At 31.4% G+C, this 141,234-nt stretch overlaps 18 protein-coding genes and 1 long non-coding RNA gene across 31 annotated transcripts; 9 read left to right on the forward strand and 10 right to left on the reverse strand.

Moving 5' to 3' along the window:
- Positions 1 to 9,512: 9,512 nt before the first annotated feature.
- Positions 9,513 to 12,350, forward strand: LOC123217971 (aquaporin NIP6-1-like). Its single transcript, XM_044639085.1, has 5 exons — positions 9,513 to 10,043; positions 10,230 to 10,454; positions 10,545 to 10,745; positions 11,341 to 11,402; positions 11,910 to 12,350. Exons 1-5 carry the CDS (start codon positions 9,801 to 9,803, stop codon positions 12,112 to 12,114), a joined length of 936 nt encoding a protein of 311 aa, XP_044495020.1. The 5' UTR covers positions 9,513 to 9,800; the 3' UTR covers positions 12,115 to 12,350.
- A 32-nt stretch (positions 12,351 to 12,382) lies between these two features.
- LOC123217972 (60S ribosomal protein L7-1-like) lies at positions 12,383 to 15,034 on the reverse strand. The gene is made up of 5 exons (XM_044639086.1): positions 14,673 to 15,034; positions 14,185 to 14,282; positions 13,961 to 14,098; positions 12,905 to 13,007; positions 12,383 to 12,768 (listed from the first exon to the last, which is right to left on the reverse strand). Exons 1-5 carry the CDS (start codon positions 14,865 to 14,867, stop codon positions 12,553 to 12,555), a joined length of 750 nt encoding a protein of 249 aa, XP_044495021.1. The 5' UTR covers positions 14,868 to 15,034; the 3' UTR covers positions 12,383 to 12,552.
- A 1,052-nt stretch (positions 15,035 to 16,086) lies between these two features.
- Positions 16,087 to 26,198, forward strand: LOC123218028 (Golgi SNAP receptor complex member 1-1-like). 5 transcript variants are annotated; one of them, XM_044639198.1, is made up of 7 exons: positions 16,087 to 16,324; positions 17,996 to 18,055; positions 18,920 to 19,148; positions 23,300 to 23,484; positions 25,025 to 25,138; positions 25,560 to 25,631; positions 25,974 to 26,198. In XM_044639198.1, exons 3-7 carry the CDS (start codon positions 18,953 to 18,955, stop codon positions 26,082 to 26,084), a joined length of 678 nt encoding a protein of 225 aa, XP_044495133.1. In that variant the 5' UTR covers positions 16,087 to 16,324; positions 17,996 to 18,055; positions 18,920 to 18,952; the 3' UTR covers positions 26,085 to 26,198. The 5 variants fall into 5 exon arrangements, with proteins under 5 accessions (XP_044495133.1, XP_044495129.1, XP_044495131.1 ...); XM_044639194.1 differs by lacking the exon at positions 17,996 to 18,055 and having other exon boundaries at positions 16,089 to 16,324; XM_044639196.1 differs by lacking the exon at positions 17,996 to 18,055 and having other exon boundaries at positions 16,089 to 16,324; positions 23,312 to 23,484.
- Positions 26,199 to 37,390: 11,192 nt separating this feature from the next.
- LOC123218511 (zinc finger protein 1-like) lies at positions 37,391 to 38,501 on the forward strand. The gene has a single exon (XM_044639981.1). The coding sequence runs from the start codon at positions 37,513 to 37,515 to the stop codon at positions 38,323 to 38,325; it is 813 nt and encodes a 270-aa protein (XP_044495916.1). The 5' UTR covers positions 37,391 to 37,512; the 3' UTR covers positions 38,326 to 38,501.
- A 4,463-nt stretch (positions 38,502 to 42,964) lies between these two features.
- Positions 42,965 to 46,394, reverse strand: LOC123219400 (uncharacterized protein At2g39795, mitochondrial-like). The gene is made up of 3 exons (XM_044641345.1): positions 46,115 to 46,394; positions 43,595 to 43,917; positions 42,965 to 43,237 (listed from the first exon to the last, which is right to left on the reverse strand). Exons 1-3 carry the CDS (start codon positions 46,328 to 46,330, stop codon positions 43,078 to 43,080), a joined length of 699 nt encoding a protein of 232 aa, XP_044497280.1. The 5' UTR covers positions 46,331 to 46,394; the 3' UTR covers positions 42,965 to 43,077.
- A 1,239-nt stretch (positions 46,395 to 47,633) lies between these two features.
- On the reverse strand, positions 47,634 to 49,664 carry LOC123219437 (protein MNN4-like). Its single transcript, XM_044641413.1, has 4 exons — positions 49,374 to 49,664; positions 48,558 to 48,607; positions 48,423 to 48,475; positions 47,634 to 48,293 (listed from the first exon to the last, which is right to left on the reverse strand). The coding sequence occupies exons 1-4, from the start codon at positions 49,586 to 49,588 to the stop codon at positions 47,949 to 47,951; spliced, it is 663 nt and encodes a 220-aa protein (XP_044497348.1). The 5' UTR covers positions 49,589 to 49,664; the 3' UTR covers positions 47,634 to 47,948.
- A 5,465-nt stretch (positions 49,665 to 55,129) lies between these two features.
- Positions 55,130 to 56,950, forward strand: LOC123218579 (deSI-like protein At4g17486). The gene is made up of 3 exons (XM_044640071.1): positions 55,130 to 55,640; positions 55,981 to 56,268; positions 56,488 to 56,950. Exons 1-3 carry the CDS (start codon positions 55,508 to 55,510, stop codon positions 56,739 to 56,741), a joined length of 675 nt encoding a protein of 224 aa, XP_044496006.1. The 5' UTR covers positions 55,130 to 55,507; the 3' UTR covers positions 56,742 to 56,950.
- Positions 56,951 to 57,740: 790 nt separating this feature from the next.
- LOC123217914 (DCN1-like protein 4) lies at positions 57,741 to 66,007 on the reverse strand. 6 transcript variants are annotated; one of them, XR_006502584.1, is made up of 11 exons: positions 65,860 to 66,007; positions 65,679 to 65,748; positions 64,593 to 64,677; positions 62,318 to 62,392; positions 62,192 to 62,228; positions 60,985 to 61,068; positions 60,798 to 60,858; positions 60,591 to 60,697; positions 59,970 to 60,035; positions 58,385 to 58,494; positions 57,741 to 58,274 (listed from the first exon to the last, which is right to left on the reverse strand). XR_006502584.1 is itself a non-coding variant. In XM_044638992.1 (10 exons), exons 2-10 carry the CDS (start codon positions 65,746 to 65,748, stop codon positions 59,166 to 59,168), a joined length of 681 nt encoding a protein of 226 aa, XP_044494927.1. In that variant the 5' UTR covers positions 65,860 to 66,007; the 3' UTR covers positions 58,907 to 59,165. The 6 variants fall into 6 exon arrangements, 4 of the variants coding, with proteins under 4 accessions (XP_044494927.1, XP_044494926.1, XP_044494925.1 ...); XR_006502585.1 differs by having other exon boundaries at positions 58,385 to 58,502; XM_044638992.1 differs by lacking the exons at positions 57,741 to 58,274; positions 58,385 to 58,494 and adding an exon at positions 58,907 to 59,261.
- Positions 66,008 to 67,110: 1,103 nt separating this feature from the next.
- LOC123219061 (nuclear pore complex protein NUP96) lies at positions 67,111 to 74,179 on the reverse strand. Its single transcript, XM_044640777.1, is given in 7 exon segments — positions 67,111 to 67,463; positions 68,519 to 68,616; positions 69,283 to 69,431; positions 70,173 to 70,296; positions 70,555 to 71,114; positions 71,117 to 73,153; positions 73,721 to 74,179. Coding segments are annotated over 7 exon segments (3,195 nt in total). The 5' UTR covers positions 73,752 to 74,179; the 3' UTR covers positions 67,111 to 67,267.
- Positions 74,180 to 76,438: 2,259 nt separating this feature from the next.
- On the forward strand, positions 76,439 to 83,087 carry LOC123218210 (protein RAE1-like). The gene is made up of 11 exons (XM_044639502.1): positions 76,439 to 76,722; positions 77,682 to 77,768; positions 77,862 to 77,939; positions 78,039 to 78,232; positions 78,953 to 79,094; positions 79,971 to 80,051; positions 80,305 to 80,433; positions 81,312 to 81,389; positions 81,537 to 81,608; positions 82,539 to 82,619; positions 82,709 to 83,087. Exons 1-11 carry the CDS (start codon positions 76,663 to 76,665, stop codon positions 82,757 to 82,759), a joined length of 1,053 nt encoding a protein of 350 aa, XP_044495437.1. The 5' UTR covers positions 76,439 to 76,662; the 3' UTR covers positions 82,760 to 83,087.
- Positions 83,088 to 87,667: 4,580 nt separating this feature from the next.
- On the forward strand, positions 87,668 to 88,615 carry LOC123218443 (ethylene-responsive transcription factor ERF003-like). The gene is made up of 2 exons (XM_044639903.1): positions 87,668 to 87,849; positions 88,047 to 88,615. Exons 1-2 carry the CDS (start codon positions 87,767 to 87,769, stop codon positions 88,477 to 88,479), a joined length of 516 nt encoding a protein of 171 aa, XP_044495838.1. The 5' UTR covers positions 87,668 to 87,766; the 3' UTR covers positions 88,480 to 88,615.
- A 2,882-nt stretch (positions 88,616 to 91,497) lies between these two features.
- LOC123218476 (ATPase 9, plasma membrane-type) lies at positions 91,498 to 95,968 on the forward strand. Its single transcript, XM_044639940.1, has 15 exons — positions 91,498 to 91,594; positions 91,736 to 91,855; positions 91,976 to 92,074; positions 92,166 to 92,303; positions 92,399 to 92,713; positions 92,813 to 93,139; positions 93,236 to 93,355; positions 93,455 to 93,577; positions 93,663 to 93,767; positions 93,867 to 94,176; positions 94,259 to 94,773; positions 94,852 to 95,025; positions 95,106 to 95,288; positions 95,377 to 95,540; positions 95,617 to 95,968. Exons 1-15 carry the CDS (start codon positions 91,541 to 91,543, stop codon positions 95,711 to 95,713), a joined length of 2,844 nt encoding a protein of 947 aa, XP_044495875.1. The 5' UTR covers positions 91,498 to 91,540; the 3' UTR covers positions 95,714 to 95,968.
- Positions 93,322 to 93,931, reverse strand: LOC123218477. The gene is made up of 2 exons (XR_006502702.1): positions 93,842 to 93,931; positions 93,322 to 93,646 (listed from the first exon to the last, which is right to left on the reverse strand). It is a non-coding gene; the product is annotated as an uncharacterized LOC123218477 (long non-coding RNA).
- A 552-nt stretch (positions 95,969 to 96,520) lies between the features above and the next one.
- On the reverse strand, positions 96,521 to 101,053 carry LOC123217868 (ribonuclease 3-like protein 1). Of its 3 annotated transcripts, none has more exons than XM_044638944.1 (4): positions 100,901 to 101,053; positions 100,565 to 100,817; positions 97,458 to 97,572; positions 96,521 to 97,260 (listed from the first exon to the last, which is right to left on the reverse strand). In XM_044638944.1, the coding sequence occupies exons 1-4, from the start codon at positions 100,991 to 100,993 to the stop codon at positions 97,104 to 97,106; spliced, it is 618 nt and encodes a 205-aa protein (XP_044494879.1). In that variant the 5' UTR covers positions 100,994 to 101,053; the 3' UTR covers positions 96,521 to 97,103. The 3 variants fall into 3 exon arrangements, with proteins under 3 accessions (XP_044494879.1, XP_044494878.1, XP_044494880.1); XM_044638943.1 differs by having other exon boundaries at positions 96,521 to 97,351; XM_044638945.1 differs by having other exon boundaries at positions 96,521 to 97,380.
- Positions 101,054 to 105,023: 3,970 nt separating this feature from the next.
- LOC123218934 lies at positions 105,024 to 105,635 on the reverse strand. Its single transcript, XM_044640587.1, has one exon. The coding sequence runs from the start codon at positions 105,633 to 105,635 to the stop codon at positions 105,024 to 105,026; it is 612 nt and encodes a 203-aa protein (XP_044496522.1).
- Positions 105,636 to 108,978: 3,343 nt separating this feature from the next.
- On the reverse strand, positions 108,979 to 112,771 carry LOC123218320 (probable receptor-like protein kinase At1g80640). The gene is made up of 10 exons (XM_044639712.1): positions 112,393 to 112,771; positions 111,519 to 111,689; positions 111,146 to 111,396; positions 110,907 to 111,039; positions 110,745 to 110,808; positions 110,558 to 110,654; positions 110,366 to 110,465; positions 109,767 to 109,885; positions 109,604 to 109,693; positions 108,979 to 109,512 (listed from the first exon to the last, which is right to left on the reverse strand). Exons 1-10 carry the CDS (start codon positions 112,568 to 112,570, stop codon positions 109,387 to 109,389), a joined length of 1,329 nt encoding a protein of 442 aa, XP_044495647.1. The 5' UTR covers positions 112,571 to 112,771; the 3' UTR covers positions 108,979 to 109,386.
- A 4,445-nt stretch (positions 112,772 to 117,216) lies between these two features.
- On the forward strand, positions 117,217 to 119,304 carry LOC123218146 (F-box/LRR-repeat protein 4). Its single transcript, XM_044639392.1, has one exon. It carries the CDS (start codon positions 117,265 to 117,267, stop codon positions 119,089 to 119,091), a length of 1,827 nt encoding a protein of 608 aa, XP_044495327.1. The 5' UTR covers positions 117,217 to 117,264; the 3' UTR covers positions 119,092 to 119,304.
- A 5,362-nt stretch (positions 119,305 to 124,666) lies between these two features.
- LOC123218014 lies at positions 124,667 to 128,741 on the forward strand. The gene is made up of 5 exons (XM_044639164.1): positions 124,667 to 125,104; positions 126,726 to 126,776; positions 126,952 to 127,014; positions 127,117 to 127,185; positions 128,038 to 128,741. The coding sequence occupies exons 1-5, from the start codon at positions 124,799 to 124,801 to the stop codon at positions 128,302 to 128,304; spliced, it is 756 nt and encodes a 251-aa protein (XP_044495099.1). The 5' UTR covers positions 124,667 to 124,798; the 3' UTR covers positions 128,305 to 128,741.
- Positions 128,742 to 131,040: 2,299 nt separating this feature from the next.
- LOC123218206 (disease resistance protein RUN1-like) lies at positions 131,041 to 135,837 on the reverse strand. 2 transcript variants are annotated; one of them, XM_044639492.1, is made up of 5 exons: positions 135,238 to 135,837; positions 133,587 to 134,676; positions 133,207 to 133,482; positions 132,092 to 133,111; positions 131,041 to 132,022 (listed from the first exon to the last, which is right to left on the reverse strand). In XM_044639492.1, the coding sequence occupies exons 1-5, from the start codon at positions 135,744 to 135,746 to the stop codon at positions 131,330 to 131,332; spliced, it is 3,588 nt and encodes a 1,195-aa protein (XP_044495427.1). In that variant the 5' UTR covers positions 135,747 to 135,837; the 3' UTR covers positions 131,041 to 131,329. The 2 variants fall into 2 exon arrangements, with proteins under 2 accessions (XP_044495427.1, XP_044495428.1); XM_044639493.1 differs by having other exon boundaries at positions 131,773 to 131,955.
- Between the last annotated feature and the right edge of the window lie 5,397 nt (positions 135,838 to 141,234).

The following is a 141,234-nucleotide window of genomic DNA, read 5'->3' on the forward strand; positions in this document are numbered from 1 at the left end:
CTGCGGCATCGTCTGCATCTTCATGCTATCGCCTGCATTTTGCCTCTCAAGTCTTCAATTCCCATATCCAGTTTCTGTTTTTGATGCAACCGTTTTTCTAACTGCAGTATCTTGTGCTAGGCCTCTTCTTTCTCCCTCAAAAAAAAAAAAAAAAAAAAAAAAACTCATAAAAGGTTCATTTATAAAACAACAGAAATAGTAGAATACAAAAAAGTTTGACAAAAAGATCTTTAATGCCACTAACTTCTCAAAATCAAATATTAAGTATAATATTTTTGAACTATATATTAAGACAAAACACCATTGGGCCATTAAATCATCATTAGAGGCCTACATAGAGAGGCAGGAGCAAACTTTCAACAAAAACATGTGTAGCTTGTCTTCTCCTCAAAACATCCTGCTCAAAGACATGGCCTTCTCATGGTACTCTTATTCCGGTTCATTTAGATTTTCGTTTGTCCTACCAATGTTTCCAGTCTGGCCTGCAAGAAAATATGGGCAGTCAATGTATACCAAGTACACCTCTATTTGATGAACAATATAGGCAGGCATGACCTACCCTAAAAGCGTGATCACATTTATTAGATATTTCATGTTTACTGAATAGAAAATCAGTGAAGTAAACAAAAACATTTTTCATTAATTAATAACCAATTTCAATTTAAAAATTGTAAAGTGGAATTCAAAAATCTAATTGGAAACACTAAATTTTCTACCCATAAAAAATTTATTATTTTCCAATCAAATTCATAATTTCAAGTCCCACATGACACCCTAGTCTATTGAAAAATATGTTTTCATAAAATAATAACCAATTTTAAGTTCAAAAGATGAGACTTTCATAACCCAAATTTAAAAATCTAAACAGAAATGTACAAACTCACCACATACGATAAAACAAAAGATTATTATAAACAATTCTTATATAATATATATATATATTTTTTTTAAATTTCAACATTTTAAAATTATGAATCTGATCAATTTTGCTGATTGATAATTGTCAAGGCGCAGGGAATGAATATGTTTTATAGTGAAATTATAAGTATAAACAAATTTTATAAATTTATTTGTATAAACTGATATAATATTTTATGATTATGTGACATCAGATGTTACCATATTAAATTATATGGATGAGTTTGTATAATTTATTTGTACATATAATATGACTTACTTATAAACACTAAAGATTGGTAATATGTCCTAATGTGTAAGTAATAATAACTCTACAAAATTTATTTTTATTAGAAGGCAGCAACTTTATAAAGGGCATGTACTAGGCATAGTGATTGTTTGTGGGATCATATTGCAATTAAAAGAATGGAGAATGGAGAAGCCGCAGAGCACAAGCAATGGGTTTTCATTTCTCCTCATGATTGAAAATTGGCATCATTTTTTTCAGTGGGGCTAAAATTATTCAAAATAAGTCAACTTGTGTTTTTGGCCAATTTGTGCTAGGCCGAAAGACTTATTTTCACCCAAGGTTCGGTTCATTATTGAATTCCCACTCATTAAATTTTAAAAATCCAAACATCTAAAAATCAATTATTAAAGTTAATAAAATACGTTAGTATTAAAAGTATAATTATTATTTAACCAGTAAAATTAAAAAAAAAAAAATTTATCTCATTCTCCTAATTTTAAAAACTCATAATTTCTCTCTAACTTAAGTTTTAAAAAATTATATTTTTCCTCTTAAGGTTTATTTTTCTTTTTTACATTTTCTAACCACTAGAATTCAAATGATAGGCCTCTTTCCTTAGCCCAGTCTCTCTTCATCCTGGTGTTCTTTCTCATTGATCGACTACATCTTTCGTCTCCATGAATCGATTGCATCTTTGTCATGCATTTCCGCGAAGAAGAAGAGTCTGGTTTGGCATGAACCGAAGATCAAACAATTCGTGGAGACAAGCCAACAAAGATGCATGATGACAAAATTGCATGAAGATGTTGATTTGTGAGATGAAAATTCAGCCAGTTCGATGAAGATGCAATTGATTTGTGGAGACAAGAGATACAACGAGTTAGAAAGAGATAGAGTGTTGGGAGGGAGAGAGATTGAGCTGAAGAAGGTGGTTCGTTGACTGGATTCTGGTGACCGAAAAATATAAGAAAGAAAAATAAATTCTAAAATAAAAAATATAATTTTTTAAGACTTAGATCGGGAGAAATTATGAGTTTTTAAAATTATGGTGAGAAAATGAGATAGTATTTTATTTTTTTATTTTATTAATTAAATAATAATTATACTATTAAATTTAACAAATTTTATTAATTTAAATAACTAATAAGTAAATATTTAAATTTTCAAACGCCTGATTGACGGGAATAAGCCTTTTGGTCTTTGTGCTATTATCAGAATTTTGACAAGCCACAAAGTGCTTGTGGGAGGCAAATGTAACTTCAAACGTGTCCTTGTGCTAGCTGGCCGTTATGATTTTAATTAAAATTTCGTCCTTTCCTTTTTCTTCTTAAGGTAATTTTTTCTTACCTTTTAATTAATAAATTGTGGCCAAAATTTTGTTATCTTTTGCTCTTGTCTCCTTAAATTTTATAAAATAAATAAATATACTAATATTTTCTTATTAATTTATATATACAAATTAATATGTATAGCTGTGATTAGATGATTAAATAATTTATTTATTTTTTAATTCAAAATTTTTTAATAGATAATTATTCAATTTTATATCACGCCAATAGTTTTTATTTGGTGGAATTGCTGACCATGATTATTATTATGGAGATGAGTCAATGATAAAGGTAAATTATGGTCTTGTTATTAATCAAATTATTCATTATTTTAATTAACAAAAAAATTTATTCATTATTTATTTTTTATTTTTTCTTTCTCATAAAATATGTGATAAATACTTGTATAAGTTTTTTGTTTTGATTCTTACAAAACAAAAAATTTCAAAGGCCCATCTGAAATTTTTTATTGTCTGCAATTTTTCGTTTATTATGTGTTTTTAGACAAATATGTCAAATAATGATTTATTTTTAATTTTTTAATTATTTTCAATATTTAAAAAATACACAAAATTCATAAAAAAGTACATCTTATTTTTCCTTTAAATTCGTTTTATTTATTAATTAACTCTTTTTGCCATCACAAGAGACTATTACACTTGATATTATTTTTATTTTTTTTTATAATGAAAAAATCTTATTTGAGTTGGATTATTTATTTAAAACTGAATTAATCATCGAACAGATAAAATCTTAGGTTTAAAATTTTTGAATATCATTATAAGAGATTTGAACTTTTTTATATTTGAAGTATTTGTTCATTATTATTCAAACTATTAGAAGCTTCATTGTATGCGGAAACGATGAAACAAAGAAGATGAAAGTTCTTGCCAAGCAACCCTAAATTCATTTTAAAAAAGAAAAAAGACAAGCCAAGTGAATCAACAATCACGTTCACGGTTCACATGTATGAAAAGGAATTTAATTGTGACCCTTCATAATTTATAGCCTTTTTCCTCTCATGTTCTGATTGTTCTCCCCTATAGTTTGATGGATTCAACCATATATTATAATCTTTGTCACACCCACCATTATTCTCGATTGATTTGATCAGTGGTATTAAGCAAAAGATAATCCTTATGCCTGGCAACTTATAGATCCATACTATACTATCACTTTTATTAATCACCAATCTCTTCAGAAAATTTATTCTGTGCTCGAGAGCTAGCCTTAACGTATGCATTGCCTTTCACTACTTTATGACAAGACTCGTAGAAGAATTTACACCACTAGCTATTATTTTCACTTAACATAGTCTTTCTAATAGTTAGAGTGACCAAATTTTTTTTGTTTATCAAATAGTTTGAATGATAAATAATAGAAAATTCTTATACAAAAATAACACTTCTCATAACTTCAGTGAAACTTCGAGAAAGGCTAGAAGCAAAGGTATGGAATGTAATTATAATTTACCACCCTTTTTTTTATTTTTGATAAGAAAAGAAAGATTGCAACGATTCATTTTGAGTGCTTTAAGTGACTTAACAATTATAATCCTCTGGCACAATATGACAGAGACTTTACAACCATAAGAATAGGAAGGACATTAATTATTCATATATTGTCAAAACATCTAAAAAAAAAAAAAAAGAACAATTTAGAGTTAAAACAAACCTTAATGCAAATATATTTGAATTAAAATTAATAAAATTGATAGAATATTAAAATTTATAAGTAAAAATTCTGAGTTTAAACTTCTATTGTATTTGTAAAACCCTAAAAAAGTTTATAAAAAAAAAAAACAATTTAGAGTGGAGGTTTTACTACCAGCTATTGAAATATTTCTTGCGGAATAGTAAAAAGATAAAACAAAATGTACTAAGTGACAAATCTTAGAGCTGATGAAAAGGAAATTAATGGGTCCATCAAATAATAAATCCTCTATATGCAAGTCTCTCGATGAAAGCTTCTTAGTTCTGAAGCAATGGTGGAGCATATATATATATATAGATATGTAAAAAATTAAGTTGGGGTAGGGGAAGGCAGAACCAGTGCTTTCTCCCTTGTGTGTGTGGATGGAGATTCATCTCCATGAATAAATTGAAATGGATGATGATTCCGAAATGACATTAGATCTGATTTTCTTATCATACCAGCGAGCCTGTCTATTCCCTTAACATGAGTGATGGCTGCAATGTTGAGTTTATTCAATAGAATTTATAGCAATAACCCATCATTTATCCCGCAAAAGTTATACCAACTTTTTTTCAAAAGAGAGATTTAGATCATACAAATGTAAAAGTTTAAATTTCAACATCGATATTTTAAGAAAGATTTAAAATGTAAAAGTAAAAGTTTAAATTCTACCAATAACATTTTAAAAGAGATTTAGAATATAAGAATAAAAATTTAAATCTCATCAACAATATTTCAAAAAAGATTTAGAATATAAAAGTAAGAGTTTAAATCCCACCAATAAAATTTCAAGATTAAACTCTTAACTAATCCGATATAGTGATTATGAGGTTTACTACTGAATCTAAAGTTTCACTTGTTTAAACTGGTTGGTTCAATATGTAATAACTATAAAATTAGTTACTAAATTTAAAATTTTATTTATTTGATATAATACATTCATTTTCAAAGTAACGGTTGAACTCAAATCAGGCCCCACTAATCACGTTGTGGTTCGGCCGATGTATGCTGAGTATTTTTTTTTTTTTATTGACTTGTAGTTTTCCCTCATGGAATTTCTCTTATTCTTGGTAGAGTCTTCTCATCCAATGATTAATCTTCATCTAACCTAGACAAATTAACAAAACAGTCATATATATATTTTTGTCAATCAATGATTAATCTACATATATTTGCACGATTTTCATGCATTCAAGTGGGTGAGGCTTCACGCCTCAGTTTTTTTGAATCATTAGTCATTAAAAATACCATATAAACTAAACTGCGAAAAAACATGGATTTGACAAAGTATGAACTATTTTTAATGAGTAATCCTTTATATATATATATATATATATATATATATATATATATATATATATATATATATAAAATTTATATATACAAATAATATATCATTACGTGATTGAGTTTTCTTATTACTCATAAATGGCTTTAAACTCTAAGCATGAAGTGTGATGAAGGTGACCAAGTAATCCAAGCAGAATCACACCCCGAAACACCCAGTGAAAGACAACATGATGAACAATGAGAATTTAGGGTGACCAAGTGATCCAAGCAGAATCGCACACCGGAACACTCAGTGAAAGACAACATGATGAACAATGAGAATTTAGGGTTTGAGTTGCCCCACCACTTTGTTTCTTCTTCATAGCGCCATCAGTAATTGGATACTCATACAGATTCATTGTGTCTCTTCTGAAGTCTTTCACAATTCCATCATGAAGAATTATCAGTTGTATGTAAGGTGATTAAGGTCTTCTTATTTGTTTTTAAAATTTTTCTTTAGATGAAATAAAAGATTTGTAATTGTTTATGTAAAGCATACTGTAGTACTATTATCTATGTAGACCAAAAAAAAAAAAAAAGTTAAAGACTTATTCCCACCTAAGGTTTAGTGTATTCTCAAACTCTTATCTGTGAAATTTTAAAAACTCAAATATCTATCTATAAATTGTTAAAGTTAACAAAATATATTAGTTTTAGAGATAAAATCGTCATTTAATCAATACTACTAAAAAAATTAAACTCCTTCCCCCCCCCCCTGACCTTGAAGTTTTGTGTATTCACAAACTCTCACCTATAAAATTTTAAAAAATTAAATATCTATTTATAAATTATTAAAATTAAGAAAATATGTTTATTTTCGGGTAAAATCATCCCTAGAGTTAAAAAAATACAAAAAATCATTCTAACCAGATCACAGTAAAAGAAGATGAAGAAAGCAATGCATCTTGGCAACTGAAAAAGTATTATTCCCACTCAAGATTTGTTGAAAACCCAAACTCTGAGCCTTTGAGCATCTATGACAAAGACGTCGTCTTCGTATGATATTGTCTTAGAGAGAGATATTTTATTGGGAGGGTGATCCTCGGTGGTAGAGAGAGAGAGATGATGTCAGATTCCGCCACTAGAGAAATTTGGTTGAAAATAAAACCTTAGAAGAGAAATATAACTTTTCAAAATTCAGTCATAGGAAAAATTATTAATTTTCTAAATCAAAGAAGGAAATAATAAAAAAATTTATTTTTTTAATAAATTATAGTTAAATCAAAATTTTATCTCTAAAATTAACTAAATCTATTAATTTTAACAACCCATGAATGAGAGTTTGATTTTTTCATACTTAACGGATACTAATTTTATTTTTTAACAAACCTTGGGTGGGAAAAAGTCTTCTGGCCATACTTTACAAGAAGAACTATTTTAACACGAAACTAATACTATTTAGTTATAAAATAAACCCATATGCATCCACTTTATGTACATAAGTAAATATATATTTGATGTATATTATCAAATGATTGAATAATTTTGAATTAACGATAAAATAATCTTTAATCTCATGATAATATATATAAATATATATTTATTTATATATTTAAAATACGTACAGATAATATTACTCTTAGTTATAATCCTTCAATTTAGGCTTAATTGAAATATATTAATAACTATTTTGTAATAATATCTATAAAAATAAATAAATAAAAATTTTACTTTTGAATATTTTAATTTTTTTTCCATATTGGTTGGTCACCATTTCGTTGAACCATAGCTTTTGAAGGGTCTGGAATCTTGAGTAAAAAAAAAACTACAGAATATTAATTAATTTGATAATGGAACAACTAATTAAGAATCAATCGACAACTAAGCATAAATCGAACAAAATTTTATGGGTGATTTTGTTAATAAAAGTGCGTAATTTAATTGATCATAATCAAAGATTCTCTGATCCACATCTTGACTCTTGTATGTTTTGAACAATATTTTAATGTGATATTATGAAATTAATCATCCTGTCCTATCATACATGTATTAATCAAGGGTTATAAGGGTGCCACACATAACTGACTAAGCTTAGTTTCTTTAAATCACCATCGCTCATTAATTTAAAAAAAAAAAAATTAAGAAGAAAAAGAAAAGAGAAGGGGATTGATCTCCACCTACCCCTGATTAAAAAAATAATTATAATTATAATGTAGATATTAAAAATAATATATATAGGCTCCCTAGCAAAACTGAGTGTGTTTATATATATATATATATATATATATATATATATATATATATATATATATATATATATATATATATATATATATATTTATTTATTTATTTACAAATATTAATAGATTATCAAAAAGTTTTTGCATTAATAAACAAATATATCTTTAAGCACTTCTGAAGCCAATTTTTCTTTATTCAATTCTTTGGTGCAAAGTAGGTTGGACTCGAATTGAGCTACTTGTCAGATTTTTTAATTAAAAATTTTGATATAAAACAACGTCGTTTTAACCAATATATATTAAAATGATGTCATTTTAATAACGAAAAACGAGTTAGACCGAATTCAAATTGAGTTTGAGTTTGACTTTCACAAGTTTGACGAGTTTGAGCTCAACTATATATGATTCGAGCCAAACAGCCCTAGTGCAAAGGAAGCTACGGTGGAAATTAAAAAAAAAGAAGCCTTTTGGAGCAAATATTTCTTTGCTGAAGTATAATATTTCTTTTATTTGATCACCTAAGTAGCAATTATTAATTACTCTATTAATGGATATTTGTCTACCTTATGGCAATAAATTTAAATAAAGTAATGTCTTGTTTATATATTTTTGAACATATAATTAAATATGTAAACATTTTTCTTAGCTAGAGTAGGTTTTACTTTAATAGGAAAAAGTTTTTATTTTTAATTGAACTAAAATAACACGTCATCTATATTATTATTATTAGTAGTAGTAGTAGTTAATTGTACGTGTAATTGTCTTGTTAATATGGGTTCTGTTTTAAAACTTTCTTATGAACAACATTTTTTAAATGTGTCGAGGATCAGCACAGACACAAATATGTGTGCGCTGATTTCTATTGAGAACTGCAAATTAAATTAAGCAGCAGAAATCAATTTTCCAGCAAAATGAAACTACACATTCAAGGAAAATTTCCATTTCCATATTTAAAGGCAAAAATAGGGGCCTTTGACCTTTGTCACAGGATGAATTTTCTTGACCTGTCTATATAGTATTCTCGATGTACTGTTTTGAGGATCAACCTTGTAAGTGTCTACATTTTGACTTAAAATCATTAATTTCTCTTGTCTTAGACTTATGAGGAAAGTGACTCTAACTCTCAATCAGTTTATATAGGATTTACGTAATCTCCTCTTCAATATGCTATCACAGCAATATTATGCATGCTTCATAACTAGAGCATCCCCAACTACAAATATTGCATCTACGAACCTAATAATCACACACACTTACTTTTAAACGTCCCACCATTCAAAGCCCTGTGATGGCTCCCAACCTGCGCCCATGGTACCTTCTCTTTCTCTCAATCACAAACCCATTTACACACATTTTTAAGCCTTCCAGTTAATATTCAATAGGATGATATGTTATCCGGTGTCAAATTCGTCGTCTATAATGAATATAAAAGTTACCCAATTCCTGGATTTTATGTAAAAATATCGTAGGGAGATGGGAGCCATAACCGATTTGATATTTACTAATACAAGGATATTGTAATAAGCAACATTAGTAACATTCATGATTATAATTAGTACTTTCCTTCAATCCTTTCTGGTTTTTTATCAGTAATAAAATGAGAATCTTGATCCAGATACAAAATAGAGCACATTAATTTTTCTGAATAAAATTATGTGTAAACTTATCTTTACAAAAGGATAAGATAGCCGTTCTTTCGACTGAACATGCACATGCACGGAGTGGGTAGCTTCTATCTTCACCAATAATGGAGGGAAAACAGGCAATGAAATGTGTGGATAAAACAAAACTGAGCAGAGGCAGAGACAAAGGCAGATGGATCATTTTTCATGTTTCATTTAACTAAAATGTTTCATTACATTTACAAGTTCTCAAATAAAACAAGTCTGAGTCTTCTGCAATGCCCCATCTACACCCTCCACTTCTAAGTTTCAACCACTAACTTACTTCTTCCTTGGGATTCTCCCTAAGTCAACTACTTTTTTTGCTCCTACTATAAATAACAAACACAGATCTCACACTTCTCTTCCAACGTACAGTCAAAGGCAGTGCCAAAACATCATTATAATTAAATATCTCCTTAATTCTCTCCTTCTTTGTCTCTTCTATTTTTGTGCAATAATGGAGAAAGAGGATGTTGCATCAATTTCTTCAGCACCAGCCACACCAGGCACTCCTGGTGCTCCTCTGTTTGGTGGGTTCGAAGGAGAGAGAGATGGCTTTGGAAATGGAAGAAGATCATTTCTCACAAGTCCATGCAGGTGCTTCGGTGTTGAAGAATGGGCCATGGAAGAAGGGAGACTCCCTCCTGTCTCTTGCTCAATCTCATTCCTTGTTCCCCCTCCTGTCTCTCTTGCAAGAAAGGTGGTGTAATATATAGAGTAATACTATACATATCCATTACACAAATTGATATATATTGATTGAATATTATTTTTTATTAATTTAAAATCACTTATATGATAAATATAGTTTTATTGTAATATATAATGTCTAAGGATTCTCAAGTGAGAAGTCTTTTAGCTTAATATTTTGGTGTATTGATTTCAGGTAGGGGCTGAATTCATTGGCACATTTATACTCATGTTTGCGGGGACAGCCACAGCCATTGTGAACCAAAAAACAAAAGGGGTGGAAACCCTACTCGGCTGCGCCAGCTCCACCGGTCTCGCTGTCATGGTCATCATATTGTCCATCGGCCACATTTCCGGAGCCCATCTCAACCCCGGTGTCACCATCGCCTTTGCTGCCTTAAAGCATTTCCCATGGAAAAACGTAAACACATATATAAACTACAATTCTTCACCTTTCATTTCTAATTGTTGAAGACTTAAATTCGATTTCATTTATGGTCAATGTTTGCAGGTTCCAGTATATATAGGAGCACAAGTAGCGGCATCATTATGCTCATCATTTGCACTGAAAGGGATATTTCATCCGTTCATGGGAGGGGGAGTGACAGTGCCTGCAGAAGGATTCGCATATGGGAAAGCTTTTGCTTTGGAGTTTATTATCGGATTCAATCTTATGTTTGTCGTCACCGCCGTGGCAACCGACACTCGGGCTGTAAGTGCATGCTTGCCGTTCAATCAATTATTATTTGAGTCTCCCTTTTCTCTTTCTTTGATCGCTCCCGAACTAGACGGCCCTCCCGTGGATTATGCAAGCAAGAGACACGAGTCTCTCTATTTCTTTTATTTTAGAAAAAATAACATTGTCCCTCCCCAAGTGTGGCAACTAAAGGTGCAAAGTTTATACGCCAAACATCGGGCCGGAAAATGTAATTTACTGCACATGCAACTTAAGAGGCAAAATTCAAGAAAAGAAAGTTGGCGTCCGGGCAAGTTTCCACCCAGTGGTATTCATTAAATGCCACTGACAATAATTTACCTGACGCACACTTGTCCGCATCCCTCCAAAACCAATTAAAATGACCCCACAGCATCCAGACAGTTTCAACTTTTAGTGATACCTCACCAAACTTTCAAAACCACCTTTCTTACCCTCCTCTGACCCTCCATTTAATCGAGCTTGAGAGCTGAACTGTAACTAATTAAATCTCTTATAATTTAGTTGTCAATTACCATGTTGAGGAAATGATTTTGATGAAATTAAGACTAATTAATGTGAAGATGTCTCTGCAACTGTGATGTTTACGCAGGTGGGGGAGCTTGCAGGAATAGCTGTGGGAGCTACTGTGGCTCTTAACATTCTCATAGCCGGGTATTGCATTTCACACTTTCATTTTATGAGACCTTTTTCATATTTTATCAAATAACTTTTAATTTATTTTCTGTAGACAGTAGTTTATCAAGACCTTTTCAAATTATGATAAACGTTTTTTAAATTTATTTTACAGTTTTTAATTAAAGTATTTAGTAAATGTTCTGTGAAAAGCGATTTTTAAGTCAAAAAGGCTTCTGAAATCACTATTGACTAAAAAGACTTCGTTCAGGACCATTCTACAATTCTGCAGTCTAGATCCGGTGAATGAGAATGGTGAAAGCTGTACCACCAAGACCATGCGCATAAATTTTTGAGATTATAAACTGACTCACAGACACATATCATAATGTGATTTAATGAATTTTAATTAAAAAATAAAATAATATTTAATCATATAATAACAAATTATTTACATATTTTATATATTCAAAAATTTATATGCAAAATATTATTCAAACTATTACTATGATCAGTTGAAAATTATTTTCTTGTGTTACCTTGCAGACCTTCTACTGGTGGTTCAATGAATCCAGTGAGAACTTTGGGTCCGGCTGTTGCGGCAAACAATTATAAGGCCATATGGGTGTATCTAACGGCTCCAATCCTAGGAGCACTATGTGGCGCGGGATGCTATACTGCAGTCAAACTACCAGACACAGAAGGTGAAAGTCATGAAAGGCCTACTTCAGCAGCAAGCTTCAGAAGGTGACAAGATGGAAACAACTGCTCTATATCAGTGGTACATACAAAGACAGAGAAAGAATAAGAAACGAATAAGTTTGATGGTTGTATCAAATAAATGTATGATAGTCAGGCTAGAGACTTTGGGAATGGGTGAAGTATTGAGTTTGTAATATATGTGTAAAGGATTGAGATGTAATCTCCTATGTCAAATTTCCTCCAAAATCCTATAAATCTTGATCTCATATTGACAATGACAACAAAGCTAAAGGCAATCATAGGCATAAGGTGGTAACTGACATGAATGGTTTCTGATATTACTATTACTCGCAAGCAAAATTAAATTGGAAAAATAGCTTCAAAATTTGGAATACAGGACATTGCAGGTCATTTGAGGTATAACTGTTAGACATTTTCGTCATTATATCATTGATTTCATCCTCAGAGTGTCCATGTATTCTTGATACTAATTCATTTTACTGATTAAATCATTGATTTGATCCTCACGGTTTCCAGACTCTCCGCCATCCTTGAATCTTTGTTTCTTCCCCAGCAGTCCTCCTTCTGGTTTGCTAAGTAGAAAAGGCCCCAAAAATTTGATCACCTCCTTAAAATGTGGACCAACATTGGCAATCTCATGAATTAAATCTTCAATGCAAATCATGCCATATTTCCCCAATGTCTGCCAAATTTTAACAATGCAATAAGACACTAAATAATTACAGAAGTCTAGGAAAAAATAAGTAGAGAGAGTCATGCAAAGATTAATATATGGGTAGGAATACAAAGGAAATGAACATTTGAGCAAAATACATTACCTGTTCAATAATGTTATTATCCGTCAGAGGAATTCTTTGTTTCTCTATCTTCGCATATCCCTTCTTGTAAATTAACTCCTTCACATTTGTCAGATTAGGGTATCTACAAGTACAAATATTAAGGGAAAAATATCATCAATACAATATTGACAACATTATAGCTAGGGCTGGACTCGAACTAAGCTCCATTCGAGCTCGAGCTCAACTCAAACGTGCCCGAAACAAGTCAGCCCTATACGAGCTCGGTCAAGTTCGAGCTCAAGCTACTCGCCAAATTTTCCAATTAAAAATTTTGATACAAAACGATGTTGTTTTGACCTATATATATTAAAACAACGTCGTTTTAATAACGAAAAACAAGCCGAGTTCGAGCTTGGCTTTCACCAGCTCGAGCTCAAACTCAAGCTCAGCTATATGTAAACCGAGGCTAGGCTCGAATCCAACCCTAATTATAGCAATTAAAAAATTTAGAAAAGCACAAGTTAATTGACATTCTTAAGAGACAATGGAAATGCAAGGTAATACAAAGTGGTTATTGGGTGGTAAAAGTGAGCCCAAGGAGGTTATAGCCGCTTAATGCTGAGTGAAATACCCAAGAAAAACCAACAATATACCATCTACATTGACTTAAACCTATGTGTAATTGACACCTAAGGGCTTATTATTACTCCACAGATATGCAAGTTTTTTAAAAATTATTTGCATTGGGAAATTTAAGATGATAAACTTAAAAAATGATTTCCTGTATAAGCAGTTTGATTGAAGGAACGAAAGCTATTGATCCATCAACACCAGCAGTACTCCCACATCAAGTACAAAAACCAAGAAGCTTAAATTAATTATATTGGTAGAACTTGATCATAGTTGTATCCTTCAACAGAGAGTGCTCTTCTTGTTACCTAATTAAGGGTAATAGAAAATAAGATAAAAGAGTTATGCAGTTTCATTATCACACAGTTTCGTGGGCTGCAGCATGTGTTCGTTGTTTGCTCCTCACACTGAACATCCATAAGATCATATCACAAAATAATGGAAAGTGATGTTTGCTTGTCTTACCCATAAGTGACGTATGGCTCCACCTTTTGCAGCTGTTGTAATATGCCTTCACTAGACATGGCAAAGACACCACTGAAGATTTTTGTCAATCTTAGTTTGTACAGGATCTTCCTAGTTTTTGGGTGCATGTCATTTTGCCTGAATATAATGATATTGAGATATCAGAACCCTAACAATACAAAGCATATATAATTTCAGGTAAATCACAATAGAATGCAACCTACCCTTGTATGCGTATGATAAAAAGCAACTTAGATTTTGGCTTCACAAGAGCTGATTTGGCCCCTTTTCCCCTCTGTTTCATTCTGATAAGGTCCAGTTCCTATGCAGATACATAAGTTAATAATTGTTAATATCAGACCATAGTTACACTAATCATTTTACTGCATACAAAAATGGGCAAACACAAAAAGTTATGCAAGACAAATAAAACAATAGCAGTTTATTTGAGACTATCATAGTTCTTCAATCCTGGCAAAAAATTATGGAAATCTCACAAATTAAAAAAATAATTACAAAAGACTAGAGCTACTATGAGAACACTTTCCGAAAGGCAACGTGCTTTGTCCATTATTTTCTCTCACACAAGCAACACATTCACCATATTATCAATTTAAACACTATGCCAACTCAAGTGAAAAAAATTTACGCTGAAAACACCAGATATTCAATAAAAAAGCCTTAAAAATAAAACAGAATGTTAGAAGGTTACCTGCGCTCTAAACTGTTTGATAAATTCCTCAGGTCTTTTAATATCCTCAACCTTCTTTTTCTTATTGTTATTCTGTCCATATTTTCCCAACTCTAGCTGAGCTTTTCTCGTGAGCGCCAAAGATTCAGTACTTTTCCTTTTCTTCAACACAGTCTCTGATATATATGCTAACGGCTTTGCCTCCCTTTCTGCCATCTCTATTTCTACCAGAGGCGCGTACAAATCAGTGGCCGGCGACACGGTGCGGAGTTGGAGATGTGTTTGAAGGAACTCAAAGCGCTTGAATTAGGGTTCTGTCTTGAGGCTTAGATTATCGGCGGGGCTTATGTTGGGCCCAAAATCGATAATTGAAAAAAGAAACCTCCGTCTGTCTACTTAACAGTTAACGTTGTCTACGCATATTGCCTTATGGTTGATTTTTTTTTAATAGGTTTAAAGTTTAGGGTTTAAAGAGATATTATAGTAAAAAGGTAAACTGAATTTGATTTACGGGTAGATCTAACAATCAGGCTATTGAGTTAAGCCTCACTATTCAAGCTTTGAGCAAACAATTTTAAGCCAAAGATATTATAATCATACCCTACGAATACATGAAATGATTCAGTAACCCCGACCTATAATCATTAAACAAACAAACAAACAACAAAACCAATCTCTTAATCAATCTTGATTAAGCTCAAAATTTCTCGCCTAATCAAACTTTAGGTGTAAATAATCTTTATTCAATCCAAGCTAAAAATATCTATTAAACAAAATATTTGTTTAAATTAATCTATAATGAATAAGATCCCACTCAAAAAATTTTCTTCAAGCCAAACAATTAGCCTTCGGGTTTGCCCAATTCAAACAACCTATTTATAAGGTTAATTATATATTACAATACAATTAATCTATCTTTAAATGAGTTATTTTATAATAGGGTATTTTTGTCAAGATAAATAAAAGCGTTTTACAATTAAACATATTTTGAGGGGGTTATAAGAAAGTGACCAACTATTCAAGGTTATTAGTCTTGATGTGCTTCCACTGGTAGATGACCTTCCGCGGATTAGCGAATACCTATGACGTGTTTTAGTCTGGGACATGACCGCGGAGTCATCGAGTAAGTAAGACGATCAACCGTAGGTACAACGACGTGGTGTAATTGCATGCAAAGAAACAAAAGAACATCCTTATGATTTTATAGGTAGTGTAGTTAGCTTTTCAGGTATAAATCCCTCAACAATATTATGGGCATTTAACTAACTTCATCCTTTTTTTTTTTATTTAACTAATGCATTGAATTTTTTATTTTATAAATTTAAATTTATGAGATTCAAACTAAAATAATATATTATTATTTATATATAAAATTATAATTATAACATTCTTAAAAAAACGATAAGGTATTTTAGAAAAGATAAATACAACTTGTTAAGATCAGTAAGGTAATAACAGAGGATTGGATGTCAGCAGGCAGTCTGTCTCCCTCTCCAAACAACCCCTTAAGCAAAGCCTTTAGTCATCCTGTTTCTCCTGTTTAAACAAACAAAATCATATAAATATATAATATATATTTTTCAAATATGCGAAGAGGAGTTTGAATTTTTGAGAGATCGAATTGCTGTTCAACTATGGAAGTACCTAGCTCATGGGACGCGTTACGCAAACAGGTTCAGTTTCTCTCTCTTTTTTTTTTTTTAATCTATAATTTCAGATTTCATGCTGAGTTCTACTTGGTTGCGAAGGATTTAGGATTGATTGTGGATTTGTTTAAGATATGAGGCTTAAAGTCGAGAATTGCGATTAATGTAAGATGAATATTGTCGGATTGAATCTTCAGTTGATGGATTTGATTGCATTTGATGTTAAATAATTTGACTCGATTAATCAGTGTTATATTTTGGTACTGATTGAATCCAGCTTTTAAGTTTTCTAGAAGGTGTGTGTGATTTAGGAATTGTGAATGAGAATTATGTGGATCTGATGTTATTTGTGAGAATGTTTGGATTGATTCTGTGGGCATTCAGAATTCAATTGAATTGACCTCGAATTATGCATAATTATGGAGGTTGCTTACCCTCAAGCTCTGTTTGACTCTGAGTGTGAAGAGTACTAAGGACAGGAAGGAAAATAAAATGATTGTTACCTTGTCAAATTTTCATTTTCCCGTTGTCTATTATTAGATCCTAACAGATGTGTAAAGTCAGAAGTTTGTTTCTTGTGCAGTGATATTAATACTTCTGCCTCATAGATTTGCACATGTGATTTTTTGACAAATGTTTGACTTAGGAATTCTTGTGGCTATAGTTTGATCAGTTCTTTTTTTTGGTTTAATAATCAGATTGTTCTTGTATATTAATTTACCATTGTATATCAAGAAAGGAGTGCCCTCTTTCCCAGTCATGAAGAATCATACTAAGTTGCTGATATAAGTTGGATTTTTTGGATAGCAAGTAAATTGAAATGTTTAACTGTCTTCTGTGGTGGTTTATGATTTACTCAGTTGCAGTCAGCTTCTTGTTCAGCAGGAAGTCTCCTAAAAAATTCACTTGTCAATGTTGCACTGTGGTTGATGAAAGATGGTTGGATCCTTGTTCTGTTACCAAGGTCTTTAAGTTGTTCTCCTGTGGTGCTTTGCAAGAAAATGGAATGACGACAGTTTTACTTTTTCCTCATTTAGGGGATAGTACAAGTACAATGAATGGAGTACATGATCAAAGTTCTCTTCAGCACATTACACACCAAGAAGGAGGCAGACTCTCCATAATCCTTTCTTGGGATCACTTTACATTTGAAGTGGATGTGAGAGAAGTTGGACATGACATTAACGGATTAAAAATTTCTCTAGTCCCCATTAATTGTGAATACTGAATTTGGTTTCCCCAGATAAGTTGATGAACAGTTTGAAATTTAATACCTTACCCACTGGTAAAAGTAATGAGGACCAATCTCCTAGAGAAGGATCATGCTTATTTGTTCGTTTTGCTTAGAGTTATACTATTTGTTACAATCAAAGCTTTGTCTGATGATTAAGTATTAGTGAGTTATTGCATTTGCAAACAATTGGAATTAGAGCCAAATATTGGATTTTATTAGATTAATTATAATCAATGGAGCAAATTATGAACTATGTATTAGTTTACTCTCTTGGATAGTCATAAAATGACCAAACATAGGTTAATTGGCTCCTTTGAGTAGGGGAAAAGCTATTGATGTATATGTGATTAATTGTTAACTTGGTATTCAAACTCTAATTTTGGAGTTGATAATGAGCAGGTCAAAAACATTAGTAGGTTGTTTCATTGAACTCACATCAATGAAAGTATTTTTTGATCTCTTAGGTGGCAAGCTTAATTCTTTTTGAGGCATCAGCCCAACGTGAAGAATCAAAATGATGTTAAGTTAAGTAGCTGCCACATCATTCTAAAACTTCCATAACTTGATTTAGAGAGCAGTTCTTGAATGGTTGTTGATGGAATATAAATGTTTAAGCTATAATTTTATCCTCTTTTTGGTTCAGTTGCATTTGAAGACACCCTTGCATGTGGATCATTCTTCAAGAACTTCATTTTGGAGTCTGTTGATGATGATTTCTTTGAGATGTATTCATCCCTACTTTGGTTGCCGACTTGTCGTAGTTATTGGAATTTGAATTCTTTGCTTGTGAGATGGCATGGATAATATTATGAAGTTGAAAACCAAAATGAAAAATAGGGTTTTGATAACCTTTATTGATTGTTTGATTTCAGTGGCTGTGACCTTTAGTTGCCGAATATAATAAGTGTGATTTTAATTAGTTTTGGGCTTATTGGTTGTCTATAGTTTCTTATGAATAAATAAAAGAGGTGCATTGGTTATCTTATTCTGGTGGTCATAACCTTAAAGAATATCAAACATGAGTGAGATCTTTGCTAAAATTTTGAGGCAACAACCTCTGAAATCTTGGTAAGGGTCTTGTTAAAATTTCTTTTGAGAAGTTATTCTCCTAATTGTTTTGGATAAGTGATACTTGTTTATCTTTGGGGATGCAACCATAAAAATCTTACAGAGCAGGTATATTATTAGAACTTTGCATATTTCTTGTGAAAACTGTTGTCTTTAAACCTGTTTGGCTGCTCTTGTCCCCGTCCTTTTGATTTTGATTTGTTTGAACAGTTCTTTCTATTCTCCCTTTAATTTTTTGTATTCAAAATTGTAATTTTTGTCAAAAGTAATCTCATTATCATTTTATTTTATGCAAATGATTGATTTGTCTATAATTGCAGGCAAGAAAACTGGAAGCGCAATTGGATGAGCAGATGAATTCTTACCGAAAGTTTGTTTCCACTAAGGTTTCTACTAAAGTAGACTCAGCTGGAAATGATCTTGAATCTGGGATAGATAGACTACTAAAACAACTACAACAAGTCAATATTCAAATGCAAGATTGGGTTTCATCTGGAGGATCTGAAATGGTTTCTTACACCTTGACTCGTCATCAAGAAATTCTCCAAGGTATCACTCAGGTATAGCTGAACTTGAATGTTACTCTGTTTATTTTTTTTTTAATTGTTGTGCAGTTGCTATTGAGCTTTTGTAAAAAATGCTACCAAAACTTTTTTAGTTTCTTGAGTCTGATGTATGTCTTAAGTGCTCTCTAAGCTTTAAAATATGTTCTTTGCTCCTTTTCTATACGTAAAACTACATGTAAGACCATTTTTGGGTTTGGTGGCGTAATAGGAAGAAATGTAACTACCATGTTTTCCCTTTAAAAATAACTTTCTTCACTTCATTATTATTCTCTACATAAGGATTAGTGACATGCTTTTTAGGGTTTTGTGGTATAAGAAAAAGACCTGTAACTGCTGATCTTTTCCCTTAATATATGGCTCTCTTGACTCTTAAAGTGATTATACTTGATATTGAACACGATTAATAACAAATGAAAATAGGTTTAATTTTTCCTATAGTTTGAACGGTGGATAACTAATTTCTTATTATTGGATGTGGGATTTAGCCATACTATGTTGTCAACACTTAATGCTTTTTTGAAAGATGATGACATTGTATTAGGAATCCCAGTGATTTCCAATTCACAGCCAATGTAATTAAAGTGAATGACAATGATTGTGAAAAACGGTTGAAATTTGTATTGCTTGTAGACTAAATTTGTTACAAACACAATTTACAAAACAATGATGACAAAAATCACTCCAACTTCGGCTATTTGACAGGCCGAAAATCTCTGTAATTGTTTAGCTTTCATGAGGCTGTTAGGAACCCAGCAAGGTTTCAATTCACAACTCAAATAACTTTGTAAATAACCAGAAAAAAGAAGTATATTGCAATATTGATTGCTTGTATTTATAAGCAAAATGATTATCACTCCCTCACTTGAAAGCAAAACCAAAACACTTTAAGTATTGGCAATTCGAGAGGTCAAATCTCTCCCAAAAATTCCTAGCATTTAAGAGGCTAGGCGTTCTCCTTCTTAGCCGAAGCTATGCACTATTTTGCTGGAAAATCTCTCTGCCTTCTTTCCCATTTTCTTCTCTTTTTATACTAAATTCCTCCCTAACCATGATTCTCTATTGTCTTGTGTCCATACTTTTCACAGTGGTCCCCATTTGTATCTTGCTGTAGTTACACTTTTATATTGCTGCGCCACTTGTCTGTGTCATCATAATAATCCTAACAATACCCCACCCAATGAGAACTATCTTGTCCTCAAGGTGGAAGTGAGGATACTGCGCCTTCATTGCATCGAAACTCTTTACATTAAACTGAAAAAAAAAATTGGATCTTCAAGAACTACATTGATGTAAACATATTATGCCAAAATTGAATTCCATGAAGATGAATTTGGGCCCAACATATTTGATAAAATCCTAATAGCTTCTCCTATTACACCAAATTGAGCGATGCCTCCTTGCAAAACCCTCAATTGGTCGTAAGCGATTAATGCTACAACGAACAAGTACACATTGGTATAAATTTGAGCATCCACATCAGAAATGAATCCAACTTTTTTAACGTGACAATGAAGTCGTTGGCAATAAGAATAGAAACCCAAGTGAATTTAGTTTGATCTATAAAGTGAAATATTGGTGCAACGAGCAATATTAAAGGATGCATTGTGGATGTTGGAAAGGAAACGAAAAATAATGATGTGGTTGTGTGAGGAAAGGAGGGGCTGAGAAACAGGGTTAAGGTGGAGAAGTGGAGGAAAGGTGTCTTGGGTCAGGTAATGGTGGTGATAGTTGATTGTAGTAGAGGAACGGGTTTTAAGAGTGGTGTTGGCAAAATGGTAGGACTTGTCTAGTGCTTTAGTGTTATAGAAGGAATAAAGGAAATTTCGGTGACTAGATCGAACTAATTTTCTACCAAAAAATGTCAACTCTTCTTTTTACAACACCATCGGTAAGTTAGTCTTCACCAAATGCTCCTGTAATTTATTTGCAAAAGGAAGACTCAATTTTTGTGTAACCTAGGAAGTTTCTTAAAAAATTTCTCTTCAAATTTTGTTTATATCTCTTTTTTCATTTCCCATGCTTCCTCTTCTTGATTTTAATTTTATCAATTCCAAATTTGTCCCAGAAAAGTGATCTGATACTAATTGTTAAGAACCCAACAAGGTTCCAATTTACAACTCAAATAACTTTCCAAATAACTAGAAAAAAAAAAAAAAATTACAATGTTGATTGATTGATTCTATTTACAAGCAAAACAATTTTCACTCTCTCACTTGAAAGCAAAACCAAAACACTTCAAGTATCGGCAATTTGAGAGGCCGAATCTCGAAAATTCCTAGCGTTTGAAAGGCTAGGTGTTCTCTTTCTCGGCTAGAGCTGCCCATTATTTTGCTGAAAAATCTTTCTGCCTTAAAATCTCTCTTCCTTCTTTCTCGTTTTCTTCTTTTTTTTATACTAAATTCCTCCCTAACTAACCATGATTTTCCATTGTCATGTGTTCATTCTTTTCATAGTGGTCTCCATTTGTATCTTGTTGTAGTTACACTTTTATATTGTTGTGCCATTATGCTATTGTGTTGTGCCATCATAATAATCCTAATAAAGGCTAAACACTCTCCTTTAATCAATTGAAGCTTCCAGAATACTTAATATCAATAATCTCCCTTTGCTTGTATAACCTCTTTCAAACCAGTTACAAAAGACCTCATTAAAATCTAATCGAATAAATCTATTAATGGTGTCGACAAGAGTAAAAATCAGCAATGATAATCTATGGTTGTGTCTCATTGTCAGAGTGACAACAACTCCTCATGGGGTGTGTTGTCTTGCGACGGTCGGAAACTTTGTAACAATCCAACCTTTAGATCTTCTCAAGTGTCGAATGATTGAGTTTCATCCTAACGGATTGTCCCCAATAAAAGTCGACAACTCCAATCGTTGATGATATGCATCTTGCCTGCCAATGCTTAGATTTTCACAGATCATCGTTTCCCATCCCTTGGCGCCTTCTCTGGCTATAGTCTCTCCATACCTTATTTGTTCGTTTCGTTTTGTTGGTAAGGGTGGTGTCAGCTATTTCACGATGTCTATTGTGCCGTTAATAGGGTTGCTCTATTGGTGCTTCTCCTTGATCATCACTAAATAACTCTTTATTCATTGTCATTTCCCTCAACTTCTTGAGATAATCTTTTACTATCTTGACATTTCCTTCGAAATTCTTCATTCTTAAGTTCATATTTTCCAGTTTCTCGTCTATTTCATCCAACCTATTCTTCACCAACTCCAGATCTTTCTTCATCCCCTCTACTCTAATCTTTATTCTCGTCATGCTTTGATATTGATTCTATTAGGAATCTCAGTAATTTCCAATCTACAACCATGTAACTAAAGTGAATTGTGAAAAATAGTTGAAATTTGTATTGCTTGTGGATTGAATTTGTGATAAACACAATTTATAAAACAATGATAATAAAAATCACTCAAAGTCCACCTATTTGAGAGGTCCTAAATCTCTTCTCAGAATTGTTTGGCTTTCGAGAGGCTAAACACTCCCTTAATCAGCTGAAGCTTCCCAAAAAACTTGATATCAATAATCTCCCTCTTCTTCCCGTCCAATTCCTCCATTTTATCTCTTCTTTTCTTCTCCTTGGCTATAGCTACATGGGCGTAAAGTTGTCCTCTTTCTTTTTGTGCCAGCAACTCCATTGCTTTTATGCACCTAATAATTTTTTATCCCCCACTGTAACAGATAGTGGTCCTGACACACTGCATTTTGAGATTTTCTGGAATCACTCATTATATTTCTTACCTTATCTCTTTCTCCTGTCATTCACATTTGTTTTCTAGAATTTCATTACATCAATGTATCTTGTGGTTTAGTAACAAAACAATCTGTTCATCACTATTCACTAAGTGGCTCTCCAGGTTTGTTGTTGTCATAATAATTTTATTTATGCCCCTCTCATTCTTAAAGACGAGTTCAAATCTCTGAGTCTTGAAATGTGGAATATTGATGAAAAATACACCTATGAGGTTTATTGTAAGCTTGTCATTTGTCAGTGGAGTGTTAAGAATTTTGGATAGGTGAAGCCAGCATGTGTGAACACTATAGTTTTTGGTTGTTTGGTTTGTCAATTTCGATTTTGTTTGTTATAAACCATTAGATCGCATTAATGGGCACCGACTTCTTGTTAGACATGATTGAAGTGCAGGAATTTTATCGTCTTCGCTCCAGCCTTAAAGCTAAGCAAGAACATGCATCACTCCTTGAGGATTTTAGGGAGTTTGATCGGAGTAGATTAGATTTGGAAGAAGGTGTTGGTTCTATGGAACAAGCTCTCCTTAAAGAGCATAGATCCATTAGCCGAAGTGCAGGGCAGGTATGTACACAGATAATCCATCCTTTTTTGTTGGGTAAATTAAATGCCAATATATTTTTTTTCTCCTTCAAAGGATAAGATGTTTTAGATTGCCAGGACTTTGAAAACTTAATGATGATAATCTTTTAGTTTGTCCATAAAGAATGAGGAACTAAAGAATAAATGTATCATAAAATCTTTTTTGTTTATCTGTTTCCTTTTTCTTAGCACCCAAAATTCTGCAATCCACCCTGCAACTTTAGTGGCAAGAAAATTTCTGGGATATGAATATCCATCATAAGTAGGTGGCCACAAGGGGATTTGTACCACAAAGCACAACCCTTTGGGTTATCTATCTTTCTGTTTCTGGTTACTATATGTGGACAGAGGTTGTCGTAAGCTATATTATGTTTCAAGTCCAGCTGTCTTGATTAATATGCTGGTGCCTCGATCAGTTGTTACAGAATCTGTAAATGGCCATAAGGTGGATTTGAAAAATCTACATCCAAGTCTGATTACTGTATTTCTTTGCTGTTTGCTAAATAAATTATGTACATTTCTTTTTTTAATATTTATTATCCATGGAATCATAATCAGCTTAAAGAAAGGTAGCTGCCAATCTGGAAATGCGGTATATTGTGTGGAAATTTAATATATGATGATGGTTGTTAGTGGGAGTTTTTCTTGTGGTTGGAAAAAAATTTTAATTTTTAATATTTAGTATGCTTTTCTTTTTAAAACATGACGTGTGTAATGGTTGTTAGTGGGTTTGGTGGGCTGTGGACCATAGAATTTTTTTTCATGGGTTGTGATAGTAGCATCTTTTACTGATAATTTGTAGAATTAATTACCATTGTTATATCTTTTCCATTCAAGAAGGAAAAATGTCGTAGGTGTTAAGGTTTTGAAGTAGATTTTTTATCCTTGGCTTCAAATTTCAAAGAGAACTTGAAGCAGATTCATGCAAACATGTTTATAAATTTCATGTCGTCATGTTGGTTGATCTCTAAGCCAATACACCCAAGCACATGATCAGGATATAAAAATAATAAGAATAGAAACAATTATGTGAATTTGTTTGTTTATGCATTAAGATGAAGAGTTGTAGAATCTCCATAGAGGACCATAGAATTTTTTTTCATGGGTTGTAACAGTAGCATCTTTTACTGATAACTTGTAGAATTAATTACCATTGTTATATCTTTTCCATTCAAAAAGGAAAAATGTCGGAGGTGTTAAGGTTTTGAAGTAGACTATCCTTGGCTTCAAATTTCAAAGAGAACTTGAAGCAGCTTCATGCAAACATGTTTTTAAATTTCATGTCGTCATGTTGGTTGATCTCTAAGCCAATATGCCCAAGCACATGATCAAGATATAAAAATAATAAGAATAGAAACAATTATTTGAATTTGTTTGTTTATGCATTAAGATGAACAGTTGTAGAATCTCCATAGAGGAACATTATTTGGAATATAATTAAAAGAAAGGTACAAAATGTGAACTGATATTTATTTCAATTATAGTTTTCATTAAAGTTGCCTTTCATATTCTGATGATGCAGATGGATTCTGTAATTTCTCAAGCTCAAACAACTCTTGGTGCCCTGGTCCTTCAACGTTCAACTTTTGGGGGCATCAACTCAAAGCTCAGCAATGTTAGAAGCCACCTTCCCTCGGTATGAACCTCTGTTAATGTAGTTATCCATGCTTAAATATATATTTCAAATAGTAATTTATTATATTTCAGAGCTTGTTTAGCATATCCAAGAAATAGAATTCAGATCTTATTGCTTCCCATGGCCTGAGGACTCTTAAAAGAGAGTTTGATATGCTTGAGAAAAGGATTGGTCACTGAGAAATAGAATCTGTTGTAACTAACTTTTTTAAAAAGGCATTGTAGGATGCTGAAAGGAATTGTGAATGGTTCAGTGAATTAAGTTGACATCATTTAGGTGAGACAAAAGATAATGGACCGATTGTATATTTATGACACGAAGCTTCTCTTAGTGTAGAAATTTGTTTGTGATATTTGGTGATGATATCAAACTGTTTGTAGCCCTGTAGTGATCAATGAACTTTTTTGACAAAACATTGCAGGTAAATAACATTCTGTCAGCAATAAAGAGAAAAAAGTCAATGGATACCATCATTCTTTCCCTTGTTGCATCGGTATGCACATTTCTGATTTTTATCTATTGGTTGACCAAGTGAGGATGCGATTATACCTCATCTAGATGCTTTATAATAGTGGGTTAACAGAGGCTGCTTTTCTTTTGTCATATTATTGTGAAATTGTTTCTGGCTGGTATTCTATTGTGCTTTTGTCATCTCTGTTAGTGTGAAGCTCAGAACATCAGAAGGTATAGACAGACATCATATGGTACATGAAAAGGCTCGATCTAAGACACAAATATTATTTCTTTGTAGCTCCCGGAAAATAGAAATTAGCTAAATTAATATACTTTAATATTTGTGCACAATGAAATATGATAATATCTAATACAATGTTAGATCCATGTTTCTGGGGAAATAAGTTGCAAGGATGAGCAAATCTATGTAAAAGATGCAAAGAGATTGGAAGGATTAAAAAGGTGGGGGTCTTTTTCAACTCATGCCGAGTGAGAACAATTCCAAGTAATGTCTAATGGTAAAGTTTTGTTTATCTTGAATGATTTTGTAATGTTGGAAAAAAGCGAGTCATCAGAGCAATGATCAAAATTATTTTGTTTCTTCTTCGTAGTGGTTTGCCTACCCCAGCCCATTTTTTATGATAATGTTTTGTTTCGGGTTTGGGACACTCTCCTATACAAAGTTTGGAGAACTTTCATATTCAGTTGTCAATGGAGCCACTCGCTCCTCCTTAAAATTGGGTCGTCTTAAATCTCAAATATTCTTGCTTATAATTAATGCTATTCCATTTTTATGTTGAAGGTCGTAAACTATTTTTGAAAATTTTAAGTGATTACACAAATGGGTATTCATTTTAAGTACATAAATAAATATATATTTAATATATATCATTATAAATGATTTTGAAATAAAAATAAAGTAATATTTAATCATGTAATTATATATATATATATATATATATATATATATATATATATATATATATATATATATATATATATATACAAGTGTGCTATAAATAAGTATACATAGTATTATTTAAAGTATTTAGGAACTTTATTATTAATACCCATTTATTCTAAGGCAATTGAATTGCAATTACATTTATAGAAAATTACTTAAAGTTACTATTTTTACTTTCAAAAATTAAGCCAAGTAAAAGAGTTATAGAGTGATACAATTTGCAAACTTAGATGATAAAAAAAAGCGAAGTTAAAGTTTAACTAAAAAACTTTATTATTAATTTTAATGTATGATGGATACATGACTACACAATTTACTTTACGTTATATTCATGAATTTAATCGAGAAAATCTCCTTCGATATTTGAAGACGTGATATCATTTGCATAACTATGATTACCTGAATGAAATTCAAACCTAAAGTCCTCCAATATAAAATATTTGATGATGCACAATCTTACAGCATGCAACTGACAAAATTTGCTGGGCCAAAAAAATTTGCTGCCAATGCGATGGCTCTACGGCACAATTTAGAGAAAGATGTCAAATAAGTTTGTTATATATATCTATTTTAAATATATAAATAAATTATATATATTTATTTTAAATATTATATATATTATTATATTATTAAATATTTATTTATTATTAATTTAAAAATATTTAATTATATAAAAATATATATTTATTTATATATTAAAAATAAATACATATAATTTTATTATATATATAATCAATAATATCTTTTGAACTTTTAAATGTGAGACAGTGATGGCAAAGTCAGTGACTTGCTCTTCAAACTACTTCCAAACAGTAATATATATATATATATATATATATATATATATATATATAAAGAAAGAAAGTGAGACAGGGAGATCTATGAAAGAGATTTTGGGTCCAATTTGATTTGACAAAGCAGGCCAAATAGCCAACAGAGGAGGTATCATATTGGCTTTTTTCTCAGCAATGGACAAACCAGATAATTTCAAAAGCATGCACACAATATCATAATCAATGTCATATATGACTGATCTTCATTAATCTGTGAGAAATTTTATATGCGCCGATGAAATAATTCACAAAAGTTTTCAAAGCTTCTAGGAAGGACATCACTATGGAGGCATTTAAGCCCTCTCCACATCAACTTCTTCATCTACTTGTCGGCCACTTGTCGCCTTCACCCTCTTCATGGCTGCAAAAGGACAACCCCCTTCTCCTATTTGCATGTGGGTAGCTTTGTTTTTGTCTGGTTATCATATTTGTTAGGATAAAGCTGGACTATCTGTATCACGTCATTGAAATATCTTTTCTACTTAAAATTAATGTATATTTATACAGTAAGATTTTGATGTCAGTTACGTGTAAGACTTTCTCTAGTGTCGCAATGGAAGATAGATTTATAGTTGATTAGATTTCTTTTTCTTTTTCTTCCAAAGAGTGGATATGTACAAGATTGATACATAGGTCATTGCAATGGAGAAACAGTTTGTGGGCTTAAAACTGGACAATAATTTAGTGAGGGTGGCACTTTGTTCGGTTGGAGAGAAGTTAAAAGAGAAAACGATATCTCCTTCAACACTACAGAAAAGAAAGTGGGTTCATGTAGATGCTCTTTCTATTTTATTGTTGAGTAGATTTCATTTTATTTTGGATATTTATTGAAGATTGTGCATTTTAAGTCTAAAGTGCTCCCTCTTTATCCTTTTTTGATCCCACCTAAGTCTAGTCAATTCTTTTACGATTTAAGTTAATCATACTAAATAAGTAAAATTTTAAATTTAATGATCAATTTTACAATCATTATATCAAGTATGTTAAAAATTTAATTATAAAATATCATCAAAAGACACTTGAACCTATCTATGTTATCAACTTGGTCATTTTTTTCCCTCTTTCATTTATGTTATCAGTTAGGTCTAGTAATTTAGGTGAGAGTTTTATTGACATTTCTTTTTACTTTAATGGCAATTTACTTTAATTATATAGCAAGCAACTACAAGAAAATGAGATCAGACAATTGAGAATTCACAACCCAATGTTAGTTATTAGTAAAATAGTGGATCTTCCCATGCAATGGTAAAAGTTGAAGATAGATATATTTATTGTGTATGTAGAAAGAAATCGCAAAAAGGGTTTGTTTTTTAAAATAATAGAAAAAAATAAAGTATTCTGAAATAAAAAAGAATAAAATTATACATACAAATAAATTATATAAAATTATTTGTATAAACTGAAATGACGGTATATGATTAGGTAATATGATTATTTATTTTTTCTCTCACTTTAAAATCACTCAATCATATATTACCACATCAGGTTGTATGAATAAATTTGTATAATTTGTCTCTACATATAGTATTACTCAATAAGGAAATATCATTTTCAACTATTAAAATAAATCAATAAAACTATGTATACAAACAATGATATATCACTATATGATTAGGTGTTATTTTATCTTTAATTTTTTACTATCCAATTAAATGATGACACATAATTGTTTATATATAAAATTGTGTACAAAAATTGTACAGACAGCAAAAGTTGTCCAAAAATGGATTCAAAAAGAGACAAACAACAAACATGGATACAAAAGGAGACAAATAACAAAAGGGTAGAGCTTAATTTCAGATTTCTAATGGCTCTGAGGTGTTTTTTTGCATTTGGGATATAAAGATGAAAGTAACATCTCGAGAATATGTATTTTCCTACTTTTAAAATCAACCACACGAGTAAAACGACCTTTGTTGCATCATGTTTATCCAGAAACCCAGATGAACTTCAACAGTAAATCAATGGCAAACAGTAAAATTATTATTCCTTTTTTACTTGTTTGTGACTTTGGATGTGATTCATCAATCATCTTCACTGTGCATTTATTCTTAAATGGAGACACGCACGTTGATAATAATTTATTTATGTTCCTCCCTCCCACAGCCTCCATTATTCTCTTCTGGTTTTGGTCACTGTTGCAAGCAATAATCTAGTTCATGCATGTGTTATGTTTATAATGCTCTCACAACCCCACCACCATTAATACTTCATCTCTTATTATCTGAAAACCTCGGACATCATAAAGTGTTGAGCTGCACGCTTGCCTCTTTGAATGTCATCAAAATATCTATTAATCTCTCACTTAATTGCACCCTGATTTTTTAATTAATTGACTACTGATTTGAAGATTTAATTATGAGGTTTCAACTTGCAGTTTTCTTATATTATGTTCCTACCGACACAATAACTATAAACCCTAGAAAATCATAATATGGGAATCTTGAAATATTTTATCTTTTATGATAGCCATGCTTGTAATTTAAGGTTATCCTCATCATTAATTAACTAATAATCCATAAAGAAATATGCATGTAATAATTATAAAAGAAAAGATATTTTTTCCAGCACTGATCTCAAGATTAGAGTTCATTATATCCAGAGATCTCTTAGTTTGAATAATAAAATTAGAAATTAACCCTTTTTAGGGTTTTATAGATTGTAATCAGAATTAATTTACAAAGAAAAATAATGTTACATATTAATTAACTAATAATCCATTAAAAAAATAGACATGTGGTAAATTTATAAAAAAAGATATTGATCTCAAAATTAGTGTTTATTATATCTACACATCTCTTAATTTGAATAAAATAATATTATATATATACATTTTTATATATAATTTAAATATATAAATAATATATTATTATATTATTAAATATTACTTTTTATTTAAAATTATCTAATTATAAAATAATATATTATTTATATATTTAAATTATATATAAAAAATATACCTTCATCATTTAAGTAATAATTAATAAATTAACCCTTTTTTAATTAATAAAATATTTATATTTGATTATACGGCAAGACAAATCCCAGATGCAAATCTAATTATAATCCCGAGAATCTGACATTTTGTTTTGTCTTCATATTCATCTTTTATTTACGTAAATAGTACTAGTTTTGTTTTGTTCCTTTTATTTCAATCTCTTCTGATTAAGACAATTACTTTAATTAATTAGTTAATCACTCAACAAATAATATATATATATGTATATATATATTCCATTAATTATTTTTAAATGAAATCTTACGTCTACCACAGTGAATTTAAATGTCGTACATCTCAGGGAACAATTAAATTAATTAAGATATCAAAATTATGTGGGGTGATCTTCTAAAATTCGAAACTTGTATTTAATTTAAGAAATTAAAATAAAACTTATACCAATTCAAAAAATCGACTCATAGATTTTCTTATTAGTTGCGTATAATACTAAGATTATTATAATGATATAAAAAAAGGGTCCATTATTAATAAAAGTATTTTAATTTATAGAATCTTATCATTTTCTTTATGTTTTTATACTTATACATTATTTTTTTTAATTTTTAACCTAATAATTAGATTTTTATCTCACATCACCATATCTTTAGATACAATTATTGGAGACAAATGACCTTATAATATAAAATTAATCAATTTTTTGTCCCGAGTGCCATAAGATATCAATCCTTCTTTAAAATTAACTGATGTTTTTATATCTTCGAAGGTGCATATCCGACATCGATTGCCCTTCAAATTAAGGTGACATTCTTCTGTCATCACCAATTTAATTTTACTAATTTTTAAAAATATTTTTAATTAAAAAATTTAATTTTAAAATATCATTAAAAGGAATTTTAACCCTTAATTCATTGCCGACACCTTTTGCTTGTTCCTTTTTTTTTTTTTTTTCCTGTTAACATTGGAAAATAAAGTAGAAGGTGATGGAGAAATAATAAAAATAGTAAAGATAGTTCTCCCATGTCCATCAATTGTCAATGAATTATTTCTCAAGGAAATGTCAAATATAAAAAAGTGGGCTAAGTCCTATTCAAACTATCATTTCTGCTAGGATTATGCATGATTAATTCTAGACTCTAAGTCTAACTGATTCTTATAGGCTTACAAAGATGTGATAGCTGCATTGCATAGATTAATTTTCATTGGCCTTTGTTTCTCTCTTTCTCAATGGAGCCTCACCTAACATATTCAATGATAATTATTCTACTATATGTCACCTAAATCAACTGTTTTTCATTTTATGTTTTCACTGTTTGCCCTAGAAAGAATTCTAGCCAGGGGGCATGTTTTACGAATGATAAATGATTGACACCTGTCAATGGGATCCTAAGTTAATAGAACTCTATCATACATAAAATTTCATTGAGAAAAAAAAAAAAAACAACTTCTCTTATATAGCCATCTTCTACAGTTTAAATTTCCAAAATATTAAGATTTAACCATAAAATAGCCATTAAAGGGTAGTTTGGCTGGTGAAGTTATAAAACCTCTCAAAGAATCTTAAAAGAATTTGAGATCGAAATTTACTGTGAGACTAATCACTAAACTTAGAATTTACTTTTTCGATATAATTAATCGGTTTTAAAATAATAGACCAACTTAGATGGGGTTCTTCATTATAAAAAAAAAGAAAAATCATAAAATAACATAGTTTAACATTATTTTACTTGATAACAAAAATACCCAAATAGTTTAGTACAATCTAGTATAATCTAACATGCTTTAATTAGATTGTTAAATTATATTGTTACATGTTTCATTAAAAATATAATTGGTAAGACTTGGATTTTACAGTTAGATTTGTTCTACAAATAAAATCTTGAAAAAAGATTATTGACTTAAAAGAAATTTTCCAAAATAAATATGATCAATAATTTATGTCAGGAAAGGGCAATAGTATAAGAGAAAATTGCTCAAGTTGTGTTATGAAAGTGAAAAATGACCAATAATTTGCTTTTGACATATGCATCAAGGGTTTAATTAAAATTGAAGACAAATGAATAAATATATTAAAAAAAAAACAACTAATCAATAAAGTGAAGTGTGATTCAAATAATTTTGGGTACTTTATAGCTTATAAAATTAGTAAATTAAATTCTCTAAGGTTATGATGTCAAAATCAACCAACTCTTCATTCTTTCTTATTATATTCATAGAAAAGAGCTAGCGTTTCATGGACGACTACCCCAAAGTGGCCAAATTTTCAGGTTCACATCAGAAAACTAATTAGGGTTTGGTGTTATGCAAAAATAAAGACGCTTTATATTGACATTGGGAACTTTCTCTATACTTTTTAAAAGAGAATTATAATTATTTTGGTTAATTAATCTTAATTAATATGTTTGCGCATGTATTGTTTTCTTAATAAGCATACTCAAGTTAAAGCAATTGATCAATTCATAAATCAATTAAGGGTTTTCATCATTTTGGCTAAATAAAATAATTATAGAATTAACATTAATCATCAATATATTATGTATTTTCTCAAAGTAAAATAATATTGAAGGGATCCTAGGTATGCTACTTTAACAGACTATTCATCTTAGTAATTATCATTTATTTTTTTTGCATTGATAATTTGGTAATATTATTAAATAGGTGGACTCACTAAGCATTAATTATAAACATTATTTTTTATTGAGATGTACACTTAGCCAGTGATTGATTATAGACATATAAACATATAACTTGGTAGTGTAATATTATACGTATCTATTTTAAATATATAAATAAGTATATATTTATATATATTATTATATAATTGAATATTATTTTATATTTAATTTAAAATTATCTAATTATATAATAATATATATCAAATATATATTTATTTATGTATTTAAAATAAATATGTATAATTTTATTAAATTTGATTATGTAATATGTTAAAACAACTGACCCCACTACTAAATAATATCAACCTTTGATGCTCCTTCAGTCCTACATTATTTCTCCAATCTCCATGATAGCCCATGTTCTTAGATGATTGAGCATAGTTTCTCGAGATCTACATTTGTAAAGTACAAGCATCATAAGAAAATTTTATTTGTCCCTCTCTACTTCACAAAGCTTATTTCTCCGGGGATATAAAATCTTGAGAAAAATCTTGAATGTATACAATCATCTATAATCTATGTATTTTAAGTATATGTCGTAATGTTTTTGTACTTGAGCTTTTTTGAGTCGATGGACATTTGAGTTTATAGTTCATTTCCGAATTCTCTCAACTCTGGAAACTTTGTCAGCAATCAATGCAGCGCCTAACACAGATTCATTGATGTAATGCGTATTTCTACAAGTAAATTACATATATAATCAAATTATATAAATTTATTTATAAAATCTAATGTGGTATCATTTGATTAAATGATTTTAAAATAAAAAAATAAGTAAATAATTATATCATTTAATCACAAATTGTTACTTCAATTTGTATAAATAAAGTAAGAATTGATTATACATATAATTTTATTCTTTTGCCCCGACATAGATGTAGTGGCGTTTGAAACTTGGATCAACTTATTTCCCACAGAACGGTCCCAGCATGTAACAGCATAAAAACCCTAACTGTATATATCTCACTTTTTATATACTCCGGTAAAATACTAGGAGAATTTGAAACCGGGAGTCAGCATAAATCTGATTTGCTTTAAGCAGGATAAGGATATAAAGGGCATTTTTATGAAGATACTGCAAATCCTCCCTGTGAGTTTAAGCCTTAAATAAATCACATCCATTGTAGATCGATAAATAATTCTTTAACTCAAAAAAGCATATTATATTTTAAGCCAAAAGACTTATTCCCACTAAAGGTTATTCTTTTCTCAAGTTTTTATCATTTATCTTTCAAAAACTCATATACCCATTCATAAGCGGTTAAAATTAATTAAATCTATTAGTTTTAAAATTTTATATCATTTCCTCCCTTAAATTTTAAAAACTAACAATTTTCATTCATGTCAAGTTTTAAAAAGTAGTATTCCCTCCCTAGAGTTTCCATTTTTTTAGAGACATTTTTTTTTTGCGACAGCGATCTTCAAGTGATGTATCTTCCTTTTTGACACTATCGACAAAGAATCTTCCCGATGTCGTTGATAAAGAAATTGTCAGAGAACGAAGATGGTTCATCTTCATCTCTAGATAATGACAAGGTCTTCGTTCTCTGATGATTTCTTCATCGACAGCGTTAGGAAGACTCTTCGTCGATAGCGTTAGAAGGAGAGACAATCCGAAAAGGAAGATATATCACCTAAAGATCACCTAAGAAGTCAACCATCGCCGAAAAAAGCCTCTAAAAAAATGAAAACCCTATGGGAAAAATTTTGCTTTTTCAAACTTAGTCTGAGAAAAAATTATTAATTTTTAGGATTTATAGGAGAAATGAAATAAATTTTTATTTTATTTTTAATATTACTAGTTAAATAATAATTTTATTCTCAAAACTAACGGACAGATAGATATATGAGTTTTGGGATGATAAAGGGTAGAAACTTGGGCAAAGAGTTAACTTTGGGTGGGAAGAAGTTCTTTGGCCTATATTTTATTGGATAATATTATTTCTGAATAAATATAAAAATGTTAGAGGTAGCTTTAAATATTAATATAATTGAAAGGAAGTTTAACAGGATGGATCAATCAATTAGAACAAGTAATATAAAGAGACAAGAATAGGAAGACAAAAGAAAATTGAAAAAACTTCAATGGGACATATGCAAGAAAAAGAGGTACACATTGTTCCCTCATAAGTTTCAATCAAAATATTTTTTTCCTAACATATTTTAAAATGATATTGTATGCAGTACGATTGAAACATTAGGGTTGTACAACTGTAAATTTGTTTTCACATCTTATATAGTTTGTTGGCTTTATTTTTTTTATAATTTATTTTTTAGACTATTTAATTAGCTACTTTCATTGTAATATATTGTTGTATTTCATTATAAATATCAATGTGATTTTTTCCCATACTAATATGAATTTTCCTGCAAGCAAAATCTTGTATAGTATCTGAGTTAGATTGAATTTTTTTTTTGGTTCTCTTTTTTGTTTTTTTAAGTCATTTTATTTCTTACTCTCTTTACACCATGTCCACAAAAGAACCTGTAATTGAAATTTCTTCAACTTCTGTTCCTCTAACGTCATCAAATCTCTCATGAAACCGTTCTTCATTCTTTGGTTTTAACGTAAAATTTATGTTGAAGAAACTTTGACCTATACCAATTATCTTGTCCTTGGTCATGCGGATGACACTTCTCTTTGTCCACAAAATACCTTAACAAATGACAATGGAGAATATGTTTCTAATCTTTCGTACTTCTTATGGATCAAAATTGATAACCTTGTTATTTCATAAATCCAAGGTATTCTTTCAACTGAAATTTTGCGACATTTTCTTAAACCATATCAAACAATGACAATCAAAGAAGCTTGGCTAGAACAAAAGGGGTCATCAACACAATAAAGGATCATTCTTGGTAATTGTAAAGTGGTTGGGGTGATTATACGGTTGTCAACAAATTATTAAACATTTTAATGTGACACTCCCAAAAAAAATCTCATATTAGAAAAGTATAGGAAATATGTTGGATATATATGTGTATCTCATATTGTTTGAGGATATTAAGAGAATATTAATTAAACAGCATATAAACTATTAAGTTATCAACATACGCTTTGAGTTACAAAACTCAAAAACAAAATAATAATGAATTATATATCAAAAATGGACAGTATCCTAATAATAGGTTGAACTATTTGGATCGAGATGTTCCAAATGGTTATTAGAGTAACTTCACATGTCCCTTTGAGAAATGGTCAAGAAAACCTCAATAAGGACACTGACATTTTTAGACAAATTTTATACTAGTAAAACACAATCTCTTAGTAATGTTAAGAGAAAATTGGTTAAATAGTATGCGAACTCTTAAACTATCAAGACGTGTTTTAGGTGGTAAAGCCCAAATATAATGCATATCTTGTTAGCTTTGTCCTTTTAAAATTTGTGAGTTTTACAACACTCACAAGAATGATCTTTTGCTTTTGCAACTAAAAAGCAAGTTTTACAATACTCTCAAGAATGATATTTCCATTAATGCATACCTTAAAAAATTGAAAACTATTTTAATTTTATTGGGCATACCGATCAATAAAGTCGATCATGTCTTTTAGGCTATTGAAAATTTACCTCTAGAAAACAATAGTGTTGTCGTTGATATTAATGCCCAAAATCTTTTAAAATCTTTTGTTGATGTCTGTACTTAATTACACCCTAATGAGATTTGTCGTAAACAAAATCGTCATTTACCTATAGACACTTCTAGTACACTTATTGTTAATCAACATTTGACACAAAATAAATAATGAAATTCACACCTAAAAATTTTTCTAAAGCACGTCCATCCTTTCCTTTTGATAAGATCGGTCATGGATGTCGACATTATCATTAACAAAATTTCAATAATCATAATTTCCAATCTGGTCAAGGATCTCATACTAGTCATGACTTTCATTTTGAGCGTAGTTTCTCTTCTTCTTATAACTCATTAATACCAGATGAATTAGGTCTTAAACCAAACTTTTTAACAAATTTTTCTCCCTCGTTCTAACTTGTACAACATCAAAATTGTTATGAAAATTTGCTTATACAATTGTAAATCATATATATATATATATATATATATATATATATATATATATATATATATATAGATATATATTCATTGTAATCTACTATTGTCTTACATTATAAATATCAGTATGATTTATTCCCACACTAAGGTAGGTTTTCAGCCAAGCTTAATCTTATAAAAACTTAGTAATCGGTCGTAACAATGTATTTATATGGCATGATTTCAATACATTACGATATAAATCGAATCTTAAAACTTTACATCATTTATTTCTGGGAATAGAAACATTTGGTTTAGTAAGTCTTACTATATAAAGACCTAGTAACTGTAACACAGTAGTATAAAATTCCATAGATTGAGCACATGGCATTTATTACCATATCACTGACATTTCACCTCTCTTTCTTTTATATTCTCACACTTGATCCCACAAAAACGAGAAGTTTTCTCCTTCCAATTCCATAATCTTCATTATCATTATGGATCAACCTCTAAAATTAGACCCAACTCTCTCTCAATCTTCCTCAACCATCATCTCAGTAGACAATAATCCAAAGCAACAACAAGAAAATCCTCAAGAAGATCATATTTTGTTGGATCTGAGCCTTGCAAACAAGAATTCCGATGAAGGGTCCAATCCAGAGCTCAACCTCATCGATTGTTTTAAGTCTAGTAATTCATCATCTCAAGATTCATTAGACGAAAATACTGCTACAACTACAACTACTACTCTTCAAGGTAATAATAATGAAACCGAGCCTCGAGTTTTTTCATGCAACTATTGTCAAAGAAAATTCTATAGCTCACAGGCGCTCGGTGGCCACCAGAATGCCCATAAACGAGAGCGAACTCTCGCGAAAAGAGGCCAAAGATCGATCAGCAGTTCAGCTTCTTTCTCTTTTCCTCAGTCTAGTTCTCAACTAAACAGATACCCCAGTATGGCGTCTCTTCCTTTGCATGGTTCTTTCAACCGATCACTTGGAATTCAGGTTCACTCCATGATTCACAAGCCATCTTTTGTGTCTTCTCCGATCGCTTCTTCGAACGTTTACAGCCAAAATAGGTGGCCTAGGCAAGCCGCGATTGAGCAGCAGCCAGCAATTGGGAGGCTTAATTCACAAGAGAATAATTTCCAAGTGGGCGGATCATCTTCTAGTAATGTAGCTGCAAGATTTGAAGGTGTTAAAAAATTTTCTGAAGGAAATATTGGAGGAATTTGGTGGGATTTTGTTTGCCCTTTTAAGACAAAAAAAGATGAATTGCAAAAACTGGACTTGTCCCTCAAGCTCTGAGAAGGTTTTTTTTTTTTCCATTATTTCTTTTGTTATTTTCTTTATTTTTCAGTGTAGATGGATAATTTTTTTTTTTGTGGGTTTTTTAGTTGAGCCTTTTGTAAATGCTTTCTGGCAATAGAAGATTAATTTTGAGAGGTTTTCTTAATAAAATTCTTAAGTTGGAATGGCTTGAATTCTGTATAAGTTTGGTGTTGATCAAGTTTGAATGCTTATCATTCTTTTACTAACTTCAGCATATTCTTAGGCCAAAAGTAAATGTTATAGCAGTAAAAGATGCCTCTCTTTCCTCATTTTGTTGGCAATTTCCCATTACTTTTAGGCTTTTCAAGATTGGTTTCACACTTCAAACCAATAAAATAAAGTTAGGCAAATTTGCATCTATCTTCAATTGATGCTATACACTCATCATATTGCAATTCAAATTTCAATACATAAATAAGGAAATGGGAGATGAAGAACTGAAACAGTTTGAAGCTTTGTATTAATGGTTGATGAATTGATATTAATTTGCATGCTTAATTGTTTAGAGATGGTCCACAAGCAGAAATTTGACTGTTTGTGGCTGTCAATACATAGTGTTATGTACTTAAACATTACAAGGTCCACTTACTGTATATGAAATCAGATGGTTGTGATTGTCTCCATGACACCCACTTGCAGTTGAATAAATTGACCAGCTCTATTGAATTTGATGGTTCTTGTCCCGAGCAGTAGCTTGAGTGACAAAGGGAATGAGTTATATTATGTGAATATAATTTTTTACACATAATTTAAATAAACAAATTATATATCATTATATGATTGAGTATTATTTTATTTTTAATTCAAAATCATTTAATCACATAATAATACATTATTTATATATAAATTATATATATACACATAATTTTATTAAAATAGAATTATAATTCTAAGTATGAAAATAATGATTCAAATTCTCTCCAACGATATTTCCAGATTAAATACTTACTTGTTGTAGTATTCATAGGTTAGTTACTCAAGATAGGTGCAAATTTTTATTAGGATAGATATAAATTTTTTAACTTTTTATTAAGTAATACTATTAAAAAAGAATTAATGCATTGACCCATAAGATTTAATTACATAATACAAATATTTATCAGATTTAAAAAAAAAAACATAAATCTCTCAACAAAAATGTTTTTTTTTTTAAACATTTCAATAACCTAGAAGGGACAAAAGAAACATCTCCTTTCTTTAATAATCTCTAATTTCTAGTAATCCTCTTAGTAAAATTTAAAACTAGAAGAAATTGTGACCATCAATCAAAGAAAAATGAAACAATAAAATCTTGTTAAGATTTTCAGGAAATTTCTTGTATTTTCTATGTAGATAAATAATCAATAAACTGAAATCAAAAGAGGATTTAAAAAATAATAAATGATAGAAGGTGGTGGGGGGGCATGAAAGAAAGAGGTAGGTGTGGCTTGGTGATGCTAAAGTAAGGAAGACAGATAAATTAAATTAAAGACTAAATGGGTCTTTTTGCTATGCTATCAACATCATTATATTTTTGTGATTATAATAAGAAGAGTAAATCTTGATTTCTCACCTAAGAGATCCCCTTGATTGGGTCCAAATCAAACTGATGTAATACAAATCACATTGTATTAATAAAATACAAACTTGATTTTCCTAGAATCAAGATGTTAAAAGTAACAGAAATCTTGCAATTATGACACTTACTTATCATTCAAATCTCACATTAACATGAGATGAGATGAGATGTGATCGGGGCATGAGGGTGGGGCTACAAAGGTTGAATTTAGAAGAACAATTCATCTGGGCTTCTGCCACGTGTCAAGATTAAGTTGGGTTGTCAATTTTCTTAGTGTTGGACTGGCTTTATCCTTGAAGAATTAATGGGAATAAACAATTGGGAAAACATTTGATTTTGCCACTGGGTTAAGAAACACTTGAAAAGCAATAGGTGGAAAACGATAAAGGAGACATGTGGAGCTATCATTTTGCTCAGTTTAGGTGGAATTTTAAGCCCAAAAACTGGCCTTCTCCTTCAAGTTCTTATCATAATTAAACAAGGGTTTGCTTGTGTCATCTTTTAATTATTAATTAAGATTTTAAATCTACTAATACCTCTTCAAAGAGACGTATACAAATACATTTTCAATCAATCATATTCTTTATATTAGTGTTTGCTTGTGTCATCTTTTAATTATTAATTAAGATTTATGCACATTTTAAATATATTAATAAATATATTCTCATATATATTATTACGTAATTGAATATTATTTTCTATACACATTTATATATTTAAAATAAATTTGTATAATTTTATTGATTTCTTATATGAGCAATATTATATGTTTCTATTTTGAAAATATAAATTGATATATATTTATATAAATTATTATCTGATTAAATGTTATTCTATCAATAATTTAAATCATATCATTACATAATAATATATATAAATATACACTTATTTATATATTTAAAATAATGTAGATAATTTATTTTTCTTATATCTATCACTGACTCATGTGAAAACATATGTGTACATGCATCCCATCTCTCTCATTTTAAAGAGGCCAATAAGACTTCACTAATCTCAGAGAATACCTCCAAATGCTGATTTAAATTAATATTAGGGAGGTGTCTCATCAGTGTTGATCAAGAGCCGGTTTCATGAAAGCAAAGACAAATCATGCCGCCTACTTCACACGTCTGCGTTTACACTGACATTGCGTTTAATATTTGTCTAGATTCTACACTTTAACTACAAGGATAGGCTCCGGAGTTTAATAAACACGACAGGACGAACGATTTTTTCATGCACATCAAGACAAATGAAGGAATTCAAGAGTCTTTAGGCCAAAAAAAATTATTTTAGAGTCAGTGATTATTGATCCAAAGTTTAGAAAACACTTTTTCACCCGTTGGTTACATCTAAAGTTTATTGTTATTTAATATTTTTTATTTAATAAAGTTGGTTTGTGTCTTTAAATTATATTTGTTTCATATTAGTTTAAGTATTTGGTTTAAAGTCTTATAACTCTAATTTAAATCGTGTTTGATTGATATTAAAATCTCTTAATTCTAATTTGATTTAAACTATGTTTGAGTATACAACCTAAAATTATGTAAATTATATAACAAGACGTGTCATATCAAAACATAATCTAATTAAAGTTTAGATTTAGAGATTCATTCGTATCATATTTGCCAATTCTTTGATACACCCACACTAGCAACCAGACATGTTGGATAAATCTCATTGTCTTCAATTTTGTGATTCATTTCACACCACCACACAAAAAAAAAATAAAAGGAAACAATATTTTCCCTTTCCTTTTCTTATTCATTCGTTCATTATTTTCTACTCTCTGAATGTTTTAATGTCTCAAAATTTCCCTAAATTACCATCCAATCTTTGACCTCCTGTTTAATGATTTCATTTTTCTTCTTAGATTATAGCTTCAGTTCTTGCATTCATCAAAATGCAAGTTTGAGTAAGGGTAAACAAAATTCCTGAACTAGAATCGGACCTGTTGAGTAACGAATTTCGATTTGGTGTAGGAATCGAAACTAACTTACCTTGGGTAGGTTCCAACTCCAATTTTATGGAAACCGCAGATTCTAATTCCAGTTGCAACTCCAAATCCTTAGGAACCAGAACCAAAGGAAGGATCTCAAATGAATGTCCAATCTTTTAGCTTGTGTTATGGAATGTATCCAATTTCTCTTGCAGCGCAACTTAAGAACTTTTAAATGGTTTACTCGTCTTCAAAGTCGTGGAAATGGCAGCCTTTTTTCACTAATTACAGAAAACTACAGCCCTTGACATCACCAGCACAACATTTAAGAAATTAGGTGGATGCTTATATGAAGTTCAAAGTATAAAAAGTTTATCAGAAAATGTAAACTAATGTGTACACATAAACAATCTTTTTAAATTTCTAGATTATGAAGCTGGATTGGAATCAATTCCTTCTCTCTAAGACCAACTAAATTTACACTAGAACCTGATGAATGAGAGTGACTTTAAATTCTATGTTTGTGCAGACCAGGCCAACGTTTTATTTTCTTCATCAACAGTTTAATTTCTGTTGAGGTGGATGAATGAATAAATGAGGTTTCCGTGGCCATTACGGAAAGCAAGAAAGAACTGAATCCATAAAAAATACAATACAAATTAAATTGTCAGTTCTAGATAAGAACCGGACCCTATTCAAAATTGAGATGATCAGTTCCAAATAACAATCACCTATAAGAGAGTTTGGTTTCGGTTCCTATTTTCAGAAATCAACTGGTTTCAATTCCGATTCTAGTTCCCTATTTTTAAATAAGATACCCAGAACCACTTACCCTAAGTTTGAAAGCCCTCAATTTTGCTATGAGGATAAGCACTGATGTATTCTTATGAACAAGTTCTTGGGAAGTAAATTCTATTCACAAGTTTAATTACACATTCTATGAAAAATCCTTATATTTGTGGTTTTTTCAACTTTTTTATTTTGTTGAAATATTTAAAATTAAAAAATAGTATTTGATTAGATTGGTCTAGCATAGTAAACGGATTTTAATTGATATCTACTTTTTTTTGGGTATCTTTTGGTAATAGTAATGCTATATTAAGTTATTAACTGATGAGTTTTGAAGCTCCACAAGCTCTCAGGAGACAATGTATTCTAAATCTTCAATAATACCAATGCAAATTTTGATCAAATCACCAAAAATATCAGACTGAGTACTGCAGAAATATATCTACTTCTCAATGTATGATTTGACAGTTTGCATCCATCTAATGAACTCAGATTTCTCCTTATTTCTCATGTATTCATGCAAGAAAATAGCCAGTTGTTCATCTATACCTCTTTCCTCCAAGAATTCATTGAGAGAGTTTTGCAGCTCATCATCCAATTCCCTGTTGACAGCAATACAGAAATCAATAACATTGTTAAAAAAAAAATTACACGTAAGATGCAACTTATAAAAACAGAGAAAACTGATAAAAGGGGATTTTGGAGTTCTCATGGTATTGTTTGGGTTCCTTTTAACTATGCCTAATCAAAAGAGATAGTTAGCACAGGTGATGAACACTACTGATTTGTTTTCAGATAATGTGCAATCACAAATGACTTAAGTCATTCTAAATGATTCATTCAAGTGTATTACTAAGTCTGTCAGTCTTCCAAAATTCAAAGTTTATATCCTTTCTCTCTCTCTAATTTCTTGGTAGCTAAAAAGTATATGCAAAGAAAATAAATATAGATGATCATACTTGAATCCAGGAGCAGCATAAGGCCGACCAGACGTCTTGTTCTTCTCTCGAACAAACAGCTTTGTAATCTCTATGGTATCTGGCCAAGCAGAGCACATTATTTCCAACACCTCACCATCACCCTTGGAGATATTGACAATCAGGGTAACATGAAGCTGAACTTCTTCGCCTGCTACAACACCACCTTTTGAAACAGGAATGGATCCGTCAAACATGGTGACCTCAAGTTTAATATCTTCTTTCTCCCCAAATTTTCTTTTCAACCTTATCCACTGCTCTCCAGATAGCTCATCAACAGTGAATGAATTAAATTTGGTGATAGGCTGCAATTTAATCCAGGTTAAAATCCACAATTGTATCCTGGAAATAATAAAAAAGAAATAGATTCTGTCTGGACAGAAAATTTTGCTAAGGGGGAACCTTATTATCAACTCAGTCATTAAGATATATCAAAGTATTCATATTATGTGTTGCATCTAGCAAAATAAGCTTCTATTAGTGAAGCCATAGAGTTGCCTTTAGCCAAATGTCGGTAACAGCCTAAACTTCCGTGCAAAATACCCATTAACATAATGGGAAAAACAGAGCTTCATTCAGTTTTAAGGTAAGCCAAGGGATACAAAACTAACACAGGATCTAAAGTCTTATGATTTAGGATGTTAATTGTGAGTGGTTGAACTCGCTTGTGCCAAGCCAATATAGCTGACAAGTATCTTTTTCCAATTTCCTTAAAGCCAAAAGCAATAGCACCTCTCCCCATGTTAGATTCAAGGGCCTATAAAACTAGTTTCATTTCTTTTTTCCTTTTTTTTTTTCATTTATGTCAACATATATTCTTTCCTAATATAATTGAGAGAGGCACATTGTCCCTTATACATCATTTTGATTAATAAATAACCTAACCATTAGTAGATTTGCCTCTAGCAAGAAAAAAAGTCATGGATTTTAAGGACCTAAGAGATGAAAAAACAACTAAAGAACATAACATATTTATGCTTGGGGTGGAAAATGAATCAGTCAGAACTATCATTAAAATGAACTGGTCTTATAATCTTGTAACCAGGGAAAAGCAAAATCTAGCATGGGAAGGGATGATTTTTACCTACCCAAAAAAAAAATCTAGCATGGGAAGGGATGGTGATGGGGCAACTAGAATTGGCTCTTTAATGCTTAAATTAGCAATACATACTGAGGAGTGCAAAGGTCGGTCGAATTTGCACTCTTTTCCTCAGTAACTTTTTCCTTTGCAATAGGTAAAATGTCTTTCGCTTATTTCAAAGCATACACCTCATCAATTTTTTATTCATGTATTTCCATTATGCCATCCTAAAAGAAGTTATAACTTATCATTCAATTTACATTATATGCCCTTGCTATTCAAGATTTTTCTATACTTTGTTAAAGTTATTCCCAAACAAATTCAATACACTTTCTAATTGGTTAGAAATCTACTAAACCAATTTTTAATACTAAATCATTTATTTATTACACTTTCTAAAAGAATCGATCCAGGTAACTTCTAGCCAATTACAAAGTATATTTAATTTGCTTGGGAATAGCTCCAACAAAGAATTGAGAGATTTGGGAAAGTAATAGAATAAGGTGTGAATTTTATTATATTTACGGCTTTGGTTAAAATGGCATAATGTAAATAACTAAATTAAAAAAATGATTACATGCATGCTTTGAAATAAGCAAAAGACAATCCATCTATTGCAAGGGAAAAAAGTGACTAAGGAAGAGCGTGCAAATTCAACTAACGTAGCACTCCCACTTAATGGACTTGTTTAAGCAAAGTTTCAACATGTAAAGTGGGTTTAACGTCCAATATGTTCTTGGCTTCATGGTCCCTTCAGGATATTAAAGCATTGCCTTTGAAATGGTTGAATATTTTTAGGGCCATGACCACTGTCAAAGTCATGGGCGAGTCCATGAAATTGGAGGGTTTAATGCTGCGTCAAATGACGTTTATGGTCCTAACTTGCTTAAACAAAAACCTATTTTACACTCTGAAATTTCACTTAAACGAGTCACTTATCTGCATATCATTGACTTAAACACCGGAAAGGTCACACCTTATACACCACCAAGGCCATTTCTAACGCTACATTGTGTGCTTCCGTGGTTACTGATTACAGGGCTAGCTCCCTTTAATGAGAACTATGAACTAAGTCAACTTTCCCTCAAACACATTTCTTCTTCTTTTTTATCAATTGGAAACTAAATTTGCTAAAAAAAAAAATAATCAGTAATTTTTATATATTCGGGTTCTTATAACGTCAGCCAAAACATAGACCATTTCAGACAAATTAATCATCAGCATTCATGTTCAGTCAACCAAAAGCTCTTGTTTCAGTCCCATAATTAAAAAAAAGTTTCATTTTCTGGGCTACACAAACACTTGGACAAAATCTCAGAAAATATAAAAAATAAAAGAAAAATCTCTTCTGCAGATATTTGTTTTCTTTTTACGTAGACCAACCTCACAAAACCAATAAAAAAACATACAAAGCAACATACCTGTTTAGGAGGGCAGTGTTCAAGTTCGTATTGAATCTCGTTAAGGAGAAGTCTCAGAACGTTGCCTTCAAAGGCAGATTTGCGCATTTCTGATACGTAATTTCTTCTTGTGGTTTGAGAGATTGGGTTTAAGTCCGATGTAAAGAGAGCTCTGTTTTGTTTTGAAGTGATAAACAAAACGCAGGTTCTCTTCAGAGATTTCATCAGGCACCCCATTTTGTTTCTCAAGAATTTGGAGATTGTAAGTGGGTTTAGGGGTTTAGGGGTTATGTGCTAACTGCAGGGTTTCCTTTGGTCAAGAAAGAGTAAATTACTTATTCCCACCCAAGGTTCAGTCAAAAAACACTTTTCTACTCTCAAATGGCATGAATAATATTTTTCACCCAAAATCAAACCCTTTTTTTAGAAAAAACTTAGGGTACGTCTGGTTAAGGGATTTTAAGATTACCTTGGTAATCTATCTTTTATTTTTTTATTTGGTTTGTCAGTAATAAAATATTACAGTAATCTTTTATTATCAATGCTGACGTGACAAGTAATATAGGTGGTAATCAAATTACCACTTTCACCTTAGGTATTTAAAGATTACTGGAGTAATCTTGAGTTTATTATAATTATATTATTATTTATTAATTTTTTGAGATAAAAATAAATTTATTTTTAATTAATATGACAAATAATATAAAAAATATTTAAAAATAATCATATTCAAGAACATTTAAGTAAAATAATTTACTAGTAATCTTTTATTACCTTTAACCAAACACAATAATTATTTATATCTATCAAATTTTATCAAATATAGTAATCGTTTATACCTAGTAATCTTCTAAGTAATCTATCTTTAATGTAATCTTTCTATTTTAATAATCAAACATTACCCAAACCAAACGCCCCCTTACTATATAAAGGCTAAACAATAATTTTATCATCATTAATTTAAAAAATAAAAAAACAATCATTTTCAAATCAATCCAAACATTTTAAACATAACAATTTAATCCTTAAAAAAATTTTAAAACTCATAAATCAATTCTTAAGATTTTTCTAAACACTAAAGTATTTTAAAACTATTAAATGACCCTAATAATTGTAATGACTTTTATATTGACAATTTGTTATATTTTTTTAATTGTTTAAGAATATAATATCATTTTTTAAATTATTAGGACAAACTAATATTTAAAAATTATAAAAGGCCCCAAAATTTTTTTAATTTCTAATAATCTCCTAAAATTTTTAAAACAGTCCAAATGTTTTCAAAAATTATGTTTATATCCTCATATATAATTATATGACAAAGACATACATCCTAACAAAATATAATGGGAAATTAACTGAATCCCTGCTAATCTCACAATCTCAATTCTCTATTATTTGTCACATTAATGATAGAAGGGTGAAGGAAGAAGATTCAAGGATAGCTTAACACAAAAAAATTCAAGATAGTTGGAATCATATTGTTTAAGCAATGTATAAAATCAAACTGTGCTTCCAAATTATTGATTGTGATCAAAACTGAAAAAAAAAAAATCTCTTCAATCATAATACGATTTACAAGGAGAAAAAGAAACAACAGTGATTAGCAAAAACCATTGATGCATAAACACATGTATCTACAGATAATATAAATTGTCAATTAAATCACCTATTTGGGTTGCTCATACTAGCTCAAAAATGCCACGCACATAATGGCTAGTTATTTCTTGTTGATCGTGAAGCCTTAATGATTATAAGCTATATTTCAAGAACACAGGGCTTTTCTTATCTCTTAGAATCTTCAGAAAGCCCTCCATTTTTGGTCTTGCTCATCTGATCCTGATAGGGAGCATCATTAGTGGGGTGTCGATTCACCAGGTTTCTGTTTACCCAGGTGGTCTTTTTCCACTGGTTTGTTTGATTCTGGTCTGGTTTGTTGGTCACCTAGTTCGCTCTTTGTGTGCTGTTCCTTCTCAGCACCATCTTTCAGGTCTTTTGAAATGCTATCACTTGACTGTTTCTTTGATTCAACCACAATTTCTTTTACAGCCTCCTCTAGTTTACCTAGTCTTCTTTTCACTTCCAATAGCTCTGGATTTGATTTTGCTTTTTCTTCAGCCTCCTTTAATTCCAACTCCTTTGCTTTCTCTTCTTCCTCTCGCTTCTTCTTTTCCTCTTGTTCTTTTTTCTGCTCCAGTTCCTACGGTGATTTTTGACAATATAAAACGAAATCATCAAGCAGAAAGTGCAAAGAATAGAATATAAATCAACACTCAGAGAATTATTTAAATAAAGAAGTACAAATATCACATGAGAAACGTTGTCTTACTGCTTCCATCCTTCTCATTTCATAGCGAGCATATTGAGCCACCAGATATACAGCTGTCAGAGGGAAAACACCACCTTAGATAGCAAACCAAACCAAGAAAGATTCTAAGTACGAAATACTAGTAAATAAAGATACCCAATGAAGGCATGCAGGCAAAGAAGAGTTGTACCAGATGGAAATCAATCCTGACACAATATAAGGCATGTAAGCATAAATTTTAACTGAAACAACACACATTCAAGTAGATACGATCATCATGTCAACAATGAACATATACCTAGAGATATATTTCAAACATGTTCATTGATTACTGATCACTATATAAATAGAACAACGAGTAACATTTCAACTTTTGTGCCGAACACATCTGACCTATATATGTTTGCAACAAGAAGATCCCACATAGAAAAAACGCAAAGCAGGTCCAAATTTCCTAGTTCAACTTCAATCTGCTGAAACCAATCCCTTAATCCAATTCTCAATTCTAGAAGACTAATGTTATTCATCCGAGCGGTATCCTAAATATATATGTGGCTCACCTAACATTATCGTATAAATAAGGAATTAATGTGACAATTGTTATATAACGATGCATACAATGATACATAACTATACAGTTTGCATACTACTTAGGGTGTGTAAAGTACCCACATCAAAGACACTATTTTTACAACAAAAGAAACTTTGCCAAATTTTTGTTGATTAGATACATATTAAACAACAAAACACATCAACAAAAGCATGTGTGATTGTTGAATCAGCAAGTAAAGATCAAAACAGAAGGGCTGCAGTATATCAACATGTCAAAAATTACATAGAACAACATGTTCGACAAAATGCCCAGCAGAAACCAGCCAAGAATCAGCACAATATTAGGAGATTAAAAGTAACTAAACAAATGAAAACCCAACAAAAGCATCAAAAGAATAAGTATAAAACCGCATCAAATACCCGAATTTCCTTTTCTTGGGAGGTTCAGTGAAAAGCATTTTAGCGGCAGTCATGAAATCTAGATTCTCAAGTTGTTTGTAGGCGTCCTGGTAACGGCTTAAATTTGATTCAATCTTTTCAGCATTGTTATGCTTTGTGGTGTCGCTGCAAAAGGGTTTGGTCTGTGTGAGCCTGAATCGGATTCGGACCCAGCGAGTGGCTCTGGCGCGAAACATGGTTTTTCAATTTTGGCTCCACCTCTTTGATTCACGTGATGTTTGTAAATGGAGAAAATACTGAGATTTGCACAAGTGCCCTTCAAATTATATAGGGTGGTTGAAAAATAACTATTACTTTGAGGGGTTTTCAATAATTCATCTCTTACCATTAGACACGTCAATTGAGTCAGATCGAATGGAGGCCCGGCCCGAAACACGAAAAAAAGCTCGGACATGACAAAACCCGGTCTGATACTGTAGAGTGTCAGGTTGGGCCCATGAGCCTATTTGGTCGAGCCTTGGGTTTTAATATTAAACCCATGGGTTGGCCCGGCATGACACTGTTTATAATATAAAATTTTTTTTTTCTGGCGCAAGCATATCCTGCCGTAAGTAGGGCTGGATTCGAGCCGAGTCAGCTCGAGCTCGAGCTCTGCTCGGCTCGGTTCGAGCCCGAAATGAGCCGGGCTCTGCTCAGCTCGATCGAGCCCGAGTTGGCTCGGGTTGGCTCGGTATATTTTTTTAAAAATTTTTTATACAAAACGACGTCATTTTGATCCCCATATATACACAAAATGGTGTCGTTTTGATATGAAAAATGAGCCTTTACCGAGCTGAATCGAAAACGAGCCGAACTCGAATCGAACCGAATCCAGCTCGAGCCGAACTCGAGCCGAGCTCGGCTCGGCTCGAATCCAGCCCTAGCCGCAAGGCAGCATAAGCTGCTTCTGCTGCCTTGCGTTGCTTCTGCCAATGTTGAGTGGAATTAGAAGAAATAAAAATATATATTGATCAAAAAATTGAATGAAAATAAATTGCATTAAAAAGCGAGATCATGATAGCAGATATCTTTTGTTAATATAATTTTAGGCCTGCATTTATTTTTTATATATAATTTATATATTTTATTGAATAATTAAATATTATTTTATTTTTAACTTAAAATAATTCTTTTATCATATATTTAAATTATATTTTTTTAATTGATATATTTTATAATAAATTTATACATATATATTATTGACATAAAATTGATATATTTTTATATAATTAAATAATTTTAAATAAATAATAATAATTAATTATATATATTTTTTTTTTATATGAACGGAAATTATGTTAACCCTCACTTTCTAATTCAATATTATTACAAAGGAATGGGAAATCTTATGAAAATTTGACAATTGAAAAATTGTTTTTCTTTTCTTTTATTTTCAGTGTATAATATTTTATGTAAAAATCACTGATTTCTTACAGGTTATTAAGTTACATAAGTTATCCATTAAACCATAGAATTTTTTTTTCCAGGCCATTAAATATATTAAATTTCAAGTATAAGTCAAGAGGAGAATTAGATTAAGGCCCAACCCGAATAAAGCCCGGCCGGCCCATTTAAATCTCGTTAGTATATGGGCCGGGATTTGGGCCTTTATATTTTAACGGGTCAGCCCGAAGGCCTATTACTGTTTGGGCCTCGAGCCCTGCCCGGCCCATTAACCCAATGGGCCGAGCTGGAGTCGGCCTAGCCCGACCCATTAACATCTCTGCCGTTAAAGTTGTTGCAGAGTTTGAAAAATAAAAAGTTACTGTTTAATTTAAAAATTTTTAATTACATTATGTAAATATAATTTTATTGATAATTATTGAACTGATTTAAATCTTTTCATAAACACTTGTGTGACCGAAAGTAATTGATTTCGTTATTTGGAACAATATAAGATTTTAGAATGATTACAAAATAGTTATGTAAAAATTTAAGGAGGATTTTTTTTTGGTAAATATGCATCTAAATATGGAAATGTGTTCTCTTTGATCACTCAAACACACAAAAATAATTTTGCATAATTATATATTCATTGAAAACATCATCTAAAATACTAATTTTTAAAAATATGTTGTCACAACTTAAATTTGGTGAGCGTGACAAGAGTTTGAATTGATACTATTAATTTGCATGCTAAATGGTAAATGTGTATGATTGTTGATTTCATAAGTATATTTTTTATTGTTGGGATGCTCTGGTTATAAGGTATATGCAATGTAGTCAAAAGTGCATTGAAAATGACTAAGTCATCTTTAGATAAACTGGTGAGAAATTAGAATTGTTTTCTTAATAAGTCTAAAGTAAGATAAAACTAATAACTCTAAATTATAATATGGGTGCATATAAGATTGACCCTTGAAATGATAATATAGAAGATGCCATACAAATAGATGGGAAATTTTAGCCTTAGACAATGTTCATTCAAATATGCATAGTTGATGGTAATTTCTAGTGATAGGCATGAACTAGGGAAAAGGACTATTTCCTACCCAAATTTTAGGTCATTCTTAAACTTACACCCACGAGAGATGAAAAACTCTAATTCTTACCTATAACCAAACTGTCATCCAAAATTTCAGTTAGAAATAAAGGTAAAATTGTCATTTTACTTATAAACTTTCAAATTTTAAAATTTTATCATTTTCCCTCTCCAGGTTTTAAAAATTAACACCTCAACCCATCTTCAAAGTAAGAAAAGTTTAGATTTCACCCCTAGGATTTGCTTTCTTCTCCAGCCACCACTGACGGCCAATGCATTCCACAAATCTCTCATCTCCGACTGCAAAGGACCACCATCGTCGTAATATCTGAACGACACGACGAACGACAAAGGACGATGAAGCATTGTCCTTCGTTGTCTGGGTGGTGCAATGAAGAGAGATCTCTTCATCGCACCACCGTCGTCACACTAGGAGAAGGAAGAGGTCGGAGACAATGTCAGAAGATAAAGTTGAAGAATAAGGGTGAAACTGCTATTTTTAAAAGTTCGGGAGGGCTAAGTTTTAAAAAATATGAAAACCCTAGGTTTGAAAGTGAAAATGTTACTTTTCAAAATTTGAAAACTTTAGGTAAAGATGAAATGTTAGTTTTTAAAACCTGAGGGACGATGAATAATAACTTCATAACTTTTTAATATAAACAGTAAAATAATTATTTTACCCCTCTCTTTAACAGAAAAATTAACAGAAGTTTGACTATAAGTGAAAATTAGAGTTTTTTATCTCTCGTAGGTGTAGATTTGAAAATAACCTAAAATTTAGGTGGGATATAATTCTTTTCGATATAGTTCTTTTCCCCGTGAACTATTCTTTTGACATAATTTGAAGTGACATGTATTATAGGCATTGAAATGGGTCCACCAACCCAACCAAAAAGAAATAGCTTGAAAATTTGTGGGCCTCCATGTATCATATAGGTTGACTGCTCCCTTTTTCTCTTGTTGGGCCCAAGTTAGCTTACCAAACACCACCACCACCAAAATTTTAAACTTCAATGTTAATAGTTTTTTTCAAAATTAAAATTCAAAAAATTTGGTCAGTATTTTCCAAAACAAATTTATATATATACACTCACAATTAACCATAGTTAAAAGTCTCAGAGGTTGATTATTTTTGGATTCTAATAAATATTTAAAAAAAATCCTACATAATTATGGGAAAAATCCTTGAAAAAAAATATTAAACAATATATTTAGAAATCTCTCATATTATTTTTTAATTGCTCAAGCTAATTGACAAATTTGATTTATGTATTAAAATTCAATGTTTTTCTTTTTCTAAATGAAAGATAACATTATAATTAATAAAAGTAACACCATTCATATTTATTTATTTATTATTCTAGATTTAATTTAATTACAAAATTTATATTGATATAAGAGTAAGTTGTACAATAAAATGAATTGCATTTTAAATGTGAAAATAAATAAGATTATGTAATTAATTCATCAACAACTCCTACCCATATTTCCCAACTATATAATCATTTTACAAATTTAATAAATTTAAGATTCAAAATTCTATTAATTACACTTTAAGAAATTCTTGACTATCTTTTATTAGTATTTACTTTAAAAAAATAAGCTTACCAATACGTAACCATTAACGAGTTGAACCACATTAAAAAATCTCAATGTATCTAGTTTTCACTACATTTATTTTATCTCTCGCTACAATGGGTATCATGATTAATTAATTGTCTTTATCGTGTTTCTATAACTTATTATTTGCAAGGTTTTAAATTGCCTATATTAGTTGGTGATGAAAATTTTCATTAATGGTTTGAAGCTAAAAAGAGGGCTTTTATTGAATATGTCAGTGTATTGTCAGTCTTTGACACACATCTCCTCTAACGTTTCTCAAAAGGAGATCAAATTTTTGACATTCAAATCTTAAACAGAGATTCTTTTTAGAGTTGTTCATGAAAAAATATCCAAAAAGGCTTTATATAGTTGTATCATCATATATATACCAAGAAAAAATAAGTTTTTTAATGAAATAAAACATAAAAAGGGATTGTAGTATGATGTGAAATGAAAAAAAAAATATTTATAATAGGCAAATTAAATTTATATATAAACATAGGGACAAATAAAATTGAAATATTTAAAGTGGGTAGAGGGAGACAGGGTCAAGTTAATCTTCACCTACAAACATGGAAACCTGCCCTTCAAACCCCAGACCATCAAAATTTAAATCATAATCAAAGTTTATGCTTCCAATAACTCTACTTAAAAATAATATTACCTTTTACATTAAATACTAATTAATCAAAATTGCTTAAAATTTTGTCTTATAATCAAACTTTTTTTTTTTAATTTTTGGACACGGGTTCCTCTCCATTGATATATATATATATATATTTTTTTATAAACATTATATAAATTGCATTCTGTTGTTGTGATAATTGATTTTCCATTAAATGGGTTGTCTTAACCTATAATATGTTATAGTATATTAATAACATATGAAAAAATTTCACATTATAAATTTCAATTTAACCCACCATTTTCAAAAATCACTGGAATGTTTGAGCTTATAATATGTTAATAACACATGAAAATAATGATGATTAAAAAATAAATCATAATTTAGTGATAGATTATAGTTTTTGTTGGGAAGGTATGAGTTGTTGTTAACATATAATAATCAATAAAACTGTATATACTAATTTTTGAATATACAATTAAGTATATAGATAATTTATCATTATATAATTAGTTAATTTTGAATTAAAAATAAATTAATATTCAATTATATGATGATAAATAATCTATACACATAATTATATATTTAAAAAATATGTACACATAATATTACTCTGCAATAATACATTATTAATTGGAAATCCTAAATGATGATGATAATATTCCTTTTCTTATAAAAAGAAAAATCCAAAATAATGCACTGTTAATTGGAAATCCCAAATGATGATGATAATATTCCTCTTCTTATAAAAAGAAAAATCCAACACTAATCACAATAATTTTAATTTAATATCATTTTCACTCACACATCCACTACATAACATTATGACTCAAACCGTTACTTTCCTCCAAACGTTATTTTTCAATACAATAAAATTGTATATATTTATTTTAAGTATATAAATAAGTATATATTTATATTTATCATTATATAAATAAATAAAATAATATTTAATTATGTGATAAGATATATAAATATAAATATTTATTGATGCACTTAAAAGTGTGAACAACTAGCATTACCCTTTTCAAAATTCTAAAAATCCCATTTCTGTTGTTTTCTTCAACTTCAGGTCTTCATTTCAACAACTCTATACTTGTATAACTATCTTGGTCTGAATTAAAAATATCGGTGTGGCACAACCTGCCGCCGGTTGTAACCATTATCAGAAGATTCTCATTCTCTTTATCAGATTTTCCTTCATTTTTATTTGTTTTTATTTAATCACGCTATAATTTCCCACTATTATATTTTCAGCTTTCTTAATCTCTTCTCTGGGTTTAACATGATTTGCTTGATTTGACGTATGTTGAAAAGGACCCCTAGTCTCATTTTTTCTCTTGGCACAAAGTCTTCAGTTTGGTGATATAATTTAACAAACAAGAAAGAAAACTTTTAAAGAACATAATGTTGTGTAGAAAAAACTCAGGTTTTGATGATAGAGGATCAGTGCCAGTGCACTTAAACGTGTATGATTTAACACCATTTAATGTCTATGCATATTGGCTTGGCCTTGGAGTATATCATTCTGGAGTTCAAGGTTTGTATTTTAAGCTCTGTTATGTGAAGAATTTGCTTAATATTTTTTCTGGGTTTTTTAAGGATCTGATTCTGAACTTGCTAGATCGCTTGCTTTTTGTTTTTGGTCAATGTTTTCAGTGTTGTTAGCGTTTCTGTTTTTTTTTTTTTTTTCCTATTGCTTGCGGTGGATCTGGTGGTGCTTGACTGAGTAAACTTCTGAGTAGTGCATTGTGTTTGGTTAATGGGAAAGTGCAGGAAAAGGGAAATGTAGTTCAAGTTTAGAATTTCGGATACTTTCTGTGATGTGGGTTTCTGTTTTACTGAACTTAATTTGATGAAGTTTGAAACTTGGAATGCAGTTCATGGTGTTGAGTATGCATTTGGAGCTCATGAGTATCCGACGACTGGGATTTTTGAGGGAGAGCCGAAACACTCTGATGGATTTACATATAGGAAGACAATTTTGATTGGGAAAACTGATATGAGCCCTTCAGAAGTGAGGGCTGTAATGGAGGATTTGGCAGATGATTATAAGGGAAATGCATATAATTTAATCACAAAGAACTGTAACCATTTCTGCAATGATGCTTGTATTCGACTCACCGGAAATCCAATCCCCAGCTGGGTCAATCGCCTCGCCCGAATCGGTAAGGCCTATTTCATTGCAATTTGATGTTGCTTCTGCAAACATGTTATTTTGTTGGTGAAATGGAGAAAAAAGGTGAGAATTGTTAGGATAAAAGTGCAATGTGGAGCTTTAATTCTTTGAAATTTATGGCTTTTGATGTTTGCGTGGTTCTCATTTTTTTCCAGTTCTGGGTTTGATTTAATTCTGGACTGAGAGTCTAATAACTGTTGTTGTCCAGGGTTTTTCTGTAGTTGTGTTCTTCCAGCGACTCTAAATTCGACTAAATTCCGGCATCATAGAATAGAAGATAAAGCATTTGAAGGGGAGAAGAAGAAATTGACAAGCGAATCAAACAGATTAGCATCTTCGAATTCGTCTTCATCATCTTCGTCGTCTCCTTCCGGGACTCAAGTTCGCGGTAGAAGTAGAACCAGGCGAGCTCTTCCTCCATCTTCCCCTTTGATTTTTGGTTCTTCATCTTCTTCATGTTGAAAATGTTAAATTTTTTTCCCTCAATGAAAGCATAATTTTAATTATTTCTGTAATTCTTTCTTGTGATTGGACGAGGCTAACATTCGCTGAGAAACTTCGGCAGTGGCAGGAATGTTACACATAGTTGTACGATTGAGTGCTTCACTTCATTTTTTTTGTTGTGTCGGCGCAATTTTAAAAGAAATTTGACCTCCATTTTTGTTACCAAACAGATGGGTTGCCAAATTTTGTGGTGTTTCCTTTTGAAGCTTGCATTTTACTGAAGTAATTCAAATTTAAAAAGCACAATTATAATTAATTTGGGTGAAAAGATTGAAGTAGATTGTAAATTAATTTTATTAACTCGTTTAGCGTTGAGCATGAAATTTGCAGTGATTAAATTTTCTTAATATGTTATTTTGGAAATAATTTTTCTTCTTTAATTTTCGATAAACATAAATAAAATTTATTTGAGAAGCATTAATGGAAAGCTTGTCCCAAATAAAATTTTTGTCTGCCGTCTCAAGAAGAATGTGTTGTCCACACCCCAAATCAGCAAAACAATATACCAATAAAATTACGCGAACATTTTGAATATCTATTATTAAATTATTGAATAAATTTAAAATAAAAAGTTTGAAGAAGACAATTCATCTCTCTCTATTAACAAATCAAAAGACACTCATCGACATTTCTTCATCTACTGACATTAAGACAGAGTTGACTAATAGTCAAGAAGGAAAGAGGAGATCACCAGAGACAAAAGTAATGGTTAGAGAGAGAAGAAAAAAACTAGGCGTAGAGAAAAAATAATCACATTTCAAAATTAAAAAAATTTAAACAAAAGTAAAATTATTAATTTTCAAAATATGCAAAAAAAAAATCGATAAAATTATATATATTTTAATATTAATGTTAAAATAACAGTTTTACCCTTGTATATAACAAAAATTTTTAACAGATGTATGATAATAGGTGGATATTTGAGTTTTTAGAAACTCCACAATATGAATTTGAGAATGGATTAAACATTGGGTAGGATCAAGTCTTTTGGCCAATTAAGAGTAATGCAATATCCAATTACATAAAAAGCATCATGTATACTCAAATGTGGTATGCCCAAAGACTAAAAGCCAAACAAACACCACCAAGAAGCTACCAATTGTTGCTCCTGAATTCACCTTCCATCTCAATCACATTACCATCTCTAAATCACAACACATCCAATCGATTTCTACCTTTGAATTTTCATCAAATCATCATCTAGTGAACCGTTGAATAATCCATCTAAACACAATCATACATGACAAGGCATCTATAAAAAAACATACCATAAAATACAAATGTTTAACATCAAAAGCTTTGACTGAAAGCAACACAACACAATATTTGAATTTTAAAATTAAAATATGACCATACAGCAGCAAGTACAATACAAAATAAAATACAGTATAGTATAGACCAAGTTATAGTGTCAGGACAGAGTATATTCTTTTACCTTGCCTGCAACATCAAGACACGACAGCAAGGAAGAAAACAAATCAATGCGACCCACTGCACCCAAAATTTGGTGTTGGGTTACATTCTTATGACTAAAAATCATATGCATACATTTACATATATCATTCCAAATCAGATGTTTAATCAAACGTGCCAGAAGATACCTGATTTATGGTTCAAATCACTTGGAAATATATATGCATTGACAATAAGAATGCGACTGAGCAATTGCATAGCCAACTTACAGGAAGATCAGCCCAAGTTCGATAATCATCTGTGTTACTAAAACATCCAACAGTGAAGGGATGTAATGTGAGACTGAAAACTACAAAACAATGTTGCCTCATAAAACAGCCAAATGAAAAGCACCTATCATAAAACATTGGGGCTTGGGGACATGATTTGTCAGAGAATAATTCGTGCATATGGATATGGTAAAGGCAGACATGGATAGATTCCTGCCAAATTGGCAGAAATTTCCAAGCCAATATAAACAAAAACTAAAAAAAACAAATAATGCTGTACTAATTTCACCATACATCTACCATCTATGCAACTGATCCACAGTTTATTCAACAACATAGCCAACTTCACACTACAGTTCTTTGCGATAAACTCTAGTTAAGAACTATTTGGCAGTTGTCATATTGACAAGGCTGATGAGTTTGAGGATAACGCTCATGTCCTGAAATGTAAAATATAAAAGTCTAGATTGCAAATAGGAAAAAATTCAAGTGCCACTTTAGTTTGTGTACTTTCAACAGTCCTGCAAACAGATTGATGAACTAGAAGTGACAAAAGAACGCAGTACTTATGCTTCTGCAAAGCTTAATACAATTTCTAGGCACTTTTTCTGTAAGTGTATAACGAAGATTTCAACACTACCTACTCAAGTAAAAATTACAGTATACAGCTGAGAATCAAGTCGGCTTAAAGAAGCCCAGTTTACGCTTGCTTTTCTTTCATCCACTCTACAAAATTGTCTAGGATCAACGGCCAAGCCAGATTCGGATCATAGTTATCGAAGTCTGGGAAGCTTATCTGTCAAATGATTAAAAGGTCATCAAAGGCTTAAATACCAATAAAAACGATGTTTAAAAAAAACCTCATTATTTATGGGGAAAAAGCCACTAAGAATGTCACCTGGTTATTATGCAAAACCAGATGCAAAGGAGCAAACATACTATACAAGATAAGATAAAACCCCATATCCTCTCCCCTTTTTAATTTCTACGATTATTTGAATGATAGTTTGATCACTTTCTTGTAGCATAAACTATAAGATATTTTTCAGAACTAATAACAGAGAAAGTAGCAATGGTTTTAACGCGACCCTGATCCACACTTCCACACTGTAAGAGAGAAAATCATGTGGACTTACAATTCCAACCAACTCCATATCCTTGTAAAGATCCCTCCAGAAGGTGGGCTCCCAATGCTTATAATATTTACTCCAACAGAAAATTTGACACATTGCCACACATCATATATACACTTCCACCTTGACAAAAAATCTGTTCCAAGGAATGTTCTTGCAAAGCTAAATTCCAAATCAGAATACAAGCAACAAATATTCTTTTTACAAGGGCAAGTCTCTGCTGATTGGTGCATGTATGCCTAGTAAAGCAAAGATCTTTTCTCAATTATAGGTGCAATTAGAAGCGTACCAACTTGTCAAACTTTCATTTTATAAGGACATAATAAAAAGGACGAAGAAGTTCCACACCAAGAGTGGATAAATATAACTACCTCATTGCAGAACCTGAAGAAGCCCATCCACTGATCCATGTTTATGACCTTGTAATCAGTTTGAACCTGCATCCAGAAGACATGTATAAGAAATATTTATATTAGCATCACTGTTTTTTCACTCAAGTATTAAGAAATATGAGGTACACTCATTTGTTCAACATTTTTCCTCTCGGTTAATAATAGGGCATACATGGGTTGGTGTTTAAGGATGGTTTGCTCAATTTGGTGCCACTCAAGAATAAGTTTTCTTTTGAGCTTTCTGCCCACAGTGATGGTTTATGTATTTGGGAAAAGGTAAGGCTGATAGGGAAATGGTTTTTCTCTTTAACTTAAAGATATAACTATTCTTCCTATAAGTAAACAAAGCACAAAAAATATTATGAAATAATCTCTCTCCTAATTGGAAGATAATTAATTATTCAAATTTCCTAAATATCTTTTTATTCTACCGATGTTGAACCCATAAAAGATGATATATCCTAGTATCTAAAATTAAAATGAGATCTTCAATTAACAAAAGCATGATGAGTTGCTAGTGTATTAACCATATTATATTAAATATATCCAACAACGTATCAAATGAAATCTCTGAAGACATGTAATCAAATGGCCACTCACCTTTAGATACTCAATGAAATAGTCAACCTGGGCACGACATTGGGATCCTAAAACAAGATCTAGCAGTTCACAGACACTCTCTATGTCCACACTCTTCTGTTTCTCTTCTGGTAGAAAAAACCATATATATTAAAAAGAAGCACAAAAAAGGAAGAAAAATCTTGGATGTCTCAACACCCAACTTCATGTGTCATAAACTCATAATACCTGTCAAACAATATCGGAATGAATAGGCATAGAAATCCATAAAGTTTGATGGCCTTTTAACCTTTATAAGATGAAAAGAAAATGTCATCATTTCTACACCATTTAATATAAAAATCCAAGAATCATTTAATATATCAAGCTTTTAAATATGCAGATGTTCAAAAAGGAAGACTGTAAGAAATTCTACCTCTTTCTCCAGCTCTGGGAGGGACTTCTTTAATTTATTTACATTGTCAGCCCTCAGTGATTTGAGTCCCCTTCGCCACTCCTCCTATCAAAAAAGGATTGTGAAGGCAAGTTATAAGGCAATACCAAATAAACCCTACAAACGCATGAATTAATAACGTACTACTGATGATCCTCAAACACAAATGTTCGACTGAAGCAATGCGTCAAACTGGTTATAAAAATTCTTCTTCATTTAGTATACATGTTTGAGCTGCTTCCAAACAGTTGGCACATCAAACAAAGACCACAGAGAAACACTTCTGGGCCATCACTTTTCTTTCACAGAGGTATTAACACACTTCAAATGGGATGTCAACCTAGGTGTGACAATTTATACAAGACCCATAAACACATTTCAATTCAATCCAATGCAAAGTCAATGGTATAGGATTTACCTAAACTGGTTATGGGTAAAAATGGTTGACCATTTAATATGATAATTAATTAGGTAGTGTTCAGATTCAACTGTCCAACCCAGAATTGATCATCATTGACCTATTGACCCATGTAAAAGTTATTTTCAATCAGTCTATTCTTAATCAGTGAATTGAGTTGTAAGAATTCTCAATCCCATATCATGTATGATCCACAATTAAAAAAAAAAAAAAAGCGCTTGCCAACCATGTTTGCAAAAAGATGGGCAAAACAACTGAAAACTTGTTGCTAAGAAACACCTAACATATAATTCCTAGGCATTAAGTAAATCTGTAACTATCCAATGGTTCACTTTAAGAACTTAAAAGCAATTATATGTTTCTAAAAGGCTCATCCAACACAAATAACATATAAGGGAAAAATTTTCCAATGTTGCATTTTATTCAAATCCTCACCCACCCAAACACACATATTCTCCCTTTCTTTTTCAGTTAATAAACAGTGAAAACACATGTTTCTATCCAGCTCAAACCTATGCCAGTTAAAATTCTAGAACAAAGAATTTAAACAGATTTCCAAACTTCTTCAAATGTCTAACTTCCCCACCTAAAAGTTGATAATAAAATTGGTACTCAACAGCTGGATTGTCATATAAAATGATATGCCAATAAACATATAACTGAAGGATGCAAAACCAAACAACAATTCTGTCTAGTTCAGATAAAATAGAAAGAAAAATTTACAAATAAGTTTATAAAAGTAGAAGTGCATATGAGACCAATGATCCTTACCAGAGTAAAGTATCCTTGCTTTTCAGCTTTCATTTTCCTGATATGTGTAGTCCATCAGTTCTACTATATTATCTTGATGCTTAGAGTTAAGAAAGGAGGTATCAAATGCATATGTATGCAACTTACCAAGCCAGCATCAAGACCCTAACATCAGTATGATTGACTTCCAAATCTGAACAAAGAGCTTCAATTCCTTCTGGGCTGTTCAAATAGTATATATAACATCAGAAAGTATTCACATCTTAAGATGCTAACTCCACACACACACACAGATACAAATCACATCTTGAATTACAACAGTATAATGCTGTTTGATACAGGGATATCTTAAAGACTAAAAGATAATATAACAAATATTTCCATTAGTAGGTTAACACAATCTATTGTGGCTATTATAAAGTATCTGTTCTTTCTGCTTTTTCACTTTTCTAAGATCATCGTAAATATTCCTCATTCTTTTGAGAATCCTCCATGTTCCTCAACAGGAGTAATTTTACTCACCTTGCAATTATGGCAGTTTAATTTAGCATCATTTACCACTTAAGTTTGCAGCACAATTTTTTTTTTGAAACTAATATACATACCAAGATAATTATAGTTGCCACTACAAACATTTGAGTTCCACTGGAGGATAGCAACATAACAGTTCCAAAATCTTTTTCACAGAAACAATTGCAGAAAGATCAAGCACCATTTTAATTATCAGAGTTTGTCAGCTCTCAGACAATTAAATGGTCAACAAAACAATCATGTCAAAGACCTTGAAGATAAGGTTAGACCTTCAGCTCTAGGTCAATGCATGTAAAGTGATAAGGAGTAAATAAATAAAATTAAACAAACAACCTAAATGCAGAAAGAAGAGTGAAAAAGAAGATAAACTGCCCAAATTAAGTTGTACATCCAAAAATCATAATCCATAATAGTTCATTAGCAATTCTCCTTGGCTTAAGTAACCTGGATATTGAGTATTTTAGGTCATACGTTATCAAAAAGCCATGAATTTATTGCCAGTAACTATCAGACTTCAAAAATCAGTATTAGCCAAGTATTTATGTGGGCCCTTGGCTACCTTAAATTATCCTCAACCATACAGGTCAAAAGTTTATTTAAAATCTTCTGATAAGACAAATTTTTAGTTAATACTAAAATTAGCATCAAATATACAATGTGTGACTGTGATTTTGAAGAACCCTTGTTATAAATATGCAGTGCAACTGTTTTTGGAGTTTCCACTGAATCTATGCAGTTGTCATACGATTCCAGGGGGAACAGTGTGCCGACAATATTGCTGCTAATGCAAAGACACCTGTATGGTCGAGGAGGCTTGCAGGTACCTCACATTGTTTTCTTTTCTTTTCATTAGTTCTCACATATATTATGGTAATTGGACAGATTCTGTTCATTAAAGCATTTAATGTACACTGTCTTACCATTGTGATGGGGGCTTGTTTAAATTGCTATCAGTTAAATTTTTTATTTTATCTTCTTGTTGTTATTATTTTTGTTTTGCCTTTCTTTTGTTTTAAACCTCTGAATTCGTGAATGCAGTCAGAAGGGATTTTCAGAATAAATGCAGAAAATAGTCAGGAGGAGTATGTGAGAAACCAATTAAACAGTGGAGTGATACCAGATGGTGTTGATGTGCACTGTTTGGCAGGACTAATCAAGGTATCCGTTAACCTCTTTTGACATTCAGTATCTGAAAACATGTTTGATAGATATTCAAAAACAATTCTCAAAGTTGGAATATTATATAAAACAGAGAAAATGGCTCCTTTTTTTCAGGCATCTTAAAAATTTTCAATCAGATGTATTTTCTTGAAGTTTCTTGTATTCCCTTTCTCAAAAAAAGAGGAACTGTATTTAAGCTCTGAACTAAACCACCATTTAGTTTCATGCAATTTACATGCCACTTCAAAATCTCCAATTTTAGCATCTCACTCTCATTGTAACAATGACATTCTGGCAAAACAAAATGGCAAACATGGATTTCTGTAGCTACAAAGACAGGTAGGACTTTATTGAATTGAGTCAACCAAATTTTGTGCATGTTAACCGGGTAACAGGTCTGCTGTACAGCCATTATAAAGTTATATCATATCTAATATGGTGTTGACTAATATTTCCTTTTTCTCTAAATCATCCAAAATTTCATGAACCAAATAAAGTATACTCCAATCTCTACAATCAGGTTAACAGTAAGTTTGCAGCATTACCCAACACCAACAGTCTCACTTATGCAATTGCATTGGAAATTGTATTTGTAACCATTAATTACACAAATTTTAATCAAACATCACTATGTTTTATGAAAACTCGATAATGACATTTATATTAAAAATTATGAAAAATTATAATATCAATTCCATCAATCAAATCACACATGTAAAAGTGTCCTTACTCAATCACACCAGAAGATCTATTTGCATATGTGTAAAACAGGTTGTCAATTCGTTCCATCTCTTTGGAAGATGCTTTACCAGAAGCTGAAAAACAAGATACAAGATGATTATGACTTTCTAATAAGAGAATAATAGATAAATTTTCACAAAACGGACATAAACAGTGACCAGTTACAAGTTTTAGCTCCTTAGCTCACTATTTTTCAGCCATAATATGTTAATAGGTTCACTTCTGTTTATCCCCATTGATTCCGTTTATTTTTTTTTTCCTCTTAAATCTTTTACATCCATAAACATGATTGACAACATACCAACCTACCATGAATAATATGATAAAACCTACAATCACTGAAACATAAAACTTAATTAGCACAGTACAAACATATATGTAATGTACTTCAAACAATTTTGACCAATTTGTGACATGTTTATTGCATTTTAATTGCTATTGGCTACATTAGTTGGAAAAATGAACATTTAGTAAGGGTCATCACAGCATGTAGGAGAACTAAATAATCACTCTCTTCTAATATAAGGGCAGAACACTGGACACAGAAAAGTTTTCAATTTATAGCCGGTCCAATAATTATCTTTGCGTGTGCACATTTTTTCATATCCATATTGAACACAATTAGTTATAAAAATTCCATCATATGCACCTTTAAGTTCTGGAAACAAATCCAATACACCTCTAAATTCTATCCAATACATGCTGTATTCACTTAATTGTAATTGAAAGCTGGAGCTTCTTCTTCTACTTCAAGAAAGGTAAAAATTCAAAAATAAATGGCGCTTATAGACATAAATTCATTGAGCATTTCAAAAGCAAAAAGATCATACTAAGTGAAAAAGAATGACCAGACTTCCAAAAACAATTGTACCTCTAGAAATGAACAGACGTAAACTTAAACAGAGCCAAGGAATCTGATCGAGCAATCTTTTAACAACAGAATTTTGCTTAAAACAATGAGAATTTCAAAAGAGCTGATAGTTTAAAGATCATCATATCACAATTAAGATAAAGAAAAATAGAATGAAATCAAGAGATAAAAAATGAAGATCGAGAAAGTAAAAAGAATGGATACCAGAGAGAAAGGGATCAGCGGAGTCCGTAGAATTACTTTGACCCGTTTTCCTCGATGCAGAACGACGCATCTTCACCAAAAACATGAGAGAATTTTACTTTTTAATTTCAATTTTGAGAATCAAACAATTATATATATATAAAAGAAAAATAAATATATTATAAAGAAGGAAAAAGAAAACCTCGGAAGTGAGCGAACGAAGAAGAAGCTTCGTCGCACGGTAAAAGTATGATGATGCTGCTGGAGCGCCAATTTCTGTATGGAAATCCTTTTTATTATTATTTTATTTAATTTATTAGTTAAGTTTGCTTTTGAATTCGATGTAGTAATAAAATTAGGTCAACGAACAAATTATATAATTTTTATTTTTTTTATAAAATAAGATAACAGTTCACAGCTATGTGGTATGATTTTTTTTATTTTAAAATCAATTTATTATAAATTATTATATCAAATTATATATAAAATATTGTATAATTTATTTATATATATAATATCATTCATTATCATAGTGTGAATATACTTTAAGTATAGAAAATGTATATATAAATATATCATAAATTATATATCATTATATGAATAATATATTTAATAACATGATAACATATTATTTATATATTTATTTTGTAAACTCAAATTATCTATAAGTAATTTTATTATTTAATTAATATTTGAGAGGATTGGTTAGTTGTTTGGTCTAAGAGGCTTGCACAATCCAATTTTATTCAATTTGAGAGTTTTTTTAAATTAAATTGAAAAAATTGTTTAAAATTTTTTTAAACTAAATCAAATGATTTTAGACTTCAAATTAAATTAAACTAAATTAAAAAAATATAATTGGCCAGATTTAGATTATGATTTGAATTTATTAAAATTCTCCGTAAATATAATATTTAAGAAAATATAGTTTATGGTTTAATTCAGTTTAAAAATCATCGAACCTATAACTCAAATTAAAAATTATTTTTTAATCATTTATTAATCTAAAATAAACTATTTTATATACTAAAACAAATTAAACTATAGTTTTTAAATAATTTATTTAATTTTATAATTTAAATCAAATTATCCATACCTCTATTTGGTTGGGATTAGTGGCGTTGCTATGAAATGGTTTTTCACGCGCAAGTGCATCAATGCCGGTAATTTAGACACGTAAATTTCGTTTATTATATCATTTTGATACATTTTTTATTCGGTAAAGTTTAATATAAATTCAGTCAACATTCGGCATTAAATCATAATCTTTTAACCGGCATGAATCTGTAAAATTATAAAGATAGTAAAGGAGTGAAAATTGAAACCAAATCTAGAAATATTAAAGAAAATGATAATGCAATCACAAGATGTGTTTTGTCGTTTAATTTTTTTTTTTTTCCTGGGACTAAATATATAGACTAAAGCCTCCCTTTTAGTCCCATCAAATATTAGATTCAATTCGAAGACATCTAGTTCAATTATATTGATAATGGAAGCCAAGTATGCAACTTAAATTCGTGATTACAGTAACAAACTATACAACAAGAAGCTGAAAATTGTTTAATCACAAATCAGTGCTCAAGTCATAACTTGAAGTTAATGCGAACAATCTAAGAGGCGATCTCTGAAAGATAACATGAAAAAAGTGATACCGCATCCTGCAGATGATTAGAGCGGAAGTCTTCTGGAATGGGAGCACTCAAGACGGTTTCAAAGCAAGATAGCTGAGCATCTCGAGTTGGACCCTCGCTGATATCTGATAGCAGCAAATTGGATATCTCCTCTGCCATCTTCGAATATGCAACTCTGCAATAAAGATTTGTTCATGGTTAACTTCTTGGCTATTGCCTTTTTAACAATCCAATAACACAAATTTTATTTTCATTATTGTTGAATTTATCTAACACAAAAGCATCTACTCAATTTATACATGGCGAGACTAGTTCAACAACAGTTCCTATATTCAAGCGCACACATTTTGGCTTTAAGAGAAGCATGTTTCTCTTACAAAAGCAAACATTGTATCCACATATGCACATAGACATCTTTTGCTCTTTTCACCAGGGGTCTCTATAGTAACTCTTTTTATAGTGCAGAACACTACAAAGCTACCAATAAGAACTGTAAAGCACAAGGATGTAATCCAACAGCACGCCGTTAGAAGGGTCAACGGTTACAAATGAATTGCAGAAAAATTATCGACAAAAGACCTACCATACTGAGTATTAAAACCATTGACATGCCAATAAGAATGTGTTTGTGATTTTTTTTTTTTTTTTACGAAAGATAACCTTTGTCGAAGGCATTTATAACAAGAAGGAATGAGTTACTTGGAATCTAGGATCCATCATAGATTGACAATACATGAAAGTCGCTTGAGGGCAAGGTAAAAAGGTTTTCTGTCAGCTAGTCAGATACTTTATAAGCAAATGATGCACACAAAGAATATTTATGTTCGACAAACCAGCAAAAAAGCAGGGGCAAAAGTAACAACAGTTTTACTGTTCAGAAACGATGGAGGACAAAAACTTTTTGGATTAGTGGTATCCCCAACACTTGGATAAAACATCTAAAGATTCATGCATGAGATAGTGCAAATAAAACATACAAAGATTCATGCATAAGATCATGCAATGCTGCAAACCCATCTGTTACTTTACTAGAAAGAAGAGTAGACACAGAAGCAGGGTAACATTTCTGTTTCATATGAACATATCTGGGAGGTGTCTCATAAAAAATAAGTCCATCAGGTAATTAACAGGATTTAGTGGAAGGCAAAAAAATGTTGTTGGGCATACAAGGTGTAAGCATGATTAACATTTTGTACTTCCAGAAACTAAAGTTGAAATTGGCTAAATTACCTTGCCTCTATGGGTAATCTACCATCCCAAACTGCCAAAGACTCATTCAAACGATCAAGGAAGTCCTTGCAAGCAGCATTTTTGCCCTCAAGGGATTCCTACAAAAGGAAATACTTTCTTCTGCGATCAGCAGTAACATAAAAGGATAAGTAATGACTACAATTAGCATGGACCATATTCCACAATTACAGATCCATTGCCTGAGATTTCTACTCTAATATTTTGAAATCATCTGAGGCCACTCTATACAAAAAAATTGGCATCATTGTTAACTAAGCCTATCTTATAGGTTTACTATTAGCAGAAATTTCTGTTACACCAGCATCAAGTCATAGCTTTTTTAGTACTAAATAAGCTTTAATTAATATGTTACTGACGTGTATTCATCCAGTTACATCCCAGCACCAAAAATAGTGTAGTGGCTGATTTGCTCCTTTGCATGAGAAATATGAAACAGTAGTCCACAAGCGGAAAGAGATATAAAGTTCATGTGAATCAGCAATAGTTCAGAAATCATTATCCATTCATATCCTAATATAGACTTCCACTCCAATTTCAGAAACTTAAGCAAAGCACTGCAAACTGTTGAGGCTGGGATCAAATCGAATTCAACACAACCAAATTATAAGGCAGCTCAAATTTAAAAACTGACAGAAACCACAAAACAGAAAAGCCTTGAGCTGAAGGACTAGTATATGTAATGATTTAGAACATAAGATAACAAGATTCAAACATACAGCTACATTTATGGCAAGTTCCCTTACCATTTCACTCATAGGATTGTCATTTTCCTGCAATGAACTTCTTATTAAATAGAAAGAAATGTAAATTCCAGCTCCCAAGTCCCAATTCTCAATCTCTGACTTGTGGTTCTCCATGGATGTCACAAGCCTCCACACTTCTGAGTGGTTGCCTTCATAAATAAAAATATGATGCCAATTACAAACAATTTAAGCACTGCTACAGAACATGTAAAAAATTTACGACAGTTTAAAAAAGTATCAAGCGTTTGAGTTATGCAACCAATTATACAGTTTAACATTGATATGTTGTGACTAGACACTCATAAAAACAAAACAATGAAATATTTCAAGACCATAGAAGTGCTAAGATTAAACAAATTTAAGAACTACAGTCTTCAAAATCAGATAAAATACCAAAGGAGAAGGAGGTTCATAATAGATTTATTATATGAAAGAAAGAAATAAAGGAGCACAAAGATGGCCAAGCTGTCCACAGTAAAGATTCTATCTCCCAATGTAGGGACCAAAAAAAAAAAAGAAAAACTTAACAGAAGACTCCCCAAAAGTGTGAATATAGTCTGTCAGAAATGATCTCAAATTCAAATTTGTCAGAACCTGACAGCAATGCATATTGGAGGTGCTTAGTACCAAGAACTCCATGCATGTATGACCCCTAAGAACACTCAAAAATCCATTAGCATAAACTTATTAATTATAACTTAGAGCTTGCTATTTAAATATCACTCTAGAAAGAAGTAACATCATTATAGCCTGTTTCATGTACATGTAAGAAGCAAAGTTTATTATTTGAAAAAAAAAAAAAAAAAAGCTTGTGCCAAAATTTGTGAAAACATATAAAAAAAAAAAAACTGCACAATTCATTGGTTAGACAGAGGATAATCACAAATTACCTGACAAAAATAATTTATGGGCGACTGAAGTAACATATATAGAGTGAGCTTTTTGCCAATTTGCACATTCAAGATAGTGTTCTAAGGCCTTTGAGAGATCACCGTAGTAACTAAAATAAACTGCCTGCATTCAAAAAAAAGAAACATTTGAATGAGTTGAAAAGGAACTCGATAAGGGAATAAGAACTTCATTTAAGATTCCAAGAGTTTCTCATGCAGAAAATTTGAGAGTGGTGCAAACAACATTATTTGCTGTAAATTTGTAATATAATTGACCCAAAATATAGTTAAGTTTGCCAAGACAAAGAAGTGTATCAAAATCTTTGATAAATATTAAGTCAAAACAAAACCCAAGGCACATATGCTGGAATCAGTGTTATACCATAGCTTCATGCAGCCACTCCGTTGGAACACCCAAATCCTCAATAAACTGGCGTTGTGATTCTTGTGAGCTCCAGGATTCACAATATTGGAACAAGATTTCTCGAATAAGGGTAGCCTGCAGATATGGATAATCATCATGATGAGGCATATGAAGGACCACATAGATGGCCCAGTGACACTGTCCCTGACACAGCAACTGAGAAATAAGTCCCATGTCAAGGCTTTGAAGATCATTAGAATTGAAGGCACCAACTGCTTCTAAAACTGCACGTTGATGCCAGATCATATGGTAGTCTAGTGGATCATGTGTTGAAGAGAAGGCACTAAACATTTTCTTCAAAAAGCCGAATTTACTCTCACCACTGGCATGAAGAAGCATCAGATAATATGAGAGGTCAAAGTGTTCCTTTGTACCCTGGTGAATAGGCTCATCTATGGGTCCTTCATCAACATAAATTGGAACAGGAGGTGGAGCCTTTCCATCTTCAAGAAGGTGCTGATAAGTTTGAAAAACAACAGGCAATGAGGTGTCAGGTGGTAGTTGATACCACATCAATAACCTAGGAACCTCTTCCAATCAATTTTAACATCCTGTAATGAGCCATGAATATGGCCAGCAAGCAACTCATAAAGCCTAATTCTATCTTTCTCAATGAAATTGAAGTCCATCCCATTCAGTCGCCAAAGATCAAGCTGACGAGCAATATCAGAACGGCTCACCATGGACCCACCAGCTTGACTTAACAAACAAGCCAGTCTTACGTCTCCTCTGGAAGCAGCCAGTTCCACAGATGAGTCTAGCTGTCGCCCTGTTAGGAGTAAAAATATGTGCTTTAGATAATTTGATTCATCCAAGGAGCTTACTTCCTCTTGTACCCGGTGGCAAACACTCTCTTGCAGCCAATAACTGAACTCTGCCCTTCGAATAAGAGTGAGTGCTTCTGTGTCTACATCTGGAGGACCTTCCTTCATATCCTGCATAATGTCTTCCTCATTGTCAGCAGCCACAGGCTTTGATTGCCCACTATTTTCTCTTTCTGAAAATAAAACTTTTATCAATTCCCAGACCATTACTTGGTGCATCAAAACCAAACGAGCAGAAGAAGATATCCCAGGTACATCCAGCTCTGCCTCTATAATGTCTATATAGCTCCGACAAATTTCTGAAAGCACCAAACGATTCGACACAACCTTTTGAAGCTTCAACTTGAAGGAACCAACCTCTACTTCTTTTGTTTCATGATTCAACTCCTTGTGGAGGTTCAATGGAGCATCAAATGAAAATTCAACAAGTTCCTTTCTCACTTTGTTATTCTCATCTCTTAACACTTTGTCAATTGCAACCTTCTCCACATTGATCACAGAAGATAGTACCCCATGTGAGTTATTAGTACCAATTGGAGCACCACTGTGAACAAGGATGCCATTTGGGCCCCATCCAACACGAAATGATCTACTCATAAACAAACCTGCATCAACAATATTGTGAGAGTGGCTTCCAGTTACTGGTGTCTCATGCCTGAGATCCAGCTTAAACCCATCTGATTTTATTTTCTTTACAGGCAAGCCCTTATTCTGTTGAGTCATCAGAATTGTTCCAGGAGAAGCAGAATCAAAACTACCAGGGTGGTACTCCAGCAAAGCTAGTGGAGGTTTTCGTGCAACAGGTGGACTAGATCTGTGGCTCATTTTCTGGGAGGAATACTGCAGAGGAGATCTTATGTATTCTTTAACAAGGGATGGTTTCTGCCGCAAAGGCATCCCATTGAAATCATCAATCTCCTCTTCTTGAAACATCAACATTCTCATTTCTTTCACCTTTATCGGGTCAAGCCCAAGATGTGCAGGAAGAGAATGAGAAAGCTCAGGTCCCATAGAATCCATTTGTGTTTCTTCATCGACATCATATACCTCACCATTCATCTCTGCTGAATCTTGAACAGGGGTTGCATCATCCATAGCAATATCTTCTTCCTCATCTTCACTTAACCCAAATCTGCTAAAATGGTCAACCAAGAATTTCCATTCACCATTCATAGAGTCAAACGAAATGAACTGAGCGCCTTGTCTCTGTGTACTCTCCTTCAATTTCTTCACAACATCATTTAAATGCCCATCTTTTGAACTTAAATTTCTTATTTGTAGCATCAAAGTCACTTCAGCTGCTTTGTTTAGGCCCTGACCATTTGCAGGCTTTGAATCTTCATCTTCATACACAACTAACTCATGCCTATGGAACTTTACAATTTGATCTAGATCTAGACATCTAACATCAGTGTTCCCAAGAAACTTTACATATCCATAACCATGCCGTCCAACTGTGAAATCAGGAACCCGGCTAGAATAACCTGGATCTTTGACTTCACTCCTAATCAAATCCTCCAAGCAAGGTTTCATGTAATAATCAGAAGACTGCAAAATAGGTAAGACATCTCTGATCTCTCTCAATATCTCACATGATGAAAGATCAGCGTTATGCAAGATCTTCCTTTTGTTGTATTGAGATACATTAGAGGAAGTTCCAGCAGCAGAGCCCATTACATGAATATTATCCGATGAGATATTTATTCTTGCACTATGAAGTTCACAGAAACCCCCTGATAACATAAAATACAATGTCAATGTAAACAGCATAGAAACACTTTCTACATTAAAAAAATTGTAAAAAAAAATTATAGCCTGAGTACATATAACTTTTAACACTCTAATTAACGAAAATGGAAATTACATTAAGATAAATGAATCCAACTTATAAATACATTGTCAAATAATGGTCTCACATTCAACTATCAAGATATTGTATTAAAAAGTTTCAAGTAATAAGTTAGAAAGTAAACCAATTCAGTCTAGAAACCTAACAAGAGCACTGTAAAAGCATGGACTTAATAGCAGACATGCCAAACCCTATCCCCCTGTTTGGCCGCTAAGAAAATTAACAGAAAACAATAGAAAATGAGAAATTAACCTCACATTTTCTTCGGCTTGAAGATAATTTCAATTCTCTTAACTCTGCGACACATTTAACGTTAAAACTCCAAAAAAAAAAAAAAAACAGCAAATCCAAATTGTATGAAATTTAAAAATCTATGATTACTTATACGTGAACTTCTTTAAGCAACCGATAAGTTAATATTTGACGTAGTAAGAGGAGTTTCGAGGATTACCGACGACCGGGAGCAGAGAAGAAGAAGCCATGATCGCGCCTAAGAAGCAGAGGTGAGAAGGTTGAGGAAGGAGAGTTATGGTTTTGGTTTGATGTTGTTTTCCCGGTTAGCGGCAAATTCCGGTCTACGGTTGAAGTGAAATGAGGATCTTGTGAACTCTGGAAGCTGGAGAATGAGATAGCATTTTGCAGCCGCAGCGGCGTCTGAACTGAGGGAGGGAAAGTTGCGACTTATTTTGACACCGGGCTGGGCTTTGAATTAATGAGCCACCCCAAGATTTCATAAATCGCTGTGTTTGGGAAAAAACAAAACAAAAGAGATATTTAAGCCCCAGCTCCTTGAAATTACAGTCTTTCCACCTTTATGACCGCCGATCTAGATCCCATGAATCCAGATGAAGAGTTTCATTTTTTGTTTGGATGACAAAGAGTTTCGTCTTTTGATTAGACAATGTCTTCATTATCTAACATCATTCAAATAAAGAGTCTCATTTAGACAATGACACATCTAAAGACAACTTTTTGTTTGAATTCAAACGAAACTCTTTGTCTAAATTTGTTGAATTTAAAGCAGTGACTAGAGAGGTGAAAAGGGGAAAATGTGATAGGTTAATGATAATAGTTTTAGGTGAAAAAAAAAGTTGTTAGAGATGAAAATAGTGATCGAAGAGATGAAGAAGAAACCCTTAAATTTGAAGAAAAAAAATATAACTTTTTCAAATTGAAAAACTTTAATCAACAATAAAATTGTTTATTTAAAAAAGAAAATTAATTAAAATAGGCACGAAATTTGTCACATAAACCTTTTTCGCCAAAATCTTTGTAGTTTTACTTTTTTAAGCAAACCCTATTTTTTATTCCAATAATACCCTTTATCCTATTTCTTCCTATCTATATTAGTTTTTACCAGAAAATTTTTTATTTTTTAGAGTATACAAATTAAGTTTAATTTGTCTGTAATTGCTAAGATTTACATATAAAAAATAGATTAAATTTTAATGTAATAGTTGATATTTACATACCTTTAGAAAATGATAAACATAACTATACAAAGAGTGCATGTGGTTTGTGCACAAGTGCTAAAGGTGTGTGTAAAATAGGGAAAGGATACGCATTTTTTCAAAATAGTGTGAAAATATGCAAAAGGGTACGTGTTTTTTCAAAAGGGTGCGAAAATGTGCAAAACAGTGCAAAAATATACGAAAGTGTAAAAAAGTGCATGAAACTGTGAAGGGGTGTTGGGAAATGTGAAAGGGTGCATAAAAAATATAAAGGGGTGCATGAAATTGTGAAGAGGTGGGTAAAAATGTGAAAGGTACTTGAAAATACAAACGGATGCATAAAAATACAAATGAATGCATAAAAAATGTAAAGAGGTGTTTGAAACTGTGAAGAGGTGCGAGAAAATGTAAAGGGGTGCATAAAAATATTAAGGGATGCGTGAAACCGTGAAGGGGTGTATGAAATTGTAAAGAGGTGCGTAAAAATGTGAAAGGGTATGTGAAAATACAAACGGTGCGTAAAAGTACAAATGGATACGTGAAAATACAAACGAGTGCATGAAAATATAAATAGGTACATGAAAATAGAAATGGATGCGTAAAAATATAATCAAGGTGCGTGAAAATACATACGAATACATAAAAATACAAACGAATACGTAAAAATATAAAGGAGTGCGTGAGAATACAAATGAGTGTGTAAAAATACAAACATGTGTGTAATAATAATAATAATATATTATATAATATAATTTATAATATATTATATATAAAGGGGTGCGTGAAAATACAAAGAGGTAAATACCCCTTTGCATTGCATTTCCACGCACCCTTATATATATAATATTATATTATTAATACAATATATATTAATAATATAATATATACTTTTTATATTCTCACACACCTTTTTTATAATTTATATACATTTTTTATATTCTACACATCTGTTTGTATTTTCACATCCCATTTATATTTTCACGCACCCATTTATATTTTTGTGCACCTGTTTTGTATTTTTATGCAACTGTTTGCATTTTTACGCACTCATTTATATTTTCACGCACTTATTTATATTTTCACACACCCATTTATATTTTTACTTACCCTTTTATATTTTTACACACCCGTTTGTATTTTCACGTACCCCTTCATATTTTTTCACACTATTTCACGGTTTCACACACCCCTTCACAGTTTTACGTATCCCTTCACAGTTTTATGTACTTCTTCACATTTTCACATACCCTTTTATACTTTCGTATATTTTTTCACCATTTCACACATTTTCGCACCATTTCGAACAAACATGCACACTTTCCCTAATTTTCGCATCCTTTCAAAAGAACGCATACCTTTAACATCTGTACACAACCCACACACAGTCTCTGTATAGTTATGTTTATTATTTTCTAAAGGTATGTAAATATCAACTATTACATAAGAAATTAATCTATTTTTGACATATAAATCTTAACAATTACAGAAAAATTAAACTTAATTTATATGCTCTTAAAAATAAAAAATGTTCTGATAAAAATTAAATTTAATAATAAAAAATATGATAAAAATTATTATTTAAATATAAAATAAGGTTTGATTAAAAAGTTAAAACTACAGGGATTTTATCAAAAAAAGTTCAGGCGGCAAATTCCGTGCCTGTTTTAATTAATTTTTCATTTAAAAAAGATGTCTGTGGTGAAAGTTTGGAATACATCAAACCTTCCGTTGGAACAATCTTTTGGCCAATTCTTAAATTATGAGAATTATTCTACAATTTCTTAAACATTATTAGCCTGACATTTCCTCTCCCTATAAATACCGCTCTCTTTTCCCTCTTCTTTCAAATCCAAAACACAATCCTTCTCACTCAGCTACTCCCTCTCTCTGTAAATCCTTCTCAACATCACACTTATTGTTAACAAATAAAAAAACTCATTCAATGGCTACTTTCGGCACTGCTGCTACTGCTACCAGTCAAAACCCTAACAAATCCTTCGAGGTTTTTATTTCTTTTGTATTTTCAGCTTTTTTTTTTTCCCTAGCTTCTTTGTGTAATTTTTCTCTAACATCTTAAGCGGTCTTATGAATTTTCCATTGTTATAGCTTGCCTATTTGTAAATATCGCTTGTAATTGTGTTAGCAGATATCCGTCGATATTTTTATTTATTTATTTATTTTTGTATTTTCAGTTTATTTTTGAAAGCTTGCTTGTGTAAATTTTCAATACGATCCTAATTGGTGCATGAATTTAGTGATTGTTATAGCTTGCCTAATTAATTAATTTTGCAATCTGTTGTGATAATAGATTTTATGATTTCATTTTCCTTTGGCTAAGTTAAGCAAATATGAATTGTTGATGTTAATCGTGGTTAAACATCTTGTTGTTGCTTCTCCTATTTCATAGGGCTTAATTTTGAGCTGAAACTTTGTTAATGATTCTTCCTAGTTTAATTTTATTTATTTTTTATCCAAAGCATTTGTCAACTCAACTGAATCATGAATGCACTCATGTTAATGTTAGTAGTGTTACTTACTGCTCCTGGGATGAAACTGGGAAGAGTATTGCTTGTGCTAAAATAGGTTATACTAATTACTAAATTACAAGTTTTGTGGTGAACACTATTTTTAGAAGCAGCATTGTTGAAAAAAGCTAAATTGTAGGAAAGAATTACATGCATATGTGATTTATTAAAACAATTTTTCAAATCCCCAAGCATGTAAAAATTTTTTGGCATTTTATCCTACAAACCTTAAACATATTTTAGGATAACATGTGATAGTACATTAGACTAAGTAGAAGTGTTATGAAAAACTTAGGCTTTAGCTTATATATTCACATTTTATATTCGTCTAAAGTTTAATGGTATGGAAGTTTGGTGCTTCGGTGAGCTTTGTTGACAGTTTAAAATATACTTTGTGTGAAAAGAAAAGGATTTATGTGAAACCTCTGAATGTCAGGTGGCTCAGCCTCCCAGTGATTCTGTTTCGAGCCTTAGTTTCAGTCCCAAGGCCAATTTCTTGGTTGCGACTTCATGGGATAATCAGGTTCTGGATTTTTCTCTGTTGTATAGTTTATGTCTTCTATTTGTTGGTTAAAACTGCTGTATTCAAATTCCTCCCAATTGAATGATATGGCAGGTACGTTGTTGGGAAATTTCACGCAATGGAGCTAATGTGGGTAGTGTTCCCAAGGCATCAATTTCGCACGACCAACCAGTAATTTTAAACCAAGTTTATTCTTGTTACAAATCCGTGTTTCTGTTGTGCAATTCATAATTGCAATTTATAACTTTTGGCTGTCTTTCCATTTTAAAGGTTTTGTGCTCAACATGGAAGGATGATGGAACTACAGTCTTTTCTGGAGGATGTGACAAGCAGGTGAAGATGTGGCCTCTGCTGTCTGGTGGTCAGCCAGTGACTGTGGCCATGCATGATGCACCAATTAAAGAGGTTGCCTGGGTTCCAGAGATGAATCTACTTGTCACTGGAAGCTGGGACAAGACTGTGAAGTAATATTTTCTCTCCTTTCTCTTTGTTGGTCAGTCTTATACTGTTGTTCGCTGGAATTTCTTGGCTATTTAGTTTAGGCTTATAACAGAAATGGTAATTTTTTCAAGTACTTTAGGTTTAGGACTTGCATACTTTATAAGTCCACATGCTACGTGAAAGTAGCCTCAACTATTTGCAAATTAGCTGATATGTGAATCTAGGGAGCTAAATCTAGTTTACATTATCTTAAAAGAAGTAATGGTCAGATGGTAGTTCTATGATCTGTTGTACATGGTGGGATCAGATAATGGAATTCATATGTGTGGAAGGCTGGTGGTTCCACTTGATGCATGTTTTGTTCTGCAATTTTAAACTGTACTAACACTTTTTGCTGTGAAAGAGGTGGGGTGGCAGGGCTTGGACTCTCAAACCATTGGCCTACTTTTTCAGTGCTTAATAATTACTAGTTGATAAAGGGAGAAGGCCTAGAATAAGAGTATACTATTGTGGGAAGTGTGTCTCTCTTGCTCTCGTTCTGTCAGTTTGTTTTCTGGTTTAATTTCATATTATTTTGTGATAAATGTTAAGATTTGGTTAATCCAACTGCATTTGTCTTCACTGTGTACTGTTTATGGTTTTACACGCATCTATTACATGTAGACAGCGTGCTTGCATATTTGAGTTCCTTGTGTGTGTCAGTCACTGATGAGTGTTTGTGATGATATCCAATCTGTAATTAGGTACTGGGACACAAGGCAGTCAAATCCTGTGCACACTCAACAGCTACCTGATCGCTGTTATGCACTCACAGTGAGGCATCCTCTGATGGTTGTTGGCACTGCAGATAGAAATCTAGTTGTCTTTAACTTGCAGAACCCACAGGTACGTTTTCTTATTCTTTGATTGCATTGTTTTATAAGGAAATTCAAACAGGAAACAATCATTGAGAGCAGTTTAGGCATTTGTTATTTTGAATTGTCAGTACTAGTAGCCTAGTTAGTGTAATTTCAGATTTAATATTTTAAGCATCTTATTGAATGTGGCATTATAACATGTAATTACTAGTTGATTTTTTTTTATGACCAACCACCGGTTGATTTTCTTCAAACTAAAAGTTATCCTTTTGGGTAATCCACTTTTATCTTATATAAAAGCCTTATGGAGGTCCTTCAATTGTTCTGCAAAACCTGGTCTAAAAAAGAGTGATTTCCTGTTATCATTGTGGTTGTTATTCTCATTTCTTGTTTACAATATAAATAACGTCTTTTATAATATGTTATTCTTAAAAAAGATTGATGTTGTAATTTTTAAGTTAATTTTTTATGATATGCATTGTGATTATATGTATTTTATCTTTTCTTTTCCTTATTTTTCTTTGATAAAAAATGTTGTTAATCTTTTCAATTACTCACGTCTGACTATGTTTTCAAATTGATTTGTTCTCTGTCTAACTTGATAGTATTGGCCACACAATTTTATTCCTGTATTATAAGTAAATGAGAAACATATTGAAAACTGCTGGTCATTTACTCAGTTTAGGTGCAATTTTATGAAAGGGTGGATGTAAGATATCTTTTCATAAAACACCAAAGGGGTTAAGAGGATGTGACATGTTACTTCCGTTAGAATCTGCTATGAAAATGAAAATGTTTGTGTGGTGATAAAGTTCTAAATTTTTTTAGGATGCCAATTGTCTGAGTTGGAGATTGCTTATGACTATATCTTACAAATTTGTCTGATAATGTTTAATGATAACAGACTGAATTTAAAAGAATTCCTTCACCCTTGAAGTGTCAGACAAGATGTGTAGCTGCCTTTCCTGATCAGCAAGGGTTTTTGGTATGTATTCAGTTACTTTTGGTTGTAGTCATTCCCCCTCCTTTTTGTGACCTTTATTTTCACAAGAAGTCCTTAGCTCCTGTTCCACTTTATATTTCATTCATTTTTTGTTTTCCCAGTGTCATTGACTCTTCACTACTTCCTATTTAAGCTTACTGCCTTTGTTTCCACTTCTTTTTTTTTTTTTTTGTCCATATGTACTATGGTGATTGGCTAGTCTGATAATTAAAAATTGTGATTTGATTTTTTCTAGGTTGGTTCAATAGAGGGAAGGGTTGGTGTACATCATCTAGATGATTCACAGCAAAGTAAGAATTTCACATTCAAATGCCACAGAGATGGCAATGATATATACTCGGTCAATTCTTTGAACTTCCATCCTGTAAGTTACCTTTGTGCTTTCTGATTTTATTTGAAGTTAAAAGTATTTGGTTGACTGCATTTCATGCTGGTTTATTAAATTTTTTTATTATATATAGGTTAGCATAGACAATAGATTTTTTTTTTCTGTATGGAGAAATAACATCTATAGTTAAATTCTATTTATATTCATCCTTTTTCATCGGAAGCTAAACATATCGTATGTGATCTATATTTGCTGGCAATTGTGATGCTGGAGCCATAGTTAATTTTGTACCTGGCAGGTGTAATAGTGCAGCAAAGCTTTACCAAAACAATTGCTCCATGTTGGTTGATAAGACAACCTTTTCTTTTCCATCACTGAAATGGAAATCTTGTGAATCATGGAAAAAATTTAAAACCATGTGAGGCACTCTACTTTTTACAAAAAAATTTCATCCTTTTACTTCCAAAGTTCTTAATTTTATATCTGAAATTTGTTACTAAATCTTTATGTACTACTACACTTTTTGACCATAAAAAAATCCGACGGAAAAAGGGTATACAAATTGTTCACCTAGACCTGGAATGGATAGTCAAAAGGCAGATCATCTCGAAAAGTATTCTAACTTATGGAGAAAAACTGTTGTATTAGCCTTCACACATACTTAAACTGTTTATCAATCATATAACAAGAATTTCTTGTGTTGCTGAATCTAGGAAATACAAGCACACAGGGTTATATCAACTCCTGCTGTATGAATTTGGTTCTCTTATCTCAAGGTCCTTCAGGATTTGAGAGCTTTCAAGTGCAAAATCTTGGTTCTCTTTGCTCATTTGTTATATTATCAACTTTGGACTCGGGGGTTAATCATTGTCTTCTGTTCCTGAGGATCTCATGTAACTGCCTTTTGTTTGCAGATACATCACACTTTTGCAACTTCTGGGTCTGACGGTGCATTCAATTTCTGGGACAAGGACAGTAAGCAGAGGCTCAAGGTCTTTTCTATTTTCTTTTCTTTATCACTTTAAATTTTCTATATTTTGGCAAGGTTGAATCTTGTTTTGTCCATTTCATGCTAGCACATTGTGCTGTTCATACTCACTGAATATTTGCATATAATAATTTCTTTTTAATGATTTCAGGCTATGTCAAGGTGTGGGCAGCCTATTCCTTGCAGTACATTCAACAATGACGGCTCAATATTTGCATACTCAGTATGTTTGGTTATCGATGTTCCTAAAGTCATATCATTCTCTTTTTCTCAGATTTGGCTTCTTCTTTCTTCTTTTCCCACTGTCACACTTGTTTACACATGCATAGAGAGATGCAATGTGTGAGGTTATAAGCAGTGGCAATTTTAAAAAGCTCGCTCCTCTCTCGCCACATTTAGCAAACATGTCTATTATATGTCATAGTTATCAGTATCTTACGATACGCGATACGTATCATGAGGTGTATTAAACTAATACGATACAATAGACGTATCATATGATACGATATATATTCTATGATACGATATATATTACTAATATGGATCGATATATTTTTTAAAGAAAATGATGATATCATAAGAGTATATATGAGAAATATTAAATTTTCAAGGGTGTTTGTGATATTTTTTAAAATGATGATATGTCATTTAGATTTTTTAGTATTTTATTTTTTAAAAGTTGTATCAAACAATATGTTATATAATTCGACTATCATGTTATATGTCACCCTTATGTCAGGGGAATGTACTTTTATGTGTGTGCATATATATCAGTCGAAAGTTTAATAATTAGTATTCAAATATAGAAAAAATGTTGTCTACCCCTATTTGAGTGATTAAACTGCAAACAAGTGTCTGGTTCCTGTAGCATCCCGGTACTGAACTGTTGAATTGATGCTGCGGAGATCAATACACAGAGTATGAGTAGATTACATCCCTCACCCCTATCAGGTGTGGGCATAAAACTCCAGTGACAATATTTATGGTATTTGTTTCCATTGAAGGCTTCATTTGGGCTCCTAATATGGATGGTTTTTTGGTGGTCCTCTTTATTATTAATCTGCAGTAACCACTTTAGTATTGTCTGTTATTCTTTTAATTCTCTTATCGTCCTTGACTGAATTGTCTTGATTACTCTTGAAAATTCCTGTAGGTTTGTTATGACTGGAGTAAGGGTGCAGAAAATCACAACCCAGCAACAGCGAAAACATATGTCTATCTGCACTTGCCACAGGTACCTTTATTTTAATCATATATTTGCAGAATAACTTGTAATAACAGTAGTGCCAATCGGCTCCATGAGCATGTTTTATTATTATGCAGGAGAATGAGGTAAAAGGCAAGCCACGAGTTGGAACAAGTGGAAGAAAATGAAGCACTTTATAATTGGGAGCATAAAGTGGAAGCCTAGAGAAAAACTATTTCTCATCTGTTATTTTATGGTTTATATCATGGGTATCTTTTTTCCTTGCCGTCCAAGAATCCGAATCCCTCTTGTTCTTTTTGTCGGTAATAGGAGTTACGTTTTCTTGAAGGGTGTCACTGTTTTTGCTAAGATGAAATGACTTTGGTTAGTGATACTCGTAATAGTTTGAATTCATTGTCTTTGTTGATTATGTCATTTGATTGATCTGCTATTCTTGACACGATTAGATCGATGTAGTGTCTTGCTTCCGTTTAATGTGTAATTCTTTGTTGGTAATTTTTTCTAATCATAAGCGTAATCGCCATAGGAAGAAAATCCCATATTTCTAGAGCTTCTATTACTAAAAGGCTGTATGGTTGTAACACATTCAAGAATAAAAAAACAACTAAAAGTTCAAAAGGGTAATTTTGGGGTGCTTCTGTTTCAAGCTTTCTCAAAAGCACCTTGAACTCATTTGAGTTTAAACTCAATTCGATTTGTATATAATAAAGTTTGAACTCGGGCTCGAGCTCGTTGCAGCTAAGCTTAAACTCGGTTTAACTTGTTTCGAGTTTGATCATTTAATTAACTCGTTATTAAAATGACGTTGTTTTAATCGTTTTGTATCAAAAATTTTAATTCGTAAATTTGACAAGTAGTTCGAGCTTGAAATTATTGGCTCAAGCTCACTCGAACTTATATACGATTGGCTCGTTTCGGATTCATTTGAACTGATTTTAAATAAACTCGATTCGAATTCAATATTAGATAATATATTTAAATATATATCTATTTATATTCTTAAAATAAATACACATAATATTATTATTAAAAATAAAATAATATTTAATTATATAATAATTACCATCTTAATATAAAAAATTGTGCATGCTCAACTTCTTTAAAAAAACTCTGAAACATTATTTGCTTAATTAAATTCATTTCCACAACGTAATCAGAGTTGAACGTACCTTAATCCCATACATAAAAAATTTAAAAAAATGGCAAACAGGTGTACTTGCTTCGACTTTCAACAAAAGCTCGTTTATAAATAAAAGCTGACTATCTTCGTTTCAAAGGAGTAAGTTTAATTGGTTGACATTTAAGAACAATCCAGTTCCTTGCCTTCGTTACAATTCTCATACCTGTAATCACGTTTCATTTCATCTGAATGCATGTTTGTATTCTCAAACTACTCATTTTCCAGGGGAAAGTTCCCATCATTATAAGATAAAACTAAACAAGAAAGTCACTCAAATATTCATTATTATTTCTCTTGACAATTTCAAAAACAAACAAAGTTGAATTATTAGCATTCTTTTCTGTCTCTCCTTCAAAAATAGATTATGGCTGTAAGGCCCCGTCCCATTTCAGCATTTTATGAATTAATCTCTTACTCATCTCAATAACGGAGCTTAATTTGAAGACACATTTTGAGCTTTGTTATTTGAGATAGATAAAAGATAATTACACAAGCTTCTGTATTTGAGGATTTCGTATATTTTGTCATTTAAATTATCTTTTAACAAATAAATTCAAAACATATAAATTTGAGAAATTCTATTACTTTAATTTTGGGAAGGAAAAAATGACCCACCTGAGATCATTACAAATTATGAAAATTGAGGTAGGAGTCTCAATCACAAGGCTATACATTAACTGTAATCCACAAAATTGGAGGACAAAGATGGATGGATGGATGGGTCCAATAATTATGCAACTTTTTAAGGTTTTTACATGCATGAAATGAAATTAAGTGCATTACACAAGTCCTCCATTCTTTGAGTAAATGTCAAGAAAGGGAAGACAGAAATTTTTATGCTTTTTTGTAGTGTGTTTAGGGTTATATATGATTATCTTCATAGCATGCGTAATCTTTACTACCTTTATCTTTCCTCTATTACAAGTCTTAAATGGAAACCCTTCTAGGTTTTGAGCCTTCTGAAAATCTTTAAGCTTTATTTTTTTTTATCAATTCAAGATTTAGTATGGTTTTTTATTAATAAATTATTTTTGAGCTGTTGATGCTAGATTTTTGTTTATTTTTGTTCCTTGAACATGCAACAAAGTATGTTGAGCAATTCCTAATTGTTTTTTACTTGTTTCAAAGAGATAGATTGCTTTGTTTTAGAATTTAATATTTCTATTCAAGTTCTTTACAAATCATTAAACAAGGTAAATAAAAAATTTGATTTTACTATGTTTTCAAAAGAAACTTGAATTCATATTTTCTTATACATGAAATCAACACTTTTATCATTCAAACTACTCTTCGAAAATTATTTAAGTTAAGTGTAATGGTAGGAAATAAGATTATAAAATGCATTTATTTCAATACAAATTATGTAAGTTATTTTCTTTTCTCCATGATATTAATCAATTTTAAAAACAATAAAACTATGAGTATCTACTTTAAATATATAAATAGGTACATCTTTGATATTTGACACCATCTAATGAAGTGATTTTGAATTAAAGATAAAGAAACACTCAATCACGTAATAACACACATATGTGTGTACTTATTTGTGTATTCAAAATACGTACACATAGTATTGCTCAGTGGTGAATTATAAACAATGTAAGAGTAGTACCTTGTAATTTTGTATGAATAACATTTCAATAAAATTATGCGTACACACTTTCTGTATATAATTCGGATACACAAATGATATGTCATCATGTGATTAGATAATTTTAAAATAAAAATAAAGTAATATCTAATTATATGATAATATATTATTTATATAATCAAATTATATATAAAAAATATGTATATATAACATTATTTAGGAAAGATAATATTATTTAATTTATTACCCTTTTATTACTTTTAGAAAAGGTCCTCTAGTATGCATGGATGAAGTAGGGAGGCAATATAATTATGATTTATGCACTTAATTAGAAATGTTCATGTGAGGTTGAGGCACAAATGACTTGAGAGATGGCAATAAGGCTTCAAAATATTAGTGATATTCTCTTATTGTCCTCCAATTTGGGGGGAAAGATTCCATATACCTTTTTAAGGTAGCTTATTTATAAACATTTAAAAATAAAAAATTTAGGATTCCGATAATACCACTCTAAGTTAAGTTGAATTGTTCATCATATTTGTGTGAATTGTATTAAAGACACACAAAAAAAAAAAAAAAAAAAATCATTAGGATAAATGATAAAACCTCAAGCAGATAGTTTCAACCCTACCTTTTTCTTGTATAACATAATTATATATACATATTTTTTTTTATATATAATTTATTTATAAAAATAATGTATCATCATATAATTTAATAATTTTAAATTAAAAATAAAATAATACTTAATCTCATGATAACACATAATCTATATATATAAATTATGTATTAAAAATATATACTCTTAAATAAATGACATTTTTGTAATAAATTTGGCGTTGATTGATGCTCTCATCCTTTAACACCTTGCCCCCCACTGAGGGGCACCCATTACTCCTTGTCTAAATCCCTTGCTTCTGCAAATTTACACTACATTGGCAATAGTAGGGGAAAATTAAAGTATTTAGTCATTATAAATATTATTTTTATAATTTTAATAATTAATTATTTTTATTTTTATTAAAAATAAGTAAATTTATGAATTTATCTAGAGGTAAATGATTGTTAAATGTTTATTTTCCGTCATTAAAAAATTTTAACAACAAGAAAAATCTTGTCATCATCTGTTATTATAGTTTTACTCGTTAAAAGTATTCACATTATTAATAATTTTAACGATAAACAATAATAAAGGTTTTCTTGTCATTCAAACTTTTTAATAACAGTAGATAAACTTTTAATAACTATTTTCTTCATATCAAAATTATAGATTTATTTAGTTTTAATAAAAATATAAATAATTAGCTATAAAAATAATAAAAATAGTATTTATAATGATTAGATATTTATCCGGTTATTATTATTATTTTTTGCTATTGAAATTTTTTTTTTAATAGTGTTAGTCATCCCACCCACAACACCTCCCAAGAGATGACAAAGGGTAAATAAACTTTCGGGAGAGTGGTAGTTGCAAAACGCTGAAGCAAATAATTGCAGGCATGTGATGAGAAAGGAGCCGAAGATGAAGAAGACAAATGAGTGCAAAATTGATGTCAAACAGCTTGGCTTGTCTACTAATGCAAACATAAATGGAACAGCTTGTCAAATATAGCAGCTAATGCCCTAGAAAGACAGAAAAGATAAGCAACAAAGCAAATGGAATGGCATGGCATGGCATGGGCTTGAAAATTACATCAATCATGTATTTTTTGTCTTCAGTTCACATTGTGTCATATGGGTAGGGCTCCCATGTTTAGTATTTGTGATGTGAGCCACATACCCATGTGCACTAACAAAATTAAATCACACCCATTTCAATTTCCCTACGTGCACAAATAATAAACACAAATTTAAATTTAAATAATAATATGTTATTATATAATTAAATAATTTTTAATTAAAAATAAAATAATACTTAATTATATAATGACATATCACTATTTATATACGTAATACTACTCATACTATTTTTAATCTTTAAAAATTCTCAAATTTTATCTAATTTTCTGACCTATGACTTTATTATGAAGAAAGGTATATAGGAGTCTGAAATGGATAAACTCTATCAGACTAAATATGCTTTCAAATAAAGAAATACATGGGTGGTGAGATAAATTAATTTATTTCATCTTTTCAATGGAATTCTTGTAAAAACAGAAGGGCAAAAAAGAAGTGTTTAACCCATCACTAAAAGCAAAGAGAAAAGTCTAAAGACTAAAATTCCCTTTGTGGGCTCCCTTGTGTCATACAATTTTTAATGACTGAAAAAATATGCAAGGAGGTCGCAGCATAAGGCCTATATAAACACCTTCAACTTAGTCTGTCAAATCCCCCCCCTCTCCTTCAGCCTCGTTAACACAGTAGGACATCAAAAGCCTTTGAAACGTTTCGTTTGGCTCCACCATGGCTAGACCACAACAACGCTTCCGTGGCGTCCGTCAAAGGCAGTGGGGCTCTTGGGTCTCCGAAATCCGCCACCCTCTACTGTAATTCTCTCTTCTACGAACTTATTTTGAATTGTCTTTTTAGAAACGTTTCCTAAAATTACGATCTGCTGTAAATGAAGTTAAAGAATGTGACATTTTCATCCAAGATAGAACCCCTTTTTATACAGTTTGACGTTGTTCGTATTGCTTGAAACTGTACTGAGAGAAACGTTTTGTGTGTTTTTTTTAACCCACAGGAAGACTAGAATATGGCTGGGCACATTCGAAACGGCGGAAGATGCGGCAAAAGCATACGATGAAGCGGCAAGATTGATGTGTGGGCCACAAGCACGAACAAATTTTCCATACAATCCAAACGACTCACAATCTTCATCATCAAAGCTTCTCTCAGCAACTTTGGTAGCTAAATTACATAAATGTCACATGGCATCCCTCCAACTGAACAAAAAAAACCTGAAAAAAGAGCAACACCATCAGCCAGAACATGCACCATTAGCCGGAAAAACCATCGACACCAGCCCCGAATGGCCGGAGACGAACTGGGGTGGCGCCGGAGAAGCCCACATGAATCAAAGTTCTCAACTTGAAGAAGATCACATAGAACAAATGATACAAGAGTTGCTTGACCATGGATCCATTGAACTATGTTGCAGTGACAATTCAACATAAAAACAAAAAGAAGGTTGTACCAGTATTGAATAGCTAATGCTGAGTTTTTCTTGTTTTGGTTTGAAGTGGGGAAAGAACCCATGGATAGATAGAAAATGATAAACGTTAATGTAAATATGAAAGCTGATTTAGCCGATGCGGTTGTCGTCCTGTCACTGTCTCCCAAGCTTTATCCGTCCAATCAATCTGAGCAGATTCCAGATAACCCAAAAAAAAAAAAAAGGTAATTTAGATTTGGATAGAGTTTGAGTTTGGTAGTATGAATGCATTCATGTGAATGACTCAAAAGCAAATTAGTCAGATGCCCATGCTGACATTAAAGATCAAAACTTTTTGATGAGAGAGAGATTTCTGATTTGATGTGAACAAGTTATGCTTCAATTCCCTTCTTCTTTTTGTCTTTCCTGCACATGAATTTAGAGGAGAGAAAGGAATCCAAATCTTGAAGAGTTAAAGTTTCAGGGCTCTTTTAGATCCTTAGAAAAAGAATTAGAATATTATTCAAATCTATGTTGAACTTTACCACTAAGTATTACATAAGCCTAAATTAATAATTGTCCAAATCAGGATTATTAGTAACTTTAGATAAGTCTTTTATAATATGATATAATATATAGATAGAAAAAAATGTATATCTTTTGATGTATTGAATTAATATAATACAACAGACATATTATACAATATGTTATATATTTACAATACGATATATATTACCAATATAAATCGATATACTTTTTTAAAGAAAATAGTGATATAATAAGGGTGTGTATATAAAATTTTAAATTTTTAAAAATATTTATAGAAACGTGTCAACTAATTTTTTTTATTATTTAATTATATAAATGACGTTTCATACAATATAATATATAATATATAATATAAAAAATTAAATTTTAATATATAATATAATGCACGAGTAGTTTAAATTAAAGAGAATGAATCATTTTCAGGTGTCCATAGCTGGGAAGGAAGACTAACAATTAAAAAATGCAATAATAAGGTACCAATCCAAATTATTCCAACAATTTTTCTCTGAACCGCGATAAATACCTTTTGATTTATGAGAACACAACAATTTGAGGGTCATTTTCATGAGCAGGCAAGAAAACATTGCAATATTAGAAAAATATTTTCCTGAGGTTGCTGTTTTGGACAATTTGTTCAGCTGTGTTTCCATAAATTTATTGTAAGTAAATTTTGAAGTAATGTGAACAAGATTTGAAGGATTGGATAGAGTGTTGATGATGGAGTTCTTTTGAATATACAAATAAATATATATATTTAATATATATTATTATATAATTTGATGATGATAAATTAATAATAAAAGTAATATCTAATTACATGATAATATATATAAATATATATATAAAATAAATATATATAGTATTACTATTTAAATAAACATTCCTGTTAACTTTATAAAATTGAAATGAGAATTAACAAAGCTTTGGGATCGGGATTTAGACTCATTTTATTCCTTTAGAAATATCACTTTTAAACCCTAACTATTTTTTTTCTTCTGAAACCTCGTTAAATGGTAACTTTCAATAAATAAAATTATTATGTTAGAGTTTCAGAGAAATGTTTAACTAATATATAAGAGATTATTAGTTTCCTTAAAGGTAAAATAAATGAAAATTTTATACTATATCTTTTATCTAGATCATAACCTATGGATTATACTGGATTATCTTTATTGATCACGTTAAATCTATTTATAAAACTTTAATTAGATAATTCAATTATCCAGTTTTAATTAAATCAAAATTATAATTATTATTAATCAATATCTGAAAATGTTTCTAACATAGAAATCAACAATTGTTAGAATCTCGAACAAAAATGGACAAAAGTCTTATATTATTCCAAGAAATTTTAATACCTATGAAAGCTGATGTTAATAATTTAAAAAATATAAAATTATATGTATAATTTTATACATAATTTTATATATAAATAATAATTTGTCATAATATAATTAAATATTATTTTATCTTTAATTTTTTATTATTTTATCATATATTAATATATTTTTATTTATATATAAAATTATAATAAAAATTTATATATATAACATTATTTTTTTTAAGACGGCGAGTGATGAGCTATATTGTTGTTTAGATAAAAGGAGATATAACATCACCTATTCCTTCTTCAAGTGAATAAATTAATATTTTTAAAATCAAACCAAGTACTTTATTAAGTTATAATTCGATCAATTCAATCAAATTATTAATTGATTTAATCTATTACCAAATTATTATATATATTTTTAGAATAATATTAAATATTTACGACATTTTTTAAATATAAAACATATAAAATATAATTTTAAATATGTATTATGCAAATCCGATTTTGTTGGGTTTAGATATTTTTTTTGGTACAATAAGTTTATTAAATTTGACCCAATTTCAAATAAATCAATATTTATATATAAACTGAACTAAATTGTGCAACCACATTAGATTATAGACAAGTTCATGATTTAATTGATCAAATTAATCAATCCGATCTGAATAAACCAAATAATAATATTAGGATTATCTAGGCAATAATTTATTAATTGGTTATTACCATTAAACAAAAAAAAAAAAAAATGATTTATCTGTAATTTTACTACGTATTGACAAAATCAACATCTGATTTCCACAACTTCGCGCCATCCATGGAAATGTGTCAAATGGAGTGATGAAGCACAGCCCAACAATGTCCAAGCAAAAGGCAGAGATCAAACAGACAAAATCTGCTTGGTCAGTGAGGGAGACAACATGGCAGCCGCAGTGAGAATACAGAAATAAAGAGCGAAAGCGAATGACCTGGGCTACAGGGTCCAGGTCCTTCGCTCTTGTCAGGTTTATTCTTGGCAACCATTTCCTTATAAACACACAATTCTGTTAACACTCCACTATTAGATTCATACTGCTCAAAACAGAAAACTGAATAAACAAGAAAAAACTACGTGTTTAAAAATCGAATAGTAGTGTTTATCTTTTGTTGTTTCGTTTTGAAGATTTGTTTAAGGAAAGTGAGTGAGAGAGAAGGTTGAAAGAGACCAATGGCGGATAAGGGAACCAGCCTAGAGGAAATAAAGAAAGAGAATGTCGACCTTGTAGGTTTTATTCTTTTTGTTGAATGTATTGCTGATCATTATATACATTACATTGATTTTATTAAATTAGGCGGACGTTGTTAAAAAAATTTGTTAGAGTTTGATGGCAAAAACTTATCTTTCTCTGCCTGTGTTTTAAAGGAGCGCATACCGGTTGATGAAGTATTTGAACAACTGAAATGCTCAAGAGAAGGTTTGACAAACGAGGAAGGACAGAAGAGGCTCCAAATCTTTGGTCCAAATAAACTAGAAGAGAAAGAGGCATTTCCTCAGCAATTTCTTTTTCTTCTTCTTCTTCTTCTTCTTCTTCTTCTTATTATTATTATTATTTTTACTTCTTGAGAGAAACATTAGTAAGGAATAACTGGTGTGCTACAACAGGAAAGCAAGATTCTGAAATTTTTGGGTTTTATGTGGAATCCTCTCTCATGGGTCATGGAGTTTGCTGCTATCATGGCTATTGTTTTGGCTAATGGAGGGGTAATTAATTTTTCTCTGTGAATGTGTTTGTCAATTTTTCGTTTCAAATAAATAAACATTCTCTCATTTTACAAATTTTTTAACAATGCAGGGACAGCCCCCGGACTGGCAGGACTTCGTTGGTATTGTGGTATTGCTTTTCATCAATTCTACTATAAGCTTCATAGAAGAAAACAATGCCGGCAATGCCGCAGCCGCCCTTATGGCGGGCCTTGCTCCCAAAACCAAGGTACATTAATGGAAGTGTTAGTCATATTTTGTTTAGTTTACAGTAGTTTTAGTTGCTGTTACAATTTTCTATTTGTGCATACCTGAAACACTAAGGTGTTGAGAGATGGAACATGGACTGAGCAAGAGGCTTCAATTTTAGTCCCTGGAGATGTGATCAGCATCAAGTTGGGAGATATTGTTCCGGCAGACGCTCGTCTATTGGAGGGCGACCCGCTCAAGATTGATCAGGCTGCACTGACTGGCGAGTCTTTGCCTGTAAATAAGAATCCTGGTGACGAAGTCTTCTCTGGGTCTACTTGCAAGCAGGGTGAGATTCAGGCGGTTGTCATAGCCACCGGTGTCCACACTTTCTTTGGTAAGGCTGCTCATCTTGTTGACAGCACTAATCAACAAGGGCACTTCCAAAAGGTACACAAATTTCAATTCAAACATGGGCTTCTGAAAAATATTCTGCAAAAGGTGGAAAAAAGGAGTCTTCATTTGGATTAAACTGTGATGATATATCAGGTGTTGACATCCATTGGAAACTTCTGCATATGCTCCATTGCAATAGGGATGGTTATAGAGATAGTGGTGATGTACCCAATTCAGAACAGGCCATACAGAAGTGGAATTGATAATCTTTTGGTGCTTCTCATTGGAGGGATTCCAATTGCCATGCCAACAGTATTGTCTGTGACAATGGCCATTGGCTCACACCGCCTTTCACATCAAGGTGCTATCACAAAGAGGATGACAGCCATTGAAGAGATGGCTGGAATGGATGTCCTTTGCAGTGACAAGACTGGGACTCTTACTCTCAATAAGCTTACAGTAGATAAGAGCATGGTTGAGGTGAGTGCTTATATTAAATGAAATTCAGTTTCAGGCAATTTTCAGTTGTGATATTTTTTATGGTTATTTATCATTGAGGTGATCCATGCATTTCAGGTATTTGTTAAGGAGATCGACAAGGACACCATGATTTTGTATGCAGCTAGAGCCTCTAGAGTTGAAAATCAGGATGCTATTGATACTTGTATTGTTGGAATGCTGGGAGACCCCAAAGAGGTACATTATATTAAAGATATAAACCTTTTTGCTATGCAATTGTAGTTCTTCAATTTTAAATCTAATTCATCAAATCTTTTTCCTTGTCGAACTCTGCAGGCTAGAGCTGGTATCACGGAGGTGCATTTCTTGCCATTTAATCCAGTGGAAAAGCGTACAGCCATAACATACATTGATTCCGATGGAAATTGGCACAGAATAAGCAAAGGTGCACCGGAGCAGGTAATGTATCCCTTAGCACAAATTACTAGTTTTTATTTGAATCTGCAGTTTCCTTCCCCTAATCAACACCTGAAATATTTGTTAGATCATTGAGCTGTGCAATCTTCGTGAAGATGTAAGCAAGAAAGCTCACGCTATCATTGGTAAGTTTGCGGATCGTGGACTTCGATCACTTGCAGTTGCTAGACAAGTAAGTTTGTACACTTTCTGTAACCCAACAATTGCATCAAAGTAATAACGCAAGGGGTTAGAGCAAAATCTCACCAGGAAAATATATTACTTGTTGCAGACAGTTCCAGAGAAAACCAAAGAGAGCACAGGAACTCCCTGGCAATTTTTGGGCCTCTTGCCTCTCTTTGATCCTCCAAGGCACGATAGTGCAGAGACCATTCGTCGTGCCCTCGATCTTGGTGTCAATGTCAAGATGATCACTGGTGACCAGCTTGCCATTGCCAAGGAGACTGGTCGCAGGCTTGGTATGGGAACCAATATGTATCCATCTTCAGCCCTCCTCGGTGATAACAAGGATGACTCTATGGCCGGACTACCAGTTGAAGAGCTTATCGAGAAGGCAGATGGCTTTGCTGGAGTGTTTCCAGGTAATTTGGCAAACCACTCTAAGCATATGCTGGTTACATGAATTAAGTCACATTGCAAGTATCTAATGGTGCAATTATTTAGAACACAAATATGAGATTGTGAAGAAGCTACAAGAAAAGAAGCATATCTGTGGAATGACTGGAGATGGCGTGAATGATGCTCCGGCCTTAAAAAGAGCAGACATCGGCATTGCAGTTGATGATGCTACTGATGCAGCTCGGGGTGCATCCGATATTGTGCTAACAGAGCCAGGCTTGAGTGTAATTGTGCATGCTGTCTTAACAAGCAGAGCCATTTTCCAGAGAATGAAAAATTACACCATCTATGCAGTGTCTTTAACCATACGTATTGTGCTGGGTTTTATGCTCCTAGCTCTTATCTGGAAGTTCGATTTCTCACCATTCATGGTTCTAGTCATTGCCATACTCAACGACGGAACCATCATGACCATTTCTAAAGACAGAGTGAAGCCATCTCCTCTCCCAGACTCATGGAAGCTCAAGGAGATCTTTACTACTGGCATATTCCTCGGCAGCTACCTTGCTGTCATGACTGTCATATTCTTCTGGGCTGCTTACAGTTCAACCTTCTTCACAGTAGGAATCCTGCACCTTGCTAAATTAGCACCTCCATTTTCTCTGCACAATTAATTAAACTTTGTCAAATATTTTCAGGATAAGTTCGGAGTGAGACCTATAAATAAGAACTACCATGAGCTCACATCAGCAGTCTACCTCCAAGTAAGTATTGTGAGTCAAGCACTGATCTTTGTCACCCGGTCCCGGAGCTGGTCTTTCATGGAACGCCCGGGTCTTCTACTTGTCACTGCCTTCTTTATCGCACAACTGGTGAGTTTGCGAAATTTCAGGTCAGGTTCCTTGTATCATACAATATATTACCCAATTATATTTTCCTTCTTGACTTACAGTTGGCTACACTCATAGCTGTATATGCAAATTTTGGCTTTGCAAAAATTCATGGTATTGGCTGGGGATGGGCTGGAGTTATATGGCTCTACAGCATTGTCACCTATTTTCCATTGGATGTTATCAAATTCCTGGTTAGATTTATCATAAACGGCAGGCCCTGGGATACCCTCCTCCAGAAGAAGGTATCAACTTATTCTGTTGGTCTTTCAAACATAAAAGGGCTTATGAATCTGAATTTGCCCTCACATTGCACTTCATTATATATTACAGACTGCTTTCACAACAAAGAAGGATTACGGTAAGGGAGAACGAGAGGCACAATGGGCTCTGGCGCAACGTACCCTCCATGGACTGCAGCCTCCTGAACCTGAAAGGGGCTATAGGGAGTTGTCCGAGATTGCAGAGCAGGCGAAGAGGCGTGCCGAAGTTGCCAGGTAACGATCACTTCAAGCCGATCTCATTGTTTATATGTTAACAGCTGACATTTTGTTTCCATTTGTTGATTACCAGGCTAAGAGAACTTCACACACTCAAAGGGCATGTTGAGTCTGTGGTGAAACTGAAGGGACTTGACATTGATACCATTCAACAGCACTACACTGTTTAAGTGAAAGGATGCAGGAGTTTCAAAAGAAGATCATTTCAATTTTGGAATAACCCTTGATTTTACAAGAAGGTAGAGAAGTTTTGGAATAATCCAACAGAAGAGATTGTCCCTCCGGCAATCCCAGGTTGAGAAAATTTTGGAATAAGCGAATTTACTGTATACTCTACTATTATAGTATATGCGTATTCTTGCTACCTTTTTTTCAATCAATAAATCCAATTTTGCAGGCATTCTTATCTTCGTCCCCTGTTGAAAGCTTTTTGTGGATGTGTTAGTGATTTTATGTGATTGGAGTTGCCCAATTTAAAGTCACAAATCAAAGTGGTGATATAAAACTGTCACAGCAGACTTATTATTGTTCAATAAACAGAAAAACTAATTCAACTTTTGCTCATTTAGCACTGCGATGACAAGAAATTATTAATCAAGAATTGTGGATTATAATCTGAGCTAACTGTTGATGGAAATTACATAAAAAGTATGCAAATCCAACTAGGGTTTCTTACTTCTTCAATTTTCTTTCTGGATTCTCAGATCTGCTGCTGAATACCACATAAACAACAACGAAAACATTCGTACACACAAACACACATATATATAAAATGATCTATCAATTTATGGTTTATATTTTTTATTTCTATGTAGTATATGCAAAACAAGAATCTGAAAACTCTCAAACTCTCAATTAGGCTAAGAACATACAAGATTTAGCATAAGTGGTATGATCAACTGTGATTTATTTTATTATTAAATATAATTTCTAAGGTGAATCATCTGAGACCACAGAATAGCCTAATGAGAAATAAATAGTCACTATGTAAAAGCCGACTCTTTGATTAAATTCTGAATTACAGATAAAAATTTACATAAAGTGGTCCTTACAAAGACTACTACTAATACAGAAGTCACTGCTAATGACAACAAAGAGGCTACTTCAAATAAAGTCAGATCATGTACACTTTATTTCCTCTCAATGGCGTCAGCTGAACAGAGATTTACAATTTTGAATAGAGCAATACTATATACACGTAGCTAATTGAGTATTCAAATGATTTTTACAATTTTGAATAGCGTAATACTATATACACCTAGTTTTGAGTAGCTAATTAAGTATTCAAATGATATGTCATTATGTGATTGAGAGTTATTTTATCTTTAATTCACAATCACTCAATCACATGATTATACATCATCTAAATACCCAATTAGATACTCAAAACTCAGTTCACATAGTTTTATTGTTTTGAATATACAAGTCATTGAACAAATTATACCAAAGAGTTCAAGCAAACAACGAATTTGTTACAATTTCTTGCTACTAGCCTCTGTTGGTGTGAGAGGAAAGAGACGATCTAATCTAAGTGGGTGCTTGAAATTTGTTAGTTGAACTTCATTTCTGGATTGGAAAATAGCCCAAATGATTCAAGTACCACAATGCCCCTTCAGCTGCATGCTCTGCTGCTGTTTTTTTCGTAGGCTGAGGAGCACTGAAGCTCTCCAAAAAGGTTTTCGAGGATTCTATAACAAAAGTCACCTTGTAGGTGAACCTGTTTACAGCATTTCATATTAGGCACAGCCTGGGAAATCTTACAGCATTCACACAACCTAAAGCAATAAGTTTCGCAAAAAGTAGCAATCCTGCAGTCAATGCAGTAACCACAGGGTTTCTGTAACATAGCAATAGCTAGTATTATAAACAAAAGAAGACTGAAACTTAAGTAGTCTTATGGCAGAGCATACTTACAATTTAAAGTGGTCTGGTCCCTCTTCTTTGAAGCACTCGAACAAAGGAGGCTTCCAATTTTTTGCAGCGCAGACCTCATGCAATTGTGACTTCGCTGAGACCTTAACTGGAGCATCTACACAACAAAATTATAATATAATGAAATTTCAATTCAGACAGATTCCAAAAACCAAAGGTGCTCTCAAAAGAGAATGAATAAGTAAATGACTAGTCCAATGACTGCTTGAATCTAAAAACCATTCAACCTTAAGAACCTAAGTAGATATTATTAGATAAATAACTGTAGACAGGTCAGGAATTATCATACACTGGGGTGTCTTTGAGATTCAAATTCATTTCAGGAAACCACACATATTGAACTTTATTTTTGACAAAGCAAATATGGAGTTTCAATCTCCATGGGGATGTGCTACAAAGTTGGAGTTTCCCCATTTTAATGGAAACCGGATTTTGAGAGCCAAATATTTCTTTGAAATAGATGGAACCCTAATAGAGGACCGATTAAAATTGCCACTCTACATCTTGAGGAAAGGGCAATCCAGTGGCATCAAGGGCTCACTAAATATTGGGGTGATGCTTTGGTTCCATGGGAGGGGTATGTGCAGTCGATGGGAGCTCACTTTGGTAGCCATGCTTATGACAACCCTTGTCAAATTAGCGCAACTTGAAAGAAGTACACAATAACAAAATTTGGATGAGTTTGATGAACTATATTTTAAGGTTGACAGACGTGAAGATTAGGCACTTAATTTCATTCTCTTTGGATTGATTGATGCATTACAGACGCCCATAAGAATGTTCAAGCCTAAAACTTTAGCCAAAGCTTATTTTCTTGCTAAGTTACAAGAAATAACAATGGCTACTCTTAGAGATCAGCCAAAACTTGTAACCAGAACCCCAAATCTGCATAATGTACATAAGAGTCCCAGTGTAGTTATTAACAACACCCAACCACATTATAAACTCAACAGCCCCAATGGATTGTTGCCCATGCCTAACCAACGTAGATTACCCCCCAACCCCATCCCCCTTTCCAATCCCACATAACTATAGAATAATAACCAGAGTGTTGTTTGATACCAAGGCCCTTTGCTTTTGATATGATGAGAGATATTCCCTAGGGAACAAGGGAAAAAAGAAGCAGACATTTGTACTACAACTTCAGGTAAAGACTAGGAACAAGAAAGAAGAAGTAACAAGGAAGGAGGAGGATTCAAACGAGTATAACTTGATGCCTCTTTCCCTCCATGCCTTGCAAGGTTTAGTAGGGTTTAGAACTATGAGGTTTAATGGAATTGGAATGCACAGGAAGAGAAGGTTGTATGTGCTGGTTGACTCGGCCAGCACTCACAACTTATCGAGTGAGAAAAGTGCTCACAAGTTGGGGTGTCCTTTTAAGTTAGTTAAAGGAGTACAAGTAACCATAGCCAATGGGCAAGACTTGCAAACTAGCACTACTGGAAAATTATGGAGTGCAAGGACAAATTTTCAATGTGAAAGCTTACACCTTAACCCTAGATAGTTATGACTTAATATCGGGGTCCAATGGTTGGTGAGATATATTATGGAATTTTGAAAAATTAAGGATAGTGTTTACTCTTCATGTCAACAATACAAGGAGAAAGGGGCAATGAGGTGAATGTGATTGAAGACTAATAGCTCTACAAACTGTTGTGTAAACAACAACAATTAGCTTCCATACAGTTGTTGTAGTAAGAAAGGTAGGAGGGAAGTGCATAATTGTATGAAATAAAGGTCATTAGTAATCCTAGTCCAAACCAACGGGCAGAATTGGAGGCCCTACTGCAACAGTTCAAGTCTTTGAAGAGCTGAAAGGCCTTCCCCCTTGGAGGTTGTAGGATCATTGAATAGTTCTTAAGGAAGGGCCCAACCAGTGAACATAAAAACCTATAGGTATGAGGGCTTACAAAAAGATGTGACAGAGAAAATAGCGAAAAAGATATTAGATGTTGGGGTGATTAGAGGTAGTTTTTGCTCATACTCAATTCTTTTAGTATTAGTTAAGAAAAAGATGGCACTTGGAATATACATATAGACTACAGGGCACTCAACCAATTAACCATTAAAGATAGGTATCCCATACTCCTAATAGAAAAGTTACATGATGAGCTTGGGAGGGCAGTGAATTTTTCTAAGGTAGATTTTAAGGTCAGGATATTGACAAATTAGAATGAGTCTGACTTCTACAGAGAAACTTTGAAGACCCCTGAAGAGCACTATAAGTTCATGGTGATGCCTTTTGGCCTCACCGATGCCCCATCCACCTTTTGTAAATATTATGAACTCCCTTTTAAAACAATATTTAAGTAAGTTTGTTTTCGTTTTCGTTGTCATTTTTCTTTTTCTATTTTTTTTTTAAATGATATCCTGGCGTATAGGAGTAACAAGGAAGAGCATATACTCCATTTGAAAATTGTTTGTGAAACCTTGAAAATAAACTAGTTATGCTAAGAGAAATAAGTGTGTATTTGGCTGCCAACAAATTGAAAACTTGGTGTATATTATAACTGCAGAAGGGGTAAGAACAGACCCTCAAAAAGCGCAAGCAACAAAGGATTCGTCCATATCTAAAACGACTAAGCAGTTAAGAGAGTTCCTTGGCCTTTTTGGGTATTATAGGAGGCTTATAAGGGGATATGGTCATATTGCTAAACCATTGACTGAACTATTGGAAGACTCCTAATGGAGTGAACCTGCCTAGAAGGCCTTGTCGCCTAAAAATCAGTAGTTGCCAACCTCTGAGTAGCATTCCTTCATTGATAAAAAAGTAGTCTTAAAAAATGCCATTGTGGAAGTGCTTGTAGGCCTTTCTGATCAAGATTGAGAAAAAAAAAAAACTAATTTTTAACACAAATCCTCAATTAAAACTGAGCCTAAATACAAAATTACACTAACCAATTAATAATTACAGCTATCAAGTTTGGTTCACACAAGGCAACCTTGTAATTTCAATAGAAACAACAGAAATTTCATTCACTAACAAAATCCACATGCACCATGGAAGCTGCTAGAAATGACAAGTGAAGAGAACCCAGAAAACAGAGGACTAAAACAACATCAAAACAGTGAAAAACTCAAGATTTTACCTTCACTTTTTGATTCACTCAACCGCTTTTCATTCCCAGTACTGCTTTCAATATTCTTTCCGTGGATGTTGTTTTTAGTGCTATTTGGGTCTATGCACTTTGTAGAACAAAAACTTGCACCTCCAACCTTCAAATTTTGCCGTAGTTTTGAGGCATCGTCAAATTCAGCAACTTTCGCTCCCTCTTTAGGCCAAGCCTTTACCACTCGAGGCGCAAAAACTCCTGAATTTGGTCTGTGTTTCTCATACTTAACCTGCAAATATCGTCAAATATATAAAAACAAACTTCACAAATAAACAAAAGAAAAGATTTATCAAACAATAAAAAACAAGATGCCTTGGATGATGGGGTGATGATTGAAGGATCTAGAGGAGGAACATGTTTCAGATCGAGTTTTATTTTTTGTGGGTTGTAGCTTCTCTTTTCCATGAATGGGCAATAAAGTGAAATAGATTTAGAAGAAAGCAAAGTATACTAATTTACAATAATAATATATACATAATTGTGCGTAATTTTACGTATAAAACACGATGTATTATTATATAATTTAAAATTATTTTTTTAATTTTTAATTATATTATTATATAATAATATATTATAATTTATTTTAAAAAAATTATATACATAATATTATTTATTAATTTAATTTTAATTTACGAGTGGCCAACCAAACTTTATTTTAAAAAGACGTGTGATACATTAGATAGATGGAGAACTGTTGGCAGGTACCAAAATCCCAAACCCAACGCCCATAACTTTCTAGAAGTTCGTATTTCCAGATAGAGTAGTTTTTCCCTTTTTTTTGTTTTTTTTTTTAGTGTGTCTTGCATACGATTGTCCAAGCGCCTTTTCATAGAGGACCAAAGAACTTCTTCCCACCCAAGGTTTGATGAAAAGACAAAATGCCACCCATAAATAGTTAACGTTATCAAATTCCGTTAGCAAAAATGGTATTTAAGTAAATTTGAATAATTTATTTCAAGTGTTATAAAAGAAAGAAATAAATCGTCTAAATGATTGTCCAAACACCTTTTTGTAGAATGAAAGGCCAAAGGGCTTATTCTCACATAAAGTGCATTCTTTTTTTTTAATTTTTATTTTTTAATTATAAAAATCCCAAACAATTATATATAAGAGTTAAATTTATTAATTTTAAGAATAAAATTATTATTTTATATATTTATTAAAAATAAATTAAATTTTAATTTTAATTTTTTTTTAAATTTTAAAAATTAAAAGTTTTCTCTTATGTCAAGTTTTAAAAAATAATTTTTTTTTTATAAAGTTAGTTTTCAATGTTTAATGTCAAATTTGGTATTATTGTCGATAACGAAAAGTCTCTGACATATCACCATACTCTGACAGTCTTTCTCCCTTCTTTTAAAACTCTGATTCTAGACATCTTTTTTTAAGAAGACGAAGAGTTTTGTCTTTTTAAACAAAATTTTCATTTATCGAAGTTCTATAAAAAGAGAAAGAGGTCGTCAAAGCATGGTGATACAGTGGAGACTCTTCGTCATTGGATTTGGCTTTGAAAATTGAAAACTAAACCTAAAGTGAGAAATGTCATTTTTTAAAATTTAATATAGAAAAAAACTTTTAGTTTTTAAGGTTTAGAGGAGGCATAAGAGATTAATTTTTAAAGGATTAGAATTTTGCTAACTTTAATCACCTACAAGTGGGTGTTTAAAATTGTTTAAATTAAAAAAAAAAAAAACATATTTTGGATGGGAATAAACCCTTGGGTCAAAAATAAAATTAAGTGTTTCTTCAACACTTCACTTTAGAGTCATGCTTTTAGCTATCCAAATTATCTTTTAGATGCCTACTAAGACTATTAATAAGTATATAAATGTAATAAATTAAATATAATAAATTTAAATTAATAGTATTTATAACACATTAATGAAAAATAAATAAATTACAAATATTTGTTATAAGTCAAACTATTCATATAACTATATGAATATAATATTTAAATGTCAAAATTTTGATTTATTTAATTCAGATCTAGAGTTTGACTTACTTGATATGATTGATTCTATCAAAAAAATGTTTTAATTTAAATAGAGTTTCTTATTATAAAAAAATTATATATATATATTTTAAGTATATATATAGATACACATTTGATATTTATCATCAAATGATTTGGTGATTTTGAATTAAAGATAAAATAACACTTAATTACATCATAACACATTATATGTACTCATTTGTATTCTAAAAAATGAATATGCGTATTGAGCAATATTATATGTATATATTTTTTAATATATAAATAATATATTATTATATAATTATATATTATTTTATTATTAATTTAAAATTATTTAATCATATTACGATTCGTCATCAATTCATATGTTTTTGTACTTGAAAATATGTATGAATAATTTTATTATTGAAGCATGGTGTTAAGGCCCATATTGGCATGTGGGTGGGCTGCCAAATCAAAATAGGCCGTCATGTGAATTTTCAAGTTTTCTTTCCTTTTTTATATTCGGTTAGAAAAATAAAAATTGTAAGCGTTTCCTAGTATTAAATTATTATTAAAAGTTTTAATAAAATTAGATGTAATTATTTTAAGAATATAAATAAATATATATTATAATATAATTTAATAATATTAAACTAAGAATAAAATAAATTCAATAATACGATGATATTTAAAATTTTAATATATTAGAAAAAACCAAATTTATAAAATGGGATAATAATATTTATAAAATTTTAACACTGAAAAAGATCAAAAGAACTAATGAGATGAAAATAGTCCGGAGCCATAAAATAATTTATTTTATATCATGAGTAAAGCACTTCTAAGATGTAATAGAAAATATTTAAAAAATAATAATAATTCAATTTTGCTAATAACTTCAAATAATCTGCCTTATCCGTAGACAATCCAACGGAGCAAACCCTACACCGCCATCAACCTAAACGTCTTACCGGACGATTTGACACCAAAATTTGTACTCATGTTTTTTCATCAACGTAGGAGTTGGTCGAACGTGATAATAAAATTATGTGTATTTAATTTAAACATATAAATAAATACATATTAAATATATATAATTATGTGATTGAATAATTTTGAATTAAAGACGAAATAATATAAATTACATAATGATATATATAAGTGTGTATCAATTTATATATTTAAAGTAAGTATATATAATATTGCTCTTAACAATATCATAATCAAATTGATCGGGTAGTTTCAAATTCTATAGTTTGAGCTAGAAGACTATCAATTTAAGCTTAAGATTCAACTAGTATTGTATATTAGTCCAAATGTAAACACCTAACCCAACCGTGAACCCTAAATTTTACTTAGAAACTTAATTTTGATTTCAAACTCAAACCAAATAACACATAAGCAAATAGGACCCAGAAGTTCATCACCTAAAGTCAATACAAACCGCCTTCTTCAAGGTTGATGATGAAGAAAGTTTCTAGTTTTATATTCATTTGAAAGGAAAAAAAATTATAATCTCTAGACAATAGGAATACATGGAGAATTGGCAAATTTCTATGATGAGAAGCTTAAAGGGATGGAAGTCTCAAAGAACTAGGTTTGACAGAATCTCTAGGGTTTCACCAAAAATTCAAAAGCTTGAAATATTTGGGGTAAAGAGAAGCTAAAGCATGGTTTAAGGGATTTTTATCAACAATATAGGGTTGAGCGAGAATCGACTCCAACTGTTCAAGTCAAATCAATGGCATGTGTCATTGATCTAGTGTGATGCACAAATTATGCCTAATAAAAAATCATAATAATTTAAATTGTCACAACAGATATACAACATATTTATGCATCATATTAAATGCAAGGTGGAAATATAAGTTTCACAACATATTTCGAAGAGATAATTACAATTACACATGTATCATTGATCATATAAAAAGGTGAAAGGTTTTTAAAATCTTACTCGTACCTTAGAAAATATGGGTACGTTTTATGCAATTAAAATCTTCTTTAGTCAAACTCACGAAAACGACTAGTCATTGTATTGTGACTAACTATATAAATTGTACATAACAATTAACCATATTATCTACACGCAAGTTAATTTAAAATTTAGATGAAAGTCTTTTCATTTAGAAATTGAGGGAAGAATTAAACTTGACTAATTCATCCATTCCCATAATCTTCCTAATGTGCTAGATTCATCGCCTAAAATCATGAGATCATGTCTCATCTTTATCTCTAGCCATAATTAGATGGGCATCAAGACTTACCTTTCCGAAATCACTTCCATAGAAACAAAGATCGAATCAACGGTCTAGATTCATTGTATTAGTATTCAATTATATTTAATTACGTAATTACATTATTACCCTTGCTTCTTTGTTCCTTTCCATTAAACTTCTCTCAATTCCTTGCACTAAATTGCACGTCACAATGCTACGCCCTCATCACTGATGCATTTTTTCACATCAACAAATTTATTCTTCACTCTTCAGTGATGCTTTCTAGATTTGGTTGCCAGTGATCAATATTTGCACGTCTGTTTGGTGATGGTGAACTTCTTGTAAAATAATTATTTCTCTTCCTAGCATTTCCCTTTGTCTCAGAAGAAGCAAAGCTGCTCGATGATCTTGTTCCCCTGCTTGAATCTTCACAGTTGCCCTGATTTTTTATCCTCGCAATAAGGCTCATGAAGCACTTATCCTTCGAAACATTAACTCTCCTAGCATCAGAGCTGTCCTTGTTAACAAAGTCTCCCTCATCACTAGCATGTTTCATATCTTTAGGAGTTTCAGTGCTCCCATTTGCTTCAACTGGGGGAGTGGAATGCTTAAAAGAACTTCGCTGGAGCTTCCGTATGGTGCCCACAGGCACAACAAAATACTTTTTCCCTAGGGTTAGTGTGGTCTCCGGAGCAAGAACTGCCCATGGTTGTTGAAACACGTGTGGATAGGCGACCATGCACTTGGGGTTTCGCAGCATAATCTCAGCCGCGAGCACCGGCCGGTCATGGAGCTCTACATGGCCGCCGGGATGAACCACCTTGACCACCATGTTCTTGGTGCTGTTAGTGCAGAGCCAGCTTGAAATTGACATGGCTTTCCAAACATATGAGATTGGATTCAAGTTACAAGATAATATCAAATTAAAGGGAACATATCAGGAGATTAAGAATTTTCCTTTGGCGTGGCTGAAATTTCAAGGAAATTTGACGAGAATTTGTTGATGAGAAATACGTGCTTATATTATATTTCATGGCTTCTCGGTTATATCGCTGAAAAGACGCAAGGTTTAAGAATTTTATATAGTTTGGATCGGCCATAACACTTGAAGAAAATCGATGAGAGATCTAGTAAATTAGTCTGGAGTAATTACTTAGGAAATTTGCATTCAAACAAAGGAAAATATTTCATTTGTTTTATGCAATTGTTTTCTATAAACAAAAGTATCCATTTGATTAGGTATTAACTGTATGGCCAAAAGACTTATTTTATTTCCATCCAAGATTTAGTTCATTATCAAAGTGATACCAATTAGCTTTCGAAAATCTAAATATTCACCTATCATCCAACTCTGTTAAAATATTTTTATTAGTTATAAAGGTAAAATAATTATTTTATAATATAATATTAAAAAATAAAACCCTAAAAAAGAGAAAAAAAAGTAAGTTTTTAAAACTCATTTAAGAGAAAAATTATTAGTTTTCAAAACTAAGATAAAATTTTATTTTATTTTTGATATTACACTCCAAATAACATTTTTCTTTTATAATTAACAAAAAATTTTAACAATGCCAGATGACAAGTTAATATTTGGATTTTTAAAAGTTAGTTAATCTAACTTTAACGATAGACTAAACCTGAGTGGAAAAAAGTCTTTTGGCCTAATTGTATTTAAAATCTTAAGACTACTTCCATTAGCACAGCAAACATGTCTACGCAATATATATAAATTATTACCACAGTGAGAAGTTGAGCTTATTTTTATATATGCTCAGAATATCCCCCAAACTTGTCTCATATATGCTGTTTTGGACTTTGCCAAGCTTAAAGAGTGCAAGGATACTTCATGAGTAGAAGACTTGAAGCTGCCGAGCAAAGGAAACAGTAAGAACATTCTGATATTGAAATGTTACCTTTCCTGTTTGTATTTGTGAATTGGTAAGCAACAAGGCCAAAAAACATATTCCCATTCAAGATATAGTAAAATCTCAAAAGTCTTACATTCAAACTTTTAAAAATTTAAATATTCATCCATTAACTAAAATCCGTTAAAATTTTTTGTTAAAATTAAGGGTAAAATCGTTCATTAATGATAATATTTAAAAAATAAAAGTTTATGTTATTTTACCCCCTTAATTTGGAAAACTAATAATTTTCCTTCAAAATTAAGTTTTGAAAAGTGATATTTCCCCCCAACCTAGGGTTTCAAATTTCGCTGGCAAATTTTTAACAAATGATAGTCAATCTCTCTCCCTCCCAACAACTTCTCTCTCAGAAGTTTTTCCTTGAACTAACAATATCTGGATTTGATGGAATCTAGTCGAAACTTTTACTTTGAATCGTTATTGTTATTCAAACGAAGCCAACTTCGTTGAAAGATGAAGATCCAAAAGAAGAATTTCGATTTTTCGTTTGGATTCCATAAAATCCAAATATCATTAGTTGGAGGGAAAGCGTCAAAGGGAGATATGTCACAAGGAGGGAGGGAGATTGATCGTCGGTCATAGGAAATTCACTTGCAAAATTTGAAACCCTAAGTAGAGAGGAAATTCTCACATTTCAAAACTTAATTTTAGAGAAAATTTGTTAGCTTTTTAAATTAAAAATTATAATAATATAAACTTTTATTTTGTTTAAATATTATTATTAAAAGAAGATTTTTCTTTTAATCCAAACTAAAAATTTTAACAAACTGCAACTTTGAGTGTTTAAATATTTGAAAGTTAAAAAGGTAAAATTTTGAGATTTAACCGTAGGAGGGATGGGATTAAGTCTTTTGGCCAAGCAATAATTATAAAGTTATTTATTGCAGATATCAGTCGGCATCCCCCCACATCGCAAACTTCAATATATTTAACTTTGGATTAATTGTTTCCATTAGTTAGGGGACAAAATAATTATGCATGGAAAAAACGACATAGATCTAACCCTTGTTTTCCTTAATAATCAATGTTACTGAATAAGACAAATTGAATCCTCACTTGGGCACATCTGTTGTCTTGATTATAGTTGATTTTGGTGTGTCAATTTCTCAACTTTCAGGGGATCTGCATGTTATTAACCTATTATCAAAGGTGATCTTATGTTATTAATAAAATTATGTATAAAAATAATATATATAATTTTATATATAAATAATAATATACCATTAAATAATTAAATATTATTTTATTTTTAATTTAAAATTATTTAATTATATATTAATATATTAAATAATATTTAATTATTTAATAATATATTATTATTTTATATAAAATTATATTTTTTACCGTACTTTTTATTATACATATATTGTGAACTCCAATAATGAATAAGAGAAGGTTTTTTTTTTTTAAAAAAAAATTTCCTCGTGGCGTTGACAATTTAGAGAAGTACTGAGAGCTCTATTATAGAGTTACATGATTGATGCTGGAAAACGGTGCAGGTAACTTGAAAAAGTGCAGGGTTTTGGTATGTGTGAAATGTGGATGGCAGAGTCAAAAAATTAAGGTGTTGCCCAGTCAAATTAGAGAAACATTCAAAGCAAGATTCATTCCTCTAGCACTTGGCTTCTTCTTGACAAATTTTCTATGGAAAATGCACAAATTTCTTACAAGGCAAATGCATCCAAGTCCAGATAGGATTGGATCTGAGCCGAGTCAAACTTGAACTCATTTAAACTTGAGTTTAATTTTGATTTGAAAAGTGTTAAGCTTGAGTTCGATAAACTCCCCTCAAAGTTACCCAAACTTGACTTACTTGAAGAAAACCGAGATCGAATTCAAATTGAGCCACGTAAAAAATAATTAAAATAACGTTATTTTTATACATATTAATCAAAAGAACATTGCTTTATTTAATTTGTATTGAAGTTTTCTAGCTTGAGCTTGAGTTTGCTTGAGCCGAATTTGTTTTGGACTCATTCGAAACAAACTTGTTTTCGAATTCAAACAAATTTGGCTTGAATCATCCCTTCATGAATCCACAACCCAAAAGGAGCTCCTAGAAGTTCATCATTGAGATTGAAAGAGTGACAATGGTCCCCAAGATGTATGGCCTATTTCATTGACAATAATAAGACCCTTCATGTAAAATTAGGAGACTGTTCAAAACCATGAATCATCAACAATAAAAGCAAGATTTTGATGCACTAACTCTGACAGCCATGATGACTGCTTTAGAACTTCATATCTTGTATATCAAAAAGCTTAAGAAAATCTTTTCAATGCTTATCAACATCAGGAATATAAGACATTCATATTTCAACCATACTGGAATCTTTACATCGCACTGTTATCTACCATTCTTCTGATTCGAAATTAGAATTCTTCAATTTCATCCAAACGTGTATTCCAATTTCATGAATCTAAACCAAAGAAGCTACATTGCAAGTTCTATAACACAATCACATATAATTTACAGCTGTACCGAATTGAAACTGAATTTCCAACTAGCATGATCTTACCTGTATATGAATCCCTGATGGCACCTTTTGTCTGGAAAAGAATGATCAGGAATAAAACAGAAGAGTGTGCTGTAGTTTGAACTTCTACCGGCATTGGAGAATGTGATGCCAACTGATACGATAAACACGGTTAAATATTTGTGTGAAAGGCTGGGTGCTGATAAGGCAAAGTTTATGCTGTTTATGCGACTCGTAGTGATCCTCCAAGCTCAGTAGGTACAAGGGGAATGAGCGAATGTAGAACGTCCGTTATCAATGGCCTGTAACTTGGTTCAGGTTGTATACATAGCACTGCCACAGCAGCAACCTGTTCATTCCAAGTAAGAAACTCAAATTTGTAAGTGAAGCAAAATTTTGGAATATAAATATTCTAATAATTGTGCTTCAGAAATAATTACCTGATATAAGTGCTTTAAATCCATTTTGTCTCTAATTACAGGATCCATGAGCTTGGGAAGCTTTGATCGGTCAGTGAGCTGAGGCATGGCCTGCGAAAAAAAATTATTATCAGCTAACTGGGACTTCTTTAATGCAGTTGCTTTGTGATTGAAAGAAATTTACCCATGTGACTACTGATTGGCATTGACTTGGTGACGTCTTCTCCACCGGCCTTCTTCCCATCAGAAGCTCCAGCAATACAACTCCAAAGGCATATACATCACTCTTATCAGTTAGTTTACCTGGAAAAAGTGATGATCGTGTTAGTTTTTTTACTTAGAATTACAAAATCAATATCGAGGCACCATAGATGATAAATATAACAAGATGGATCTATTTTAAGAGAACTCAAGCCCATTCCAATTTCAGCACAAAGGGAAAAGGAAGAACTCAAATATTATCACAACTCTTTAATCTTTAGAACATTTGGATGCTCAAAGAGGCTCTAATAGCACAGTGTATCCAACACGACTGTAGAAAAGCTTGATTGTGCACAATGGCTTAAGAAAAAAAAATCACATTAGAAGTTCAAAGTTGAAACACAGTCATCTCACAAGTAGCAACTTTCTAATGAACCCAGTCATGTAACATAGCACAAAATAGAGCTTGAGGGGTTACAAGACAGATAAAGAACTATAAAGGGACTTGGAAAAGTTAAAAAGCAATATTCAACAGAAGAATCAACCGCTATCATGCTTCAGTCAAACAAAATATTAGCTTACCCTCTAACAGGTACTCTGGGGCAACATAGCCCAGCGTTCCAGAAAGCTTTACATTCTTGCTTTGGGTTCCACCAGTCACTGCAAGGCCAAAATCTGAAAGCTGGAAGAAGCAAAAACTTAGAAGCAGAAACATTCCCATTAACATTGTAAAAGCTATACCTTTGCATTTCATGATTCTTAGATAATATTTACCTTTGCATTAAAGTTGGAATCAAGAAGAATGTTAGACGATTTCAGATCTCTGTGGACTACAGGAGGGTTGCAGTGCTCATGCAGGTATTCTAGTCCTCTAGCATTCGGTAAAATAGTTCAAACCAACATTAAAAATGAAAAACTATGCAGAAAATAAGTAAATAATGAAGCTGACAAGAGGCACTACCGTGCTACGTCAACAGCAATTTTCATTCGCAGATGCCATGTTAGATCAGATCCATGAGTAGGTCCTGTAATGTTCATCCAAACAAATACAACACATATGTTAGAAGTTCAAATCTTTCATCATCTATGGCGAGTTAATTAAAAATAAAGGAGAAGTTTATACCATGCAATTGGTTCTCCAAAGAGCCATTTTGCATCATTTCATATACAAGAAACCTTGTTTCATTATGGATGCAGTAACCAAAAAGAGAAATAATGTTCTGATGCTGGAATTTAGTTAACCAGTTCAGCTCATTCTGCAGTTGCAATCCAATTTTTCACAAAAGAAAAACCATTAGTTACACTAGTAGCAATTCACAGAAAATAGATATCCAAGTCAATCTGGGAAAAACGAAAAAATACCTCGAATTCTCTTTCAGCATCCTGCCCTCTATCATCAATTCTCTTCACTGCAGCAAGGGATTTTTCATTGAAACGAGCTTTATAGACTCGCCCACGACCTCCCTGTCCCAGTACATTATTTTCACAGAAATTGTTTGTGGCAGCTTCTATATACTGATACTCAATGACAGCAACTGCATCCGTCTTGCCTGTTGTCCTCAAAGAATTAAATCGCCCCATTATTGGACTCAATGAAAGTCCTCGGCCGGAATCTACATATCGTAACAAGTAAAGAAGAAAAGATAAACATAACATGAATATTAACAGATGAAAAATTGGTTTAGACAACTAACATAAGAACAAAAGCAACATGATCCATGAAATAGAATGATACCAAAGTTCTGCTTGCTTTTTCCGTTGGAATTCTTCAATGTTTTCAATCTATAGATCCAAAAGTATAAAAAGAGCAGAAATAGAACACCAAGAAGAGTGGAAGCAACAACAAGCGCTATAAGTATTTTCTTGTTCAGGTCTTGGTGGTGCACTATTCTAACCTCAGAATTTCCTGAAAGAGACATAAACAACCTTAGCAAATATAAAAGATTATGAAAAGAAACTGACAAAAAATGCACTTAAAACAAAAACAAAACAGGCTCGTGCTTAATCAGCCAAAATCCAAATTAGTTTTGTATGAATGTTCTTCTATTTCTCATTATCTTTACTCAACGTTAAATTGCATAAATACAGATTAGGCAGCTCAGAATTAAGAATATATCAAGTTCATCATGTCTTTAAGTTATACAAGTTTATGAGAAAATACTAACTTAACCCAGATACACTATTTCATCAAGTACATTTCAAAAGTTAAAATTGTAAATTCAAAATCTAAATTCATTTTGTACCAATATTATTAACAGCCAAAATTCAACAACTGGAACTCCAAAGAAATTAACTTAGTAATTCTTCTTGCAAAGCATAAATCTAGATACGTATCTTTAATTTCAAAGTTCTGAGAGTGAAAGTCAATGAGACTAGGTAGAGGAAAAAACCAGATTTAAAATAAAGTTTGTATTTGGAAGAATGAAATTTTCCCAGAAGCTAGAGCATAATCGGTTTTAGTGTTTTGCTAGGGTGCTTTCTCCCTGAATAATCTCAGCAACCAAACAAACAGCACATTCAAAGTTAACCTTTCTGAACTTAAAGTACAGAACTTTTAAAACAAAACAAACAACATTCATAAACAAAAACAGTGGCAATTGTTGACAGACCTGGAGATTGAGCTTCCATTTTTGCAGAAAACTGAGAAATGGGTTCCTTCACAACAACAAAACCAGAACTAAAAATGTTGGAAACAGTTGTGTCCTGTCTGGCAGCAAGGACAAATGAGAACAAAGAATAAAAACAAGCCCACATGGGTAGAATCATTACAAGAAGCTTCATTTCCATTCCTTCGAAAAAAAAATTAAAGTAAAGAGTGAAACTTGTTTTGAAATTTCCTTTGGTTGTTTTGTTCCTTTAACTTCGAATCTACCTTCAGTGAATCAATGTAGAAGGGGACAAAAGAAAAGAGTGTTGCAGGAAAATTAAGAAACCGCTTTTCCTTTTTCTTAAGAGTTGAGAAGTGGGGCCAGTGAACGAGAAATCATGTGGCGGTTAGCAATCCAAAGCTGAAAATCCGAAAATTATGGGGACCTAGACGTGTGTGACATAAGAGATTAGGAATCGAGGTGAGGATGGTGACAGTAGGTCTCTCAGGTCTTGGCTTCCCAGAAAAGATATTGACATTTTGTTGCCCATCCTCATTGGTTAATTTCGTATAAAAGTTAAAATGACATTCATGATTAGCCCATATAAGTATCTCTTCATATAATTAAGGAAAATTATAATAATAATAACCTTTTGAGGGCCAATAATTAAAGAATTTTCTAATAAAAAAATAATTAACTTGAATCAAATTAAATTAATTTTATTTTTCTTCGTTAATGAATTACCGCCGAATTGGCAACCACAAGCTTATTACCTTCACCCAATTGACTTTCGCCACATTATAACATATGATTGTTATTAACAAAATTATTTCAACTTCTATGATTAATATTTGCTGGAGTACTTGTGACTTCGTCACAAATCTCATGTGAACTTTTGCTCACGTACAAATGATAAATTAGAGTAAATTTTTTTTTTTGTTAGTCGAAAATCTGTCTGTATTAGTTAAACGGATAAACCTAAAATATAATGACTAAACCATATCAGATAAGTTAAGGTTTCATAAACGCGTTAAAAGTTTGAACTCAAACTTTCTTTATACAAGTTTTAATACTCTATCAGTTTTGTCAACTATTAAAATCAAATTAAAGTAAATTACATTCTACCAAAAGCATCTTTCAATAAATTATCTTTTTTTTTTTTTGCACAAAATTTACCGCTCTCAACTAAAATGAAAAAAGGCATAGTGTTAGAAAGTTCAGATATTATTTTCTCATTAAAATTTTCATTTTTCAAAAGTACTCAAAAATAATAAAATAAAAAAAGAAAACATTTAGATATCCAAATTGCAGAACAACCCATTTTGTCTATCTATCTTTCACTGTCACCCTCTTTTTCCCCTAATCTACTCCTTCATTGTCCCAAAGTTACAGCCAAATTGTTGACAATTGAACCCTCTTAGTGCTAAGTTGCCACCTTTATTGACAAATTGGTTTATGACTTCAACCCTAAACCCCACCACCATTGATGAAATTTCATATTGTCAAGTCATCAAAGTTCATCAATATATTGTTAATATTATCAACTTACCAATAAAATATGATAGTGTCGACTTCTTTAACAAATTCTTGTGTGGCAAAAGAGATGACGGTGATATTATTATAAGTGACAAAGATGGAAATGTCCTAAATATTGGATCGAAATCAATAACCCTAATAAAAGTCAAGAATTGGAAGCTAAAGATACTGATGTAAGGTTCATGCATTCTGGTAGTAAATTACATATTATAGAGAAGGTTATATTAATTGAAGATGCCAAAAAAAAAAAAAACTTTACCAATTTATCCATTTCTGTCTTTTTATTTACAATAAAACTATATATAAAAATAATATACATAATTTTATATACAAATACAATAGGGCATGTAATCAAATTTACTTTGTTTTATATTTAATATTTTATGGGATATTAATTTTTTTTTTAAAAAAAGAAATCCTATTTTTCTATAAAAACGATGGTCCACTTCAAGATACATTACCCCTAGTGCACATGTGATTGCTTCAGTATAACTCAAAACTATTTCCTCTCTATTTTTTTTTAATTTCATAATTATTACTAAAAAATTTTATGAGTGTTTGAAATGGCTTTTGAAAATTAGAGAAACCAGCTTAGAATAATTATGCATATTTGTGATTGTTTTTTTTTTAACAATAAAACTATCCTATATAAATTTATATGTATATTACATTATTAAATAATTTTAAATTAAAGATAAAATAATATATATAATTTTATATTTAAAATAAATACATAAAATATTGTTTTTTTTAATTAGAAGCATATGCGTACTTTTCAAAAATAGGAAGATATTTTCATAATTATTATTAATAGTTTATTTTAAATAATCATAAGGATCTAAACAGTAAATTTGTGAGGCACTGTTCACTCACGTGTTAACCTGTTATCCCACGAAATTGACTTTCCACTCACGAAATTTACTGTTTGCCCATGAGACACTGTTTACTCACGAATTTAATTTTTGGAATCGTTATTTGTATGAATAATTATATATTAATATATAATTAAATTATTTTAAATTTAAAATAAAATAATACTCAATTATATAATAATATATGTTATTTACATAAAAATTATATATATTATTTATATATATTTTTTTTTATTTTTTTATAAGTTACAAAATTTGCTCTAATTTCCTTTACTGTAAAAGATTATTGATTTAATAAATTACCTTGTTTACTTTGAATTTAAATTAGACTTATATTTCGCCTCCTTGTTGTCACATTTCGTCTAAATCCATGATCGTACGAGATTAATTTGTTGATACAAATATAAATAGTTTAACTTACCTTGAAAACATAAAAAAATATATATATATTATACATATATATTTTAAATATATAAATAATTATATATTTATATGTATCATTATATAATTAATTATTATTTTATCGAGTTGTGGGCTTTATAAGTTTATTTAGTGCACGTGAAAATCTGGCCATGTGCAAATGCGAGACTGCTTACGCCAATAATAATTGAATTAAGATTGCAAATGCTAACCAAATATATGGTTGAATATTAATATTAATATTAGAGTAATACTATGTGTACCCACTTTGGGAACACAAATATATACACACTCATATGTGTCATCATATGATTGATTATTGTTTTATTCTTAATTCAAAATCATCCAATCACATGATGACACATATAAATGTGTACACATTTGTGTACCCAAAGTGGGTACACATAGTTTTATCTTTAATATTAATACGTATGATGAAAGGAACATCGAACCATGTGCTTCAATGTCTTCCTGTCGTTACTTAATGGGGAAAATCACAGTTTCCCGTCAAAGGTGTGACCTCCAACCAACAATTTTTTCACTAGTGATATTACAAAGGTAATTTGGATAATAAAAAATAATATTTTATATAAAAAAATAAATTTAATTTATTTAGTATAATGGTAATTAATTTAATTTTAAAAAAATATTTTAACTCAAATAGAGTTTCTTTTTATAATTAAAAAAAACTTATTATAATGTTAAAAATTATCTCATTTTTTATTTCTTTCATTTATTTTCACTTTTTTCTTCTTCGTTTACTATTCTCATTTTTAACTTGATGTATAGTAATTAGAAAACTCACTGAAAAAATTTAGCGGTTGTGACACCTTTCACCAAAAACTTATTCAATGACTTCAACCCTAAATCTCATAATTGTCGATAAAATCTAACGGGGCAAAGTATTAAAATTTCATCTTAATTTGCCGACAATTCAATTCATTAGCAGAATTTGATGATGTTGACTTCTTCTTGGGCTTGTCATGAGATGTGTTAAGGGATGGTGATGCTTGTTATGGTGGACTGAGAGGTGAGATTTTAGTTGATGGTGATAAGGTTTTGATTTCCAAATTCTTGGAGGGACTAAATTATTGGTTTTTCAAAAGTTTTAAATGATAAAATTATTATTTTTTCCTTACATTCTTGGAATTTTCTAACAAAGTTTGATTTTGATAAGTCTAGATATGAGTCCGGCTTGCATATCTTATAACTTTTATTTAATTCAAACAAAAAAATAAGATAACTTGAATTTATTGAGTTAAAATTAAAAATAATTTAAATTTAATTTGACTATAAATTTAAAGTTTGAAACTTAACTCAAGTTTATATCCTAGAATTGAAAAGTCCAATTTTCTTGGGCTCCCCATGAGATGGATTAAGGGATGATAATGTTTGTTGTAGTGATTGAGACGAGAGATTTTAGTTAGTTGGCGGTGATAAGGTTAGGATTTTCATATTCTTAAAGAGACTAAATTATTTGTTTTTCAAAAGTTCTAAATGATAAAATTATTATTTTTCAAAAATTTAATTTTGATAATTCTATAAATAAATGAAAGCTAAATATTTTATAATTTAAGTTTAATTCAAATAAAAAATAGAATAAATTAAATTTATTTAATCAAAATTAAAGATAATTCAAATTTAACTTGATTCTAAGTTTAAAGTTTAAAACTTAACTCAAATTCATATCCCAAATTTGAAAAGTCCAATTTTCTTCTAACAAAAGTTTTATTTTACCTCTAATACTTATGATTTTCTCTTATCTCTAATAGAAATTTCAAAAAATAATAATTTATAAGTAAATATTTAATTTTTTAAATTATTATAAATATACTTTTAAGAGTTAACTAAAATTTGAATAAAAAATAATTATTTATTTTTAAATTAATAATATTTAATAATATAATAATATATTTACGTATAAAAGATTAGGAATCCCTCGTTTTCATTTCCTCGCTTTATTACTTTTTTATCTTCATTTTAACAACAAAAATAAAATAGCGCCTCACACAAATTCGAAATTCAAAAACCACACACTTGATGTTAGCTTAGCTACAATCTACCCATGATACATTATATTCACCACATCCTCGCCGTTGATTTCTGCACCCCTAATCCATCCGTCAATATTTTCCTGATGCTGTCATCTTCCCCTTCCTTGGAATACGACGTCATTTCCATGGATTTACCGGAAGAATGCTGGGAATTGATCCTCAATTCCTTGGGCGATGAGCGCCACTTCGAACCCATCTCTTTAGTCTCCCGCAAGTTGCTTTCCATCACCAATAATCTACGCCGTAACCTCGTTTTCACTCAACAAGCTCTCCATAAGACTTTCAATCTGCTTCCCCGCTTCCCAAATCTCAAAAAGCTCGATTTTTCTCAAGTAGCGTTGGATGTGGATGCCTTTCTTTGCTCAGTTTCAGAATGTGAGATGGATCTTGTTTCGCTTAATATTTCAAACCAGAAGGAATTTCCCATAACCGGTCTTCGAGAATTGGTGTCAAAAAATAAGAATTTAAGAGAATTGATTTGTTCAAAAATTGGATTAAAAGATGAAGATGTGATTGCAATAGCCGAGTCTTGTCCGGCTATTGAAGTACTTGACATCAGTTATCCTGACTATAATGGTGATGATTTTCCAGATGGGTCTCCGGATTTGAGGTTTTGTTCAGGTTTTGTAACTGATGCTGGGATTCATGCTATGGCGGTGAAGCTCGAGAGACTATTAAAGATTGATGTTTCGGGTAATTTTTTTCTTACTGATAAGTCTCTCGCTTCGATCAGTTCGAAATGTCCTTTGTTGAAAGAACTTGTGGTTAATGACTGTGATTTCATAACTCAAACCGGTATTGGTTTACTGATGGGTTCTAGTCAACATTTGAGTTCAATTTCAATGAATGGAATTGGAATTCCTTCAATTCATCAAAATTTTACGGATAAATTTGGCGAAGCAAGAAATTTATGTGAAGTTGATCTTTCGAATTCGTTTTTATCTGATGAATTCCTTTGTTCGATGGCAGAAGCTTCTCTTAAGTTAAAGAAAGTTAGTCTTTCACATTGTCGTTACTATACATTTGCTGGAATCTCGGTTTTGTTGCAAAAGTACCAGTCCCCTGAAAATTTGAACCTTGAAGCTGCAGATTTTCTTAGTGATGAGTCTATGATTGAGTTATCTAAATTTCTCCAGAGTTTAACCTCCATAAAGCTTTGCTACTGTTCAATGCTCACCAATGCAACATTCTTTACACTAATAAGAGACTGTCCCCTGTTGAGTGAAATAAAAATGGAATATACAAATCTGGGAATAGAGGAATTTCCAATGGATTCAAAAATAAACCCTCGAGTCAAGAGTTTGTATTTGGCTAGGAATGGCAATTTGAGCTCTGAATTTCTGAAAAAGGTTGCATTACTTTGTCCTAGTTTACAAGTTCTTGATGTGACCAGCTGTTTGGGAATTTCAGAAGAAGGAATTGGTGAAATTTTGAGGAATTGCAGTCAGGTTAGACATTTGGAGATTAATGTGTGTCGACAGTTGAATAATCTTGGTATAGGTTTTGATCTGCCAAAGTTGGAGGTTTTGCGAGCATCTGGATCTGGATTGAATGAAGATGCACTGATAATGATTGCAAATCATTGTTGCCGACTATTGTATTTGAATTTGGAGAAATGCTTTAATGTTACCACCAGTGGGTTGGTGAAAGCGGTGGAAAATTGCATCTCATTGAGGGAGATCAATTTGAAGTGGTGTAATGTGAATGATGGTATTGTGGCTTGGATGGTGTTCACAAGGCCATCGCTGAGGAAAATTATCCCGCCTGGTGGTTTTGCTCCTTCTAATAACCAGAGGAGCTATTTCTTCAACCATGGATGCCTGGTTTGTGATGGCTAGGTGAGAGTAAAAGCTACTTGCTTTCTTTTGGTTAGGTCTTTACAAAGTTGTTTTGCAAGTGTACAGGTATGTGATGATGGGCACTCCATTACCATTGTAGGCTGGAGTTCTTGTCTTTATGTATTTCTTCTTTCTTATTATTGTATTATTCTGTGTATTTAGTGTGATTACATGTTGAACAAAATGTCAAAATTTCAGAAGCTTGTTTTACCATCACAGTATTTCATGCAATTGTTTCTTCATTTCATTGAAAGCATTTTGAAATTTTATTGTTGTAAGAAGGTTCTGAGGAAGCTTCTTATCAGTTTATGAATGAGTAGAGAAGCTTGTTTTACCTTCTCTGTATTTCATATCAGTTTATGTGTAGATGAAGAGATTGTGGTAAATCTATATACTTTTGCAAAGCTGCAAGTTTTTCACTTAGAAGAAGTGTGAAATGAAAGGGCATCTATTGGAAGGCCTTGCCACATCACCCAAGTCAAGAGGCTTTCACTTGAGGAAAATTTTAAACTGTTTGTTTGTTTAACAAAATAACGATATGTTGGAAGGAATTAGAGTTGGATTCAAACCGAGTTTATTCAAGTTCGAACTTATGCTTGGTTTAAACGAATCTAAAACGAGTTCAATTCAAACGAGTTTGAGTCTAAAAGTTCAATATTTTTTAGTTTGAGTTCAAACTTAAGCTTTAGGGTCAAACTCGCAAACTTAAAAAATTCGATACAAAACGATGTTATTTCGATTAATATATATTAAAACGATATTGTTTTAGTAAAAAACCGAGCTCAAAGCTCAATTCAAGTTCGAACTCTTTGAAGTGAGTTCAACGAGTTTGAGTTTGACTTAATTTGAATCTAACCGTAAAAAGAATAAACATGCCTTGAAAAATTGTTGTTGTGCTTCATGAGTTGTTTCCACCGAGAATGACAAATTAAACATCCAAAATGGGCTTATGCCAATGATCTCTCATGTGCTTTCCAAAATTCATAAGTTGGTCCTTTCATTATTAATGTCTCCACCCTCCCCCAGTCTTTTAAATCTATTTGTTGTTAGAATTTGACCAATAGATGATCGTATTACCTTTAAAAACTGTTTTTTTTTTTTTTGGATACAGAGATCGAACTTTGATTTTTTTATTAAAGAAATTAAACTTTTTTATTTTTCTATTGAAACAATCAAATTTTATGATTTTTTAATTGAATAAATTTCATTTTTAAGTGAATTATAATAGAAAAAAAGTCAACCAAAAAATGTCCACATTAGCAAAACATTATACTAGTAATCATTTTTTTAATTTTAAAAAAATCTATATCATTAACAATTTTAAGATGTGAAAGATTAAACCCATTTTTGTATGGCAAAATATAAATTTGGTCTCTTAAATAAAGAATTTAGAAAAGTTCAAAATTTTTAATAGAAAAAAAAAAAGGCAAAGTTTGAACATTTTATTTAATAAGTGATAATTCTGAACCCTCATGTGTTGTTATATTTAATTTTAAAATTAGGGATAACAATATCCAGAGGTATTACATTTTTTGATTGAAGAGATTAAATTTTATTTTTTTATTGAAGTGGCTAAACTCTTAAATTTTCTTATAAAATAAAATAAATTTTTATATTTTCTTATAGAAAGAACTTGACTTTTTAGTATTTCTTATTGAAAGTACTAAACAAACATAATTAAAATTATTTTTTTTGTTTTGTGTTTGGAAATGAAGTGATTAATTTTGCACATTCAATGAAAAATAGTAAAAATTTAGTCCCTTTAATGGAAAAATTTGAAAATTCAGTCATAGAATGAAAAGTTCAGTGCCTTCATGGCTCAAACTCGATAATCTTCTATGCGCATGGTCTGAGTTTGAGCTTGAGCCGTGCTTACTTATTTCAAGTTTAATCAAGTTTGAATCAATTTAATTTGAATTTAACTCTTCTTAAGTGATAAGTTAAGATAAAATTTCAGTGACTTATTCAAACTAATTATTGTTGTTAATGTTTTCTTTTGTCTTTTCTTGATTTTTTTTTATTTTGGGAATATGAGATAGACTTACCAATTGGGGTAAGTTTGGTTCTAATAATCTTATTACTAAAAATAAAATATTATTATTGAAATAATTTACTTAAAAAATAACTACTATACATTTTTTTTGTTTATAAAACTGACATATATAAATAATTAATAAAATAATATTAAAATATGATTTTACTTAAATACCTTTAAAATATTTTGTTATTTTTATTAAAAATTAGAACATTTTGTTTTAAAATTTTGATAAAAATGATAAAATTATAATAAAATTAATGCTACATTGATAATTTTTAAACAACGAAAATGTGGAAACAAATACCTAATATAAAAGTGACAATCAAATTACTAATAAAATATTAATAAAATCTTTTATTCACTGATAAATAAAAAAATGTTATATAAATTATGAAGGTGATAAAAAATTAGGCCAAAGGACTATTTTCCACCCAAGGTATGTTGCATTCTCAAGTTTCCCTTTTTTAACTTTGATAATCTCAAATATCCACCTATGAGCAGTAAAAATTAACAGAACCCTAAACCCTTGAAATTTTATCTCTTTTTGCCCCCTAAACTTTAAAAACTAAAAGTTTTCCCCATCCTAAATTTTAAAAAATGACAGTTTCACCCTAGGGTTTCGTTTTGAAATCTCTAATGTCATCTCGGACTCCATTGTCAGCAGTCTCTCCCTCTCGAAACATCTTCTTCCTCCGGCGATCTCTCTCATTCCATTTGAACGCCCAATCGACGTTGGAGGAGCTATGAAAGACGAAGTTCTTCGTTCTCCCAGACAAAGATGAACTTCGTTTAGGAAGACGGTCGTCTCTTCCCAAAAGAAGACCTCCAGGAAGATGACAACTTTGTTTTCCACCGCTCCTCCGATGTTGATTGGGAGTTCAAATGGGAGGAGAGAGACTACTGGAGAGAGAGGATATTTCAGAAGGGAAAGACCTTCGACAATAGAGCTGGAGATTTCAAAACGAAGCCCTAGGGTGAAAATGTTATTTTTTAAAACTTAGGTTGGAGAAAACTTTTAGTTTTTAAAGTTTATGGGGGCAACAAGAGATTATATTTTAGTTTATTTTTAATATTATAGAGAAAATAACGATTTTACCCTTACTACTGTTAATTTTAACTGTTTATAAGTATGTATTTGACATTATCAAAGTTAAATGAGGGAAACTTAGGAATGCAGCATACATTGGGTGGGAAATAGTCCTTTGGCCTAAAAAATTATCCCAAATCATAGGCCCCTTATTGTTTTTAATTGAGTTTTCCTCTTTTGTCTAACATTTTGGATTAATTACACAAATTCATACATAATATTCATGTGATCAACCAATTAAACCACAACAAAGTTTTATACATACAAGTTATAGAATACATAAAATTCAAAAATTCAGACAAACTTGATACGTCATAATGAAGTGTATGAAATATTCAATAAAATTTATCACAATATGCTCACAAAACATTATTCAATTTACCATACATTTACTCGGGTTTTATTAAATTGAGCGTAACATTAATGTTTGTCCATGTTCAAAAAATTTTCTAATATAACATGCTCCTTTGAGTGAGACAAAATTTCAAAAACTGAATTTTGTTTGTAGAGAAAATCACATTTTCCCACCTAAGTTTTGACTTACGTAATTTTTTTTTCCAATATAAATCATACTTTTTATCCAAAATTTAAATTTAATTTTTAATATACTATCAAAAAAATTTAAAATTATATTTTTTTTATAAATATAATTTTTTTTACCATTTAAACTATTCGAGCTACCATATTATATCATTTTATTAAATCTAAAACTACGGATCTTCCTGTAGGTCCAATATTAAGCCAAGAGTTACAAATTACGTGAAGTAGCCCCACTCACAGAACACGTGCTACATGGCACTCCATCCATCATTTTCTCTGCCCCGCCTCCATTAACTGTTTAGTGTCACCTCCCAATCACCCCCGCCTTCACTCCATGCACGTGCTTCTCAACCCATTGTTGGTTACCGCCACGTGTGACGTGTTCTTTAACACTAACCTGCATTAATTACGTTACCGGATGAATGCACTTCACCCTCATGGAAAATCTTTTTTTACAAGTGCAACCACCTATAAAGTTGGTAATACAATCAATTTATGTGAAGAATTTTAGAGATTTTAAAGTGAATTAAAACACGTTTCTCACACATTTCTTTATCCAAAAATTAAATTTTATTAGTAAAAATATCGTTTTAATATAGTATTAAAAGTTTAATTATTATTTTATTTTTAATTATTTCAATTTTTAAAATTATTATATAAATATAAATTAATAAAATTAACGTATCACCTCTATGAATATACATTTTCGAAAACATCTTCTTTTTTTTATTATCACTATTGTTGCTACCAATAAAACTAGTCACATGTCTATTCAGTTTCCACCACCATCTCTTACTACTCTATTGTGTATATAATCGACCCTCTACCACCATTGCTTTCTTTTTCTCACACCATCTCCCACCTCTTTGTTGCACACATGGTCAATCCCACCACCATTGCCTCCTTCTTTGCACCATCTCTAATCTCTCACCATATATAACACACACAAGCAATCTACTTTGACTATTATGTTAGTTGCAATGGATGCTAATGCAATCTTTCTATTATTAGTGAAGTTTTTATGTGCAACAACATTTTTCGATGTGATCTTTTCAATGAGTTGTGGTTATTATGGTGGTGGCTTGAGTTTTCAAAATTCTATAAATTGAATTATATATTTTTAAACTTATAAAATGGTCAAACTGTCACTTTAAAACTATATGATGAGATTTGTAAAATAATTATTCTTTATTCTTTTTAATTTCAAATGATAAAATTATTATTTTACCCTTATAAATATAGGTTTTTAAAGAAAGGTTTAATTGTAAATGAAAAATGTATTTTATGTCGTTAAAAGACGAAACGACATTTGTAAACCAAACCTTGAGTGGCAAAATATGATTAACTTGAGTTTTTATCATGGTATTAATCGAACCAATTGAATCATATATAAAAATCAAATTTGACTCAGTCAATATAAAAAATTGATTTTTTTCAAAAATTCATTATAAAACATTGAACCAAGCCTTTATTTTTAATATTTGAATATATATACTAAATAAGTCAAATTATATATTTAATTATAAATTATATAAAAAAATTTTAAATAGTTAACAAGTCTTATAACAAATCCGATCATCAATTAAACTAAATTATTGTCTTCATTAGATTAATATCTAATTCGATTATAAAAACATTAACTTTTGTTATAACATTTTAAAAATTATATAAAATAATAAAAATTTCAATAACAATGACCTTTTAAAGGAAAGAATTATCTCAATAATTATAGACATGTAAATTATATGATCATGATTAATATCATGTTATTTGAATTCAAAATTTAATATATAAAATTTATTTATTTGATCAACTACAGTAAAGTGGAGATGGAGTCTAAATTAAATTACGACCAATAAAAAGCCACTAAAATATAAATATATAGCTTGTCAACAAAGCATCTCTTCTCTCTCCAACAGACACCCCAACATTCACCACATATAAAACCTCTCCATTTATTTTATCACACAAAGATTTTCTCTCTCCCTTCCCTGTCTTTTCTTTCTCTTTTCGCTTTCTTCTTTTCAAAGAAAAACCACACCATGACTGAAGAAGAGTGGGTAAACGTGGCCATGTCCGACGACTCCCTTGTCGTCGAGATGCTACTTCGTCTCCACCAGGCTCAGCCTTCGCCGACCTTCAGGAAGTCGGCGCCGCCGCTGCGGCTCGAGTGGAGCGTGCGTCAGCGCCGCTCCAAGCAGCTCCCGAGAAAAAAGGCTGACGCCACGCGAGCCAGTCCTACCACGCCGCTTTCTTGGAGTGGCGCCACCTCTGTTAGCGGTGGCGCTGCCGACGGCTTCGAAGAGTCCAGCAAGCCTTCTAAGTCGATTGACAATACGAGATCTAAGGTGCGTTTTGGTTTCTCGTTTCGTTTCTTGAGTTACCGGTGGGTTTGACTCGGTGACTGGGTTCAGTTAGGTGTCAGTTTTTGGTTAATATTAGACGAAAATGCCCCTTTAATATGTGATAATTACCTCTTCGGATGTGTGAGTTTGAGTTTCTCCGCATCTGTCAGATTTTCATTTCTTTCTGGAATCTATATTTAATTCTTTTTTAATGAGACGGTTTTACCCTTCTTGCATGGATTGAACTCGTGAATCCCAGAGGTTTTTCCGTCGTTTTATTCTCCGGATCGGCTTACTCCGGTCAAACAACTCGCCGTTTTGGAAGTTTATTTTTTAGATTCCATTTTTAACTCATTTGGTTGATTTTTTGAATTTTATTATTTATTTTGTCATGAGAAATTTGGTGACTTTCATTCAACGCATAGGGTCACGTAATTTTCCTTGCCACTTTCATTATTCTATGCCACCGTGTCATTTCCCATATTTGGAAAGACCATAACACCCTTCTCCATGAGGACATTTTTGTCATTAAAAAGCTTCTAACTGTCCCAGAATCTAAGCCATTGTCGGGGTCAATGCTTCATTGGTCAGAGAAATTTCTCCGAATTAGCAAAACTACCCCAAGCAAGAGTCAAAGGTGAAGAACATTTGGAGGTCATTTTGGTCAATTCGATGTTCCATAAACCTGTTTTATCGGTGGCGTGTTTTCTTAGCAAAATAGTTGTGCTTTTGGTTTGGTGTAATGTTGTTAGTGGTTGTGCAAAAACACTTTATATGTTTGTTTTGTTTCTTTTCACAAAAAGAATTTTTCCAGTACAGTCAGCCGCAGTCTCCCTTTTCTGTGTACGCAGCAATTTATTGCCACGTGGCAGAAAATTTCTGTCACTGTAGCTTCGGTCACATAACTATGGTAACGATATAATACCATCCCGGTAACGTTGTGGCCGAATATTTATTTTAGGTAAAAACAAAAATAAATATCAATTTTTGGGCGAAAAAAATTTGACAGATGTGATAACATTATCTATTAAGAAAAAGGGATATTTTTATGGGGTTCATGTTAAATCTAGAGTTTGGGGTTTTAAAGTGGAAAGTCTACACCTTTGAAAGTTTCAAACGTGGATACAGACGATAGCAGCGCATGGAAATCACGTGGCACTTTATTGCGTTTGACGTTGCCACCCAAGTTCTATTGGATTGGTTTAGTCTGCAACCGCGTGGATTGGTTGTGGGAAAGTCGCTTGTTTGTGACCCTAGTGTGCCACGTCATCTGTCTACATTAGTTTGATTTTATTATGTGATTTATCTTAATATTTAATAGGTTAGGCTTGAAAATTGAATCGGTGTCATTATTGGATAAAATCTTGCGCTTTAAATGCGCTACGTCACTGTGAGCTGTCAGCTTAAGTTTATCACTTTATACGATCTAAACGACTTACAGTTCTGTTGTCTATATGATGTAGTAGTTCATCGAATTTTGATTGAATATGATAATACTAATGTTTTGGACGCACGCAAAAAGAATATATTTTATTTTGGGCTGTTTAGTTAATTAGTTGCATGGTATTATGGTTTTATTTAATGGGTTGCTGATGAAATGCCGTTTATTGAATGCTCTGTACAGGTTGTTGCTACAGGTGAAACTGCCGCTCCTAAGAGGTCAAGAAAGAAGAAGGTAATTTGATAAAGATCTCATAGGACATTAGTGATAATTGCCATGTCTATGGTTTTGTTTTATTAACATAAGTAAAGAAAGTGGGTCTTAGGTTTCAGAGTTATTTATTTCTGATTGGTGAATTAGCTGGCTAGATCCTTTTGCTTTTGCGAATTCAAATTTGTGTTATTTGCAGACCTTGGCTGAACTGAGAGAGGAGGAGAGTTTTCTGTTGAAGGAAGGGAGAAGTTTGAAAAATGTAAGTTCCTTCAACTTATTTGATTTATTCATATTCCTAATATTGAAATGATTGTCAATTCGAGATCTGGGGTTTTAATGTTTTGATTCATTGAACTGACAGCAATTGGCAACCTTACGTCTCACTCTTGAGAAGCAAAGAAATAGAAATGAAAGCTTGAAGAGATTGAAGGTTAGACAAGTTTATTTGTTTTATGGCAGTTTCACTTGCTAATAATGTGGTTTGGTTCTCTGAATATGGACAGTGGTTGGGAACCTTATTCAGATACCAAAAGTACATTTGAGATTTTTACAATTGGAAAAAGTTTTCTTATAATATATTTTGAAAGCTACCTTATCTAGTATCTATAAACTGCAACTCACTGAATACTAGAAGTTCCAAAGAAACAATTACGTCTTCATACTATTCACATTATTTTGTTGTAATATAGCTGTAGCTAATGATGGGATTTGATGATACTGGACAAAAGGATTAAGTTTACCAGTGCTTATTTCGTTCTTCTATGTGATTAAATGCTTTGAACTTTGTCTTATTGGTTGTTTACCTTCATCCATGTATGCAATTATATGCATGTGGAATTGTCATGATAGATGAATCTTTTTGCATGTTGTGTGTCTCTTTTAATAGTCTAAACTAAGGTTAGGTGTATGACAACATTTTATTAGCATTAAATAGGTGCATAATGATTTCTTATTATCTCTTTTGGCTGTTAATTCGTATTGGAATGTCTTTGCATATTGTTTTCATTAACGGATTGAATTTTATTTGTCATATTGCAAAGTTAAAAGTCAAAAAATGGAATAAACAAGTGACATGAAAATGCAACATTTTGAACTAGTATAGCAATGAAAAGTGATGCATGATTCTATTTGCCATGTAGTTGATGCCTTTGGATTGCACAAGTGTTTTTGTTGGCTGCTGATTTGCAACAGAAATGCAGAATTGTATGGCTTAGTTTAGAATCTTTAGATGGGTAATGTGCATTTGGATCTAACAGTTTTCCCTTTTTTTTTTGTTTTACAGCTTGATATTCTATCCCCCCAGGTATTGGAAACAGTTAGACCTTCTCATGTGTCTCAGGAAGCTCTTTTGAACCAGTGCCATCAAGTGAAATCAGCTTGTGATCCTTCACAAACCCTCTTGCCAGTAAATGGTACATGCAGTGCATCTCATCCCAACGGTTCTGTGGAACAGGAAGATAAAAGTAAGGGTTCTTCCTTTGTGCTACCCGATTTAAATCTACCGTTTGATGATGATATTAGCTCGGGGATTTTATATGGAATAAGCTGAGAAGAATCAGACGTAAATCAGGATTCTTTTTCAACTAATCAAGTGGAAGTAAGATCGCCAGTCGCACTTGTGCTTAATAATACATAATGGTCAGTTCTAACTAACTTGCAAGATGAGTTATTGCAAGTACCAAACTGATAATCTTCACCGCTTTAACCTAATGGCGGAAGTTTGTTTTTTAAATACATGTAGGTACTGGGGGTGTAGAAATCCTTTTGTTTTTTAAATACATGAAGGTACTGGGGGTGTAGAAATCCTAACTTAGATACAGTCAGATTCTTTCTTCACAGGTTTCTACACCCAAATATTCTTTGGGGCAAACCCTCATTCCTTCTTTTTTTTCTTTTACCTATTTTTAGGAAATATTAACAGAGTTGTAATTATTATATAGATAATTCCATGTTTTTGCTGTCTTCAATTAATCTTTCTGAATCTAAGTTTACTGTGCTTGCCTTGCTGCATCTGTCCTTCTCTTTACTTAATCTCTTTGTCTTGGAAAGGCTTGTAATTAAGTTGTTTGAATTGTTTGGTATGTTAAGCTGAATGCGACAAAGGGTTTCATATTTCAACTTTAGGGTGTCGCTTTTTCTTGAAATTCTAGTGTCAGATTGAATTTAATAGAATACAAGAATTCAACAACCAAGCCTTCTGCCAAACTGGTCATTTCTGAAAAGAAATTTGACAGAGAAATTGTTGAACCCCTACGTAAGATGTTGACAGGCAAAAACACAAATAGCCCACATTCATGGTCATTACAAGAGCTTGTCCCAGCCAATGCCGAGCAAATTCAAAGACACTTTCATCTATGCCCACTCTTTCCCGTGGAGTTCTGCGAATGTAGACGTTATCTTACCCACTTTAAGTGTGGCTTTATAATGTGTCTTTTTTGAAGGGTTGATTTTTTAAATTCCTTGGAAACAAGAAATCAAGCGGGCTATTAATGGGTACTTTTGATTTGTGCCAAATGACTTATTCCCATCCAAAGTTTGATAAAACAATGGCTTCTTATCCATTAAGTCTAAAAGGAGACATTTTCTCAGTCCTATGTTAAATTTTTTAACAAATTTTGTTATTTTTTTAATAAAACTTTTGAAAAGACGAAAAAAAGGTCTTCAGACTAAATAACGTTTTATTCTCAAAATTTTATTAAATAATTTAAACTCTAATTTCTATTGATTTCAATTAAAAATAAAATTTCAATTGAAATTATGAGGTTTGATCAACAGAAAGAGATAAATTGAAGGAGAGAGCCAAAGTGGTAGAAAACGACTAACTTTATGATTTCTAATGACGGTTTTAAAATCTTAAGAGAGAAATTGTCACTTTTTAAACTTTGATCGAGGGAAAATTGGTAGTTTTCAAATTAAAAGGAGAAGATATAATAAAACTTTAATTTTTAAAATTTTTTTATTAAATGATAGTTTTATTCTTAACTTTTACTGTGTTTTTTAATAAAATTTTAATCATAAATAAGAGTTTAGGTTTTTAAAAATTGCAAAGTATGAGTTTGAGATTACACTTAATCTTTCAATGAGAACAAATTTTTTAACCATTTCCTAAATATAAGTTAGAAAATATTCATTTATTTTTAATAAATATTTAAAAAATAAAATTAACATTTTATATTATACTTCTATTATAATATTTAAATAAAATGACAAAATATATTTGGTGGCTAAAATTAGTAGTTGATTTTGATAAGCAGATAGAAAATTGACTTTTTCAAATTTAGTAATAAGAATTTGTTAATTCATCAAACCTTGGGGGAGCACTAGTTATTTGGTCTTTGAAGTAAAAGTGTCATTGATGTGAGTGAGTGATTAAACGCAGAGGTGATTATGCTGGCCTTACTACATAGTTCTATTGTTGGCACTGAGTTGAGTGGTCTAATTATTGAAATTTGAAACTAATAAAACTCTGTGTAATAATTTTAAGTCCATAATATATATATATTTATATATATTATTATGAGATTAAATAATTTTAAATTAAAAATAAAATAATATTTAATTGTGTATAATATATAAATATATATATTTATATATTTAAAATAAATATATATATAATTACTCATTAAAAAAAAAATAATAAAAAGGGTGATTCTACTCATGACAGCACAGGCGCTGTTTTAAAGATAAGTAGAGGAGCAGCTAAGAATCAGGCACCTTTTCTGCTCTCAACTCTTTTTAAATGCAAGATTCAAAATTCAAATAAATAATGCCAAATTAAATCCTCTTTTGCGTGCTTTTAATTTTACACCACATGATCGCTATGGTTGAATGAATGTCTCTGAATACTCAGCATATTTAAATTTCTACAGAATTCATCTTATCTATGAAATTGCAACTTGTATTAATGCAATAATTACTAAAATATAATCACAGCTGTTAATATATTTGTAGTAACTTAATATTTAGAATGTTTTGGTTCAGAAGAGTAATCGAAAAATTTAATAAGTAAAAGATTGAGTTTAAAAAAAAGTGTTGAGAAAAAAAAAAGTAATCAAAAGATTAATAAATAAAACAGGTAAAACATTAAAATTTGTAAGGAAAAACCCTGAGATCAAATCTCTTACTTGATACAGTGATTATGAATCCTAAGATAAGGAAAAACCTCAATTTTATGTATTTTATGCCTATTCTGCTGCTGATTTTATGTTATGACATTGAGATCTCACTTTCACACACAAAGTTAATAGGTTGTCAGAAGAACATTTACAGCTAGTTGAAATTCTGATGGCGACAGAAACTCTGAAGATGGTTTTGTTTAACCTGTTCATCAAACATAAGCTACAAAAAACTGAAAACCAAGTCTCCTGGAAATATTACAGTGGTTTTATTGTTTATTATGCAATTGTCTTGTCCTAGAGAATAGATAAACAACACATCCTTGACATGCCCACAGGAAACTTTGCAAGTGGCTAGATGTGCCAGGGCTACACAGTTCCCTTATTGGATGATCGATCAACTATGTCTAATGTCGAATAATCAAACTGGAGAAAAGATAAGGTACCTGCATTTTGTTCTTATCTGTTGTATGTCTTGAGTTCAATCATGGAATCAACTGAATATTTGTTCATCTCAGTACCATCTTGCTCCTCAACAAAAGAGTTACCTCCATTTCCAAAAGCTGTTGTTTGAAGAACCTGCTTAAGTAGGCGGGTAACAACTTTGAACTGAGCCTCATTTAGGCCAAGAAACACTGATTCAGTGAATTTCACATCTTTTAAGTGTACAGCGCGAACCCCACACTTTTTGAACTGAAGACCTGAACCTTCAAGCCTAAAGTAAGCCTCAACATGACTCCATTTCCTCTTTTGGAAGAATTCATCAAATGGTATAAAGAAAAGCCACAAATGATTCGATAGAGCCAATCTGTCTCCATTCAAGGGAGATTCTTTGCCCAAAATTAAGCACTCTCTATCAGCAGAAAACAATACAAATTGACATTTGTAATCACATCCTGAGGGACTTGAAATATATGGCAAAACTGGTGGAAGCCGTTGGACATCTTTTCTTTGTTCTGGTCCTGGATGCTCTTGGATTTCTAAAGTAGCACAGATTGCCAATCCTAAGAATGTATAATCATTGTACCAATTTGGAGGCAGCTGAATGGCTAATGACGTGTTCGTAGTCTGGTATCTGAACCAATCTGGAATTCCATTAGCAGGTATAAAAACAACTAATCTCGGCATGACAGAAGGGATACAAGAAAGTTCCTGTATCATTAAAATCATGGTGTTAAAGAGAGAAAAAGGGATTGATAGAAAGAAAGAGGGATGAGATACCTGATAAAAATTACTCAACAATCTGAGGATTGAACAGACTATAATTACAGTGACTATAATCACAGTGTGTACATCATTGCTGTCATACTTCACCAAGAAATAGTGCAACATTAATGGTAACCTTAAAATTCTGGCTTTCAATATCAAGAAAAGATGATGATTTAGCAATGAAACCGCCACATTGTCACCACCTTGATTCTCAAGCAATCTGAAACAATTTTGAAGGGAGAATTCCCGAAAGTTTGACATACTTAATCTTGAAGGACCACTCAAGTTTTCCAATGATGGGCAGTTATATGTTCTTAGAATTTCTATCCTTGATGGAAGTTCTGTCAGAGCTTGAAGGTTCTGGCAATCTGCCAATTTGAGAATCTGCAACTTATCAAGTTGATTAGTGCCTGTGGGTAAGCTAACAAAATTGTTCCCACTGAGATTTAATTTCTTCAATGCACATAACTGGCCAAGACCACTTGGGATGCTATCTTCAGAGAGATTACAGTAACTTAAATCAAGTTCGGTCAATGGCAATAACCCTGCAAGGGAAGGAAATGAAAAACTCATGGAGATTTGGCCTATTGCTGGCAACAGGCGCCTGAACCAGTCCCAATGTGAGCGAACTTGTCCCTTGCATCCTTTAAACGACAGCCTTTTAAGGTTCTTTAAACTTACAATGGATGAAGGTGCCCCTGTAACAGAAGTTTTACCAGCATCAAGCTCTTCCAAACATTGAAAATCCCCCAAGTTCTCCGGTAATTTCTCAATTTTTGAGCAGCCAAGGAGCAAAAGAACTTTAAGAGATCTCCATCCAGAGATTACTCTGGGAAGACTTGGCAGGTTTCTGCAGTCCTTCAGATTTAATACATGAAGCTTTTCGAGGTTACCAATAGAAGGATGAAGCTCATATAAATTTGTACAACCTTCAAGAATAATCCTCTCAAGATTTGGAACTCCTCTGAAATCTGGAGTTCTGATAAGCTTTTTTGAGTGACTTAGTTTGCAGATTTTCAATTTATCCAGATGCTGTCAGAGACACAAAAACAGGAAGAATTAGAACATCATCCTTGAAACTCAAAACATATCCCAGTGAAATTTAAGTCTGCAGGAAATAATCATACCACCAAATCCTTCCAAATTTGTTCAATGCCACTATGTGACAAATCAAGTTCAACAAGTTTCTCAGCTTTGAAACCTGATGTCAATGACTTTAGAGGGTATCCATGCCATTTAAGAATCCGTAATTCATTGGGAAGAAATTCAAGCCCTTTAGGGAGAACAACATCATTTATTTTAAGCAGCCTCAGATTATTCATCCCTACAAATGCGTCCTTGTCCACAGATATCAATTGTAATTCAGATGAATCTCGGTGTATGACCTCAACTGCTTCCATTCCCTATAAATTTATCAAGAACAAAGAAAAGAGAAGTAAAACAGAAGTTAAATTCTTGAAATGATACAAGCAAAACATATTACCGATATAATTTTATGGTTACTTACCTTTTTCTTTTCAAGTACATGACGGATATCATTGTAAAGCCATAACCTACTGCGTCTGCCAGGATCTTTGGGAGATTCTTGGTGAACAATTGCCTGAGCCATTTCTTTTAACAAACTGTGGACATATAATCTATCATTAATATTGTCAATTGATATGAGAGATTTGTCAGCAAGTTTTCGAAGTTCGATTTCTGGGTGAAAATCACAAGCCCGTAATATTTCAGTCACTCGGGCTACTCTCCTCAAATGAAAGAAACACGCAATATCAAGGAAAATGTTCTTCTCTGTTTCATCCAGGCCATCATAACTTATTTTGAGTACACCAAAAATTTTCTGGTTAGGAATTTCTTTAAGCTTTTCGAGTGCACTTCTCCACTCATTTTCACTTCTACCACAGAGATCAGAGCCCAGAACTACAAGAGCTAATGGAAGACCGTTAGCATAGTTTACAATTTCCCTAGACAGGTCTACATATTTTTCAGAAGGATGCTTTTGCTTAAAAGCTTTCAGACTAAAAAGTTGAAGGGCTTCCTTGGAATTTAAACTCTTGGCCCTGTATATTTTATCCACACGATGGGCGATCAGAAGATGCTCATCTCTAGTGGTTATAATGATTCTACTTCCAGGACCAAACCATTCACGGTCACCTGCTAATGCTTCTAGCTGTTCTAGTTCATTTACATCATCAAGAACAACAAGAACTCTTTTATTTTGCAGCCTACAATACATTTCTCGTTGAATGTCCAATAGATTCAAATTTTTTTGCCCTAGAGTTTGAGAAAGAAGTTGCTCTTGTAAAGCAACTGAACCAAATTTTTCAGATATCTCTCTAATATTTCTGACAAAGCTGCTACCTTCAAATTTATAGGAAAAGCTGTCATAAATGAACTTAGCAACAGTTGTTTTACCAATGCCACCCATCCCGCAAATCCCTATAATGCGAACATCGGTCAACCCCATACCTAAACAACAATCTATTTCTTGCAATCGTGAATCTATTCCAACCAAGCCCTTCGCAACATATGAGAATGACTGCCTCAACTGAGTCCATATTTCTTCAACAATCTCTTGGATAAATGTTGCCTCATGCCTGCAAAGAATATTGAAACATGACCACCTTTATACTTTATATTTCGCAACCTATAAATAATTTTGAATCCGTGAGGTTAATATTGGAATAAGAAGTAGAAGAATGCATTAAATATGTAAATTCTCCAATAATAAACATGCACATACAAATGTCAACTTATATAGGTAACACTCAAATATGTTGAGATACATCATTAAGAACAGTGTGCTGAGTTCCAAGATCTAAAATCAATGATTTCAGGGCGACTTAAAAATACCTGATCAACCACCCATAAATACAGATTGTTCATTCATAACCAAGAATTTTAAGTAAGATTTGTACTAAACATGATGAAATGCCTTGAATTCACAAATAGAGGTTGAAGAAAGATAGAAACTAATTAACTTAAGACAAGGGGAAAATGAATGGAAATTGTTAATGGGATATTCACATCGTTCTGTTCCAACATGAATATTAAGATGTAACATACAAAATCTGCAGTTGCTAGATTACCAAATTACCCAAATAAATTTCTTAATGAAATTAACAATATTCGTATAGAGCAATAAGGAAAGAAAGTACCTATCCTGCAAATGCCAACCAGATAAATTAGCCACACCAGCCAAAGCATCTCTCCATTTCTGCAACGTCTCATCTCCAAAATCAGCTTCTTCATGTTTACGAAAGGCCTCCCCAAAGCTCCCGGTCTGTTTACGAACATCACTTGGATCCACATCATAGAAAACGGGGACAACGGTTTGCCCCATCTCTTTCATGCACTCAACAATCTTCGCAAGTTCGTCCAAACACCAGGACGACGTCGCATAGTTTCTTGAAAAAACAATAACAGAAAATCTTGATTCTTCAATGGCTTTAACAAGCTCTGGCGCAATGGACTTGCCCCTCTCAAGCTTGACATCATCTCTAAAAATGATCATACCCTTTTGGTCCAAAGCTCTGCATAAATGATCAGTGAAGTTTTTGCGAGTGTCTTCTCCTCTAAAACTAACAAAAACATCGTATTTCCACCGAGGACGTGAAAAAGAAGTCGACGAAGACGAAGAGGCGCCTCCATTGTAGTTCAAAGCCATTTTTGACACTTGAAACCCTAGTAAACTCCGGTTAGCTTGTTCTGTGTTTCAGACATTGGCATTGAATTAGAATTATGAATAAGAAGGCAATTTCGAGGATAGTCAAGCAAAGGCAAAAGTAAGTCCACTCTGGCTACTTTTACATCATTGGCCATTCCACCCAAAATCTCGGTGGTTTTAAAAAAAATATATTAAAAATAAACTTTTATTTATATAATATAATAGTAAATTTGGTATAAAAATATTTTTCTACTCTTAATCTAAATAGATAATATTTTTCTCCTTAAACTCAAATTATGTTTAAGAAAATATTATAAAAATAAAATAATAATTTTATTATCTTTTAATTTTAAAAATAAAAACAATAACTTTAGATTAGATTCAAACATTTTAACTATAATAATTTAATTATTAAAAAATATTTTTATATTTTATTTTATTATTTAAGGTTGTAACAACTGATATTTTGAAAATTTTCAAACAACCTCAAACTTGTTTGAATTTCAAATAACCCCCTTAGAAATTTTTTAAAAACCCATGATATTTTTAAAAATTATTATTTATTTTCTAGCATAAGATTATTTAACAAAAATATCTCTATTTATAAAAAGAAAAGAAAAAAAGATATGAACGAAATGAAAGGAAATTTAGTGGCTTTTTATACAATTTGATTATTTAAAAAATTATTTTAATTTTTGTTGATTCACAGATATATGATAGTTTTAAAAAATAAATTAGTAAAAATAAAAGAGTAATTTCACTCATTATTATTCTTATTTTATTAATAAAATTTAATTTGAATAACAAATTATTATTTTAGATTAAAAATATTATTCACACGTGGAAAAATGTTTTAAACCTAAACCTCCCGTCAGAAAATATAATGCACTCCTTTGTCGTTGATGGATTACTTTTTTTCAATCCTTTTTAGGCCAAATGACTATTTCCCACACAAGGTTTAGCGTTTTCTCAAATGTCCCCCCTTTAACTATGAAAACACTAAACACCCACCCATGACCGGTTAGATTTAACAAAATCCTAACGCTTGTAAGGGTAAAATCATCATTTTTGCTATAATATTAAAAATAAACTAAAATAGAATATAATTTTGCCCCCCTAAACTTTAAAAACTAAAATTTTTCCCCAGCTTAAGTTTTAAAAAATCGCAGTTTCACCTTAGGGTTTGGTTTTGAAATCTCCGGCTCCGTTGCCGACGACCTCTCCCTCCCAAAGCAACCTCTCCTTCCGGCGATCTCTTTTCTCCCATTTGGAGGTCCGATCGACGTCAAAGACGCTTTGGAAGACGAAGAACTTCGTCGGGGAAGACGAAGTTCTTTGTCTCCCAAGGCGTCTCCGGTGCTGATCGGACCTCCAAATGGGAGAAAAGAGATCGTCGGAATGAGAGGTTGCTTCGGGAGGGAGAGGTCGTCGGCAACGGAGCCGAAGAGGCCGCCGGAGATTTCAAAACCAAACCCTAGGGTGAAACTGCGATTTTTTAAAACTTAGGCTGAGGAAAAATGTTAGTTTGTAAAGTTTAGAGGGGCAAAAAGAGATAAAATTTTTAGGTGTCAGGGTTCTGTTAAATCTAACCGGCCATGGGTGAGTGTTTGATGTTTTCATAGTTAAAGGGGGGACATTTGAGAAAACGCTAAAGCTTGGGTGGGAAACAGTCGTTTGGCCTTCTTTTTATTGTTAAATTGGTTTGTGTCCCACGTTGACCATCTTAACTGCTATTGGTTTGCTTTAGATGTGTACTGTGTTTTATTATTATTATTTTTTGTTTAGAATAAAATTATATATAAAATGAAAATTTATTTATTTATTTATACAAATTAAAATAAAATATATAATTGATTTTTTTCTGCTTTAAAAATTATCAATCATGTATTATCAAATTAGGTTATGCAAATAAGTTACTAAGATTTATTTGTATAAATAGTATTACTATTTTATTTATTAATAAACTAGCTTCTTTTGTTCTACATGAACACTTTTTTTTTTTTTAAATTAGAGTTTTTTTGTATATTTACACTTTTAGGGTTATTGATTATACCTAAACTTTCATGATTTTCTTTGCCCAATTCAGAAATCTTTGGATTTACATTTATTTTTAATCCTTCGAAGCATTTCATTACTTACTACACATTTTTTCATCTCTTAGTGTCTAGATATCCATCGTAAGCCTTTTCTTACTTGAATTTGACCCTTAACTTTATTATAAAGATATGTTATTCTAAAATACTGTTAAATAGAAAGATCTTATCAATATCCAAAATTTGTTAACACCGTTTGGTTTGTTCGATGGGTGTAGTGTATTCATAATAGTTTTTTTTTTTTTTCTGGTCTCAATTTTTTTTAAATAGAAAATTTAGTTAAACTTAAGGGTATTTTTTTTTTTCATAGCGTTTTGGTGACAGAAGTTGACTTTATGTATGGATGATTTCATCTCATTCCATCGTGGGAAATGTATAATTATGTTTGATATAACATGTAAACATATTAAAATAATAGTGAAGATCATTTTCACAAAACTATATAAAATGATATGCTTTTCACCGTGGTTGCTTTTGTCAAAGTATTAATAAGAACTTGACAGACAATAAGCCCGATTCCATTCGTGTTTTGATGTTAACCAAAATTTGTTAGAGTAAAGAATAATTTATGGTTTTAAATTCGTAATTGCTATCAAGTCCTTCATTCAAATCCATATCCTAAATTTTATTAATACATTTTCGTAATGTAATTTAATTATTTATTAAATTCATTTAGTGAAAATTAAATATAAACTCATTTTATAATAAGTAGAATCAGGTTTAATTGGAAACCGAAAAAGGGCGTTGGAGAGTAAAAATTTCATTTGCAGGGACTGTCCGCAATCCACATCAATCACGGGTCAGCGGCCATTTCGCAGCGTCTTCTCGATTTAATAATGGGCCAAATCCCAAATGATTATATGGATACAGGTATAACTTTTCGCCTATCAATTATTAAAAATTTAAGTTTCTATTTATCTTATAAATTTTATTATTATTGTTTAAAATAAAATTATTAATTAATAAAAATATTTTAAAAAATTATAAATTTATTATATTTTTTAATTTAAAAACTAATATTTTTTCTTATTTTAAATTTTAATATTTTTCTTTTAAAATTTTTCTCTCTCGTTTTCAACTATAATTGGTTATTACCAACTACCAGTCGACCTCCTTTTCATCGTAAACTGTCCTCTTTCTCACTAATTGATACACAATAAAAAGATTGAAATCTTAGTCTAATCATACACGGGTAAGTAAAAGAGAGGATGGGCATTGATGACAAAAATGAAGTACGATTGAAAAAGAGAGAAAATATCATCATCTCTAACCATCAATAACATGCTAAAGAATCCTTGAAAAAAATATTGAATTTTCAAATATTAGGTGAAAAAATTTGTTTAATTTTTAAATTTATAAAAAAATGATAAATTTTTAGTTTTTTAAATATTTTAATAAATAATTTTTTAATATTAATAATACAATTTAATAGATAAATAAATATTTAAATTTTTCATCATTAATAAAATAAAAAATTAAAATTACACTAAACCTTGTGAAAAATAGTCATTGAGTCTAAATAATATCCCAAAATAGGCAAATAATTAGGCCAAAAAGTAAAATTAGGAGATGGGCTCTCAGCAAGGCAAATTAAGCAAAGTATACGCTCTTCTGATTGCTTAAACTGTCATATCCAATATATGGCAGGTCAGGTGATATGCACGTGTACGCAGTTTTTACGTCTTAGCTTGGTGAACATTTTTCCTATGGCTCTACATTGGAAAGCGCAATTGAGCATGCGAGTTCAAATTTTGTAAGGCCATGGGCTTGTTCTCACTTGAGTTTACTGAATTTTCAAACTTGTATCACGAATTATTAAAAATTTTAATATTTATTTTAAATAATTAAAATTAGTAAAATCAATTAAAATTATTTATTTCTCTTTTAAATTTAAAAAAATTAATAAATTTTTAAAATTTATTTTTCTCTTCCCTTTTTTCCGTTATTATTGATTGATTTTTCTCTTTTTTGATATTAAAAATTATATTAAGTTTTTATTATTAGACCAAGACGTTATTTTTATCTTTAAATGAAAATATTATTTTTGTTATTTTAATAAATAAATAAATATTTATTTATATATTTAAAATATACGTATTTTTATTTACTTAAAATAAAAATATATAAATTATTCTTCCTTATTTCCAGTTATATTATTGCCACCATTGATTTTCCGATAATTGTTATAATATCAATCATAGATAAATTAAGTTATAATAAACTACTTTTTTAAGGCTTTAGATTTTTAACTGTCCGGAAAATTATAAATAAATAATTTTAAAGTAATATTATATGTATTTATTTTAGATATATAAATATATACATATTTATATATGTTATTATATAATTAAATATTATTTTATCTTTAATTGAAAATCATATAATCACATGATGACGTATAAGTATGTACATATTTATGTATCTAAAATGCATACCCATTTTTAATACACAAATATATACACAATCATACGTGTTATCATATAATTGGGTATTATTTTATTCTTAATTTAAAATCATATAATTACATAATAATACATATAAATATATACACATTTATATATATAAAATGAATATACATAATTTTATTATATGAATAAACATTTTTAATATACACATATATACACATATAAATATATCATTATATAATTAGATATTAAGCAATCTTATATATATCATTTTTAATATATAATTCATATATATCAATAATATATTATTATATAATTAAATATTATTTTTTTATTAAAAACTATTTACTTATATAATATCTATCAAGTGAATTATATATAAAAAATAAATATAATTTTGTGTACCCCTTGGATTTGAAAGTAATTTAATGGAGTGAAAACTCTGGATTACTGTCACTGACGCAACCGCAATAAGAAGGAAATGATGTGTTTTGGATTTTGAACCCAGCGAAAGATCTTCAGAGCTGGCGTAATACACCACCCAAACCACACTACTTGCTGGCTCTCCCTCCTGTCTCCCTTTGTCAGTCAAGACTGAAGAATTAATTGTGTTCTTCACTTCATTGTTACCATTGTGATGATTTGTTTATCTTTATCCTCCTGTCATGGGCAACTTTTCACTGCAATTCGCCTGAACCATCGCCGACGCCCGAGGCCTCTCTAGGCTTTTTTGAGTTTACTTGTAAAGTTTGTACACAAGTAATTATGATGAAATTTAGGGCTACTGGGTACTCGAAAACTAGGTCTCTTTTTGGCAACAAAACGCATAGTGTAAAAGGTAACTGTGTATTTATGTACTTCGAACTGCAAGTTTACACGGTGACTCAGATTTGAAGTAGTACTACCATTCATTATTCAATGGTCCAACTGTGAAAACTCTGACGCTTTTTCTGATTATGACTCCTAGTTAACTGGTGTTCACAGTGTTTT

The sequence above is a fragment of the Mangifera indica genome, chromosome 6 (genome assembly GCF_011075055.1).
Source record: "Mangifera indica cultivar Alphonso chromosome 6, CATAS_Mindica_2.1, whole genome shotgun sequence".
NCBI lineage: Eukaryota > Viridiplantae > Streptophyta > Magnoliopsida > Sapindales > Anacardiaceae > Mangifera > Mangifera indica.

Excerpts from the sequence above, each read along its gene's own strand:
- LOC123219437 (XM_044641413.1), bottom strand. The coding sequence starts at position 49,588 with ATGTTTCGCGCCAGAGCCACTCGCTGGGTCCGAATCCGATTCAGGCTC. Across the intron at positions 48,476-48,557 it reads TGCCTGCATGCCTTCATTGG|CTGTATATCTGGTGGCTCAA; the intron begins GTATCTTTATTT and ends TCCCTCTGACAG. Across the intron at positions 48,294-48,422 it reads AAATGAGAAGGATGGAAGCA|GAACTGGAGCAGAAAAAAGA; the intron begins GTAAGACAACGT and ends AAATCACCGTAG.
- LOC123218146 (XM_044639392.1), top strand. The coding sequence starts at position 117,265 with ATGATACATTATATTCACCACATCCTCGCCGTTGATTTCTGCACCCCT.
- LOC123219400 (XM_044641345.1), bottom strand. The coding sequence starts at position 46,330 with ATGGGGTGCCTGATGAAATCTCTGAAGAGAACCTGCGTTTTGTTTATC. Across the intron at positions 43,918-46,114 it reads AACACTGCCCTCCTAAACAG|CCTATCACCAAATTTAATTC; the intron begins GTATGTTGCTTT and ends ATTAAATTGCAG. Across the intron at positions 43,238-43,594 it reads TATGCTGCTCCTGGATTCAA|GGAATTGGATGATGAGCTGC; the intron begins GTATGATCATCT and ends TGCTGTCAACAG.
- LOC123217971 (XM_044639085.1), top strand. The coding sequence starts at position 9,801 with ATGGAGAAAGAGGATGTTGCATCAATTTCTTCAGCACCAGCCACACCA. Across the intron at positions 10,044-10,229 it reads CTGTCTCTCTTGCAAGAAAG|GTAGGGGCTGAATTCATTGG; the intron begins GTGGTGTAATAT and ends TATTGATTTCAG. Across the intron at positions 10,455-10,544 it reads AGCATTTCCCATGGAAAAAC|GTTCCAGTATATATAGGAGC; the intron begins GTAAACACATAT and ends CAATGTTTGCAG.
- LOC123218934 (XM_044640587.1), bottom strand. The coding sequence starts at position 105,635 with ATGTCAATTTCAAGCTGGCTCTGCACTAACAGCACCAAGAACATGGTG.
- LOC123218511 (XM_044639981.1), top strand. The coding sequence starts at position 37,513 with ATGGATCAACCTCTAAAATTAGACCCAACTCTCTCTCAATCTTCCTCA.
- LOC123217868 (XM_044638943.1), bottom strand. The coding sequence starts at position 100,993 with ATGGAAAAGAGAAGCTACAACCCACAAAAAATAAAACTCGATCTGAAA. Across the intron at positions 97,573-100,564 it reads GAGTGAATCAAAAAGTGAAG|ATGCTCCAGTTAAGGTCTCA; the intron begins GTAAAATCTTGA and ends TTTGTTGTGTAG. Across the intron at positions 97,352-97,457 it reads GGACCAGACCACTTTAAATT|GATTGCTACTTTTTGCGAAA; the intron begins GTAAGTATGCTC and ends CATTGACTGCAG.
- LOC123218210 (XM_044639502.1), top strand. The coding sequence starts at position 76,663 with ATGGCTACTTTCGGCACTGCTGCTACTGCTACCAGTCAAAACCCTAAC. Across the intron at positions 77,769-77,861 it reads CGACTTCATGGGATAATCAG|GTACGTTGTTGGGAAATTTC; the intron begins GTTCTGGATTTT and ends ATGATATGGCAG. Across the intron at positions 78,233-78,952 it reads AGCTGGGACAAGACTGTGAA|GTACTGGGACACAAGGCAGT; the intron begins GTAATATTTTCT and ends ATCTGTAATTAG.
- LOC123218014 (XM_044639164.1), top strand. The coding sequence starts at position 124,799 with ATGACTGAAGAAGAGTGGGTAAACGTGGCCATGTCCGACGACTCCCTT. Across the intron at positions 125,105-126,725 it reads TTGACAATACGAGATCTAAG|GTTGTTGCTACAGGTGAAAC; the intron begins GTGCGTTTTGGT and ends TGCTCTGTACAG. Across the intron at positions 127,015-127,116 it reads AAGGGAGAAGTTTGAAAAAT|CAATTGGCAACCTTACGTCT; the intron begins GTAAGTTCCTTC and ends TTGAACTGACAG.
- LOC123217914 (XM_044638990.1), bottom strand. The coding sequence starts at position 65,748 with ATGCGTCGTTCTGCATCGAGGAAAACGGGTCAAAGTAATTCTACGGAC. Across the intron at positions 60,859-60,984 it reads TCCCAGAGCTGGAGAAAGAG|GTTAAAAGGCCATCAAACTT; the intron begins GTAGAATTTCTT and ends CATCTTATAAAG. Across the intron at positions 60,698-60,797 it reads ATTCCGATATTGTTTGACAG|AAGAGAAACAGAAGAGTGTG; the intron begins GTATTATGAGTT and ends TTTTTCTACCAG.
- LOC123218579 (XM_044640071.1), top strand. The coding sequence starts at position 55,508 with ATGTTGTGTAGAAAAAACTCAGGTTTTGATGATAGAGGATCAGTGCCA. Across the intron at positions 55,641-55,980 it reads ATATCATTCTGGAGTTCAAG|TTCATGGTGTTGAGTATGCA; the intron begins GTTTGTATTTTA and ends CTTGGAATGCAG. Across the intron at positions 56,269-56,487 it reads CAATCGCCTCGCCCGAATCG|GGTTTTTCTGTAGTTGTGTT; the intron begins GTAAGGCCTATT and ends GTTGTTGTCCAG.
- LOC123218028 (XM_044639194.1), top strand. The coding sequence starts at position 16,286 with ATGGAAGTACCTAGCTCATGGGACGCGTTACGCAAACAG. Across the intron at positions 16,325-18,919 it reads GGGACGCGTTACGCAAACAG|GCAAGAAAACTGGAAGCGCA; the intron begins GTTCAGTTTCTC and ends CTATAATTGCAG. Across the intron at positions 23,485-25,024 it reads TTAGCCGAAGTGCAGGGCAG|ATGGATTCTGTAATTTCTCA; the intron begins GTATGTACACAG and ends CTGATGATGCAG.
- LOC123218206 (XM_044639492.1), bottom strand. The coding sequence starts at position 135,746 with ATGGCTTTGAACTACAATGGAGGCGCCTCTTCGTCTTCGTCGACTTCT. Across the intron at positions 133,483-133,586 it reads ATGTACTTGAAAAGAAAAAG|GGAATGGAAGCAGTTGAGGT; the intron begins GTAAGTAACCAT and ends ATAAATTTATAG. Across the intron at positions 133,112-133,206 it reads AAATTTGGAAGGATTTGGTG|CATCTGGATAAATTGAAAAT; the intron begins GTATGATTATTT and ends TGTCTCTGACAG.
- LOC123218320 (XM_044639712.1), bottom strand. The coding sequence starts at position 112,570 with ATGGAAATGAAGCTTCTTGTAATGATTCTACCCATGTGGGCTTGTTTT. Across the intron at positions 111,690-112,392 it reads AATGGAAGCTCAATCTCCAG|GAAATTCTGAGGTTAGAATA; the intron begins GTCTGTCAACAA and ends TGTCTCTTTCAG. Across the intron at positions 110,466-110,557 it reads ATTCCAACTTTAATGCAAAG|CTTTCAGATTTTGGCCTTGC; the intron begins GTAAATATTATC and ends TGCTTCTTCCAG.
- LOC123217972 (XM_044639086.1), bottom strand. The coding sequence starts at position 14,867 with ATGGCAGAAAGGGAGGCAAAGCCGTTAGCATATATATCAGAGACTGTG. Across the intron at positions 14,099-14,184 it reads TTTATCATACGCATACAAGG|GCAAAATGACATGCACCCAA; the intron begins GTAGGTTGCATT and ends CATTATATTCAG. Across the intron at positions 13,008-13,960 it reads GAGCCATACGTCACTTATGG|ATACCCTAATCTGACAAATG; the intron begins GTAAGACAAGCA and ends TTGTACTTGTAG.
- LOC123218476 (XM_044639940.1), top strand. The coding sequence starts at position 91,541 with ATGGCGGATAAGGGAACCAGCCTAGAGGAAATAAAGAAAGAGAATGTC. Across the intron at positions 91,856-91,975 it reads ATAAACTAGAAGAGAAAGAG|GAAAGCAAGATTCTGAAATT; the intron begins GCATTTCCTCAG and ends GTGCTACAACAG. Across the intron at positions 93,578-93,662 it reads GCAAAGGTGCACCGGAGCAG|ATCATTGAGCTGTGCAATCT; the intron begins GTAATGTATCCC and ends AATATTTGTTAG.
- LOC123218443 (XM_044639903.1), top strand. The coding sequence starts at position 87,767 with ATGGCTAGACCACAACAACGCTTCCGTGGCGTCCGTCAAAGGCAGTGG. Across the intron at positions 87,850-88,046 it reads GAAATCCGCCACCCTCTACT|GAAGACTAGAATATGGCTGG; the intron begins GTAATTCTCTCT and ends TTTAACCCACAG.